Source organism: Ambystoma mexicanum, chromosome 2p (assembly GCF_040938575.1).
Source record: "Ambystoma mexicanum isolate Mex_15411 chromosome 2p, UKY_AmexF1_1, whole genome shotgun sequence".
Lineage (NCBI taxonomy): Eukaryota > Metazoa > Chordata > Amphibia > Caudata > Ambystomatidae > Ambystoma > Ambystoma mexicanum.
In genome coordinates this window covers 404906419-405050597 of record NC_090923.1, presented here as the reverse complement: position 1 = coordinate 405050597, position 144179 = coordinate 404906419, and positions in this window count along the sequence as shown.

Genomic DNA, 144179 nt, shown 5'->3' with positions numbered 1-144179 from the left:
GATAACGTTTTTGAATGCTAACATAGCTGTTATTAGCCTGTGCTCCTAACTACCCCGTTGTTCTAATCTGCCAGACAGATAATTATTACATCTTTCATATAGTTTCAATGACCATTTTATCTGGACATTTGAGTTTGTAATTTCGAGGTTACGTACATTTCTCACTATAATAGATGGACATATTGGTATGTTAATTGTCACCTGTAAACATGAATGATCACACAAGTCATTTTCTGGTATTTGCAGAGTTTCTGCTTTTATAAAGAGATTGCATGTTAGGTAGATCTAATTTATAGTACTACATTTACATGCAACTTCTATGTTGATGTACTAGGTACATTTCCAGATATATTGACTTTTTCGCTACACCATTGTTGAGAGGCAGATTAATACGTCATCCATAGCTTCTAACCCTCCCCCATCTCATTACTGCACAGGTGAGAAATGTTACTCACTAAGACAACCATACTGCCCTTATCCAGGAAGATATAGCAGGAGGTGGACATGGTCTAAACTGAAGATGGCACGAGTAACCAAACTAACATTGTGACACTACATGTGCATGGATTAGACAAGAAGCAAATGTGCACTCAACATGAATAATGCAGACGTTAGGAAACATATGCATTTATAGATGAAGAATATTCACGTACCATCGATGAGAAATGAAGAATATTAACATAAGCAATATATAAGCTGAATGCAACATGATCAACATGCAAATATAGCTCACTAACATAGAAACGCAACAGTAACGGGCAGCCATCTTTTCCAAAATGAAAGCCACAACATGCTTCTGATTAAATGAAAGGCCTCCAGGCTTCACGAGAACTCAGAATGCTGAAATCACAAAAATACAGATCTGTGCACAGCTCAGGAAGGAGCTGTCAACCACAGCCAAGGCTACCACGAATTAAGGAAGATCCAGAACGTTGCAGTGAAAAAACGAGATAGCAATTTCCAGGACGCAATAAGGATACACCCAGATTAATTTAAGTTTTATAAGAGTACAACCAGCCTTTGTAAGTCTGGTGCAGGACAAATAAAAGCAAAAGGACTTTGTGTGGGAGTGAGGGGTCGTTTAGGCCCCCCTCATACATTCAGCACAATGTATACCACTTGCTCGCACAATAATGGGGGACACTTTCATTGCTCGTAGGCATGCTAACAGTAGCAGATGCGGGGTTGTTGTGCGGGACACTTGGGCTTCCATTTTTTGTACCTTTGACTCCATCTTTAGATTAGGCCTCACTGCGATAATACAAAAAGGCTTCTCTCTCCTCTGCAGCGCTGCGAACACTGCGCTCATGGCGCACCTTTTCTCACTGTGCCTGAAAGCTTTGCGGCTCCATTCTCATGGATGAGCCGTAAGTAATTGAAACAAATACACCAATGTAACATTTTCACTCTTCCTCTGAGATCACTGTCCTATGTGTGAACCGGCCTGGAACATGACTTTTAGTCCATCCATCTGCACAAACCTGCCGTGCCCTCTTACCCCCGCTGTTGGAAAATTACTGCCACTATAACCCTGTGTCCCTGCAAGGTATTCTCTTGATGTACCAGACTTGTGACCATGCTGTGAAGCCCACCCCAGTGTGCCCCCAACTAACATCAGACCTCTGTCACAGTATATTGCACCCTAAAACTAACAAATGTCAGAATGTCTTGTAGCCTCTTTGATGCGCCTGGACCCATCCCACAGTCAATGTTATCTTACTGACCAAGACCCTAAACTCAGTACTTCATATAAGTCCCAATGAATAATGCTTTGATTATATGGGTACGATTTATAGATGTATGATGGTATACTCAAAGGAACTGTAGTGACTACTATTTAGTGCATGTCTAATGGTAGTATCTCACGTTAGCTTAGTTAGGGCCTGCCCTACCTCACTGCGACCTGACCCTCACCCTGACTCACCCTCATGCTCACCCTCCCGCGAACCAAGCAGCCAACTACGGAGGAGCAGCACCTACATGCACCTATACCTTATGGGCTTGTGTCCAATCATAATGAACTGTTGTAACATTTGTATCTGACATCACTGATGATGGTGTCTGCCCTTTTAATCAATTGTAAGTGTGTTGTTTGCCAGAGCGCTCTCGGGCAGCAGAGTTCTCTGGATGCCAATTTTACATAAACAAAACTTAACTCTCGCAGCCTGTTCTCTTAGTCTCATTCCCCATTGGGGTGTGTCACATTTATTTGTATTGCACGTGCAAGTCGGGGAATGGGCCTTTACATTTGTTGACCCCCGCAACGTGATTGGGACAGGTGCCCCGAGGCCCCGTGCCGTGCGGCGAGATCCGGGACGCCCCCAGAAAAACCATTGCCTCTGTGGTTGACCAGTTTGTGCGCACAAATAAGAGGTTCCAAGGGCTCCCGTTTTCCAAATACTCAAATAAAACTGCTTGCGAAGGCGGGACACGGCTTGGTTGGGGTGCGGACCAGATTGTGGATAGACCGTGAACGGCTCTCGGTCCACCCTACTGAACATCGTGAGTACTGGTTGCGAGACTCTCAGGGGAAGAAGGAAAAATTGGGGAAGGGGAATAAAAACGTAAAAAGTGATAAAATAGGGGAAAAAAAACAGAAACCGAGGGTATAGTTTAGGGTCTTTGTGAATGTGACTGAGGCTTTTTCTTATGTAGCCTTCATATGGCCATTAGGTTGTTGTGGGAATAGAGATAAAAAGAGTATGGGAACCTAGCTCCGAAGGGGGATAGAAGGTGGCGCCGCATAGCATTGTCTCCACCAGTGCAGGGAATAAGTGGAGATAAAGAGAAGAAAGTAGGAGTCTCATATATTTAGTAGACTCTGAATAGTAATTTAGAATCTTCTTTTTCCGTGTGAGCAGAATTCTTGGAGAGGTAGCCTAAGGGGGAGTGCCTGAGAAAATAAGAACGAGGGACAATAAATTAAACTAATTGAAAAAAGGGGGTAAAAGAGAAAGGGAGTATATGTTACATGTTCAATGTGCTAAAAGTTTTTCGTCAATATGTTAAAGTTTTTTGTGATTTATGTTAGTAAACAATTTGTGATTCCTGCAAAAGGGTGTAAGTAAAAGAGGTTGTGATATTTTTGGATGTTGACAGTAAAATAAGATTGAACAGAGGTGTTAAAGAAAGGAGGTTACTTGGTGATTGACATTGCATAATTATACCCAGAAAAAACAAGTGAACACAAATAAGAATAAGAAATATGGTATTATGGGAGGGACTACACCATTAGCACATATCTGTCAACATCTCCCTTTGTATAGTGAGAAAATACAGAAATACCACGATCAGTGGGCATCGGAAATAAAAAGAGAGGGTGTGTCGCCTGTAAGGCCTGAAGGAGGGTCTTTTGAAAAACGTGTATTGCAACTTGTGTCAACACATCTGCTAGTGAAATATAGGGGGAAGAAATTGCATAACAGAAGGTAGGTACTAGATCTATAGCAAATGTTTGAGGAAGTAGTGCCTAGTGGCGAGGTAAGTAAAGACACACTAACTGAGAAAGAATAGGCCCCGGAGGAGGGAGAGGGTTCTGAAGGGGAAGAATGCACAATAACAATGAGAGAGAATGACCTCCTAGAATCTACCCGCTGTTGACAGTGGGCTACAGTGAGCCCCTGTATGTGCCAGCAGCCACCACACCAACTATCCCGGCAACTGCATCAGCCACCGCCCCACCACCATATAAAACAGGAGAGTTATACGGACAAACTAGTGCCCCTCCAGTGAACTTAGCGCGGCTAACAGGAGACTTAGACAGACAGCGCGCATGTGCACAAATGGAAATAACACGATTAAGAGCCTTGTGTGATAGTGGCCAGATGTTGCCAGGGGGAGGGAAGTACCACCATTGACAGCATTTGACCTTACCCCTCTTCCAAGTGTCGCAGGGGGATCCACACCATCCCGGCCGCCACCGCCGGGATGCATACCGAAGGGACAGGACCAAGAGTGGCAATCAGGAGAGTTCCTGTTCCATTTAAATGTCAAACCCGTAAGAATAATAATACCTGTAGCACCAGACAGCCAAAGAGGGGAGGGACAAGGAGAAAGGGAGTCAGAAGGGGAGATATAGGGAGTATGGAGTGACCTAGATAATTATGAAGAGGGAGTGGCAGCGGTGGGATAAGAATAACCTATTGAAACCTCTTCCTCCACTTTCAGGTGTGACGTGGGAAGTGGATACATGCATTTGAAAAAAAACACAGCAGGAGTGCCCTTAGCCATAGGAGATGTAAAAAGCTTACTAGTGTCCGCAGTCGGTGATCAAGCAGACACAGTGTGGGTGAAGGCAGGCTTCCCGGGAGTTACAATGAACTGTGACTGCCATGATGGGCCATTTAATAATGTCAGAGCACAAGTATTTGATGCATTGCAGAGAACTTTTCCAGACACTCCAGATTTACACTAAGTGATGCAATGCACTATGGGAGAGGAGGAGGAGCCTATGCAATTCATCCTCCGGGTGCAAGACCTGCCGAGATCTGAAACGGGCACGGCATGGGATCAATCAACGCCTTGTTCTACTTTATAATTAAAAAAGGGATCCCGAAGGAGGTACAGAAGGCCTTGGACAAAATAGCTGGGATAGAAGCCAAAGGCTGGCCAGAGATTCAGAGTATAATTGTGCAGCATTGTAGGAATATCAAAGAAAGAGAAAGCGAGATAGTACAGAGAAGGTTGGCAGGCATAGCGAAGTTAGTACAAAATAAATTAGTGAAGGTCGCGGCAATGAATCCACAACATCAACAGACAGGGGGAAGGGGAGGAGGGGGTAGGAAATACGCCAGCAAGGATGGACACAACGTGGGCTGCGAATGGACAGGAGCAATGGGAAGGAGAGGAGCAGTACGGAGGGCCCCAGTGGCAAGGAAGGCCCGCAAGAGGACGAGTGGGTACCGAGAGTGCAGAATGCGACCAATGGGTTATTACCAAGGGCAGCCCTCCATGGGAAACGAGCAGCAGTATGGTCACCCACACCCAGGAAGTCCCTACGGGTTACCCATGGGAGGGAATGGGCAGAATGAACAATGCTATAATGAACCACAGCAAAGAGAACCACAAATGCAACAAAGACAACAACCACAGCAGAGAGGTATGCAGCAACAAATGGCAAGGCAGAACACTATGGGTAATGCAAACACTAACATTTTTGCAACATCTGCAAATGGCGCTTCGGCACCTTTTTGCGGTGCAGCGGTAGTGGGGGACAATGTATTCTCTGTTCCAGGAATGGAGACATATGCAGACTAGGACAGCCCACAGAAAACACTTGCGTGTCGAGTCCTATTCACTATCCTACGTGCAGAAGAGGAACCACTAGTGGGGGTGGAAAAAGGCAACAAGTAGTTCGTCTTTATGAGGTGTCCCGGGAGCTGAAAAATCGTGTCTCATGGAAGGCTGGTTCCCGCTCTCGGGAAAAAATTTGGAAACGCAAGAGTTCTCTGGGGCTATTTTAAAAGTTCCTTACACAAAAGATCTTGACATAACAGTGGGGGGAAAACCAGTGCGAGCCCCTCTACTATATCATGAATACTCGCCAATAAATATGTTGGGAAGCAACCTCCTGAGTAAATTGAATATGACCATTTCCTTCACCGAGCGGGGAATAGTGTGCTCTACCCCAGGAGTGTGCCCAGTAAGGGCAATGCTGACGATTAGCACCACAACCAATGAAATTGCCATAGGAGGGGTACCAATTGACATGGACATGTTTGTATATGGGATACAGGCACTTGCCAGAGTGGTGCCAGAGATAACAAGAAAAGAATGGTAAGTCCCCACAGATTTTGTCTTCCGCCCAATTGTGAATACATGTGTTGTACCAGGCACCATTTTGTCTATTGATCTAGAAGGGGTACAGGATTAAAGTAAACGTATCGCAGTGATAGGACTGGACACACATGGATGCGAATGGAGAACAGTACTATTCATAGACCCAAATATAATGTTGCGCGATTTAACTGATGAAGAACTGCTCACTGACAATGAGAGTGATGGGGAAATAATAATGGAAATAAGTGTACCATGTGACATCATGATTCAACACAGGGAAATACTGAACCCTCTCATGGCAAGTGTTAGTGTGCCACCCACTATATTTGAAGAAGATATGGGAAAGATCCTGCCAGAAATATGGACCACAGGCTCCCATGACGTAGGGCTCTTACAAGAGGTCACGCCCATCAAAATAAAGCTGAAACCAGGTGCAATTCCGCCTAGAGTAAAACAATACCCACCATCAAGGGAGTCAGACGAAGGGACACGAGAAACAATAAATGCATTACTGCAGCAAGGGATAATAGTGCCATCCACATCACCATGTAACACTGCAATTTTTCCGATCAAAAAAGCAAGGGGAGGGGCTTGGAGGATGATCCAGGACCTACGCCCACTTAATGATGTCATACAAAAAGAATTTCCATTAGTGCCTAACCCCGCATCCATTTTGTTTAGGATACCTAAAGATGCTACTTGTTTCACAGTGGTAGATTTGAAGAACGCCTTCTTCTCGATACCACTTGACCCAAGTTGTCAGTACCTCACATCGTTCACGCTAGGTGGGAACAGATATGAACATTGTAGGTTGCCAGAGGGATATTGTGAAAGCCCAAGCATTTTCAATAGAATCTTGCACGAAGATCTTGGCAACATTGATGTAGAGAGCACGATAATACAGTATGTGGTCGATCTACTCGTCTGCAGTAAAAAAGAGCAGTGTAGGGCCGATTCGATAACATTGTTAAATTTACCACAAAAGGATACAAAGTAGACAAAGGTAAGCTGCAATACTGCCTAGCAGAGGTGCTCTATTTAGGGCAGCTAATTTCAAAAGATGGAAAGAGAATTTTACCAGATAGAGCAGCAGCAGTACGCCACCTGATGATACCAAAGACAGTGAAGGACATGCAAAAATGTCTCGCCATCTGCAATTACTGCCGTGTCTGGATACTTGATTATGCTGCATACAAGCCCCTACTGTTACAGGCCCTGATGGAAGCACAAAAGAATAATGTCCCGATAAAGACGGACGGGATGATGACACAATATTTCAAATTGAAAGCCCTTATTGCATACACACCAGTTCTAGCGAACCCTGATTATGATCTGGAGTTTTACCTGTTTTCACACTGCAATGGTATTTTAATGACTGCAGTTCTGACCCAGAAAACATAATTAAGTCACAACCCATTGGCCTAGTACAGTGGAACATTTGATTCAGTAATGCAGGGCTACTTCGCATGCGAACAAGCTCTCGCTGCAGTGGCCTTCGCAATAGAAAAAGCAAAACCATTGTGATGGGGTGCTCAGTGACACTATACACAGAACACTCACTCTTTGTGATCTTAGAACGTTCAAAATCTACATTAACAACACAAAGGGCAACGGCATATGAAATTATAATATCCAGCCCAAATGTTCATGTGGTGAGATGCAAGATAGTAATCCCAGCTATATTCATTACCATGTACAGTTGAGGACATGCAAGGAAATATACTTCGTAGATGGGTCAGCATCAATAGACAGTGAGACAGGAGAAAAGCATGTAGGGGCAGCAGTTGTGAGAATGGAGGAAGAATGGTATGAGGTTATTGTGCAGAAACTCCTCCTCTCTCATTACTCGGCTCAAACAGTGGAACTAACCGGTGCTTATTGAAGTGCTGCATAAAGCAAAAGTATGTGCTGTCACAATATACTCTGACTCAGCATATGCTACAACAACAGTACACTCAGGGTTGTCACAATGGCGACGAAGAGGGTTTCGAAGGGCAGATGGTTCACCAGTACAACATGCAGCCCTACTAAATGAACTGATAGAAGCACTGGCAGAACCATCAGTGGTAGCGTTGGTGAAGTGCCAAGCACATACCAACAACACGGACGCGATCTCCTTGGGAAACGTAGCAGCCGACGCTACAGCAAAAGACGCTGCGTATTTCAATATTCCGCAAGCAATAGAGTGCATTGTTAAAATGCCCAGTACAGCTACACAAGAGGAAGGATACAGCCATACACCAATTGCCCAAATAATAGAGCTCCAAAAATGTGCACCTACAGAAGAACAAGCGTTGTGGGGGAAGAGAGGTTGTAAACAGTCCCCGAAAGATTTAAATTTGGAGACAGGAACTAACAGGAAAGGTAGTAATGCCAGTGGAGTTATTGGACATAGCATTTCAACAACTACACTTCCCAACACATTTAACTAAACAACATATTGCAGCTGAGATACAGGAACATTGGTTTGTTCCAAATTTGCAGGAACACATGTCAAAATTCACAGTAGAATGCACAACGTGCCAGACATACAATTCAGGAATGACCCTGAGAACGTTGCAAGGAACACTGCCGCGTCCTGTGGGCCTGTTTAGAGAGCTCCACATTGACTACGCGGATATGGGGGAAAGATGTAATGGAGCAAGATATCTGATTGTGATAGTTTGTCCATTCTCAAGGTGGGTGGAAGCTGCACCATGCCACCACCCGGACACGAAGTGTGCAGCAAAGTTCCTAGTGCAGGAAGTTTTCTCGAGGTGGGGCATATGTGATGTTATAAGGTCAGATAACGGCACACACTTTGTAAATGATCTATTCAAAGAAGTAACAACATTACTATTATGTTCAATTTATCACCCGCAGGCGTACAGAGTGGTGGAAAAAATCAACGGCCTGCTCAAAAGAAAACTATCCAAGCTGTGTAACACCCTTAAGAAGGACTGGGTGTATTGCTTACCCCTAGCACTGTTCCAACTCAGAACACAACCAAGTAAAGACCATCATTTGAGCCTGCACGGAATAGTGACGGAATAGTGACGGGTCGGCGCATCCATACGCCACTTTCCCCAGTAAGAGGAGCCTCAGACGCTCACAGAGCTGCCACAGTGCTGGGAGATGAATTTAAGGAATACCTTACCCAACTGCCAAGCGCCAGATCGCGCCACCATTTACACAAATTGCTGAGACAGATACTACAATGTCAGCACAAGACAGCCCAAAGGGTCAAATAATGCCATGTGAAAATGTGTACGTGCGAAGCTTTGTGCGCAGATAGAACTCTCCAAGATTTCATAGGCCCTGCAAGGTTATCTATTGCACACCTAATGCGGTTAAGGTAAAGGGATTGAAATATTGGGTGCATCTGTCAGATGTGAGAAGAGCGTGCAAAAGTGCAATCCCTCAAAGCCAACAAAATAATAGCAACGAAGTTGCAAGTGGATAAAAAGACAGGCATGTAAACAACAAAAGGACAAAATTCAGAGTGATGAATAAGAAACGTGCATGAGAAAAGAAAAGAGGAGTGGACAAATGGGAATAGATATATGTATGTAAAAATGAAGTAGGGCTCTCTTCTCCTCTTTCTCTCTCTTTCGTTTTCTGTTTCTGTCTTTCTCTCTGTTTCTCGCATTATCGTGATTGACATTATACATGGAAAAGTAACTATTATTATTAAAATTGTCTGTGATGTAGAATGGAGTTTATGTTGATAAAATTTAAAAGATAGTAGCAGAAAAGAAGTGTGCACGCTAAAAATATTATGAATTAAATAATAAATAAGTTGAGAAGTAATGTGATGCCAATGAAAAAGAAATTAATGTGAGTAATAATAAAATGTATGCATGTCACTTAACAATTTTATATCGCCCCTTCAGGTGGAAAAATGACAGAAAGAAGGGCACTTACTGACGATGACACAAATGTAGATAGTGTAGATAGTGATAGAGTAGATAGTACAATAAGCATGTGGTATAGCCTGGAGTGTGGCAGCAATACTGGTTTCTGTGATGTCATTTTTTGCGGCCTGGTACTGGACCGAGGCTTTCATAATTAAGGATATGAAAGAGAGGGGGAGTGGGGTAAACCTGATATGAGAGGGCTGGAGTTAAGACTATGTGGAAACATAACCACTCTGCAAATAGCAATCTTACTACATTACATAAAAATTGTACTGTCACAACCCCACGTTTCTCACTTGCTGCTATTAAACCAAGTCAAGATAATGAGACCGATCAGTATGATGGGATTACTCCTGGAAGGGTGTGCCTGACCGCATAAATACTGATGTGCAAACGACCACAGAACCTACCTCACAAGGCGCTATAATGCACTTTAATCCTGCTACTACAGTTACACAAGAGAGTCCATAACCACAGGCCTGGCAAGCTGCTAGTGAACCCAATGACACAACATGGGCAGCTTTCTTTCCCATAAAATATAGAAGGGTTAAACTGATAAATAACAGGGAAGGGGGGGATGAGGAGACGGAAAAGGGGGGTGGTAGGGAAAAGATATGACGTGTACCATGGCCTGGGATTTGATGAAATTGAAGACCCCCACCACCCAGATCTAACAAATGGTACTCAGACATGAGTGCAACAGCAAAACAAGCCACGAACAAAAGCTGCTATGTTTGCTCTCTCATACCGCACGCATCAGGCACACCTACAATACTTGTACCTCAAGAAGTGCCCTTGTCGGATGCCCAATGTTTAATTCATCTCATATTATGTAGAATTCGGAGCACCTTCCAGTCACACACAGTTACAATACAAATGCTGCAGAACGCGAAAACTTGCACGAGCAAGCCGCAAGGTTTGATTTGCATCAAAGAACCATTTTTTGTCATCAAAGGGACAAGGTTTACAGAGAATAAGTGGCATGACGAGACGATCACGTGCTACGAGGATAAACTGAAGAAAACTTTCAATGGTTCAAAGAAATGTGTGCTCCGGTCTGGTGCCAGCATATTGCAAAAGTTACGTGAGTTACTGCTCTCGGGGAAACCTAAAAACCCAGAAAGAAAATCCGCATGAACTTTGTTTTTACGGCGAAGGAAAGGTGCAGATGGGGTCCAACAAGCAATGCAACAAAACTATCATAATCCCAGATATGAAAAAGGGTACAGCAGCGCTCATGGACATGTACTGTGTGTGTGGCAAACAAGCTTACCTGCATCTACCGGTATCATGGAAGGGTACTTGCATCCTGGCCACCCTGCATTCAGCGCTAATGGTGATTCCAGAAAGTAATATCCAAGGGGGGAGAAGTTCGGCTGGCATATCAGCAGCAGGGCACTCGGCTGGCAAATCGGCAGCAGGAGTTTCGGCTGACACATCGGCAGCACTCCAACCAGAAACCACAGAGCCTTCTACATATGACATTCTGTCTGAAAATGAGCTACAAGACAGAGTGTCCCGCAAAAGGAGGTCATCAAACTATATCTCCAGTGAGTCATCCAACCTTCTCGCTGAGATCCCTGCAAAATACAAGTTGTTCAATTCAGCAGAAACTTTCTTTGCCTCCCTCCTAACGCTAGGACTTCAGGCACGAACGAACGCCAAATGGCTGCAAATAGTGCACTGGGAACTGATCCAACTGGCCACCGACACTGAAGAGGGATTCAATGTGATCAAGGTGGAACTACATGCCTTGCACCTAATGACAATGCAGAACCGGTACGTCCTGGACCTTCTCACAGCAATGGATGGCAGTGTTTGCCGAAAAATCGGGAGCATATGCTGTACATTCGTATCTTCTGAAGACACGGATAATGGGACCCTCTCCCACGTCATCTCGGCAGTACATAGCCTGGGGGAGATTTGCTGAAGGAAGGAGGAATAGAGCAGAGCAACTGGTTCTATAACATGTTCAATTGGATACTGTCCTGGTTCTGCATCATGATGAACATTTTTGTTCCAGTCATCGTTTTTATTTTACTATTTTTCTGTGTGTGCCAACTAGGAATCCGATGTGCGAAATCAATGCCTAGTTCAAAAATGATGATGGTAACAATGGGCAAACAGACAATGGTAGCAACCATGATAGATGCACAAATACAGACTGGAGAACAAAACCCACCAAAATACCGCATGACAGCTGTCTATCGCGAACATGGGGATAGACAGGGGTGGAAAGTCTATATCACACAACAAGTAAAGAACCACGGGAGCTGCAATGGTACAGGGAGGAATATATATGACATGCACACCTGATGAGTATGCAAGAAGAGGGCAGAGCCTGAGAGGTATATGTAGGGCTTGGATGCCAATAAAGGGTACACCTGCATGGGACGAGGCAGTAGCAGAAGCAGAGTTTTATCGGAAAGAGAGTAATAATAATAAGTAGTTTGTTACTTTAGATGTAACAAAAGGGGGGAATGTGTGGGAGTGAGGGGTCGTTTTGGCCCCACTCATACATTCAGCACAATGTAAACCACTTGCTCGCACAATAATGGTGGACGCTTCTATTGCTCGTAGGCATGCTAACAGTAGCAGATGCGGGGTTGTTGTGCGGGACACTTGGGCTTCCATTTTGTGTACCCTTGACTCCATCTTTGGACTAGGCCTCACTGCGATAATACGAAAAGGCTTCTCTCCACTCTGCAGCGCCGCGCACACCGCGCTCATGGCCCCACCTTTTCTCAGTGTGCCTGAAAGCTTTGTGGCTCCATTCTCACGGATGAGCCAGAGGTAATTAAAACAAATACACCAATGCAACATTTTCACTCTTCCTCTGAGATCACTGTCCTATGTGTGAACCGGCCTGGAACATGACTTTTAGTCCATCAATTTCCACAAATCTGCCGTGCCCTCTTACCCCCGCTGTTGGAAAATTACTGCCACTATAATCCTGTGTCCCCTCAAGGTATTATCTTGATGTACTAGACGTGTGACCCTGCTGTGAAGCCCACCCTGTGTGCCCCCAACTAACATCAGACCTCTGTCACAGTATATTGCACCCTAGAGCTAACAAATGTCAGAATGTCTTGTAGCCTCTTTGATGCGCCTGGAACCACCCCACAGTCAATGTTATCTTACTGACCAAGACCCTAAGCTTGGTACTTCATATAAGTCCCAATGAATAATGCTGTGATTATATGGGCATGATTTGTAGATTTATGATGATATACTCAGAGGAACTGCAGTGACTATTATTTAGTGCATGTCTAATGGTAGTATCTCACGTTAGCTTAGTTAGGGCCCGCCCTACCTCACTGCGACCTGACCCTCATTCCGTCTGGACAGAGACAGATGGACCTTGTGACGCTCACCCTCCCGCCAACCAAGCAGCCAAACACGGAGGAGCCGCGCCTACATGCACCTATACATTATGGTCTTGCGTCCAATCATAGTGAACTTTCATAACATTTGTATCTGACATCACTGATGACGTTTTCTGCCCTTTTAATCAATTGTAAGTGTGTTGTTTTCCAGAGTGCTCTCGGCAGCAGAGTTCTCTGGATGCCATTTTAACTCTTGCAGCCTCTTCTCTTAGTCTCATTCCCCATTGGGGTGTATAACATTTATTTGTATTGCACGTTCAAGTCGGGAGTGGGCCTTTACATTTGTTGACCCCCGCGACGTGATTGGGAAATGATGGTTAAAATAAGTCCACCTACCCCTGTCTGACTCATGTCTTGATGACCTGTCAGTTGTCCAAGCTTGTTTAGTAAGGAGCCAATCAATGACAATCTCTAATGTTACACCACCCATGAAGAAGGTTGCTAGCCAATTACATATTGCTGGCCAATTACATATTGCAGAGATGATGTCTTTTCACCGTTATCAATTTAAAGGTGGTCGCAGGAGGAGCCATAAGACAAGCAATTAGAAATGTAACCCTTATAGAATGAATATTTAGGCACCACTATTAACCAATACTCGCACCCCGTAGGTTTGGTAACTACGATTACAGTATGATGTTTGCTATGACACATTTTGGATATATAAACCATTGTGTTTGATATGTATGTTGAGAGCGCCAATAATTCAGTGCTTGTATGCTCTCCCTGCTTTATTTTGATGATAATAAAGATGGGCTTTGCCTTGAATTTTGTCTATTTCCATTATTGAGTCTGGTTTGAACTGGCTCCAGAACTTCTGTGTAATTTGGGACTTCCCGGCTGTTTTAACAACATCAGATCATTCCAGTCACTCCTCCGTTTATTTGAATGTTCATTTTGATTTACTGGGGCACAGTTCTCCATACAATTGCAATTGATGACATATCGGCAAACATAACATGTTTAGTACCTATTGTACCAAACCCGGCACTCAACACTGTTGTGATTTGGGCAAAGAGTTGGGATTGGGAGGTTTTAGTTGGATGCCAATAAACATTAATAAACATAAGTAAGGTACTATTCCAGAGTCCACTCAGGGCTACGACTGCATTACTCTGGATTGACCATTCCAGAACATCAGAGCAGTAAGCGTTATGAAACCCAATTAAAATGCCACCTGAGAGATGGCCCTTTGGGCCCTTAGCAGCTTTATTTAAAATTGTGGAGTAACAGTCAATCCCAACAGTGTCTGTTAAACAAACCTCTTGAAGAAGACAAATATAGTAGTTTTTAATGCTACATTTCTCATTTGCTATATTTGTAAAACTGCCGTAGCTGTGAGTATTCCATGACAGAATAGTTAATCTATCAGAGTTAAAGATTCATCATTAATGACCCAGACCTATGTTCTCTAGAAAGTGCTCCCGTAATCCATGAGCAGACACCTAAAATTGGGATAGATAACCTTTCTGAATTAGCACAAGTAACCAGAGAACTGTTTGCTTACCCCTTGAATTCAATGTACATTTATTGGGCAAGATCTCCCTGTTGAGATCTTCAGTCACTGTGATTTGGATAGTCCCATTGCCCTGGAACGAAACATTATGAGATTTTCCATTCCAAGGAAGGATGTCAATACTGTGATGAGTCTGAGGATGTTGTCCCTTCTCTAGGGAGAGACCTTTCTCATGGGACCAGGGTGGTACATCCACAGTACAATAGTCCCTCTGAGGGAGGATTACATGGGGGAAGGATCTCCACTATGGTATTGGGGACAACCATCATCAGATAACACGGTATGACCCAGCTACAATACCCTTAAACCCTTACATTTCCTACCCTATGTCTTTGTTTGTCAAGTCAGTCAATAAAAGAGAAGACTGAAAGACAAGTAAGGACAAAGGATGATCCATGTGATTGTGAGACTGGTACTATGAAAACAAAGATCATCAGGGGTCCACGGATCACTGTAAAGAAGCAGAGTGAGCGATCAAGCTTGATAAGTGATTGGCCCAAAGCAGTAAAACAATCCCATGCAGGGGTGTGAAAGCAGCTCAACTGGAATACGGGCAGGGGAGAGAGTGGTCCTCTGAGGAGGAACAACGGGAGCCATGCAAGGAAGCAGCAGATATGAGCCGCAAGGGAAGCCATGACGAGAGGAAAGGGAGAACCTGTGCGTGGTTTACCCGGAGAGTACTACTCACGTTGCTGCCGAGTGAATCCTCTAGGCGTCCCAGACCTGGCGAATTGCAGGTCAAAGAGAATGCTCACCTGTGAGGTGTAAGAAGACTGCAGAGCCACTGCAGACCCCGCTGGAGGCCTGAATGCTACTGAAGCAATATCGAGGCTGAAAAAATTGTGCAAACTGAAGCCAGTATCCGGGAGCACATAAAGAAAAGTACTGTTGCACCTCCAGGAACTAAGTACCATTATCCCAAGGATTGGAAGAAGTATGTGGGATGATGGATATTCTGTTCACCAACAGGCGATTGCCGATATATGACCTGGAGTGTGGTTGAACATATAATAAATGCTAGTAAACTGAGGGGGGTGACGAAGATATGAGTTCCGAATAAGAGAAAATGTGATGAAATGGTAGAAGACATAGCAGGAATTTCAGAAGGAGAAGCAAAGATTTGGTCGAGAACTCGACCAGAGGGGGGAATGTAGAGGAGCAGGTACCTTCTCCCTAGTCACCACACCCCTTGCCACCACCATATTGGGATGATAGACAAAGAGCCATAATGGGGAACCCATGCCTGAATCCTTGCAATATTCTTGTACCTTGTCGAGAAGATTATAGATGGTATGCACTCAGACAACTCTTCAACGTGTACCCACAAGCTGACATGTTGGAGGAAGGTTGCCAAGAAGGACGTAATTGCTGAGTTGTCGAAATGTAGCCATGAACAGAATGGATGTATGTTAAATCAGCAAATCAATGGCATAAAGAAAATGTAAGAGCCTATTCTGAACCGCTATGAAAATACTTAAGAATGACAATGTAATTGAAGCACTACGAGAAACATGTACCCCACGATACAGTAATCACAAACACGGAGAAGAATGAAGTGATTAATTGGTCAATAACTATAAATATTCCAAAATGCAAGGTAGAAAGAAAATATAGAAGCGTGCTTATGAGAGTTATATATTCAAAGTTTAGGATGTCCATCGGAAGAAGATGGATGATGGCGTATGTCAATCAACCCAACAACCTCAAAATACAGCCCAGGATCTTAAAGTGAAAAGATGATGAAGAGGAGTATATTGGATTGGAACCAAGGATGCTATTTTGAGAGATGGAGGCAAAGTACGAAACGAGCAGACCATGTGCAAAGGACATATTTCCTAAAGATTAGGTGTAACAGGAACACTTACGGATGCCAAGTATTGGACAATTAAAATTGCACAAGGGCTATATGGGATTCAGGGAGCAAGTTTCTAAAGGCCAAGAGGAACAACTGCACCCAAATTAATTGAATCAAATGGTGTTAAATACACTTCCAATATGCACAAATTCATGGTCCCTTGACATGTGATGGAGAGCTCGCAAACAAGGGCTATTCATTAAGTCTAACGCTAAGATAATGGTATGCCTACACTCCCTCAAATGTCCCAAAACAGTGCAGACTGGCAAGGCCAGCCTTAGAACAGAATACACTGGCCTGAGGCATACCGATTAGAGAAGGTAGACTAATTGGGAAATCAAAGGGAGAGCTAACGTATCTCCAACCACCTGGGCTTCGCTTCTATGTACGTGCTGCTATCAAGTCGAATGTCCAAGGTTGGATTTGGGTTGCCAACCAATCAGAAAAGACTTCCATGTACTTTTACAAACAATGTTTCAAAGTGTTATTCCGCTGACAAATTCTCTGCTATGAGAGGATTATTTCACACCACATGTATAGAAGTACCTCAGGGTGTGTCTCACAGACAAGAGACTGCAAATGAAGAATTAACATGTGTACTATCTATATGTAGACAGGTTCCCCTAATCCAATCCCACCCCTCAAAAGGTTTTGCAGTTTGCCACGTAGGATGATGTCATAGATAATGCATTTAGCATTATATAAACTGAGTATAATCAAAAATACATTGGGCCTCATTACGACCCTGGCGGAACGGGTTAATGGGTGCCGCAAAAGGATGCGGACCCGTTAAACCCGTTCTGCCACATTACGAGGTCCCCTCGCGGGACACGGTAAGCACACCTGGTAAAACCAGGCATGCTTACCGGGTCCCGCTGTCATGCTTCCCCGATGGAAGTTATGGCATTCCTGGAGACTCCATTGAAAGTGCCTTCACGTTACACTACATTCTCCTGTGAGCAGTCTAGTGTTTTTCAAGATGGCTGCCCGTTGTTTATACTGGAGGAATTGCTGGCGTTCGGATGCGTTGCACCTTCGGTCTTTTCACCGTCCTGCCAACGCTAGTAACTTTCATTCTCAGAGCTAACGCTCCATTGTTATCTTTTCTGTCTTTCTATCCCGCGATCGTCCCTTCGATCGTTGCCTACTGTTCTGCCCTCTCGCCTCTTCGAGCGTACTTACTTCTGTTTTCTTTTTGTTCTGACCTTCGTTTCCCATTCAGTTGCTTTCCGTGTTGTGTCCTCCTCGCATCAGGCACATTCTGCAGCTCCGGCTTCTCCGCTCTCCATTACCTTGTCTCCCTCCGCTCTGATGTTTCGTATTCCTTACCTGTTTTCTTTTCTTTCTCCATTGCATCTCCAAGCTACTCCGTCTCTCTCTGACACTCTCATCCTCCTCGTGTGGACTACGTACCTTGAACAAAGCCATTCTTGTGAAACATCCGTAAGGATCCAATACAGGGTTTTTTCAGCCAGGAGGCTTTTTCCCTGTTGGAGGACGGTCTCCCGGGGAGCCCCGCGGTTGGGGGTTTACCTCCCGACGGCGTGGCTTCCAGCAGAGACCGACCTTATTTACACGATAAGAAGAAAACCAAGGAAATACGCAGACGAAGAAAGACAGCACCTCAAGAAGACGACCTAGATGATAAAGGTGAGGAGGAAGGAAGGGAGGTTTATTGCAAATCTGACACCCGCGAGGGGAAGAGGGAGCAAACAACGGGCCAACTCATAATGGCCCGTTGTTTGCTCCCTCTCCCATTCCCATTCAGCCCTATCAGGGCTGAAATGGGAATGGGGAAGGACCGGGTCCGGGTCCTTGGAGGGAGGAATTACCGGGCCTTCCGAACTCGGAATGGCCCGGTAATTCCTCATTCTGTGGACCCGGACCCAGACGCGATTTTGGCAGCAGCCATGCCGCCAATAGCGGCATGGCTACCGCCGAGGTTGTAATGAGGGCCATTGTGATCTTGCATAAATCAATTTGATGAGTGTTTATTAGCCCTGCTTTACTTTTTTGAGATTAAAGCAGTATTTTACTATCACCTTTGAGTCTGTCCAGTTGTTTGGTCTGAGATATTTTATTGGTAATTCCATCTAGCACACAGACATGCCAAACTGCTAGAACACAGTAGTTCTGATGAAGAGTAGCAGGTGCACAATATTCCCTCGTGCGTCGGGAAGAGGTCGCCTGACTAGGTCCTCTCTTGATTCTGTCCCTGGGTCAGCTCATCTGTCTTTGGATTCCTTGAAGAAATGCAGCTGTAGACTCCTTCCTCTGACTGGACCCATGATTCAAGCTTCAGAACAGCATCAATTTCAAGATTCAGCTTCAGAACATATTGTTGAATGAGGGGTCCTTAGTAATATACATTTGTTCCCCATTCACTCAGGCTGAGCCAGGCTCAGTCAGCCAATTATAGCCAAGTGCATTCATGCAAGAAGGCTACCAATTAGGCTCACAGGCATTCAGGCCATTCACCCAAACCAGACACCCATAACACAGAATGTGGATGGGAATAAGCGCCCACACTTTCAGCACACTACACTGCATTCACTCCATTTTCTGTCAGGGTTGGTCCATGCATTGTGTCACACAACTTAACCCAGACACCCACAACACAGAATGTGAGTTGAATTCAAACTTTATTCATGCAGGTCCCACCCCAAGGGTATACCCATAGCACACAGTCCCGCCGGGAAGGCTCCAGTAAGTCTGACAGAGGCAGCCACAGAGTCATATATGGTATTTCCACACAACAGCCAGTAATGGAGAAAGGGCTTCCCAGGACTACCCAAGACTTTGGTTTGGGAAACAAGGTGTAAAGGTAATATAAACCAAGAGGCTACAGTGGACATCTTCCCTTTGTCCAGGAATCCATTGATTCCTATGGAAGGGCCTGGGTGTCCCAAAATCGAGGACAATCAAAGCCATTGTCAAGTCAGCATTTAGATGCCACCAGCCCATATCCTCCTCTGTGGACAACACACAGGTTCCCAAATAACACACATAAGGGGTACTCATGTGTATCCCCACCCATGTGTGCCATAAGGGTATCCCAAGGATGTTGTTCACCAAAAGGAAAAATGAAGAGCTGCACTGCCATAGGTCCAGACTGGACCCCCATGGCAGAAAACATACAGGAAACACACACAGAGAAGTGGTAGGACAAAGATTAAGAGGACCTGTCCCTAAAAATAAGCCCTTTCCAGCATCACACTGTTGCACATTTAACGGGCAACATGATCAAAGTGATGTGCTGTTGGCATGAATTGGTGAATGTCGCATGTCATTTGAATTTTTGAGTTTTGACGGACAGTAATTTACACCATTGCAGCATTAAAGCTACAGGTGGTGTAATTGATGAAAGAGCACAGTTCACTTCAAGTTGTGGTTTACTTTGTCATGTGTCATTTTGGAGGTTTATCTGTTGGAGTGCAGATTGTGTTGTGGCAACACCGCTTCCTTTGTATTGCGTGGCTGGTGTTGAGTTGGACGCCGCCAGCATTTCAGTTGGTGTGTTTAATGCTGGCGTGAGTTGGGATGAAGTGGCCCTTGACAAGTGGACATATTGGGTTATTGTCTATGTTTCTGTTAACAAACAATTGCGGGGATTCATAATTTTTATTAAAATGTTGAGTTTTTTTGCAGTTTCTTCAGTATTTTTGTGAAAATGGTAGGCAGTTTGATACTGCATTAATTGCCAGTTGTTTGGGCAAGATGTTCTACTTTAATGGTGTGCGCATGTACACCTTGTGGTATAACTTTGTTGGTACATTGTTTTGCACTTTGGTTTTGAGCTGTCTTTAAGTATTGATGGGACTCAGTTAGGTTTTTGGTGAATCAACATTTTGGTCAACAGGACAGTTAGTCAAAGCTTTGTTAGAAGTGCTATCGATTGACTTTCAAACTTGGTCCGAGCTCTGTCCAAAAGTATTTTTGTGTTTTCGTTTGCAACCTATGCTCCACTCAGCAGCACTAGTTGTATTGGTAGGGCTGATAATGCAGGGACATTTTGATGGTTGGCCTATTAGCCTTTCAGTTGGAGTTATGTTATGCCCTTCATAGCACTGAAGATGGACAAACTGAAGGGTGACTGCTGCAAGAACAACCTGGAATTGGCTCTTGTGACATTGTCAAGGCAAATTGATTTCTTGAAATAGATTTCTGCTGCTGCAAGGACAACCTGGAATTGGTTCTTGTGACATTGTCAATGCAAATTGAATTCTTGAAATTAATTTATTGAAGTGAGGTTTATTTTGGTCTTGCTGAGGTGAGTTTGACCATTTTGGTTCCTACTTTGGTTTTGCTTCTCTTTTGGAGCATGCAGTTGGTTATAAATGTTGTGCAGTATTGCGCATGTCATGTTATCCTGAGCATGATATAGGTTCCTATGGTCTGTTAGCTAAGAAGCATATGTGCAGTAGGCCTGCTAGCCATGCCCAGGGAGGGACAGGTTGTGCTTAGAGAAGGTAGGCCTAAGATCCAAGAGTGACCGTCTTGGATAAAAGGTGCTATGTTCATATTTTTGTTGGTTGAGGATGTAGTACTGTGGTGCAGGTGTGCTGCTGGTCTGTTAGATAGAATGCAGGAAGTGTGAATGTCTTCAGTTTTTTGAGTGTTGAAAGGGGGAGGTGTGTAACTTAGGGGCCCATTCATGGAACAAACATGCACCGAAAATCCATGCGCAAGCATGCGCAAGGGAGCGCAAGCGTGAGAAACGCAGCGCACGCGTGCGATTCAAGGAAGACGCTGCGCGTGTTTCTCGCTGTTCGTGCGCCCAATCCAGCCATGGCGCACGCAGGCATACACGGCGTGCGCTACGCGCACAGCAAAAGCGCACATAGCGCGGCGCACACAACCAAAGTGGGCGGAACAGTGGGTGTAACACGCGGAATGGGGAACAACGCGTGAAAAAGAAGGCGTAACTGGGGAAGTACTGCAGGGAACTACACAGAACACCCACACGCACGCGAACAAGCCGTATTACGGGAAACGGGAAACCCGCGCATGGCAAAAGAAGCGCACAGGCGTCAACGCGTCCGCCACACGAAGGCAGGCGGAAGCATCCCCGCGCACAGCATAAAAGTGCGCGCAAACAACGATTGCGTATATACAGCTACGATGAATGCCCCATTTGTCGCAGCACTGATCGTGGGACACCGCAGGAGGAGGAGAATAGCCAGGACACCACGGACAAGCCTTTTTGGGATGCCTGACGACCAGGTCTATGGCAGGTATAGGTTTCCACCCCATATCATCCTAGACCTGGTCAGGGAGTGGGAAGATGACCTTACATCCCCCACCCTTTGCTCCCAAGCATTGAGCCCCTTGGAGAAGCTGCTCAATGTCCTGCATTTTTTGGCCACTGGGTCATTTCAGCGGACCACTGCCATAGTGGGGGGGGTCTCACAGGCCACGCAGTCACGCTGCCTACACCAGGTACTGGCAATCACGACAGCGCGCCCCTCAGTCCACAGGCACATATACATGCCCAGAACACCCGCAGAAAGGAAGGCCGTTGTCCTGGATTTTTTCAGGGTGGCACACTTCCCCAAAGTGCTCGGTGCCATAGATTGCACCCATGTGGCCCTACGTCCACCTAGGGCCACTGAGCACATCTACCGAAACCGCAAGCACTGGCATTCCATCAATGTACAGGTGGTATGCGATGCAAAGGGAATCATCACCTCTGTCTATGCAAACTACCCTGGCTCCACCCATGACAGTTTCATATAGAGAATGTCCGCCCTGAGCCGGGCCCTGGAAGCTGGGCAGCATGGCGACACATGGCTCCTAGGTCAGTACAAATGCCCTTGCACATGCATGCAAGTCACACACAGACAAATATCCAAACCCTAATAATCTCAACTATTATCACCTCCCCAGGGGACAGTGCCTACCCTCTGAGCAACCACATGATGATGCCAATCCGGAACCCCACCACACCACCCCAGGTAAGATACAACGCTGCCCATATTGCAACCAGGGGCATAGTGGAGCACACATTCGGAGTGCTCAAGTCACGTTTCCGCTCCCTTGACCGCTCTGGTGGGCAACTACTCTATGCACCACCAGTAGTGTGCAGGATCATTGTGGCAGCATGTGTCCTGCACAATGCTGCAACATGGCAGGGCGTCCCAGTGGACATGGTGGTGCCCCCACATCCCCAACCACAGGCACAGGCGCTGCCCATGGGAGGGGACAGGGCACGTGGCGAGGAAGCCCGGACCCAGCTTGTGGCCACATTTTTCACCTAAACTCCCACCCCTGCGGAGTGCACACAGGCCTGGCACATACCAGGTGACAATCGATGATGACAAAGAGACAGTCAACTGTCACAACCCTACCACCCTGATATAGTTGCCATGGAAGTGCCACATCGTCTGCATCCCTAGCTACTTAAACACAAGCTATCCCGTGTGACCAAAAGGCACACATATGACATATGACATGATATGGCCTATACACAAGTATTTCAAGGTGCGATGAGGCAGGGAGGGGGGAACAAGGGAAGACAGACAATGGTACTACTAGGCCAGGTGTCATTGAGATTGTACAAGTGCAGGGCTAGGGGGAAGGGAAAAGTGCAAGGGGAAGGGGGGGCGAGTGCAGTACAGGGGAAGTAGACCAAAAAATAAAATACATAGGTCGGCTGGTGGCAACTGCAAAGTTAAGTGCAGACAAGTGCTGGGAAGGGTGGGCTGTAGGGATAGAGAGACAGTACCGCAGTGCAGGGGTTGCCAGGGAGGCAGTGCAAGTGGAGAGTGGCTGGGCCAGGGACCGAGGTCGGTGAGAGTGGCCCAGTTGCAGCTCCAGTGCAGTTCCAGTGAAGAATTCTGCAAGGGAGAGGCAGAGAGAAAGCAGAAGCAAAGAGGAAGGTCTTCAGGTGCTTCCAGAACTGGAGATGGTTCCCCTCAAGTTCAAGTGAGGCAGGACGGCTGTTCCAGAGGGAGGGCCCTGCCGCGGAGAGAGATCTACCCCCAGCTAGTTGCTCTGAGAAGCGGATGACCCTGACATGCAAGGTGTGCATCACACACACCTGCACAACAGGCCATGGCCATCACTGTCATGTCAGTCAAACCCTCCCAAACCACAACATGACATGGCAAGCAATACCCATACACCAACACAGTAACGATAAGGTACACATTGCCATGTCCTAAATGTACAGTGGCATCAGACAATTATGCCTGACCCGGGATCAGATGAAATGACAGACCAACAAAATCTCCCACCCAAAATAAGTCATTTCCAAATGCATTACAAGAGTCGTAGACGTAACATAACAATGAATGCTTGTCTACATGCACATTGTGTATTGCAACATCAACACTGCAGCTCATGTGTGCTGTGTTCTACTCCTGCAACACACTGCTCAGCGCACAGCACAGTGAACAGCCATTGTGTGGGATGCACACCCTGAGCATCACATCTAAGTGACAGACCACATCAAACAGCAAATTAGGCATGTACAGGATCCATAATCGGTCACAGAACATGTGCTGCAGGGACACAGTGGGCACCAGAAGGCAAACAATGTACACGTGGATATGCAAGGGTGGGAGTACATGTAGTGCATCAGAGTGCAGGTTTGTGTGGTTCTGCAAGGACATGCACTCCGCATATGCATGTGCACTCAAGTGACCATTAGTGTTCTCTACACATCACATGTGAACATTCACCATGTGTACACCCCAGCATGTCAAACCACAACTATCCCCTCGCACCTGAAAGGTAAACACAACACATGAACAGGCATTGATCAGCAGAACACAACATGTACATAGGATACCACCATTACAATGTCAGAGTTCCCATCACACTGCAGGGCAAGGCAACTATCAACAACAACCCCCCCTCCCTCACAAATGACCATGACCCACTGAACAACTGCACCTGGGCCATGGAGCCGTCAAACCTCAATTCCACCTGGCCACAGGATCACCTTTACCCTTCGTCGCCATCTCCCACCTTGTGTGTAAAAAGGTGCCTGCACCCTCATAATCCACACTCATGTCCAAAATCACAAATTCAAAACCAGAAAAACGAACCAGAACACCCTCCAGTAGATGACTTGATGTAGCAGTACCTCACAAAGGCCAAGTACTACCACAATGATGTAACAACCAAGGTAGCACAGTAAAACAATGTCACGACAGGATATGAAACATGTGTGGTACATGACATAGGATGATGCACCATGAACGGATGTGTACTGTCACAGGTCCCCTGTACAGGCGCGGGAGTGTCACGAGACAACCACCCCCACCATGTCCCGGGTGCCTGCAAGGTCAAACTCACACAGGCCCCTGAGACCCTGGTGGGGAAGGAGTTCAGGGATATGCAGTCGGGACAGGTGTTGACACACTGGATGACTGGAATGAGTGGCAGGAGAGGGGAGGAGGAATGACACATGAAACTAGGGAATGCACGAAAATGTACTACCTCCATGAACACATACACAATCCAAACAAACTTGGACATCATTGTCATTGCCTTCTGTAGTCCAGGCTCAGGAGTGGTACGAACCAACCACCCCCTCTAGGGTTTTGGCGCCTGCAAGTTCGGGGCTTACACAGGCATCCGCAACCCCAGCGGGGAAAGAGGGTCAGGGAACATTGCTTGGATAGGTACGGGAAGCAGGAACACCGGGTAGAGGGTACAGGGTTCAAAATTGCATAGGATTACGGGTGATTAGGGAGAAAAAACATACCAAATTGAACCACACATACATCCTGCATTAGTACACTCCCCTGCAAGCCTATGCAGAGCAGTTTGAAAGAAAAACAACAAGACACTTAGCTCTGGTTTTGAGTGCTGGCCTCCTGCCTGCGCACTCTCAGGTCCGGTTACAGGAGCACTGCAATGCTGCAAAGAGAGCCACAGTCAACAACCTGTACATGCCAATTACACAAAAACACAACACCAAACATGCCCCATAGCAACAAACTACTCTACAAACAGACAATCTGGTGTAGATGCTTCGTACCCATATATAACATCACCCCTGTGACGGGTCATACACAGTCAATGCAGTAAGTCAGCCGCCGGTGGGTGCGTGGCAAATGGAACACCAATGTGTCACAATTCACACAACATGAAATGTTCCCTGGGTAAGCAGACAGACCCATATAACAAGCCATGACTTCTGAGCAAATTGCGTGCCACCATGACCGAAAAAAAGTTGGCAGTGCATTTATCATAAAGTACATGGAAAAGACATGCACTGCACCTGAGTATGTCCCTTGCTGTATGTCCCTGTGAGCTGCCCCTTTCCATGTCTCGGAAGGCTACATGGTTGATACAAGTGCCTCAATGGACCTTTGTGTACCGGAGGGTATGTGCCACTGCCCCTGCATGTGTCCCAGACAACCCTACTATCAACAGCCATCAGTCCACCAACACATCTGAGCTGCATTGTGTGCTTCAACACCAATATTCGTCTAAGCTCACCCTCAGTGCTGTGACTAAGCCTGCATGTGCAACTCGCCTGGTGCAAGCTTTGCTGTGTCGTGGCCCCCCTGTGCAGCTCACCTTGCCTGGAGTTCCTTGGAACATGTCAGCAGTTCCAGGATGTGGGTCTGCAATCCCTGTGCCTCTGCTTGTGCACACATGTGCATGTGGGCACCAACAAATGTGTCCAGAATTCCGTCATCCAATTGGCCATGTCTGCTGGCAAAGGTGCTCTGGAGGCTCATCCCCCTGCAGAAAGGGCATGAAACACATGATTAATGCTTCAAAGTCATCTGTGTGTGTCTCATCAGGCATCTCATCACTTGACCATGTCAGAGAGTCACATCACAAATCACACCATCAGTCCGTCTTTCACATCCAAAGTGTGGAACACTATCTACAGCATGAATTGCAACAAGCACGTGTACAGTAAAGATATGAAACATACTACACAATGCATAGCAATTAATGTACACATCAATCATGACACACCCCATCTAGCAAAAGCTGAACAGTGGACAATAACACCAAAATCATCCCCACTAGGGGTGTCAACACAAGTCACACAGCACCAGACATGCCACAGATATGACAGTCCAAAGACCTTGTGTAAAATTCTGTAACACCGTACCATCCTTGCGAGGCCATGGATAAGGGATGCAGGAGTGGCATATGTGAGTCAAGGACCCCAAGCAGCAAACACATACACAAGACAAGCCTGAAGGGCCCAGCTGGAACAGACAGTGGATGCCTTCAAAAGCCACAAAGCACCACACCGTCACATGAAAACACAATAGACTAGCAATTTTAAACTAAATCAACTATTAACTAATTACACTAACAATGGAAAACCTACATTACCTAATTAAACTAACTATCAAACAGAAACTTAGCTAACTAAACTAAAAGAAAAATCAAAAATGGCCACATACGACCCGGGGGGGAGGGGAGGCACCCAGGAGGGGGGAGGTACAGGTTGCTGCTCAACATCCACATGCGATGATGCTGAGCCAAAAAAAAAACCTCCATGGGCTCAACGCCTGCATAGCCCGACCTATGTGGGAGATAGATGGTCGTCCGAGTCTGGCTCATCCTGGAAAGGAGGACGTGGCACAGTAGCCTGGCCACGCCTAGCCGCAGTTTGCCCCTCATCGGCAGCAAGTCTGCCGGATGGGTGAGCCTGGTTCTGTGTGTAGATGTGACATAGGTCTGCATGCAGAACCTCACGTGATACACGTGCTTCCTCTTGCAAGGTAGCAAGTGTAACACGGAGTTCCTCCTGCAAGGCCTGGCTGGACAACCGCTGCACCTCCCGGAAAGCCTGTAGCTCAGCCGAGATGGTACGCTCAAGCTGTGCAAACCTCTCCTCTGCCTGCTGCCTCTGGGACATCATAAGGACACCCAGAGTGGATCTGAGGGAAGCATACTCCTCCCTCAGGGCATCCATGTGCGCCTCTGCGTGAGCAGCAATTGCTTGACGCAGAGACGACATTTCAGCCTGGCGTGCCCTGTCTGAGGCCGCCATGCCCAGCCTGAGCGAGCGGGCCGTGGACCGTGCCGCCTGCTGCTGGAGAAGCACCTGCCTAGCAGGGGGGAGCACAGATCGGGCCACACGCTCCATGCTCTCAGCGATGTTCTCCATTGCTGCCCCCTGCCGTTCGGAATTGGCAGTCATGTCTTGCTCCCACTCAGTATACAGCGGTTGGCACGGCGACCGGGTTGCCGGGCTTGACCCCTGCGGGACCCAAGGACCGGGGGTCCTCGCTGTGTTGGCACTGCCCGCGGCTACACGACTACATGCCCCCGTCGACGTGATGTCCCAGGCACATCAGTGACTGGTGTGGAGGGTGACCCTGCGTCCCGATCCACCACGGGCGGAGGAACCAAGACTGTCTGATCCCTCAGTGCAGGGGTCGCAGACAGAGGAGTGTCCACATCAGAATCACTCACCCCTGACACATGGACTTGATTCTCAGCTAACTCAACATGGACGTCAGAGTCGTCATCAAGGCTGGACTCATAGGCAGCCAGAGACAAGATGGACTGCAGCACTTGGGGGTTTTCGTGACCTACGACCCCACGACCCCCACTAGTGCCGGGTTGATGTGGTGTTACCAACCCTGTGTCTGGCATGACAACACCATCCTCCGCCTCCATTGCGTCATCACCTGAAAAATAGAGAGAAAAAAGGTCACTACACATGTCAGAAGCACACAACACACACACACACCGACAGCAAACGCATCAGGCAGACATGTGACACACAACATATAACCTGGCATGCATGCTGGGTCAACTTTGAATAGCTTCTGTGATCAGACCTGTTGAAAGGTGGCAGTTTCCATGGAAGTGGGTCTATGCAGCGCAGAAAATGTGTACGCCACTCACTACCTACATGTACAAGGACTCCATGGTGTGTGCCAGGAAATGTGAAGGCAGTGCAATGTCAAAATCAGACATCACGTGCATTGTGCATTCAATGTGTACCATATCTAGATGCCAAGCACCCCTCCACCCCAGTACCAAAGCAGGGATGCCTAGCATGGTATCAAAAGGCTGACCATACACCTGTGTATTGACAGGCAGTGTTGACTGGCATCAACAGCTTAATGTGATTCAAATGACAACACTGCAAATGATGCTGGGACAGTAGGCAGGACACATGATGAAAACTCTGGAGGCCGCCCACGTGTGAAGAAGACACAACAAGAGTTGGACAGAGTCATTGGCCATTGAACAGGCTGAGGCCTGTGAGCCACACAGATTGTCAGAGCCTAAACATGTGTGCAATGCAGGACTGAGCCACAGTTGACATGGGAAGGCTGATGAGATGGCAGGCAATGTATGTAACCAAGGACTTGTATTACAGTGATCATCCAGTCAAGGACACATAGGGGCATGTGTGCAATGCACATGGAGCATGAATGGGCACTCATGTCCCTGCGGGACATCTGACACATGCACAGTACAAGTGAGATACCCTGCATCGAGTACTAAGACTGTACCACACAGATTCTACGCTGGAAGTTAGCACCTACACAGGACACATGAACAAGAAAGTACACATTGGCAAGATTGAAGCAGATCAGTGCAAAGGTGGAACTGGGGTGTAAAGTGGCGGAGGAGGGGCAAGGGAGCATGCCTACATGGAGTCCCGCATGCAGCCAGAGGAGACATGCATGACGGAAGCATTGCATTGCTTACACATCTGAACCATGTACACGTCACATGTAGCAGCAATCATGCACAACACATCCCACAAGTGAAACACACACATCCTCAACAAACACGCATCAACACTCACTGGACTGCGCATCAAAGTCCAGCATCTCTCCCACTCCTTCGACCAATTCAGGTGGTATGAACTCTGCAACGAGAGCCTCATGCGGAGTGAGCTCTTCCTCCTCTGGTGCAGGCCCACCAGCAGTCACCAGAGTCAAGTTGTAATTAGAGGCATGCTTAGCCTTAGTGCTGCGCTTGATGTCATTCCAACGCTTTTTGCACTCTTGCGCCGTGCGCACCTCATGGCCGAATGAACTGACATGTTCCGCAACATGCTTCCAGTGGGTGTCACGTTGGGCAGCCGTAGTCTGACTATTGGCACCCACTAGCATGTCACGGCTATGGCCCCGCACGTAGTCCACGAGGAAGTCCAGTTCCTGCTTACAGAAAGGCTTCTTCCTCGACGTGCAGGAGGTCGTGGCTGTGTGTGCGGTCCCAGCCTGTGCTGCAGGTGCAACCTTCCTCCTCTTGGACTGTGGCGCAGACCCTGGCTGGCTAATGCCGCCCTGACCAGTATGGCCAGTGGGTTCGGTGGATTGAGCCAAGGGAGTGGCAGATGGAGGGATGACCAAAGGCCTGACTTGTGTCAGTGGCTCCTGGGTGCCCACTAATGGACCCTGCGCAGCAACATCAGCTGTGGCAGGGTCATTGACCGCAACGGTCCTGGTTGGCAGACTCACAACCGGGGTGCTGTTGGGTGCATCTGCCCCTGCACTTGCCAACACCCGGCTGTTCGGGGCAGCAGATGACATGACTGCCCCAGGGACACGTGTCTTGGTCTGAGCAGCCCGGACTGCCCTATGGTTTCCCCCCTGGCCTGTTGGAGATCTGCCAAGGGCTCTTCAAGTGCCAACGCAGCCTGCGCTGGCAGACCCTGAGCCTGGGTGGCAGTGTCCACAGCTGCACCTGCAGCTACCACTACCCTTGGGCCAGTGGCAGTCGATGGAACGGACTGCTGGGTCGAACGGGTGCCAGTGCCAGATGCAGGAGCTGCATCCCCCGGAACCACAGGGGGTGGTGGCATGACTGCACCGACACATGGCACAACATTGTGCTCAAGTGGCGCACCCCTGCCTCTTCCCCCTCTGTGGCTGCCCTGGACACCCTGGAGTCCCCCTACTCCCTGGTCACCACGGCCACGTCCCCGACCACGCCCGCCGCGAGGAGGATGCCCAGCTCAGGCGCCTCTCACCTTTGGTGTCCTCCCAACCACGGCACTGATGTAGTAGTGCCGGCACAGATGGAGTGGTGCCAATGGGAGGTGTACACCACAATTGACCTGGGCAATTGGGGTGAAGGGGGTGGGAAGCAAGATGTTAACAGCCCCCCTGCACCTGCAAGGCTCTATGTGACCCCGGTGATGTGGTGACGGGTCACGCAACGCTCAGGCACCCCAAAACTGCAGTAAAACCGTGCATGCAACCCTGCAGCCTATGTGCGTGGATTCAACCTCCCGCAGTACGCGGTGGCACCCAGTAACACGAATAACGCGTATGCGTGGGACACGCAGGCTACTATGACATCAAAAATGGGTGCGATACACAGGGGCACCCGCAGTGGGAAAAAGAGCGTGTGCGACTCACCGTCTGACTAGCGCGATGCAGAAAAACACACGTAGCCAATACCCCCGCCAAAAGAAGAGATACGTCCTTGATAGCTGTGAAGTTGTGATGGCGCGCAAAACAACAGGAAGCAGCAACACACGTCGGTCTCCACGAAAGGCACGTACAGCGAACTGCTGGGCCCGCTCACCTTTAACCAGTGCTGAGGGAAACGCACGCGCGTGTCACATCACTTACACGCATGGGCCCTTTCCTCGTATTACACGCGGACGTGCAGTTTTTCACGCACGCTGAAATGCCCATGCACGCCTGTACGAGTCACGTCACAGGGGCGCTTGCGCTTGAGGGGCCTTCTGTCCAATGAAATTGCATATGCGGGCAGACGCGCTTACGCGCTAAGGGCCTTTCCTCGAATTACATGCTGACGTGCCGAATTTTCACGTGCCAAATCACTCCGTATCAAGATGGCCACGCGTAAGCACACGGAAGACCACGCTCCTGCCCAGAAGGCCGAACTACTACCCCCCAGAGCCCCGAGCACGCTCCCACCTGCCATCTGCTGCTGCCTGACTGCCTGCTGCCCACGTGCCCTGCCATTTGCTGCCTGCACATCAGCCAGGGGTGCTGTTGCTGTGACCACCCCTGCTGGAACCGAAGACTCCCGACTGGGATTCCATCGCTCCACAGTCCAGCCCCAGGACCCAGTTGCCCACCCACTCCTGCCTCTGGGGTTGTCATGTCGGGGCAAACACCATCTGAGACCACTGACAACCCCCGGCCAGAGAGGCAGAGGGGCACCAGCTTCAGTGCCACCGAAGTTGGTGTCCTGGTGGAGCAAGTCCTGAGGCAGTATGATGCCCTCTTTGGAAGTTGCCACGCCGACAAGGAAGGACGGACTCGGATCTGGACTGACATCATGACTGCCATCAACGCGGAGGGGGTGGCAGTCCACGACTTCCAACATGTCAAGAAGCGCTGGGAGGACTTCAGGTCCAGGACCCTGAACAAAGCCCGGCGCCTCTTGAAGACAGCGGATGCCAAGGGGCGCCGGGGCCACTTGTCGGAAGAACAGATGAGAGTCCTGGAACGCATATCCCCAACGCTCCACGTCCAGGTCCTTGAGAGGCAGACCCGTCTGGAGTCGAGCGGTAAGTGTACATGCATCCTGATTGTGAGCTGTGCATGTGGTGATTTTTCAGTAGTGTGCAGGTTGCACATCTGTTTGTATGGGGTCGAGTATGGGTGGGGGTGTACAGGGCCGTGGGGCTAACACATGCAAGGGCTGGAATGTGTGAGACATGGATGGTGCTTGTGTGTGCAGGCTTTCATGCCAAATGCAGTTGTGTGGGCACACATGTTTGGATGAATGTGTATGTAAGTAGACATGTCCGTGATGTCACGCATGTATGTTGTTTTCGGCTGCATGTATCAGCACTGTGTACTTGTGCATCTGTGTGTATTTGACAGTGATGCAACATGGATGCATGTGACAGCGGTATGTGGAAGCCTGATCAGCAGATGTGACATGGATGCCCATCTGAACACTGCGACACTTGGCAGAGGTGTACACATGCATGCAAGTGTGGTGGTGTGTGTACATGTGTGGTGCACTTCCTGTGTTGCATGTGATGTCTGGCTCACCTTTGCCTGCTCATGCTGTTGTATGTGTATGGATGGTGCTGGCAGTTGCGATATGGCTGTGGTATGGCTCATGTGTGCGAGTTGAAATGACATGTGTGTTGGGGATTGTGATGACATGTCTGAGGTTTGCCAATGCCACTCATGTACAACTGTCATGTGTGTATGTGTCCATTGTACAGTGCCCTGATGCCTGTGTTTTATTTCTCCCTGTCTGCAGCGTCAACTGATGAAGAGGGCGGAGAAGGTGCTGTGGAGCACAGTGGCGGTGATCCCATGGCCAGCCGGAGACGCAAGGCCCGGCTCCCTCCCATTTTGTCATCTTGTCGGGGAGTGAGGAGTCCAGTGCCGCGTCCCAGGCCGCAGCTGCCGGGGGGAGGTCCAAGAGGCGGATGTTGGAGTTGGACTCCTCGGCAGCAGAAGGGGCAGCTTGGACCCCACAGGGCCCAACGGGGGAAGATGGCACGGAGTCATCCAGGTTGGTGGGGGGTTTGGTGGAGGAGGAGGCCGTGCAAGCAACAGAGACGGGGTCTGGAGGTGGGGATCCCACTGGTGCTAGTGGTGCAGTGCAGGACCAGGGACAGGAGGCAGCACAGGCCGCCGCGGAGGTACCTGTGTGCAATCCTGTCCCTGATCTTGTCCCTGCATCATCTTGCACCAGCAGGGATGCCTACGTCCAGACCCGTTTTCAGGCAGGGGATGAGGTCACAACAACTGGCCTTCCTCTGCCTGCGGACGTGGCTATCCGGGTCCGGGTTGAGCCTGTTCTGAGTGGTGTGGCGTTGCGTCAACGGGCCATGCGAGGTGACCTGCAGTCTTTTCATGAGGAGAATGCACGTCATCTCGAATGGCTCGTTGACCACGTCAGCCTGCTGGGACAGGTCACCCAGGCCGAATTCCTCCGTATGATGGGGCTTGCTACGACCCCCTCCTCAACTGAACCCCCTACGCGCCAGTCATCCTCCGTGCCATCTTCCCACCCATCAGTCACCTGGGTGCCCTGTGGAGCTGCCTCTGACGGTGCGGCCAGGCTGGTGGAGGAGGCATCCTTTTCACAGTCGGGAGTCGGACCTCCAGCAGGGGTTGCCACATCAACGACTGCATCCCAGCCGGCGGAGGATGTGCAGGCAGCAGGAGGCAGTGCACGGGCAGAGGCACAGCAGCAGCAGCAACATGGTGGGAGCCATGAAGGCTCGGGGCCTTCAACATCGGAGGGGCAGGCATCGGCCGGAGGGCAGGAGGACCCAGGACAGAGAGTGTCTTCCGTGTGGCAGTGTTTGGGCCACGCCATAGATGCGGAGCGGCAGCGGGCGGAAGAGGCACGGCCACAATGGTCAGGGCGGAGAACTCCATGCGGAGGGCCCTGAGGCGGGCCGAGTGCCTCGAGGCAATCCGCAGGGGTTTGGAGGTGGACACGTCGATGGCCCTGCGGACCCTCAGGGCCATGGAGGAGGAACGCCTCTGGGACATTGAGCAGGAGTTCGATGATGCCCTGGCCCGGGACATCCAAAAGTGAGCCCTCAAACTAGCCCGCTGCCCTTGTGCATAGTTATGTAGGTAGTGTTGGTTTCCTTTTTTTGGGGATTTATTTTGGACCTTTTGGACATTGGCCACATTTTTGTATATAGTTTATTTTATTAGTTAGTGTAGTTAGATAGGTTTCATTTCTTTTGTTGGGATAATGGACCCTGGCTTGTTCGTATGTACATAGTTCACTGTTGGATTGTATTTTTCTTTCACATTTTAACCATGTAGCAATGGCTTTCAATTTTATTTCCCATTGGATTTTGTTTTGTGGACAGTGATGTGGGTGCGATTTCTCGCCGTCACCATAACCAGTACAATGAGGGACCCTGCAATAACTCAGACAGAAAAGAGCCAAGTACACATTACTTTATTAATGCACAAGCATTCGCGAATGGGCTGCAAGTTCAAACGTCTCGCTAAGCAAGTCGTCGAAGTGCCGCGCCTTCCTATACACATCATGCTCTTTTATACTTTTCTGTTTACATTGCCTTGCACATAGAACACGTCCACCCCAGGGCGGATCTCCAGTTGGAGTTTATCTGAAGTATCCAGTTGGAGTTTAACGAACAACCATTGCACATTTGCTATCGTGGTTTATCGTGGTTTCCTGTTATCCCGGTCTTCACATTCTTTCGTGCCCCTTTGTGCCCGTATCTCTGTGCTCAAGGCCATGCTTACTCATTCCTTCCCCCACCCGTAATCTGCAGATAGTTTTAGCAGGCTCAGCATGCTTCGACATACAGTGACCAAACACAATTCTTCTGTTAAAACCAAGTTCTTGCCAGGTCAGCAGGTCTTAAACGCCGCTGTATAAAGAGAAGGCCTCTTCTTTTAACAAAAGGTACATTCTTTTAACGCATATGGTGATTAGTACAAACTCCAAGTGTGAGCACAACATTACATATGCATGCGTACCTTCAATCCACCCTTTGCTCACACTTGAGCATCAATCTAAACAGTCCTAGCATAATCAGATGGCAGGAAAGCAACATCATTACATACTGTATGTACCATAATCTTCTCCAGGCCTCCCATGTCAAAAAATTCCTGTTGTACATGGCTTTTATCCATTGGATTTAATAATCCCTTCGTGTAGTTATTTAGATTCACCATTTGACTGCACCCCGAGATCATTCTTTGATTACCTCTTGCGTTTCTCTTAAAACATATATTCTTTGGCCTAAACTCTTGTGTGATGGTGATAGGGGGAGGAGGTTCTCTTACTATCTGTACCATATCAGGTGCAAGCCCGATTCCCTCAGTTTTGATTTTATAGCGTATCTTTTCCATTAGAAGGGTTTTGTTCTCTCCTCTAACATAACAAGCGGTATTCGGTATCATGTATTGCTGGGCTGACACTATTCTCATGTAAATTAATGTACACCCGGAATCCTCAGTAACTGGCGACGCGTACACTGGGATGCCTTCACTGCTATGTCGGGGCATGTGGGTGCAGATCCAGCAATCAGTTTTATTCACTACCCCATATGTTGTGTTTATTATCTTCACGTATTCATTTTTAGCATAGTCTTCCGGGTCGTGTTGGTCATAGGCATCTCGATTCCTGCTCTTGACCCGATCTATTCTCCCTGTTCCGTTTGACACGGGTAACAAGTTCTTTAATTCATATCTAGATGGCTGTTCCAAATACCAGAATAATATGGCGAACGCTATTAATACTACTATCGAGCATACAAAAAATAAGATTTTGTTCCTTGTGGTGCAAAGTGGTGTTTTTCTCTTACCTTCTGTGTTTGGGGAGCATACATTTATCTGCTCAGGGATTAAACCAGCATATACGGGTGCAGACATAATTCAGTATGTGGCTCAATTATAGGTACGTATGCGTATCAGATGCAACCTAGCGATATAGCTGTATTCCCAATTTAAAGCACCAGTGTCCTTATTACTCTAATAGTGGTAGGTCTCACTGAAAACCTTCATCCGATCTGTCCCACGTCTCGTAGTGCCTGTCCCATGAGGGGAACGCCGGAGGCCCTTCAGGCTACAAGCCCGTTGTCTTCAGTAAGGCACAATCCTGCTAAAACCAACAAGAGAGTCCAAATGTTCAAGTCCCTAATGATCAAAGTTCAAAACAGTGTCCTTACACGTTGCTTGGCACATACACGTCACGGGATCGGAGACGATGGGCACACCTACTAATGGCGTCTGGCAGTACTGTTGCAACCTGGGGTTGGTTGGTTCCCTTTTCTGGAGGAATCAGTAATGGAAGCGTCTTCTTGACGTGATTCACGTGGTACCAATGCGGTTAACTTTTACCGCAGTTTGTGTCACGAGGAGCACCTGAAACGGGCCCTTCCATCTGGGTTGCAGTCCGCTGGTGTGATCGAAGGCTTTTATAACAACCCAGTCACCGGGCTGCACGTCGTGACCTTCTCCTATCAGAGGAGATGGAGCTACTGCGTTCACCTGTGCATTAATAGAAATCAGTCTATTAGTTAACCCAATACAGTACTGTTGTAATGCAGGCCATGCTTGCTCAGACAATCTCTTAGGTGATATGGGGGTCCCAATACTTGGTGGACGCCCCATAACAATTTCGAAAGGAGATAAACCATGTGTACGCTTAGGCATAGTACGCATACTCAATAATGCAATAGGCAATGCATCCGGCCATTTCAGTCCCGTTTCAGCACAAGCCTTTGCCAGTTTGTTCTTCAGTACCTTATTTGTGCCCTCTATAATCCCAGCTGATTGAGGATGAAAAACTGCATGGAAGCGTTGATCAATACCAAGGGCCTTGCAAACTTTGCGTACTACTTCACCAGTAAAATGAGTCCCATTGTCAGACCATAGATATCTGGGGACCGTATACAAGGGCACCCAGTGTTTCAATATGCATTGTGCTGTGGAGGTGGCACTATTGTCCCGCAGGGGATATGCTTCCACCCATCCTGAGAACCCACATTTCATCACCAAACAGTAGGAATGTTTATTTACAGGCTCCAGCTGTATAAAGTCCATATACACCACCTCAAAAGGGCAGGTGGGTAACTTACTGTGGCCCGCCGGGGCTGGTACACCTTTCCCCACATTGTATAGAACACAGATTTCACATTGTTTTGCCCATTGACGACAATACATTCCCAATCTTTTGTTGTACCACACAGCACTCAAAACTTCTTCCATAGTCCTTGCGTTAACGTGAGTTGGACCATGAGCCACAATCACTATCACAGGTAAGTATGCATCAGGTAGTACCCAAGTATTCGTATTGGTATGTGCCCATAGCCCATCTACCGTCTCCTCGTATTGATCATCCTTGTGCCAAGATAGTCTTTCTTCAATGGTTGCATCTGCTTGGCGCGCTCCTTTACGCGCTCCTTCGTCCCTTCCATAGTCACATCCCTCCCCACTATGAGTTGTCGGGCCTCCCACCGTGTATCCCTTGTGGCAGCTAGTTTAGCCATCTGGTCGGCTAAGGAGTTTCCTTGCATGACATAATCTAGAGTCCTTTTATGCGCTGGGCATTTCACTATGGCCACCATCTTGGGCAACGTAAGGGCTTGTAATAATTCAGCAATCAATTGGGCATGTTTAATAGTATCACCTTGGGAGGTTAAAAACCCACGCTCTCCCCAGAGTTTACCAAAACTGGAAACCACCCCATGAGCGTAGGCTGAATCAGTATAAATTGTCACTTTCATACCGCTGCTTAACACTAATGCTCTCGTTAGCGCAATCAATTCTGCTGCCTGGGCCGATTTTTCACACACTTTCCCACTCTCAATCAACCGCTCCCCTGTGGTTACAGCATACCCTGCTGTTGTCTCCCCATTTGGCAGTTTGAAACAGGAACCATCACAGAATAATATACCCTCATTATCAACCAGCGGGGTGTCTTGCAGGTCTGCTCTACCCTTAGTGTGTTCTTCCATTTGGATCACACAATCATGCCTAATGTCATTAGGTGAGACGGGCAAAGGAAGCAGTGTCGCTGGATTCAAAGTGTTACATCGTTCGATTTTTACATTACTGGCAAACAGAATCATCTCATACTATGGTAGGCCTCGAGCTACTGAGTCCAGAGCACTGGAGAAATATGCACATGGTCTCTGTTTACCCCATTGTTCCTGCGTTAAGACTAACACAGCGCAACCTTCCTGTTCATCAACGAAAAGGCAAAATCTCTTGGTATAATCAGGTGTGCCTAAGGCCGGTGCGTGGCATAGAACATCTTTCATAGCTGTCAGGGCTTTTTCCATCTCAGGTGTCCATTCTAATGGTCTGTTTTCTTGTACTTCTTTTAAGGCTTTTAGCATGGGCTGGATCAATACAGAGAATTCAGGAATCCAGTGCCTACAATAGGATAAAACACCAATTATCCTTCGGAGACCTTTTGCCGTGTCGGGGCCTTTTATGGACTGTATCAAAGCAATGCGATCAGTAGACAGAGTTCGCCCCTCTTCGGACAACTCAAAGCCTAAATAATGGACCTTTTGTTTTACATACTGCATTTTGGCTAGGGCTACCTTGTGCTTATTCTCTGCTAAGTGCATTAGCACCAATCTGGTCACATAATGGCATTCCTCTTCGGTGGCTGCACATAATAGCAAATCATCAACATATTGTATCAGAGCAGTGTTAGCGGGTAGGGCTAGGTTATCCATCTGTGTTTTTAGTGCTTGGCTGAATATGGCGGGTCTTCCTGTATATCCCTGTGGGGCTCTAGTAAATTGGTACTGTCTATCTCGAAGAGTGAAACTAAACAGGTACCTGCTTTCTTCGGCAATAGGAATGCTGAAGAAGGCATTTTTCAAATCAATTACCGTAAACCATTTCGCTGTTTTGGGAATTAAAGTGAGTACACTTGCAATATTAGGGACAACTGGATATCTGGGTTCTACTATTTTGTTTATCTCCCTCAAATCAATAATGAAACGATAGGGTACCGCTTCATCACCTTTCTTGTGTACTGGAAGGATCGGAGAGTTACAAGGGCTATCATTTGTTGGCTCTACCACCCCTAACCGTATCATATCCTGTACTATTTGATATAGTGCCTGCTCTCCCTCGTGTGATATGCAATATTGTTTTATCCTGGGCAACCTGGCACCGGGCTTTAGTTTGATTACTACTGGGGAAACATCCAACACCCCTACATCATTCCCATGAGTGGCCCATAGTTCATTCGGGATGTCTTGGAGTTCCGGGGGCAGGGTTTGCGTTACTCCTATCATACCCATAGGTTTGCTTATAGTCATTCTCACCCCCTGAGGGGAGCAATATATTGTGGCCCTTAGTGTCTTTAATGCATCAATACCTAACAAGTTTTCTGGCCAGTGATTGGTCAATAGCCACCCATTCTCCCATTTTACCCCATGAAGTTCCGCCTCTACTATTTCACTTACAGGAGTCTTTATTGGATTTCCCCCAAATCCAACTGATACCTTGCTTTTATCCGATAATGGGACAGCGGGGACGGCTCTGATATTCACGGAACTGTTTCCAGCTCCCGTGTCTACCAGACATCTCAAGTTTCGGTGGGGGCTGATCCTAATGGAGGCATAAGGCCCCCTCTGATCTATAGGTACTTGTACCAGGGGTTTCTAGTCCTCCACGTACTTTCTGCCTTCCTAATTTTCTCCTGGATTGGCCCATGGAGCCCTTCTATAAAGTTTGTGGCAAAGTACCGTTGGCCCGTCTCAGACCCTATCTCTAGCCCACTGTGTGCTTTAAATGCTGATTCGTAACGCAGGAAGTATTGTGCTACTTCCTCACTTGCGCCCTGTATCACAGCAGACAGTTTCTCCACATTCACATCAAATGGGGGTAATACCTTTTCTAGAGCCCTCAGGACTGCCATGCCATGCCCCCTTAGGGGTTCGGGATATTCCTCATGCAGTTTCCTATTTTTACTCGCCTCCATTACATCTTTCCATTTTATTGTATCATTGTCTTTGGCACGAAAGGGGGTCCATATCTCCTCTGGGACAATAGCTAACAATATGTTATCTACATCCTCTACAGTAAATAACCCGGGTCTGAATAGCTTTCCCACTTCTTTGTAGAATCCTGCCGGGTCTATACGGGGGTCGGGGATGGACTTGGTGATATGCATCAATTCTATTCGAGATAAGGGGACATACACATAGGTGCGCATCATGTTACCAGTAACTGCATCTATGGTGGGTTGACACTCTCTCATTGGCATTGATAGTAACTTTTCCATGTTTGTTTGTTCACTTACAAGGGCCTGCACTGGTGATGAAGCAGAGGACTGGTGACTAAGGTTTTTCTCTTTTATTTTTTTTATAATCTTTTAACAGTTTCTCCACCTTAGCCATTCTCCATTCTTCCGCGCCAGAATCATCCACTCTTATATTAGATAGCAGTTTCTTATCCAATTCTGTCTTAATCCTATTCCACTGGGACACATATCTAGGCTCCGTTTCCTCTTCTATATCATCCACCCTAATAAGAAGATATTTAATTACGTTTACTTGTATAGGCCAGCCAAGGCCCTCCATCAGACTCACCACGGTGGACATGGACTGCGAGTGTATGGATGCTATCATACGATTAGCTACGTTTTGGCCCGCCTGGTCTGCATCTTTGAGTTTAGCCTCTCTTTCCCTCACCTCTCTTTCCCATGCCCTCTTTTCCTTCTCCCATTCAACACCGCCCCTTATGACTTCCGCTATTATGTCGGACATACATCCCCATAACTGAACACTGGACGCAGTCACTGGTAATAACGCAACAGCGTCCTGATATGCTGAGGGCAGATCCGCAGTACTCTGTCCTCTCAATTTACAGTTACCCTCATAAAAGGTATATAGTTTAGTGGCCACTGTCCTAAATTCCAAAGGTGTCAAACGCCCCAATTGGTCCCGTCGGCTGTCATTGAGGGGTGTGCCATACAGCCCGGTCATAAGGATTTGCAAGTCTCCATCTCTATCCTTTTCTACAGTAGTCGTTCTCCTATGGTCTATCAACCTATCTGGGTCTCCATACTTCATTGGGAATTCCGCCCTCTCACCCACACCTTCTCTCGGAGGAGCCGTAGCCCCTGGAAATAACAATTCAGTCGTTGTTTGTTCTGCTTCTAGTCCTATCACATCTTCATACCGAGGCGCCGGCAAGGCAGGATACATACCCCCGCTATTCTTAATCATAATACGTCTATCCAACTGGTCTAGTTTCTCATCCTTCTCTTTTATCTCTAGGTCACGTAATTTTTGATTTACTGTTCTCTTCTGCCCCTTTGCCTTTTGTTTGTTCTGAGCATTGCGCCTGCGCATTGCTTCTACCCTCCATAGTCGTATAGCCTCAAACTGTGCGGGTCTGACCCGTCTTTTTACTAATTCTATTTCTACTTTGGATATGCGGTCCACATCAAAGGACCCGGTGTCTGGCCATTTATGCTCAATCGAATCTTTTGTATATTCAGACCACTCCCTTAAGAACAATGTTGAATTCAATCCATGTTTAATCAACATATCAAATGCAGGGGTTCCTTCAAGAGGGGCATAGTGTCTCTTGCCTATACCACTCCTGCTGGAAGCCGCTTGACCCATTTTGTTGGTATACCGCAATTGCCTAAAAACACTCACCTTTCCCAAATGTGCATTAATAGGCTAACATTAACAGTACATCCTCCTGACATATATCGCCATACCAATATCAATACATCACCGTTTCATCATTATTATTCCATAGACGGACATACCACTGTCCTCTTCATAAACCCTAAATTGTTATTTCCTTATTCCATCATGCATCCATCCATACCACTTACCTTAAGGGTCCCGCCAGAGTGTTTCGGACCCGAAGGGCGACAGCCTGCTGTTCCACCGCCGACGGAGCCGGAAAAACAAGGATGACGCGTTGGTTGCAATCAAAGGTGCGGATTCAGTTGTTGGGGCCCCGTGATCAATTCCTTCTCCGGTTCCGCCGCGGCGTTCCTCACCCAGTGACGGACTGTCGCTCCTTCGCATCCCACTTCTGACACCAAAATTGTGGGTGCGATTTCTCGCCGTCACCATAACCAGTACAATGAGGGACCCTGCAATAACTCAGACAGAAAAGAGCCAAGTAAACATTACTTTATTAATGCACAAGCATTTGCGAATGGGCTGCAAGTTCAAACGTCTCGCTAAGCAAGTCGTCGAAGTGCCGCGCCTTCCTCTACACATCATGCTCTTTTATACTTTTCTGTTTACATTGCCTTGCACATAGAACACATCCACCCCAGGGCGGATCTCCAGTTGGAGTTTATCTGAAGTATCCAGTTGGAGTTTAACGAACAACCATTGCACATTTGCTATCGTGGTTTATCGTGGTTTCCTGTTATCCCGGTCTTCACATTCTTTCGTGCCCCTTTGTGCCCGTATCTCTGTGCTCAAGGCCATGCTTACTCATTCCTTCCCCCACCCGTAATCTGCAGATAGTTTTAGCAGACTCAGCATGCTTCGACATACAGTGACCAAACACAATTCTTCTGTTAAAAACAAGTTCTTGCCAGGTCAGCAGGTCTTAAACGCCGCTGTATAAAGAGAAGGCCTCTTCTTTTAACAAAAGGTACATTCTTTTAACGCATATGGTGATTAGTACAAACTCCAAGTGTGAGCACAACATTATATATGTATGCGTACCTTCAGTGACTTTGGACACCATTACTTTGGATTATGATTTTTGGTTTTGCTTTTTTTCATGGACATGCTTCTTTTCATTTTTGTACATTCCCATTTCTGTTTCTTTATTTATGATTCTATTTATGTTTCCTTTAATACATTTTTTTTTGTGAACTTCAATGTGTAGTATCTCATTGGTTTCATGCATATCGTGATATGGGTTTTGAGATTCACTGACACCCATTGGGTGTATGTGAGGGAAACGTGTTTGTTTCAGAACTTGCAATTGGTGTTCTGTCATGTAATTGCCAATTATGAGTGGGTGGATGCAATACTCGGGTGGGTGTTTTGCATTTGGAGGCTGACCATAGGGACCAGGGATCTAGATTGTGATGACATGTTGGCTGGGGAACATGAGTTGGACATGGGTGGGGGCCTGCTGGCAGGTGCCCCACAGTGCTGGAGGGTGGGGAGGGTGGGAGACATGGGTGGGGGCCTGCTGGCAGGTGCCCCACAGTGCTGGGGGGTGGGGAGGGTGGGAGACATGGGTGGGGGCCTGCTGGCAGGTGCCCCACAGTGCTGGGGGGTGGGGAGGGTGGGAGACATGGGTGGGGGCCTGCTGGCAGGTGCCCCACAGTGCTGGGGGGTGGGGGTGGTGGGAGACATGGGTGGGGGCCTGGTGGAGGGTGACCCTGCACTGCTGGGGGGTGGGGGTGGTGGGAGACATGGGTGGGGGCCTGGTGGAGGGTGACCCTGCACTGCTGTGGGGTGGAGGGGGTGGGAGACATGGGTGGGGGCCTGCTGGCAGGTGCCCCACAGTGCTGGGGGGTGGTGGGGTGGGAGACATGGGTGGGGGCCTGCTGGCAGGTGCCCCACAGTGCTGGGGGGTGGGGAGGGTGGGAGACATGGGTGGGGGCCTGCTGGCAGGTGCCCCACAGTGCTGGGGGCTGGGGGTGGTGGGAGACATGGGTGGGGGGCTGGTGGAGGGTGACCCTGCACTGCTGGGGGGTGGGGGTGGTGGGAGACATGGGTGGGGGCCTGGTGGAGGGTGACCCTGCACTGCTGGGGGGTGGTGGGAGACATGGGTGGGGGCCTGGTAGAGGGTGACCCTGCACTGCTGGGGGGTGGGGGTTGTGGGAGACATGGGTGGGGGCCTGGTGGAGGGTGACCCTGCACTGCTGGGGGGTGGGAGAGGTGGGTGACATGGGTGGGGGCCTGCTGGCAGGTGCCCCACAGTGCTGGGGGATGGGGGGTGCTAGACATGCGTGGGGGCCTGGTGGAGGGTGACCCTGCACTGCTGGGGGGTGGGGGTGGTGGGAGACATGGGTGGGGGCCTGGTGGAGGGTGACCCTGCACTGCTGGGGGGTGGGGGTGGTGGGAGACATGGGTGGGGGTACTGGTGGAGGGTGACCCTGCACTGCTGGGGGGTTGGGGTGGTGGGAGACATGGGTGGGGGCCTGGTGGAGGGTGCCCCTGCACTGCTGGGGGTGGGGGGTGGTGGGAGACATGGGTGAGGGCCTGGTGGAGGGTGCCCCTGGTGGCTGGGGGTGCAGGGGAACATGCGTTGGTGGGCAGTAGTGCAAGTTGACATGTGGGTTGGCTGGGGGGCATGGCCATTGTGGATATGGGGTGCCTGCAGGACATGTGCAGGGTAGGCCCCTGTGGTGTGAGCCACCTGCAGGGGCCGTGGAGGGTGTAGAGGGAACACCTGGGAGGACCCACACGTGCAATTCACGTGTGGTGCTCCCCGCGCGCCCCTGTAATACACTTACCCTGATGGAATCGCGTGTGGAACTTCCCGCGCACCCCTGGAATACACGTACCCTGCTGATGTTGCGTGTGATACTTCCTCCACACCCTGAAATACACGTACCCTGATGAGATCGCGTGTGGAACTTCCCGCGCACCCCTGTAATACACGTACCCTGATGGAATCGCGTGTGGAACTTCCCGCGCACCCCTGGAATACACGTACCCTGCTGATGTCACGTGTGACACTTCCCCCGCACCCCGAAATACACGTACCCAGATGAAATCGCGTGTGGTACTTCCCGCGCACTCCTGAAATACACGTACCCTGATGGATTCGCGTGTGGAACTTCCCACGCACCCCTGAAATACACGTACCCTGATGGAATCGCGTGTGGAACTTCCTGCTCACCCCTGGAATACACGTACCCTGCTGATGTCGCTTGTGACACTCCCCCCGCACCCTGAAATACACGTACCATGATGAAATCGCGTGTGGTACTTCCCGCGCACCCCTGAAATACACATACCCTGATGGAATTGCGTGTGGAACTTCCCACGCACCCCTGAAATACACGTACCCTGATGGAATTGCGTGTGGAACTTCCCGCGCACCCCTGGAATACACGTACCCTGATGGAATCGCGTGTGGAACTTCCCGCGCACCCCTGGAATACACGTACCCTGCTGATGTCGCGTGTGACACTTCCCCCGCACTCCGAAATACACGTACCCTGATGAAATTGCATGTGGTACTTCCCACGCACTCCTGAAATACACGTACCCTGATGGAATCGCGTGTGGAACTTCCCGCGCACCCCTGAAATACACGTACCCTGCTGAAATCGCGTGTGGAACTTCCCGCGCACCCCTGAAATACACATACCCTGCGGAAATCGCGTGTGGAACTTCCCGCGCACCCCTGAAATACACGTTCCCTGCGGAAATCGCGTGTGGAACTTCCCGCGCACCCCTGAAATACACGTACCCTGCTCGCACGGGGCCAATCGCGTGTGGAACTTCCCGCGCACCCCTGGAATACACGTACCCTGCTGAAATTGCATGTGGAACTTCCCGCGCACCCCTGAAATACACGTACCCTGCGGAAATCGCATGTGGAATTTCCCGCGCACCCCTGAAATACATGTACCCTGCGGAAATCGCGTGTGGAAATTCCCGCGCACCCCTGAAATACGCGTACCCTGCTCGCACGGGGCCAATCGCGTGTGGAACTTCCCGCGCTCCCCTGAAATACACGTACCCTGATGGAATCGCGTGTGGAACTTCCCGCGCACCCCTGGAATACACGTATCCTGCTGATGTCGCGTGTGAAACTTCCCCCGCACCCTGAAATACACGTACCCTGCTGATGTCGCGTGTGAAACTTCACGCGCACCCCGAGATACACGTACCCTGATGAAATCGCGTGTGGTACTTCCCGCGCACCCTAGTGATACACGTAGCCCGCTTGCCGTGCTGGTACAGGGTTAGCGCAGCCCTTTGCGCTGGATTGGGGATTTTGATGGCTTTTCCCTGCATGAGAGGCGTTCTTGGGGGCGTAACTGGCACTTCTGAAGGGTTGCTGCGCCACTGTGCGCCACGGCTGGTTTTGGTGGCTGGAATCCATGAATACGCTGTACGCGGAAATGGATTTTAGCGCACGCGGCTGGCGCAGGGATTCGCACGCGCACACTGTGCGCCAGCCGCGTGCGCCACTTGTGCGCTGAATTCTATGAATTACCCCCTTAGTGTTTTCATGGATGTCTGGAATGCATTAAGTCACTGTGAGAATGCTGAGTGAGTGAAATGTTTGTCCTTGAAGTGGGTTCCAGCCTAGGCAGTTACAGAGATGTGAGTCTTGGCGGTGGGTGTCAGTGGGTCTCCCTTAGATATCTCTGTTCCTAGGCATATACTTGATGTCAACTTTAATAAAGGAACCTCTTACAACTTACCAGATGTATCAAGGAGTCTTGATTATAACAGGGAGGTATACTCAGGCAGTTTTTCTGGTGATGACACAACCTCTACCATTATATTCACAGTCAAAGACTTCTTCAGCTTGTTGTTATTTGTCCTTTTTTTGTGTTTCCTCTTTTTCTTAGTGAATTCGACAACTTTCACAGAAGGAGAATTTGAGTTTCTACAGTCAGATTCAACTGGAATTACCATTATGTTGTTCTGGTCAATATTAAGGGAGCTTAAGAGTTCTTCCTTCTCGCACCTCTCACCTTCTAAGCCTTGTTTCTTTCTCCATTTTTCCAACATGTTGGGGGAATCTATTTTAATTGTGATGGCTGTGTCTTGTCTTGTCTCTGACACAGGTTTAGCACTCCAGGATCTTCTTGTGTTGGTTCCTGAATTGTGCTTTGGTGCTCACTTGCAGTTGTTGCAATGACTGATAAGCTGCTTAAATCAATGCGTTGATGCACTTCACTCTAGGGCATACTGGTCTCTGCCTGGTCGTACAACATGGCCTGTGGTTCAAAAATAGTTTCTAAAGTATTGGTTCTTTGTACAAGATCATTCCACTGGTTGTCGGTCATTGCGAGTTTGGAGGTAGCCAAGGCGCTATTAGCGCCATGGCTGCCTCCAAACTCGGGTCTGGGTCCGGTCTAGCTTAATGGGGACTTACCGAGACATTCCGACCTATGCAGACCCGGTAAATCCATTCCCCATTCCCATTTAAGCCCCCATAGGGCTCAATGGGAATGGGGAAGGCGCTAATAACGGGCCCGCAATTAGCTCCAAGGTCCCTTAACGGGACCCGCAGAGGACGGCTGGTCAGATCAGCCGTTCCTGCTGGGACCCGCTAAGAGACCTCGGAATAGAGCGGTAAGGGTTTACCGGCACCGTCATCATTACTGGTGACCGTTAACCCTTACCGCCCAACTAGTAATGACCCCCATTGCCTATTGTGGTCTGTATCCATTATGGAGTTATGTCTTGGGTGAAGGTAATAGAGTGCTCCATAATGTCCATACGATGCAATAGTTTCATCAGGTATACTCAATGTTTCAATGTCTCATGACGGATGTGATCATGGAGCCACATCAAGGATTGTAGGACAGGATGGAGTGCAGTTCACTTTGTTGGTTCCATTAAATTGGGCCTGGTTTGAGAATATTGCTGCTTCGGGGTGGACCAGATATTTTTGACAAATCTGTCCAACCCGACCCATATCATGTTCTATATTGGTATTACCATAAATTACATTAGCTGGAGTCAGGGTAGTTTCCCTTTCCAAGGGCCCACAAACGTCCAGAAAGGAATCATCCCTTAAATGTTACTCTGGACTTGTGCCAATACTTGGGTTTCTAGCCAAGGGAAAGAGGCCGTCAGGAAGTAAAGAGGAATGAGGGGGCTGAGGGGTGTTGTGATGGAAGACAAATTGTATTAGCTATTGTATAGCTGTTCACCTCAGTATTTCTTATAGAACGTAAACCGCCACTTAGGGTAGGTGCCATTCTTAGCTCAATTGATGTAGGTGTTGGGAAGGTTCCATTTTCTTTTAAGGTAGTCTGCAAGTAATTCACCTTATGAGGTTTGGTTTTGTGTACCTTCCTTATACCCGGTGTCCTTCCCTGCTGAACCTGTGTTTATTAATTCAACCGTTTGTATATCTTTTTATCTTATTGTTTCCTGTTCCATTACACAGGCAGATGCAAGGACGTTGGTTTTAGGCACTTTAGCAAGATGTGTCTGGGTGCTGGTTTCTGCAGCGGGGTTGCCAGGAATATCGCTAGGTGTGCCCACAATGGTTATAATGTCACTAAAGCTTAGAGAGAGAGAGCAGGCCTTATGCACAGTGAGCTCCAAGACTCTGGTAAGACCTCCAGTGTTATATTACTGCACAAGTCTAGTTCATCAGCCTTAACAGCTTCTATTTTTCGGGTACTCCTCAGATTGTATCGAGGCTGATGTACGATGAACATGCAGCGGACATTTACAAAACATCCCTACTGAAGAAAAAGTGATGTCTTCGGTTCTCACAATACAGATAGTTTATTTTATGGTGGAGCGGGGGCAGGAGCATAAGTATAATTTAAGCAACTCACTCGATGTCGGGACACCTGTACCCCCACCGTGTTCATGTGCAAGAACTGCGGAAACTGCGCTTGCCTCACTGCGCGTTTTGCTCACGGAACAAAGATTTAGCGCATTTAGGCAGGAAGTGCAGCTGCTCAACAGTCCCCTATGCAACGATGTGAAAACTCAGCTCGCCTTACTGCGCTTGTCGCTCACCCGAAAGCCATCAGCAGGAAAACCCTACGAAGAAGAAGAGAAACTTTGAGAATTGTTAAAAGATGAAAATAACCCATACAGAAAAAAGCTAGTCACCATTAAAGCAATAGTTACATAAGGGCTGCCAACCTGGCATTCTTGATTGAAGCTGTGCAGCCAAATAACTTTCATCTTCAAAGGGGACACTCGATCTGATCGACATCAAATTAATAAACTGCACAGCTTTGATAAATGCAACACATTGAAAATGTGAATAGCCTATCACTCTGAAAGGCAGTCTAGTCAAAAAGCTATTAATGTCTTTTGCCAGAGATCAGAAAGGACTCCATCTATGGTTCATATTATTTGTTTAAATAGAGATGCAATTTCGCTGGACACAGAAATTGATCCAACTAAGGGATTTTTACTTTCTGTACACCAGCACAATGTTGCAATGCCATATACTATCAGTAAACAAGAGCAATTGTAATATAAAGTAACTCTTATATGACGATTGTAACCACAGAAATAACTAACCATTAGATACTGTAACGTGCAACAAACATTACTAATCATGATTGGTGGAACCAAAGATTATACTTGTAACTTTCACTGTGCAGAATATGTGTAACCCCTGTTACTAGAAACGCTTCACTGTTGTAGGTATTTCACTGTAAGAAAAATAAGATAAAAAGTCTAAAATTAGAAATTGATGTGAAATACACGTACTTTCAAATGATTAAGGTTCTAGTCAATGGGTCCTCCAAGGGGCCAGTTCAGTCAGCATTATTTCAGTTAATGTGCTCACTTCCATCATCGCTTAGATCAAATTCTTCAATGAAGGAGTGCAATAATGCTTTAAAATACAGAGCTGGTATGAGAAGTTCTTCAAAAGAGGATTGTTTTGACGAGGGTGAAAGGAGTATTCTGGTCAGCATCGGGGCAGTCACCAGCCAGCCAGTTGCGATAGCTTCATTCTTTTTTGTTGAGTTTTCTCGCCTTCTGGCCGAAAAGCCTGGTGCTGTTTCCTGGTTCTCTCTGGATCTTCACTTCGTGGTCTGTGGGCACTCTTTGTTAGGCCCCTGTATCCTCCCTCTGTACAGATGCTGTCGGTGGGCTTCTGACATAGTTTCTTTATGCAGTTTTCTGAAATCTTTCCTCTCTCACTTCTTGAATTCCCCCCTTTTGTTTAAGTCTTCTGTGTGTTTCCTATGTCTCTATTCCCGTTGTGAATGGGGTTAAATAGAACTCAACACACCATCACCCAATCACAGTGGTACCTTTGACTTGGAATAACTATATTGGTCAGATTTAGATGGAACGATTTGTGAACTCATTGGCTACTATTACATTGAGAAAATGCATAGGAAACATCAACACCATCCTTGTTGGGTGATTGCATAATCCTCTTTCTCCATTGGGTTTAGTGCCTGCAGCTGATTCTGGGCGACTCCTAGCTCTGCACATGAACTGGGGAAGGTTCTGGGATATCGAGAGCCAGAGCAGCAGCTGATCTTACCCGCTCTGGACTTTGGCGTTCCTGAACAAAATGTTTCTCTGGTCCTCCCTGGTGCTCAGGCACCTAAAGGTGGAAGCCTCCATCGGGATAGTCACACCCCTCCTGTGACTGTGAAGTGTGGAGGGAGCCTGCGATGCATCCATCACATGCCTATGAGGAGCACATTGCTTGCAGACGCTGGCAGATCCGATTTGATAAATCCAGTGGTGCAGAAGATTTTTGGGGTGCACAGGTGATCTGGGCTGCAACTTTCCCCACTGTTGCATCTCCTCCCTATGGTGGGACTGCTTGTGGTGTGTTGCTCTGGCAGCCTTTTAGCTGATGCAGCAGGTCTGCATTAGGATACTGCACAACAGATGAAGTAGTAGCACTGCAGTGGCTATACTCGAGGATCCTGGATTCCATGGACCTAATGGCGCTGCAGTCCCTGGCAGAAGGTGAAGCAGAATCACCAAAGTGTTCACCTATTATGATTCAGCACTTCCCCCTTCCTCAACGATCATAGATGCTAGAGACAATGACAAAAGTCGTGTTTGATGTCACCCTAACTGTGCAGTTGGTGGTCAAGAATTTGTAGGTGGCATTGTTTGTGTAACACGTTACTTTGTTTACAGAGGCCTGAACCTACGGTTGGTTGCAGGAGGGTTGGGCCATGATTCGATCTCTCCACATCAGTTCCCAGCAGACCTGAATGGTTCTACGTCTTCAACACTTCCCTTTGAGGCCCTTCAACATTGCTCAACTTAAAAATAGACTTTCCCTTTCATTGGAATGACTGATCTATATACATTATTGTGAGTAAGCCAACACTCTGACACTATTTTTTGAGATCACTCAAAATCTCAAATCCTATGCAAACAAAAAGATAGCCTGATTAAACAGGATTAGTGCAGTGAATTTGAATCTTATTTCCAGGGTTATAAGTATTCTGAAGTCTACCCATTAAGGTTATAGACAGCGTTTTGCAAAGGATTACAACAGAAGATGTTTGCCTTGTGATCAGGAAGCCAACTGGGATTTCCTAAAAAAGTCCTATTTCGATTACCCACCTTGGGTAGCCCGGGTGGCTCTAGTTTCAAACATTATGTGCTGACAACACACATTTTCCAAATGTAACGATTGGCCATGCCCTATGGTGCTATTGATTTCGACAAGGAGGCAGCAACAACTCACCGCTATACTTCTAAAATCTCTTCCATTTCTGAACAAGCTCAATAGACCTAAGGGGAGTCCCTGCACCCTCCACACTGAGGTCTGCTTTATTTAATGGGACAATGTTGCACAACTTTCTGGAATTGAATCTGTATTTGGCCCATACTCTCTAATGATACGCAAACCCAAATAATGAGCTGGATGGATTGGGGAATGCTTCAGTGTTTGGAATTATGGGGCCCTCAAGACACTGGCCTATTTCTACCAAATGGGCTCTTGCTTGAGCATTGATGAAGCCAAACTCAAATAAAGAATTGGTGAGTCTGAGAGGTTTCACTATGTGCAGCTGCATCATTGGATTTCTAATTCACTGGTGTGACCAGCAGAAATCAGGCATCCAACACCACTGGAACTTAACAATCACCAAATGTATAGATAGGGGATGGGTCTCAAACCTTTGCCATTTCTTGGACAGGGGCACTGCGGAGGAGAGGCTGCCTTACATTTCCTGTTGGGAGGCTGATCTAACAATGGAAACATTAATTGAAGTTTCCTCATGTTTTTTGACTAGAGTGTAGAAGTCTAGGAAGTCACTGAAGGACAACATCACTAAGGAATTCCTTTCACGATTTGGTATAGGTGGCACGTATTCCCTTTTCACTTGCATGAATTCCTACCGTTCTACTCACAAATGAATTATGCCCAAACCTACCTTGTTGAAACATATATCTGTTTACCAAGGCTGTTACATTGGGGAATCTCCTGAATATGTTAGTTGAATGTTTTTCTTTATATATATAAACAGTCTAATGAAACATCTTACACAGCAATCAATTTTTCATACGCCTGTACCATACAATGTGACATTTTGTTTATCATCTCTTTCTCTCTTAAATATTTTAGCCTTGTAATCTGATATGATCAATGTGCCTGTCCCTTTTCTTGTCCTCATCCATTGTATACAAATATAAAATAACATTGTTGAAAAAAAAATAGGACTTACCCCTTCACAAACTAGAGACTGCTTTAAGATCACTTGGATCTTGGGATAAATTAAGATAATGGTGTTATGTGAGGTAGCAGTGCGGTTGAAGCGTAACAGACCAATACAAAAAAATAAAAGAATGAATGTGCTCTCTGACGAATCGGCCTGCTCATCAATTACAAAAGACCACAACTAATAAAGGGTAACTTTTCTGGATGGACCACAGTGACAGGTGTGCCTGGCAGCTACAGGTGGCAGTTACTGTGTGGGATGAGGGAGGCAGAAGCATCTGTAGAGGAGGATCCAAGTTCCTCTACCGGAAGTTCCTCTCCCATTTTGCCTACATGCGGGAAACCGGAATTGCAACATGCGCAACGCCAGTGATGGTATCTATACCGCAAAGAGTCCTTAAAACAAGGTATCTATTGAGAAAACCCTATATGATGTACCTGTAAAGAAATGACAGTCTTCTGAAGGAAGCTCCGGAAGAAGTGTGAAGATGAATGAAAGAGAAGAATGGTGACGTCACATGAAGCAGGAATGATGCACCCAGATGAGATGCCAATAAGGAGAGTACATATATCTCAAGAAATCTGATGGCGAAGTAAAGAATTGAGCAACATTTCATGAGCAAAATGAAGATTGCACATGCAGAGAAGCACTAAAGAAAATGCAAAGCCGTTTTATAATTGTATAGATGCAGTAAAGACATTTGTGATGTCATCTTTGATGTCCTGGGTGTTAGTCTTAGCAGTGCACGGCGGTGGTGTGAGTTATGGTTGCTTAGGTTACCATAACTGGCGATTTTCAGGGGGTTTTCGGTTTTACTTGGAACCATAACGTCCATTTAACAAAGTTTTTTTCACTGAATTTCATAGGTTTTTAGTAGCGCAACTGAACCATAACGTCCCTTTAACAAAGCTTTTTTCACAGAATTACACAGCCCACGGTAGTGGCCGTGTAGTTATGATTAAGTTGCTAATCCCATAGGAAGAGCACTTTTTGGGTGCTTATAACTTCGCTCTCCCTGGACGAATCCTCACCAACCTTTGCAAAAAATGTAAATGGCCGACTTTGAATTAGTTTGCAAAGTTTAGTGAGGTTTGGTGCAGGGGGGGCAAAGTTATAAGGAGGGTCCCAAAGGTAATTTTTTTCCCATAGAGTGAATGGGTAAAAAACTTTGGTCACGCCTACAGCTCTAACCGCGGGACGGATTTGCACCAACTTTGTGGCAGGAGCAGCGGCATGGTCCCAAAAGCGTGCTTTTGAACATTTGGTGTAAATCCATCTAGTAGTTTTTTTTTTAAACGACCAAAAACTAGGTCTCAAAAAATGTGTGATCTCTATGACCGCTCCGCTAACACATTTCCCTGTGGCTCCGCGGACAGGACACTGATTGGCTAATCGGCTTGTGTCATGTCCGCGGACATATGACATGTTCGCTGATTGGCTGGGTTGAAGCGTGAGGTGCGTCATATTGTTTTGATGCATCCGCGGACATCCGTGGACAGTGCGCCGACGAACGGGGGAAAAATACAAACTTGGGGAGTGTGTTGGTGTGTAAGAGTGCTTGGGGAGGGTGGGGGAGTAAGAAATGGGTCAAATGATGTGCATGTTTAGGTGGCAGGTTCCCCTGATGTGTTCGTCATGTCCGCGGTCACAGCGGCTGTTCGCAGACATATAAAATGCACTTCTGGCTAGTTTGCTTTAGTATGATATCGGTTTTGGGTTGTTAGTACAGCGTTGATTGTAATTAATATCCTGTATAAGTGGCCCATATAGCACAGTTAAAATGTTTGATTCTATGGGTGTGTTATGCTGCGGTGGTTTTGGCCAGGGCCTAGAGTCTTGGGTGCATGGCCGAAGGTCGTGGGCTGTAGGCCATGCACCCAAGACTCTAGGCCCTGGTCACAACCTCTGCAGCATAACACACCCATAGAATCAAACATCCATGAAATAGCCACAAATCTACAGTTTGTGTACTGTTTGATTTGTATAGTCTGTATGTGAAGTTTTGGCTACGTCATGCAATTAAGATTGTAGAGTTTGGTAACAAGCACTGCAGTATAACATATCCATGGAAGTAAACATTTTGGATTGTGGTGTATGGTTAGATGTTTGCTTCAATGGTTGTGTTATGGAGCAGTATTTGTGAGTTGTATTATTATATACTTACTGTTTGATTGTTTGTGATTGCATATATTTATTTCATGACTTGGGTAACTGGAGCAGATATTCTTTTTCAATTTCTGTGACAAAAGAAAAGATCATGCTAGTGTTGGTAGTTCATGTTAGTGTAGGTAGTTCATAATGAGTTATTGCATTGCATAATAGACAGTTCTGCATTATTCGACCCTCATATTTGGTACTTTACAAACCAGTGTGCTGTGCAATTTGCTCAGTTTCTGTGTTTGTTTAATACATCATTGGGTCTGTGGGAAAAAAAATCCATGCTGGAATAAACAAAAACCTTTTCTGTTATGGTACAATATATTACTTTCTTTATTTTGAGTGTTTATTTGTTGTTTCTGGATAATGTTCTATCTGTTGGCTTGTTGCAGATTTTTTGGGGCAGTTAGATACCTGTTGGCGTTTTCTAACTGGTTATAGTTTTGCATTTATATTTTCAAGTTACTCATCTATCTGTTGGGTTGGTGCAGATTTTTGGAGTAGTTAGATACCTGTTGGTGTATTCTAAGTGTTACCTGGTGGCGTATTTCTAACTGTTTACAGTTAGTTTTCTAATTGAAGTTTAATTAATGTTTATGCCAGATTAGTTATTAAATTTTGGTTTTAAGAAATAAGCGTTTACAACATTTGCTGGTAATCTCTGCTTTAGAGTAATGGTACTATCATTACATTCGAACCATCCACATTTATTTTTTATATATGTAGTTTAATGACCTGCATTGGTTGTGGCTCCTGCGTGGTAGATTGTACCTATTGTTGTGAAGGTTTTCTTACCAAGTGATACTTGACCATGTGTGAATCCAGTTAGCTTGCAATTGTTTTTGGTACCATCTGCATTGTAACGTAAAAACATTAGTATTACGTATTTACTAAGTGTTTGTATTTGTAAGGTGGAGCAATTATCCGAATTGCAGGTAGTACATAATCTGCATGGTTTGCATTTTGTACAAATTGCTGAAATGCAATAGATTCACAGTTAGGTATTGATACATACACAAAGCGTTCATTAGGGATTTGTTCCTGTGCCACATGGTTGCAGAGAGCGCATACATGTTTCCATATGCATGAAATCTAAAAGATTTGTTTTTGAAGGTATGATTTTGTTTTCCAGTACTTGTAGTAAGTACATTAGAAATTCTTGTGGATCCTCTTGTGAGTTTATAGTGAATTTCACCATTCCAGCGCAGTAGTCCAATTCTTGTCTTATTCCATGAACACTGTATGTGTTGTCAGGATTGTTGGTTGCATTTCTATGAAGGACTAACATTTGCAAACACAATTGGTCTGTATTATGTAAGTAAATGTTGTTAATAATTGGTGGCAATTGGAATAGAATATTTATTGCTACATTTGCGTAGCAATTTACACCAGTTATATTTGAAAATTTGAATGGACCTGATAGTTATGTGTTGAAGTCATTTCTCTGTGTTGCTTCTTTGAAGAAGTACCTGAGTTACTTTGAGTAGTAGATTCTTCTTTAGTTGTAGTAATTGATGAAGTATTATCTTCTTTTACTCTCTTTGGAGGATTTGCAGTGAGATCCTGTTGCATTTCTGTTTGAAGTAGTTTTTCTTTTTGTGGAACAGGATAGGTTTTTAGATGGGGGTGTACAGTGAACGTAGTCTATTGTATTCTAAAATGCAAGGAATGTTAGCATTTACTTTACTTGCATCAAAGTTGATTAGAAATAGACAGTCAAGTGTACATAAGCGTGATAGTGCTAGGTAGCTCATGCCTTCTTTAAAGACTGTGTCCCAATATCTATCAATGCTTTATCTAGGGTAAGACCTTGTGATTTGTGAATGGTCACTGCGTATGCTAGAGTTAGAGAAAATTGTTCTATGTGTACATACATCTCTTTGAAAAGAAGAAATCGGGCTGTTGAGAGTCCTATCCTTTTAACTTCTGATAGTTTGTCAAAGAGAATATTGAAAAACTGAATGTTGTTGTCACGTGGGTATGTTTGAAAGTCAACAACTGTACCAAGTGCTCCATTAACTAGTCCTTGCTCCAGTGCAAGGTTACATTTAAGCATTACTCTACAGTTTAAAGATAATTTTAATATTTTCTCCAAACCAGCTGTGTTGCAGATAGAGTTTTCTAAGGTATTTAGTCTTGTTGTGGCTTGTTGACATTGGTTGCATTTCTTTTTTTAACATTGTTTCATTGAACAGCTTGCACATGAGTTCTGGCCATACAGTGCATGGATGTGCCAGTTTTTTAATATTGATTGTGCTTCTTGAGATAGTGCACCAACTCTAATACTTTTTAAAATGTTTGCATATGTGAGGTCTGCAGACTGGCACATGTTTTCTGTTAATTCTCTGTATTGGAAATGTTTCCAAAGGTTGACATTTCCAATGCTGCCAACAATTTTACGGCAGAGTTTGTGCCCTAAGGTTTTAAAAATAGGTTCACCTTTCACTGGTGTCAATTGTAGAATATCTCTGAAAATGATAATGTGTTTCCCTGCAAAGAGTTCTTCGTAGTTTGTTTAGAGTACTTCTTGCAATCTGAGGTGAATCAAAGTCAACATTAGGTGGGAGACCATGCTGGCTTCATCTATTAGTAGCATTTCCATTTGTTTCAAAACTCTGCATAGTTCCATTGCACCTTCTGTAGAAAGTTTGTAATATTCTATTTTGTTTTGGTGTTCTACTCAAAGGAGTAGTAATCGGTGTAAAATGACACCGCCTTTGTTGTAGGCAGCTAAACCTGTGGGGGCAGTTACAACAGCTGAAAGTTTGTTGTTTGTCAATTGTTGAAGGAACTTGCTGATAATTTTGATTAAGAATGGCATAACTCTGCTTTCTAGATCCTGTAAATGTATCAAGATATTTCCATCATCGCTTCATTGCTATGCTATACTTTATTTGTAATAAGACTGTTCCCCCACTCGGAGAAGTTCAACACTTCTTTTGGAGAAAAGAATACCAAGCCAGAGGAGCACCACACATCTACATGCTATTATGGATTAAAGATGCTCCTAAATTTGGACAGGACAGTGATACCACTGTTTTGCAGATCATCCAAAAATATGTCACTTGTGAAATCCATTCACAAACAAAACATAGTGACCTTCATGTACAAATTTTACAATTTCAAAGACACAAATGTGGGAAATATTGTTGTCACAATTATTTAAAAAAGGGAAATACTACACCAAATGCCGCTTTGGTTTCCCAAGACCAGTTTCAGCAAAAGGCTAAGTAAACAACTTCATGTCTTCAGTCAGACATAGGGCCTCATTACGACCCAGGCGGACTTCGCGGTGCTAAATGCACCGCGAAGCATGGCGGAAAGCCGCCGATAGCGCCATGGGGGTTGGCGGATTTACCGCCCCATTCCGACCTCGGCGGAGCGGTAAATCCCCAATCCCCATTCTGCCCTTCCCCATTCCCATTTTTGCCCCATAGGGTATAATGGGAGTGGGGAAGGAGTTAATTACGCCACCGTAAAATACGGTGGCGTAATTAACAACGAGGTCCCGTAGCGCCATGGTTTTCTCCGGCTGGTAAAACCAGGCGGAGAAAACCTCCATGGCGCTACGGGAACTCGTAGTATGGCGGAGAGGTACGCCATGCACTACGCTGGCGTAATACCCTCTCCGCCAGGGTCCTAATGAGGCCCATAGTGTCAAAGGTAAATCACCTAAGAAGACATATTACATAAAAAGAACAGAATAATCAAAATACATCAATGATTACAATGCAATCATTGCCCTCCTATGGAATGCAAACATATGATATGATATGATATGATATGGCATTTGTAACACGCCTATACACAGGTGTTTCAAGGTGCGACGAGGCGGGGAGAGGGCAACAAGGGGAAGACAGACAACGATCCTACTAGGCCTGGTGTCATTCAGATCGCGCAAGTGCAGGGGTAGGGGGAAGGGAAAAGTGCAAGGGGAAGGGGAGGGGGTAAGTGCAGCACAGGGTAAATAGAATAAAAAAATAAATAAATAGGGCCAGCGGGTGGCAAGTGCAAGGTAAGTGCAGACAAGTGCAGGGATAAGGGGGGGGCTGTAGGGATACAGAGACAGTCCCGCAGTGCAGGGGTTGCCAGGGAGGCAGTGCAAGTGGAGAGTGGCTGGGCCAAGGACCGAGTTCGGTGAGAGTGACCCAGGTGCAGGTTCAGTGCAGTTTCAGTGAAGAATTTAGCAGGGGAGAGGGAGAGTGAAAGCAGAAGCAAAGAGGAAGGTTTTGATGTGCTTCCGGAACCAGAGATGATTCTCCTCAAGTTCCAGGGAGGCAGGAAGGCTGTTCCAGAGGGAGGCCCCTGCCGCAGAGAGAGATCGACCCCCAGCTCGTTGCTTTGAAAAGCGGCTGACCCTGAGGGAGTTGGAGACAGATGAGCGAAGGGCTCGGGAAGGAAGATATTTAGGAAGAGAGAGTTGAAGGTATTTAGGCCACAGGCCCCAGAAGGCCTTGTGGACAATGCAGAGGGTTTTGAACTTAATCCTCGCAGCCACTGGGAGCCAGTGTAGAGATTTCAGTCCTGGAGAGATACGGTCCCTGGGCTTGAGGCCAAGGACAAGTCTCGCAGTCCTATTATGGATGAGTTGCAGAGGGCGGAGAGTGGAGGCAGGCAGATTAAGATAGAGGCTGTTATAGTAGTCCAGCCTCGGGAGAACTAGGGCTCTGGAGACCGTGAGGGGGAAGGAGAGGAAGGGAAGAATACCTCTGAGGAGGTGCAGCTGGTAGTGTGACTTCTTAGAGATGTCAGATATATGAGGAGAGAAGGAGAGTGTGGAGTCGAAGATGACCCCGATGTTTTTTGCCTTGCAAGTAGGAGCAGGAAGTGGGCCAAGAGAGGGAGTGGGTGTGCCGATGAGTAGAATCTCAGTCTTACTGGCATTAAGGCAGAGGTCATTGGCGGCACACCATTCCTGGATAGCAGACAGACAGTCGGAGATGAGGGAAGGAAAGGAGGAGGCCGAGGGTAGCCTGAAAATGAGCTGGGTATCGTCCGCACAGCACTGAAAGTTGGGGCAGAGAGTGGCGATGCGGTGGGCAAGTATTGCCAGATACTGGTTGAACAGCCAGGGAGAGAGATTAGATCCCTGGGGGACATCACAGGTAGAGAAAAAGATGTCAGAGAGGAAGGACCCCAGCTGGACCTGGGAGGGTCGATTGGAAAGGAAAGAGGTCAGCCACGCCAGAGCCTGACCAGTGATACCCAGGTTATCACGGAGACGGTTGAGCAGGATGGCATGGTTGACAGTGTCAAAGGCAGAAGAGAGATCGAGCAGAATGAGAAAACACTGAGTGTTGGAGTCGAGGTTCGAGAGCAGGTCCTCACGGATTTTCAGGAGAGCAGTTTCCATGCTTCTGGCCAGATTGATGGTCATGAAGACTACCAACAGATTCAGCATGAAGGTTAAGCTGGGAGATGGCCAGTTTCTCCAGGAGCTTGCCCAGGAAGGGAGTGATGGAGATTGGGCGATAGTTAGCCGGACAGGAGGGGTCGGAAGAGGGTTTCTTAAGAAGAGGGTGCACAAGGGAGTGCTTAAGGGGGGATGGAAAGACTCCAGAGGCGAAGGAGTGGTTGCAAAAGTCAGCCAAGGAGTCGATGTGGTCCTTGATAGTTTTGGAGGAGCAGGGGTGAACCTGTTTAGACGAGACTTTCATAGATCGGACTTGTCTGGAAACCTCATCAGCAGAAAAGAGGGGAAAGGCAGAGAAGGAGAGAGGAGGGGTGGCTGCAGAAGGGCCAGAGGAAGAGCCAGGAAGAGAGGGAGGGAGGTGATAGGAGGAGAGTGATAACAGGATGTCCTGAGTTTTGGAGATGAAGTGAGAGGCCAGTGCAGTGCAGAGGGCCTGGGAGGAGACAGGAGAGGTAGAGACTGCAGCAGGGTTGGCAAGCTCCTTGCAGATTTTAAAGAGTTCGGCTGAGTTGTTAGATGTCGCAGAGATGCGGGCTTGGATAAGGGCTCTCTTCTTGGTGAGGACAGAGAGACGGTATTGCCTTTGGAGCTGGCGGCAGGCCAGTTTGTCAGAGGATGTACATGAACCACGCCATTTCCTCTCTGCCACCCTGCACTTGCGTTTTAGGGTGACGAGATCCAAGTCATACCAGGAGTTGCATTTGGCTTTGGGCTTCAGGCGGATTCTCATGACAGGGGCAAGGATATCAAGAGTATCAGATATAGCAGAATGGAGTGTGGAGACAGCTGTGTCAGGGTAGGAGTCAGCCGACGGGGAGGAGGGGGCGAGAAGGTGGCAGCGAAAGCCTCAACTGACACGCGCTTCATGGGTCGGATGACCGAGAAGGTGGGTGGCAGTGATGAGGGTGGCTTTGCCTGTGGGGTGGGGAGGGTGAGGTGGGAGGATGGGAGAAAGTGATCACTCCAGGAGAGAGGAGTGGAGAGAGGGACAGGGAGGGGAAGGTCAGAAGAGATCAGAGCATCAAGAGTGTGCCCTGCAGAGTGGGTAGGCCCATACTAGAGAATAGAGAGTGAGAGAGAGTCGCAGAGGTCACGAAAGAATCCAGAGAGGGGGCAGGAGGCATCCAGGTGGATGTTGAAATCACCAAGAAAGAGGAGTTGAGTGGGTGAGGCCAGGAGTGAGGAGGAGAGGTCCGCCCACTCAGAGAGGAAGGAGGAAATTTGACCAGGAGGCCGATAGATAGTAGCCACTGTAAGGGAATGGCTAGGAGAGAGAGAGAGTTGGCAGACAAGACACTCAAAAGAGGAGTAGGTCTGTGTAGGAGTGACAGTGGCAGGAATCCACTCAGGGAAGATAAGGGCCAAACCCCCCCTGCACGGTTGAGCCTGGGCAGGGAGAGGATCTTGTAACCGTCGGGTAGGAGTGTGTCAAAGCTGGTGACAGAGCTGGCCGTGAACCATGTCATGTCTCGTTGAGACCGAGGACATACAGGTCCAGTTCCTCAAGAAGGCGACAGATATCAGAGAAATGTTTGATGGCCGAGCGAGAGTTAAGAGTGGCAATCTGGAAAAGGTTGCCATCCTTGAAGGACTTCCGGGGAGGGGTACAGATCAAATGTACGCCCTGCAGAGGTGTAGAAGAAGGAGGTGAAGAAGGAGCACGAGAGGGGGCAGGGAGGGAGGGTAGAGGCAAGGTAGCCGAGTACAGAGGATGGGGGACAGCAGGAGAGGAAAGGAAGTTGATGAGGCGTGGGAAGCGTCTATCAAAGAGGTGAAGGTTGGCCTGAGGGCCTTGGACCAAGACGGTCCCATTAGTGTAGACATTAATGATGGCCTTAGAGGAGCGGAAGGGGGCCAAGAGGACATCCCAACAGGTGCCACCATTAATGGGAGAAGAGGAGAAAGGAGAGAGCACAGAGACAATATGAAGGGTCCATAGGTCAGGCGAAGGCACAAAAAGATGTGCAGTACATTGCAGACAATTCCACTGCAGTTGCACAATATGTCACAGCTTACTTAACCAAAGCAGAGAAAACAGAGATTCAGGACATCTGGGATGACATATCATCTGAGAAAACACTATCACAGAAATTGTACAGTTTAGGCATAAAAATGCTCGCTCATAGAGAATGTGGCTACTGTGAAGCTGCAGACCATTTAACCGGTACTGCCTTGTATGGAAAATCTGACAATATAGTATGGTTAAGTCTTGGTCCTGCTAAATCTAGAAAAAGAGTTCTTAAATCATATGAGGACATAGAAACAATAGCCAAAAATGATCCCAACAGCCAAGACATTTTGAAAAACAATTTGCTAGACACATACTACGCAAACAGGAGTACCACTTTGGAAACCATGTGTCTATACCACGCAGCCCAAAACTTCACATACAAAAATAATGCTGAAGCAGATGAAAGGAAAAGTAGATACAGAGTGGTAAATTGTGAAGGCAGCTTAGTGAAACTTACCAAACGCAGCTTAATTAATCATATCAAATTGTCCTCAACATAAAGAACTGTATTACATGTCCCTGCTGCAACTTTTTAAACCATGGAGAAAAGAAGAAGAGTTACTGGATACATATGACTTCTATGAAGACGCTTTCAAAGCTAATGAAAGACTATAACAGACGTAAACTTTACACAGTACCAAACAATGTTGCACAATGAAAAGCAACAAGAGGAAGAACTCCAGGCCCAACTACACACTCCCGACAGTAGTCAACCTTCTGTAACAGGAAGCCTAGAACCACTTGGACAGCCACTAATAGCAAATGAGGCAGAATTAGCCATGATAGAAGTAGAAAACACCATTCCCATTCCCATTGAGCCCTATGTGGGCTCAAATAGGAATGAGGAATGGTTCCTGCAAGGAAGACTTACCGGATCCTCCAATGTTGGAATGACCCGGTAAGTCCCCATTGCAGGAACCTGGAAAATGAGACCTGTTTGGAGGCAGCCATAGAGCTAACAGCTCCATGGCTGCCTCCAAACTCTTAATGAGGCCCCATGTGTCAGTGTGAATAAGCTACAGAAGACTTCACTGTACTGAAATCAAAACTGAACAATGAGCAGCGTAGCATTTGCCAAGGTATAACAACACAAATTGCACATGGTGTGAAACATGAAAATAAAATCTGTACCTGCCAAGACTACAAACCTATACTGCTATACGTGAGTGGTGAAGCTGGTTCAGGCAAAACATTCTTAGTCAAAATCATCAGCAAGTTCCTTCAACAATTGACAAAAAAACAAACGGTCAGCTGTTGTAACTGCCCCCACAGGTTTAGATGCCTACAACATAGGCAGTGTCACTTTACACTGATTACTACTCCTTCCAGTAGAACACCAAAAGAAATTAGACTATTACAACCTTTCGACAGAAGCTGCAATGGAACTACGCAGAGTTTTCAAACAAATGAAAATGCTGCTAATAGATGGGGTTAGCATGGTCTCCAACCTAATATTGGCTTTGATTCACCACAGATTAAAAGAGGTCCTCAAAACAGACTACAAACAGCTCTTTGGAGGAAAACACATTATTGTTTTTGGAGATCGTCTTCAATTGACACCAGTGAAAGCTCAACCCATTTTTAAAACCTTAGGGCACAAAATATGCTGTAAAACTCTTGGCAGCATAGGAAATGTCAACCTTTGGCAACATTTCCAATACAGAGAATTAACAGAAAACATGTGTCAGTCTGCAGACTTCACAAGCAATATGAAAAACCAGGCACATCCATGTACTCTATGGACATAACTCATGTGCTACGGATGTCATGGAACAATTAGCACACAAAAATGTCAATTGCATGTCCTTGATGCTAACTCTTGCAAGCTGTTCAGAATTCAATGAAACAATGTTGAAAAATGAAATGCAACCAATAATTGAAATGTGCTACACAGATAAACTGGACATACATGGTATGACACTACCCATGTGTCAACAAGATACCCACATGACAAAAACATTCAATTTGTCAATATTCTCTTTGACAAACTATCATAAGTTAAAAGGATAGGATGCTCAACAGGCAGCTTTCTTCTTTTCAAAGACATGTAATTATGCAGAGAACAATTTTCACTAACTACCATATGTAGTTACCATTCACAAATCACAAGGTCTTATCCTAGATAAAGCATTAATAGATATTGGTAGCACAGTCTTCAAAGAAGGCATGAGCTATGTAGCACAATCACGCTTACGTACACTTGACGGTCTATTTCTAATCCACCTTGATGCAAGTAAAGTAAATGCAGATATTCCTTGCATTCTAGAATACAATAGGCTGCATTCACACCACACCCCCATCTAAAAACCGATCCTGTTCCACAAAAAGCAAAACGTTGTAAAAGAAAACGACTTCAAACTGAAACGATACAGAATATCACTACAATTCCTCCAACGAAAAAATAAGCAACTAATATTTCATCAAGTACCACAACCAAAGAAGAATCTACGGGTCAAAGTAACTCAACTACTTCTTCAAAGAAGCAACACACACTCCAAACAAATGACCTCAACACAGAACTGTCAACTCCATTCAAATTTTCAAATATAACTGCTGTAAATTGCTACACAAATATAGAAATAAATATTCTATTCCAATTGCCACCAATTATTGAGAACATTTACATACACAGTACAGACCAATTGTATTTGAAAATGTAAGTCCTTCATAGAAATGCAACCAACAATCCTGACAACACTTACAGTGTTCATGGAATAAGACAAGAATTGGACTACTGTGCTGGAATTGCCAAATTCACTATAAACTCACAAGGAGATCCACAAGAATTTCTAATGTACTTACTACAAGTACTAGAAAACAAAAATATACCTATAAATGAAATCTTTTAGATTTCATACATGTGGAAACATACATGCACTCTCTGCAACCATGTGGCACAGGAAGAAGTCCCTAATGAATGCTTCATGTATGTATCCATAACTAACTGTGAATCCATTCCATTTCAGCAACTTGTACAAAATGCAAACCATGGCAGATTATGTACTACCTGCAATTCAGATAATCGCTCCACCTTACAAATACAGACACATAGTAAATACGTAATAGTAATGCTTTTACATTTCAATGCAGATGGTACCAAAAACTCCTGTAAGCTAACTGGATTCACACATGGTCAAGTATCACTTGGTAAGAAAAACCTTCACAACAATAGGTCTAATCTACCACGCAGGAGCCACAACCAATGCAGGTCACTACACTGCATATATAAAAAATATAAAAAAGAATTGTGGATGGTTCGAATGTACAATTGCAGTGAAGACCACTCTCCTGAAAAGAAGCAGCCGAATTTGAAGTACAAAGAACAACTAAGAAGAAACTTGCTCATTCCAGAAAAAAATTAAGTTAAATACCACCATAATATTTGTACTATTAGTCTAACACACTGTAAGGTTAATTAATGCTATTTCTGCATCTAAAAATAGAGATTGTAGACCATTCTGGCCACAAATCCCCATTTCTCAAACAGAGATTTACAGGCAGAATGGCGCACAAATTCCTATTTTTCGGTGCACAAATGACCCAACTCAGCCCCTAGAATTTTGATATTATAGAACAAACAACTGTTTTAATTGTATTCCATTAGATTTACTATTTGTACTTCTCCACACCACTAGCTTACTTTCTACTCTCATCTGAACCCCAGTTTAGTAGCACATAAATTCAAGAATACCCATCCCAACTAGTTGTAGTTGCCCAATGCACAATCACACACCATCACATACATCTTTATCATCATAATCAGACACTCATGCACAGAGCACACATACATTGCAGAACACCCCGACCCATACCTTCTTCATTTTTTTCAACAGACCCTAAATAATGCCTACCAAAAATCAAGTCCATAGAAAGTAAATCAGAAGCAGAGCAAAAGAAAATAGAAGTGTCCAAAATAAGCATCCATCTCTAGCAGAATCTAAAAAAAAAGTTCAAACAAAACAGCTAATACAGTCATTTAGCTAAACAAAACATGCTTCAAGTACAGAAACGTTGCCTCCTCCATCAAAATGTAAAACGAACCAGAAAACAATGAACAAAAATTCAGCTATCACTACAGATAAAACTGCTCCTATAAATCTTGATATAGTGCCAAGTAAGCATACCAAAAAAAGTATTTTAGCAAAAATGTTCCGTCACAGAGTCCTTCAAAATCTTATAAAAACAGGAGAGAAATCAGGCACAACCTTTAAAGCTTTGATAGATAGTGCAATCCTTCCCAAAAGAATGTCATTTATTTTAGTGTTAAACAAAATGAAACCACTAACAAAACTAATGACTAAATTACAAAAAAGACTTCTCAATAAACGAAATGTCAACAGAAATAACTTCTTAAATATCTGTTGAGGTGAGTGGAGTCACACCACAAGCACAGCACCATATTTTAATGAAGAAACATACAAACAAAAGCAAACAAATACAATTGCTATACATAGCAGTGGACGAGGTTATGAAAAAGTTAATAATACCATAATGGAACAAGAAATACTGCTTACAAAAATATCCCCAGAAAACTTAGAATTACTTCTCCATTCAACTGAATCACAACGTCTAGTATACAAATGGCCATGCACGTCAATGTGTAACATTCCCAAAAAATCATTCAAGTCTTCATGCCAATTCCTCGATCAATATGTAAAAGGCAAAGACAAAATCAAAATTAAACTACTGCAAAATATGGATGCCTGTCCAGGGCACAAGTACACAGGACTACAAGGACATTCGTTGGCCTGCATCTCAGGACCTACTTGTAAAACGACCTTCCATTATATCAAAATTATATCAACACATCATTCAACTATAGGAAATCTAGTCTATAAACTGTACTATGCTAAAAGTCCTGATTTAGCACTATCCAATTTAAATAACAATCTTCTACATGGTACAGCAAAAGACCTACTTGAAGAAATTGACTACATCCAGAAAAAATATTTTGGAAGTGAAAGCCACTTACAGAATGAAATAGCTTTAAAACAAATTAGCAACAATTCTATGCATGGCAACCGTCTACTACACTCATACAAAAAAGAAATACTGAAATTTAAAAGTACATCTGCTGAAGTACCAAACCATGTGTGTGTATGATGCTGCAGAACTTTTTATAAAAGGAACACAAATACTGTAGACCTAACATATAAAATAGAAGACAATGAAGATTCTAAATGGTTTGAATTAGCTCTCTACCTTATAGCAGTAAACAAATACGAAATAACTGACCCCTTAATACTATGTAGTTACTACATTACAAAACCTGACAGCAACCAAACTCCTTCACGTGCTATCACAAATAATTTGGAATTATTTCCACTACCAAAACCCCTTCAACAACTCAATTTATATGAGAGCATTATAATTCAAACAGTGCACCCCTTTCAAGCAATATTACGCCTTCAACCAAAAACAGCAAAATTACTTCCCTCTGAATTAGTGAAAGGTATTTGTGGAAAAGTAGTGTATTTACCATTAGATCTAAAACAAAATGTGCACACTCTAGGAGTGCAACGTCCAATGGAGCAATCTTTAATTATCTTGGTAAATGGTGTACCTACAAAAGACAAAAACATGTGGCAACAACTGGTAGATTTACATAAAGTTAGACACGCCTTGCAATATCTAAAGACAATAATGAATACTACAAAGAAATTAATATTGAAGAAAACTTGAAGGATACCACTGAAATAATTCAAGAGTCACAAGAAGCTGGTCAATTTGAGCTCCTAGATCCTGCAACAGTATCCAATACTTTAGACCATTATACAATTCATCCATTGCACTCTAATGACACCGTAGAAGATGCACTGGAAACGTACCAAATGCGACAAACAAAAGGATCACCAATCAGCATATGGGAAAAAAGTATAGAAGCACGTGCTTTTCCTCTACTCTTTCTTACTGGCAAAGGAGGAAGGTACAATGATAGACCGATTCAAATAACAGCATCAGAATACCGCTTGTTACCGATGTATTATGAAGATCACAGATTTAGATAAAATGTGGAATACATATTCCACCTATTCTTTGAAAATGAACTAGCAACTTTATGTTACGGAATTGCACTCACATTAATATCAGGATCCCACTTTCAAAATATGTCAGCTACACAATTATTACAAAAAGTTCAACAAAAAGATGAGGTTTTACAATCAAATATTACAAATCTATTAGCAAACATGCGTGGTACTAAAGAGTACTGGTTTCAACGTCATGGAGATGTATGATAAGAAACCTTGGACCACCCACTTGGTTTGTTACATTAAGTTGTGCAGAATATGCATGGGAAGATTTACATGATTTCCTACGTATATCAAACAAAAACAAAACAAACATAGATATACTAACACCTGGAGAACTTTGTTCTCTAGACCCTGTTAATGTTTCAAGATATTTTCACCATTGCTTCATTGCTGTGCTACACTTTATTTGTAATAAAACTGTTCCTCCCCTCGGAGAAGTGCAACACTTCTTTTGGAGAAAAGAATACCAAGCCAGAGGAGCACCACATATCCACATGCTTTTATGGATTAAAGATGCTCCTAAATTTGGTCAAGACAATGATGCCACTGTGTTACAGTTTATTGAAAAATATGTCACTTGTGAAATTCCATCAGAAGAAACAAATAGTGATCTTCATGCACACTTTTACAATTTCAAAGACACAAATGTGGCAAATATTGTTGTTGCAAATACAAAAACAAAGGGAAATACTAAACCAAATGCTGCTTTGGTTTCCCTAGACCGGTTACAAAAACAGGTCAAGTGAACAACTTCATGTCTTCAGTTAGACATAGTGTTAAAGCTAAATCACCTAAAAATACATATTACATAAAAAGAACAGATGAAGATAAATATATCAATGATTACAATGCAATCATTGCCAACGTATGGAATGCAAACATAGATGTGCAGTACATTGCAGGAAATTCAACTGCAGTTGCACAATATGTTACAGCATAATTAACCAAAGCCGAAAAAACAGAGCTCCAAGACCTCTGGAATGACCTGTCATCAGACAAAACACTGCCTCAGAAATTATACAGCTTGGGCATAAAAATGCTCTCCCATAGAGAATGTGGCTCCTATGAAGCAGCAGATTGTTTAACTGGTACTGCTTTGTACGGAAAGTCTGAAAATATAGTATGGCTAAGTCTGGGTCCTGCTAAATCTAAAAAAAGAGTTCTAAAATCATACGAAGATATAGAAACAATAGCCAAACATGATCCCAACAGCCAAGACATTTTAAAAACAATTTACTAGACATATACTACCCAAACAAAAGTACCACTTTGGATACCATGTGTCTATACCACATAGCCCAAAACTTCACATACAAAAATAATATAAAACCCGATGAAAAACACGGTAAATACAGAGTGTCAAATTGTGAAGGCAGCTTAGTAAAAGTCACCAAACCAAATTGAATTAATCATATCAAATTGTCATTAAAGACTCCTCAACATAAAGAACTATATTATATGTCCCTGCTACAACTCTTTAAACCATGGAGAAAAGAAGAAGAAATACTAGATAACTATGACTCCTATGAAGACGCTTTCAAAGCAAATGTAAGCACTATAACCGATGTTAAACTTTACACAGTACAAAACAGTGTTGCACAATGATCAGCAACACGAAGAGCTCCAGGCCCAACTAGATAAGGACACTCTTGACAGTAGTCAACCTTCTGCAACAGGAAGCCAAGAATCTCTGGGAGAGCCACTAATAACAAAAGAGGCAGAATTAGCTATGACGGAAGTAGAAAACACCAGGTGTCAGTATGAAGCTAAAGAAGACTTAACTATACTACAATAAAAACTAAACAATGAGCAACATAGCATTTTTGAAGTAACAAAAGAAATTACACATGGTGTACAACATGAAAACAAAGAATGCACCTGCCAAAATTACAAACCTATACCACTGTATGTCAGTGGTGAAGCTGGTTCTGGCAAAACATACTTAATCAAAATCATCAGTAAATTCCTTCAACAATTGACAAACAACAAACTGTCAGATGTTGTCACTGCCCCCACAGGTTTAGCTTCCTACAACGTAGGCGGTGTCATTTTACACTGATTACTACTCCTGCAAGTGGAACACCAAAACAAATTAGACTAATATAAACTTTCTACAGCAGCTGCAATGGAACTACGCAGAGTATTAAAACAAATGCAAATGCTACTAATAGATGAAGTGAGCATGGTCTCCAACCTAATGTTGGCTTTGCTTCACCTCAGATTACAAGAAGTACTCAAAACAAACTATGAAGAGCTCTTTGGAGGAAAACACATTATTGTTTTCGGAGATCTTCTTCAATTGACACCAGTGAAAGGTGTGCCTATTTTTAAAACCTTAGGACATAAACTCTGCCGTAAAACTGTTGGCAGCATTGGAAATGTCAACCTTTGGCAACATTTCCAATACAGAGAATTAACAGAAAACATGCAGCAATCTGCAGATTTCACTTGTGCCAAAATCTTAAAAAGTATTACAGTTGGTATATTATCTCAAGAAGCACAAGCAATATTGAAAACCCGGCACATTCATGCACTTTATGGCGATAATGCATGTGCTACGGATGTTATGGAACAATTAGCCCACAAAAATGTCAATTGTATGGCCTTAATGCCAACTCTTGCAAGCTGTTTCAAATTCAATGAAACAATGTTAAAAAAAGAAATGCCATCAATAATTGAAATTAGAACCACAGACAAACTAGACATACATGGTATGACACTACCCATGTGTGAACAAGCCGCAACGAGACTAAATAGTTTAGAAAATTCAATCTCCAACACAGCTGGATTGGAAAAAATATTAAAATGATCCTTAAATTGCTGAGTAATGCTTAAATGAACCCTTGACATGGATCAAGGACTAGTTAATGGAGCACTGGGTACAGTTGTTGGCATGAGTAGGGGGTGGAAAGAAGGGAGACACGGGGCATGAGTGGGGGGAGGGTGGGAGAAGGGAGACACGGGGCATCAGCGGGGGGTGGGGGTAAAGAAGGGAGACACGGGGCATGAGTGGGGGGTGGGGGGAAAGAAGGGAGACACGGGGCATGAGCAGGGGGTGGGGGGAAAGAAGGGAGACACGGGGCATGAGCGGGGGGTGGAAAGAAGGGAGACACGGGGCATGAGCGGGAAAGAAGGGAGACACTGGGCATGAGCGGGGGCTGGGGGAAGAAGGGAGACACGGGGCATGAGCGGGGGGTGGGGTGAACAGGGGAGACACGGGCCATGAGCGAGGGGAAAAGGAGGGAGACAGACACGGAGCATGAGCGGTGGTGGGGGTGAACAGGAGAGACACGGTGCATGAGCGGGGGTAGGGCAAGGTGGGGCCCCCACCCCCGCTCATGCCCCGTGTCTGCCCTGTTCCAACAGGGCAGACACGGGGCATGAGCGGGGGTGGGGGGAAGAAGGGAGACACAGGGCATGAGCGGGGGTGGGGGGTAAAAGGAAGACACGGGGCATGAGCGGGGGGTGAGGGGGGAAAGAAGGGAGACACGGGGCATGAGCGAGGGGTGGGGGGAAGAAGGGAGACACGGGGCATGAGCGGGGGTGGGGGGGAAGAAGGGAGACACGGGGCATGAGCAGGGAGTGGGGTGGGAAGAAGGTGACACGGGGCATGAGCGCTGGGTGGGGGGAAGAAGGGAGACACGGGGCATGAGCGGGGGGTGGGGGGGTAAGAAGGGAGACAAGGGGCATGAGTGGGGGGTGGGGGAAAGAAGTGAGACACGGGCCATGAGCTGGGGGAAAGAAGGGAGACACAGCATACTGACACCGTAGAAGATGCACTGGAAATGTACCAAATGCGACAAACAAAAGGATCACCAATCAGCATATGGGAAAAAAGTATAGAAGCACGTGCTTTTTGTCTACTCTTTCCTACTGGCAAAGGAGGAAGGTACAATGATAGACCTATTCAAATAACAGCATCAGAATACCGCTCGTTACCGATGTATTATGAAGATCACAGATTTAGATAAAATGTGGAATACATATTCCACCTACTCTTTGAAAGTGAACTAGCAACTTTATGTTACGGAATTGCACTCACATTAATATCAGGATCCCACTTTCAAAATATGTCAGCTACACAATTATTACAAAAAGTTCAACAAAAAAGATGAGGTTTTACAATCAAATATTACAAATCTATTAGCAAACATGCGTGGTACTAAAGAGCACTGGTTTCAACCTCATGGAGATGTACGTTGTATGATAAGAAACCTTGGCCCACCCACTTGGTTTGTTACATTAAGTTGTGCAGAATATGCATGGGAAGATTTACATGATTTCCTACGCATATCAAACAAAAACAGAACAAACATAGATATACTAACACCTGGAGAACTTTGTTCTCTAGATCCTGTTAATGTTTCAAGATATTTTCACCATTGCTTCATTGCTATGCTACACTGTATTTGTAATAAAACTGTTCCTCCCCTCGGAGAAGTGCAACACTTCTTTTGGAGAAAAGAATACCAAGCCAGAGGAGCACCACATATCCACATGCTTTTATGGATTAAAGATGCTCCTAAATTTGGTCAAGACAATGACGCCACTGTGTTACAGTTTATTGAAAAATATGTCACTTGTGAAATTCCATCAGAAGAAACAAATAGTGATCTTCATGCACACTTTTACAATTTCAAAGACACAAATGTGGCAAATATTGTTGTTGCAAATACAAAAACAAAGGGAAATACTACACCAAATGCTGCTTTGGTTTCCCTAGACCGGTTATAAAAACAGGTCTAGTGAACAACTTCATGTCTTCAGTTAGACATGGTGTTAAAGGTAAATCACCTAAAAATACATATTACATAAAAAGAACAGAAGACGATAAATATATCAATGATTACAATGCAATCATTGCCCACTTATGGAATGCAAACATAGATGTGCAGTACATTGCAGGAAATTCAACTGCAGTTGCACAATATGTTACAGCATAATTAACCAAAGCCAAAAAAACAGAGCTCCAAGACCTCTGGAATGACCTGTCATCAGACAAAACACTGCCTCAGAAATTATACAGCTTGGGCATAAAAATTCTCTCCCATAGAGACTGTGGCTCCTCTGAAGAAGCAGATTGTTTAACTGGTACTGCTTTGTACGGAAAGTCTGCAAATATAGTATGGCTAAGTCTTGGTCCTGCTAAATCTAAAAAAAGAGTTCTAAAATCATACGAAGATATAGAAACAATAGCCAAACATGATCCCAACAGCCAAGACATTTTTAAAAACAATTTACTAGACACATACTACCCAAACAAAAGTACCACTTTGGAAACCATGTGTCTATACCACATAGCCCAAAACTTCACATACAAAAATAATATAAAACCCGATGAAAAACACGGTAAATACAGAGTGTCAAATTGTGAAGGCAGCTTAGTAAAACTCACCAAACCAAATTTAATTAATCATATCAAATTGTCATTAAAGACTCCTCAACATAAAGAACTATATTACATGTCCCTGCTACAACTCTTTAAACTATGGAGAAAAGAAGAAGAAATACTAGATAACTATGACTCCTATGAAGACGCTTTCAAAGCAAATGAAAGCACTATAACCGATGTTAAACTTTAGACAGTACAAAACAATGTTGCACAATGAACAGCAACACGAAGACGAACTCCAGGCCCAACTAGATAAGGACACTCCTGACAGTAGTCAACCTTCTGTAACAGGAAGCCAAGAACCTCTGGGAGAGCCACTAATAACAAATCAGGCAGAATTAGCTATGACGGAAGTAGAAAACACCATGTGTCAGTATGAAGATAAAGAAGACTTAACTATACTACAATCAAAACTAAACAATGAGCAACATAGCATTTTTGAAGAAGTAACAAAAGAAATTGCACATGGTGTACAACATGAAAACAAAGAATGCACCTGCCAAAATTACACACCTATACTACTGTATGTCAGTGGTGAAGCTGGCTCTGGCAAAACATTCTTAATCAAAATCATCAGTAAATTCCTTCAACAATTGACAAACAACAAACTGTCAGATGTTGTCACTGCCCCCACAGGTTTAGCTTCCTACAACGTAGGCGGTGTCATTTTACACTGATTACTAATCCTGCCAGTAGAACACCAAAACAAATTACACTAATATAAACTTTCTACAGCAGCTGCAATGGAACTACGCAGAGCATTAAAACAAATGCAAATGCTACTAATAGATGAAGTGAGCATGGTCTCCAACCTAATGTTGGCTTTGCTTCACCTCAGATTACAAGAAGTACTCAAAACAAACTACGAAGAGCTCTTTGGAGGAAAACACATTATTGTTTTCGGAGATCTTCTTCAATTGACACCAGTGAAAGGTGAGCCTATTTTTAAAACCTTAGGACATAAACTCTGCCGTAAAACTGTTGGCAGCATTGGAAATGTCAACCTTTGGCAACATTTCCAATACAGAGAATTAACAGAAAACATACAGCAATCTGCAGATTTCACTTGTGCCAAAATCTTAAAAAGTATTACAGTTGGTATATTATCTCAAGAAGCACAAGCAATATTGAAAACCCGGCACATTCATGCACTTTATGGCGATAATGCATGTGCTACGGATGTTATGGAACAATTAGCCCACAAAAATGTCCATTGTATGGCCTTAATGCCAACTTTTGCAAGCTGTTTCAAATTCAATGAAACAATGTTAAAAAAAGAAATGCCATCAATAATTGAAATTAGAGACACAGACAAACTAGACATACATGGTATGACACTACCCATGTGTGAACAAGCCACAACGAGACTAAATAGTTTAGAAAATTCAATCTCCAACACAGCTGGATTGGAAAACATATTAAAATGATCCTTAAATTGCTGAGTAATGCTTAAAAGTAACCTTGACATGGATCAAGGACTAGTTAATGGAGCACTGGGTACAGTTGTTGGCATGAGTAGGGGGTGGAAAGAAGGGAGACACGGGGCCTGAGCGGGGGGTGGGGGGGAGAAGGGAGACACGGGGATCAGCAGCGGGTGGGGGGGAAGAAGGGAGACACGGGGCATGAGTGGGGTGTGGGGGGTGGGGGTGGGGGGAAAGAAGGGAGACACAGGGCATGAGCAGGGGGTGGGGGGGAAAGAAGGGAGACACGGGGCATGAGCGGGGGGTGGAAAGAAGGGAGACACGGGGCATGAGTGGGAAAGAAGGGAGACACTGGGCATGAGTGGGGGCTGGGGGGAAGAAGGGAGACACGGGGCATGAGCGGGGGGTGAGGGTGAACAGGGGAGACACGGGCCATGATCGAGGGGAAAAGGAGGGAGAAAGACACGGAGCATGAGCGGTGGTGGGGGTGAACAGGAGAGACACGGGGCATGAGCGGGGGTAGGGCAAGGTGGGGCCCCACCCCCGCTCATGCCCCGTGTGTGCCCTGTTCCAACAGGGCAGACACGGAGCATGAGCAGGGTGTGGAGGGAGAGAAGGGAGACACGGGGCATGAACGGGGGGTGGGGGGGAATAAGGGAGACATGGGGCATGAGCGGGAGTTGGGGGGTATAGGAGGGAGACATGCCGCATGAGAGGTGGGTGGGGGGCTACAGGAGGGAGACACGGGGCATGAGCGGGGGTGGGGAAAAGGAAGACACGGGGCATGAGCGGGGGTGGGGGGTAAAGAAGGGAGACATGGGGCATGAGCGGGGGGTGGGGGGAAAGAAGGGAGACACGGGGCATGAGCAGAGGGTGGAAAGAAGGGAGACACGGGGACATGAGCGGGGGGTGGGGGGGAAGAAGGGAGACACGGGGCATGAGCGGGGGGTGGGGGGAGAAGGGATACACGGGGCATGAGTGGGGGGTGGGGGTGAACAGGGGAGACACAGGCCATGAGTGGGGGGAAAAGGAGGGAGACAGACATGGAGCATGAGCGGGGGTGAGGGTTGAAGAGGAGAGACACGGGGCATGAGCGGGGGTAGGACAAGGTGGGGCCCCCACCCCCGTTCATGCCCCGTGTCTGCCCTGTTCCAACAGGGCAGACACGGGGCATGAATGGGGTGGGGGGGAAAGAAGGGAGACACGGGGCATGAGCGGGGGTGGGGGGGAAAGGAAGACATGGGGCATGAGCGGGGGGGAAGAAGGGAGACACGGGGCATGAGCGAGGGGTGGGGGGAAGAAGGGAGACACGGGGCATGAGCGGGGGTGGGGGCAAAGAAGTGAGACACAGGGCATGAGCGGGGGGAAGAAGGGAGACACGGGGCATGAGCGGGAGGTGGGGGGAAATAAGTGAGACACGTGCCATGAGCGGGGGGTGGGGGAAAAAAGGGAGACATGGGTCATGAGCAGGGGGGTGGGGGGGAAGAAGGCAGACACGGGCATGAGCGGGGGGTGGGGGGAAGAAGGGAGACATGGGGCATGAGCGGGGGGTGGGGGGCAAGAAGGAAGACACTAGGCATGAGCAGGGTGTGGGGGTGGAAAGAAGGGAGCCACGGGGGATGAGCAGGTGGTGGGGGAGGTAAGAAGTGAGACACGGGGCATGAGCGGGGGGTGTGGGGAGAAGAAGGGAGACACGGGGCATAAGCAGGTGGTGGGCGGGGGAAAGAAGGAAGACACGGGGCATGAGCGGGGGGTGGGGGAGAAGGGAGACACGGGGCATGAGCGGGCGTGGGGGGGAATAAGGGAGACATGGGGCATGAGCGGGAGTTGGGGGGTATAGGAGGGAGACATGCCGCATGAGAGGTGGGCGGGGGGAAGAAGGGAGACACGGGGCATGAGCGGGGGGTGGGGTGGGAAGAAGGGAGACACGGGGCATGAGCGGGTAGTGGGATGGGAAGAAGGGAGACATGGGGCATGAGCAGGGGGTGGGGGGAAAGAAGGGAGATACGGGGCATGAGCGGGGTGGGGGGAAGAAGGGAGACACAGGGCATGAGCGGGGGGTCAGGGGGTAAGAAGGGAGACACGGGGCATGAGCGGGGTACGGGGGGAACAAGGGAGACACGGGGCAGAAGCGAGGGGTAGGGGGAAAGAAGGGAGACACTGGGCATGAGAGGGGGGTGGGGGGAAGAAGGGAGACACAGGGCATGAGCGGGGGGTGGGTGGTACAGGAGGGAGACACGGGGCATGAGCAGGGGGTCGGGGGGGAAGAAGGGAGACACGGGGCATGAACGGGGGATGGAGGGGAAAGAAGGGAGACACGGGGCATGAGCGGGGGGTGGGGGGAAGAAGGTGAGACACGGGGCATGAGCGGGTGGAGTGGGAAGAAGGGAGACACGGGGCATGAGCGGGGGATGGGGGGAAAGAAGGAAGACACGGGGCCTGAGCGGGGGTGGGGAAAAGGAAGACACATGGCATGAGCGGGGGGTGGGGAGGAAAGAAGGGAAACACGGGGCCTGAGCGGGTAGTGGGGTGGGAAGAAGGGAGATACGGGGCATGAGCGGGGGGTGGGGGGAAAGAAGAGAGACATGGGGCATGAGAGGGGGGTGGGGGGAAGAAGGGAGACACGGGGCATGAGTGGGGGTGGGGGGAACAAGGGAGACACGGGTCATGAGCGAGGGGTAGGGGGAAAGAAGGGAGACACTGGGCATGAGTGGGGGGTGGGGGGGGAAGAAGGGAGACACGGGGCATGAGCGGGTAGTGGGGTGCGAAGAAGGGAGACACAGGGCATGAGCGGGGGGTGGGGGCAAAGAAGGGAGACACGGGGCATGAGAGGGGGTGGGGGGAAGAAGGGAGACACGGGGCATGAGCGGGGGTGGGGGGGTAAGAAAGGAGACACAGGGCATGAGCGGGGTGGGGGGAACAAGGGAGACACGGGGCATGAGCGAGGGGTAGGGGGAAAGAAGGGAGACACTGGGCATGAGCGGGGGGTGGGGGGGAAAGAAGGGAGACACAGGGCATGAGCAGGGGGTGGGGGGTACAGTAGGGAGACACGGGGCATGAGCGGGGGGTGGGGGGAAAGAAGGGAGACATGGGGCATGAGCGGTGGGTGGGGGAAGAAGGGAGACACGGGGCATGAGCGGGGGTGGGGGAAGAAAGGAGACATGGGGCATGAGCAGGGGGTGGGGGGGAAAGAAGGAAGACACGGGGCATGAGCGGGGTTGGGGAAAAGGAAGACACATGGCATGAGCGGGGGGTGGGGAGGAAAGAAGGGAAACACGGGGCCTGAGCGGGGGTGGGGGGTAAAGAAGGGAGACACGGGGCATGAGCGGGGGGTGGGGGGAAGAAGGTGAGACAAGGGGCATGAGCGGGTGGAGTGGGAAGAAGGGAGACACGGGGCATGAGCGGGGGATGGGGGAAAGAAGGAAGACACGGGGCATGAGCGGGGTTGGGGAAAAGGAAGACACATGGCATGAGCGGGGGGTGGGGAGGAAAGAAGGGAAACACGGGGCCTGAGCGGGGGTGGGGGGTAAAGAAGGGAGACACGGGGCATGAGCGGGGGGTGGGGGGAAGAAGGTGAGACACAGGGCATGAGCGGGTGGAGTGGGAAGAAGGCATGAGCGGGGGGTGGGGAGGAAAGAAGGGAAACACGGGGCCTGAGCGGGGGTGGGGGGTAAAGAAGGGAGACACGGGGCATGAGCAGGGGGTGGAAAGAAGGGAGACACGGGGCATGAGTGGGGGGTGGGGGGGAAGAAGGGAGACACAGGGCAGCAGCGCGGGGTGGGGGGGAAGAAGGGAGACATGGGGCATGAGTGGGGGGTGGAAAGAAGGGAGACACGGGGCATGACGAGGGATTGGGGGGAAAGAGAGGAGACGCGGGGCATGAACGGGGGGTGGAAAGAAAGGAGACACAGGGCATGAGCGGGGGGTCGGGGGGAGAAGGGAGACACAGGGCAAGAGCGGGGGTGGGGGTGAACAGGGGAGACATGGGCCATGAGCAGGGGGAAAAGGAGGGAGACAGACACGGAGCATGAGCGGGGGTGGGGGTGAACAGGTGAGACACGGGGCATGAGCAGGGGTAGGGCAAGGTGGGGTCCCCACCCCCGCTCATGCCCCGTGTCTGCCCTGTTCCAACAGGGCAGACACGGGGCATGAGCAGGGGTGGGGGGGAAAGAAAGGAGTCACGGGGCATGAGCGGGGGGTGGGGGGGTGAAAAGGAAGACACGGGGCATGAGCAGGGGGTGAGGGGAGAAGAAGGGAGACACGGTGCATGAGCGAGGGGTGGGGGGAAGAAGGGAGACATGGGGCATGAGCGGGGGGAGAAGGGAGACACGGGGCATGAGCGGGGGTTGGTGTGGGAAGAAGGGAGACACGGGGCATGAGCGGGGATGGGGGAAGAAGGGAGACACGGGGCATGAGCGGGGTGTGGGGGGAAAGAAGGGAGACACGGGGCATGAGCAGGGGGCGGGGGGTGAAAAGGAACACACGGGGCATGAGTGGGGGGTGGGGGGAGTAGAAGGGAGACACGGGGCAAGAGCGAGGGGTGGGGGGAAGAAGGGAGACACGGGGCATGAGCAGGGGGTGGGGGGAAGAAAAGGAGACACGGGGCATGAGCGGGGGAATGAAGGGAGACATGGGGCATGAGCGGGGGGTGGTGGGGGAAGAAGGGAGACACGGGGCATGAGCGGGGAAGGGGGAAGAAGGGAGACACAGGGCATGAGCGGGTGGTGGGTGAAAGAAGGGAGACACGGGGCATGACCGGGGGGTGGGGGGAAGAAGGGAGACATGGGGCATGAGCAGGGGGTGGGGGGGTAAGAAGGGAGACACGGGGCATGAGCGGGGGTGGGGGAGAAGAAGGGAGACACAGGGCATGAGCGGGGGGAGAAGGAAGACATGGGGCATGAGCGGGGGGTGGGGGGTTGAAGGGAGACACGGGGTATAAGCGGGGGTGGGGGAAAGAATGCAGACACGGGACATGAGCGGGGAGTGGGGGGAAGGAGGGAGACACGGCATGAGCGGGGTGGGGGGGAAGAAGGGAGACACGGGGCATGAGCGGGGGGAGAAGGAAGATATTTGGCTTGAGCGGGGGGTGGGGGGATGAAGGGAGACACGGGGCATGAGTGGGGGGTGGGGGGAAAGAAGGCATACACGTTACATGAGTGGTGGGTGGGGGGAAGGAGGGAGACATGGGCATGAGCAGCTGGGGGAACAGAGGAGACACAGGGCATGAGCGGGGGTGGGGGGGGAAGGGGAGAGACACACGGGGCATGAACGGGGGGTGGGGGGAGGGGGAGAGACACACGGGGCATGAGCGGGGGGCGAGGAGGTGAAAAGGAAGACACGGGGCATGAGAAGGGGGTGGGGGAGAAGAAGGGAGACACAGGGCATGAGCGAGTGGTGGGGGGAAGAAGGGAGACACGGGGCATGAGCGGGGGGTGGGGGGGAAGAAGGGAGACACGGGGCATGAGCGGGGGAAAGAAGGGAGACATGGGGCATGAGCGGGGGGTGGTGTGGGAAGAAGGGAGACACAGGGCATGAGCGGAGATGAGGGGAAGAAGGGAGACACGGGGCATGTGCGGGGGGTGGGAGGAAGAAGGGAGACACGGGGCATGAGCGGAGGGTGGGGGGGAAGAAGGAAGACACGGGGCATGAGCGGGGGTGGGGAAAAGGAAGACACGGGGCATGAGCGGGGGGTGGGGGGAAGAAGGGAGACATGGGGCATGAGCGGGGGGTGGGGGGAAAAGAAGGGAGACACGGGGCATGAGCAGAGGGTGGAAAGAAGGGAGACACGGGGCATCAGCGGGGGGTGGGGGAAAGAAGGGAGACACGGGGCATGAGCGGGGGGTGGAAAGAAGGGAGACATGGCCATGAGCAGGGGTTGGAAAGAAGGGAGACACGGGGCATGAGCGGGGGGTGGGGGTGTGAAGGGATACATGGGGCATGAGCGGGGGGTGGGGGTGAACAGGGGAGACACAGGCCATGAGTGGGGGTAGGACAAGGTGGGGCCCCCACCCCCTTTCATGCCCCGTGTCTGCCCTGTTCCAACAGGGCAGACACGGGGCATGAATGGGGGTGGGGGGAAAGAAGGGAGACACGGGCATGAGCGGGGGGTGGGGGTGGAAAGGAAGACACGGGGCATGAGCGGGGGGAAAGAAGGGAGACACGGGGCATGAGCGAGGGGTAGGGGGAGAAGGGAGACACGGGGCATGAGCGGGGGTGGGGAGGAAGAAGGGAGACACAGGGCATGAGCGGGGGGGAAAGATGGGAGACATGGGGCATGAGCGGGCGGTGGGGGGAAATAAGTGAGACATGGGCCATGAGCGGGGGTTGGGGGGAAAAAAGGGAGACACGGGGCATGAGCAGGGGGGTGGGGGGAAGAAGGGAGACACGGGCATGAGCGGGGGGAAAGAAGGAAGACACGGGGCATGAGCGGGGGGTGGGGGGAAGAAGGGAGACATGGGGCATGAGCGGGGGGTAGGGGAAGAAGGAAGACATTAGGCATGAGCAGGGGGTGGGGGTGGACAGAAGGGAGACACGGGGCATGAGCAGGGGGTGGGGGGGTAAGAAGTGAGACACAGGGCATGAGCGGGTGGTGGAGGGGAAGAAGAGAGACACGGGGCATGTGCAGGGGGTGGGGGGGAAGAAGGAAGACACTAGGCATGAGCAGGGGGTTGGGGTGGAAAGAAGGGAGACACGGGTAATGAGCAGGTGGTGGGCGGGGGAAAGAAGGAAGACACGGGGCATGAGCGAGGGGTGGGAGGGAGAAGGGAGACACGGGGCATGAGCGTGGTGTAGGGGGGAAGAAGGGAGACATGGGGCATGAGCGGGGGGTGGGGGGCTACAGGAGGGAGACACGGGGCATGAGCGAAGGGAAGAAGGGAGACACGGGGCATGAGCGGGGGGTGGGGTGGGAAGAAGGGAGACATGGGGCATGAGCGGGTAGTGGGGTGGGAAGAAGGGAGACACGGGGCATGAGCGGGGGGTGGGGGGAAAGAAGGGAGACAAGGGGCATGAGCGGGGGGTGGGGGAAGAAGGGAGAAACAGGGCATGAGCGGGGGGTGGGGGGGTAAGAAGGGAGACACGGGGCATGAGCGGGGGTGCGGGGGGAACAAGGGAGACACAGGGCATGAGCGAGGGGTAGGGGGAAAGAAGGGAGACACTGGGCATGAGCGGGGGTGGAGGGGAAAGAAGGGAGACACAGGGCATGAGCGGGGGGTCGGGTGGGAAGAAGGGAGACACGGGGCATGAGCGGCGGGTGGGGGGGAAAGAAGGGAGACATGGGGCATGAGCGGGGGGTGGGGGGAAGAAGGGAGACACGGGGCATGAGCGGGGGTGGGGAAAAGGAAGATACGTGTCATGAGTGGGGGGTGGGGAGGAAAGAAGGGAAACATTGGGCCTGAGCGGGGGTGGGGGGGAAAGAAGGGAGACAAGGGGCATGAGCAGGAAAGAAGGGAGACACGGGGCATGAGTGGGGGGTGGGGGTGAAGGGATACACGGGGCATGAGCGGGAGTTGGGGGTGAACAGGGGAGACACAGGCCATGAGTGGGGGGGAAAAGGAGGGAGACAGACACGGGGCATGAGAGGGGGTGGGGGTGAACAGGAGAGAAACGGGGCATGAGCGGGGGTAGGACAAGGTGTGGCCCCCACCCCTGTTCATGTCCCGTGTCTGCTCTGTTCCAACAGGGCAGACACGGGGCATGAATGGGGGTGGGGGGGAAGAAGGGAGACACGGGGCATGAGCGGGGGGTGGGGGGGAAAGGAAGACACGGGACATGAGCGGGGGGGAAAGAAGGGAGACACAGGGCATGAGCGAGGGGTGGGGGGAAGAAGGGAGACACGGGGCATGAACGGGGGTGGGGGAATAAGGGAGACACAGGGCATGAGCGAGGGGGAAAGAAGGGAGACACGGGGCATGAGCGGGGTGTGGGGGGAATAAGGGAGAAACAGGGCATGAGTGGGGGTGGGGGGGTAAGAAGGTAGACACGGGGCATGAGCGGGGGTGGGGGGGAACAAGGGAGACACGGCGCATGAGCGAGGGGTAGGGGGAAAGAAGGGAGACACTGGGCATGAGCGGGGGGTGGAGGGGAAAGAAGGGAGACACAGGGCATGAGCGGGGGGTGGGTGGTACAGGAGGGAGACACGGGGCATGAGCGGGGGGTTGGGGGGGGAAGAAGGGAGACACGGGGCATGAGCGGGGGGTGGGGGGGAAGAAGGGAGACACGGGGCATGAGCGGGGGGTGGGGGGAAGAAGGGAGACACGGGGCATGAGCGAGTGGAGGGGGAAGAAGGGAGACACGGGCATGAGCGGGGGTTGGGGGGGAAAGAAGGAAGACACAGGGCATGAGTGGGGGTGGGGAAAAGGAAGACACATGGCATGAGAGGTGGGTGGGGAGGAAAGAAGGGAAACACAGGGCCTGAGCAGGGGTGGGGTGGAAAGAAGGGAGACACGGGGCATGACGAGGGATTGGGGGGAAAGAGAGGAGACGCGGGGCATGAACGGGGGGTGGAAAGAAAGGAGACACAGGGCATGAGCGGGGGGTCGGGGGGAGAAGGGAGACACAGGGCAAGAGCGGGGGTGGGGGTGAACAGGGGAGACATGGGCCATGAGCAGGGGGAAAAGGAGGGAGACAGACACGGAGCATGAGCGGGGGTGGGGGTGAACAGGTGAGACACGGGGCATGAGCAGGGGTAGGGCAAGGTGGGGTCCCCACCCCCGCTCATGCCCCGTGTCTGACGTGTTCCAACAGGGCAGACACGGGGCATGAGCAGGGGTAGGGGGGAAAGAAAGGAGTCACGGGGCATGAGCGGGGGGTGGGGGGGTGAAAAGGAAGACACGGGGCATGAGCAGGGGGTGAGGGGAGAAGAAGGGAGACACGGGGCATGAGCGAGGGGTGGGGGGAAGAAGGGAGACATGGGGCATGAGCGGGGGGAGAAGGGAGACACGGGGCATGAGCGGGGGGTGGTGTGGGAAGAAGGGAGACACGGGGCATGAGCGGGGATGGGGGAAGAAGGGAGACACGGGGCATGAGCGGGGTGTGGGGGGAAAGAAGGGAGACACGGGGCATGAGCAGGGGGCGGGGGGTGAAAAGGAACACACGGGGCATGAGTGGGGGGTGGGGGGAGTAGAAGGGAGACACGGGGCAAGAGCGAGGGGTGGGGGGAAGAAGGGAGACACGGGGCATGAGCAGGGGGTGGGGGGAAGAAAAGGAGACACGGGGCATGAGCGGGGGAATGAAGGGAGACATGGGGCATGAGCGGGGGGTGGTGGGGGAAGAAGGGAGACACGGGGCATGAGCGGGGAAGGGGGAAGAAGGGAGACACGGGGCATGAGCGGGTGGTGGGTGAAAGAAGGGAGACACGGGGCATGAGCGGGGGGTGGGGGGAAGAAGGGAGACATGGGGCATGAGCAGGGGGTGGGGGGGTAAGAAGGGAGACACGGGGCATGAGCGGGGGTGGGGGAGAAGAAGGGAGACACAGGGCATGAGCGGGGGGGAGAAGGAAGACATGGGGCATGAGCGGGGGGTGGGGGGTTGAAGGGAGACACGGGGTATAAGCGGGGGTGGGGGAAAGAATGCAGACACGGGACATGAGCGGGGAGTGGGGGGAAGGAGGGAGACACGGCATGAGCGGGGTGGGGGGGAAGAAGGGAGACACGGGGCATGAGCGGGGGGAGAAGGAAGATATTTGGCTTGAGCGGGGGGTGGGGGGGATGAAGGGAGACACGGGGCATGAGTGGGGGGTGGGGGGAAAGAAGGCATACACGTTACATGAGTGGTGGGTGGGGGGAAGGAGGGAGACATGGGCATGAGCAGCTGGGGGAACAGAGGAGACACAGGGCATGAGCGGGGGTGGGGGGGGAAGGGGAGAGACACACGGGGCATGAACGGGGGGTGGGGGGAGGGGGAGAGACACACTGGGCATGAGCGGGGGGCGAGGAGGTGAAAAGGAAGACACGGGGCATGAGAAGGGGGTGGGGGAGAAGAAGGGAGACACAGGGCATGAGCGAGTGGTGGGGGGAAGAAGGGAGACACGGGGCATGAGCGAGGGGTGGGGGGGAAGAAGGGAGACACGGGGCATGAGCGGGGGAAAGAAGGGAGACATGGGGCATGAGCGGGGGGTGGTGTGGGAAGAAGGGAGACACGGGGCATGAGCGGAGATGAGGGGAAGAAGGGAGACACGGGGCATGTGCGGGGGGTGGGAGGAAGAAGGGAGACACGGGGCATGAGCGGAGGGTGGGGGGGAAGAAGGAAGACACGGGGCATGAGCGGGGGTGGGGAAAAGGAAGACACGGGGCATGAGCGGGGGGTGGGGGGGAAGAAGGGAGACATGGGGCATGAGCGGGGGGTGGGGGGAAAAGAAGGGAGACACGGGGCATGAGCAGAGGGTGGAAAGAAGGGAGACACGGGGCATCAGCGGGGGGTGGGGGAAAGAAGGGAGCCACGGGGCATGAGCGGGGGGTGGAAAGAAGGGAGACATGGCCATGAGCAGGGGTTGGAAAGAAGGGAGACACGGGGCATGAGCGGGGGGTGGGGGTGTGAAGGGATACATGGGGCATGAGCGGGGGGTGGGGGTGAACAGGGGAGACACAGGCCATGAGTGGGGGTAGGACAAGGTGGGGCCCCCACCCCCTTTCATGCCCCGTGTCTGCCCTGTTCCAACAGGGCAGACACGGGGCATGAATGGGGGTGGGGGGAAAGAAGGGAGACACGGGCATGAGCGGGGGGTGGGGGTGGAAAGGAAGACACGGGGCATGAGCGGGGGGAAAGAAGGGAGACACGGGGCATGACGAGGGGTAGGGGGAGAAGGGAGACACGGGGCATGAGCGGGGGTGGGGAGGAAGAAGGGAGACACAGGGCATGAGCGGGGGGGAAAGATGGGAGACATGGGGCATGAGCGGGCGGTGGGGGGAAATAAGTGAGACATGGGCCATGAGCGGGGGTTGGGGGGAAAAAAGGGAGACACGGGGCATGAGCAGGGGGGTGGGGGGAAGAAGGGAGACACGGGCATGAGCGGGGGGAAAGAAGGAAGACACGGGGCATGAGCGGGGGGTGGGGGGAAGAAGGGAGACATGGGGCATGAGCGGGGGGTAGGGGAAGAAGGAAGACATTAGGCATGAGCAGGGGGTGGGGGTGGACAGAAGGGAGACACGAGGCATGAGCAGGGGGTGGGGGGGTAAGAAGTGAGACACAGGGCATGAGCGGGTGGTGGAGGGGAAGAAGAGAGACACGGGGCATGTGCAGGGGGTGGGGGGGAAGAAGGAAGACACTAGGCATGAGCAGGGGGTTGGGGTGGAAAGAAGGGAGACACGGGTAATGAGCAGGTGGTGGGCGGGGGAAAGAAGGAAGACACGGGGCATGAGCGAGGGGTGGGAGGGAGAAGGGAGACACGGGGCATGAGCGTGGTGTAGGGGGGAAGAAGGGAGACATGGGGCATGAGCGGGGGGTGGGGGGCTACAGGAGGGAGACACGGGGCATGAGCGAAGGGAAGAAGGGAGACACGGGGCATGAGCGGGGGGTGGGGTGGGAAGAAGGGAGACATGGGGCATGAGCGGGTAGTGGGGTGGGAAGAAGGGAGACACGGGGCATGAGCGGGGGGTGGGGGGAAAGAAGGGAGACAAGGGGCATGAGTGGGGGGTGGGGGAAGAAGGGAGAAACAGGGCATGAGCGGGGGGTGGGGGGGTAAGAAGGGAGACACGGGGCATGAGCGGGGGTGCGGGGGGAACAAGGGAGACACAGGGCATGAGCGAGGGGTAGGGGGAAAGAAGGGAGACACTGGGCATGAGCGGGGGTGGAGGGGAAAGAAGGGAGACACAGGGCATGAGCGGGGGGTCGGGTGGGAAGAAGGGAGACACGGGGCATGAGCGGCGGGTGGGGGGGAAAGAAGGGAGACATGGGGCATGAGCGGGGGGTGGGGGGAAGAAGGGAGACACGGGGCATGAGCGGGGGTGGGGAAAAGGAAGATACGTGTCATGAGTGGGGGGTGGGGAGGAAAGAAGGGAAACATTGGGCCTGAGCGGGGGTGGGGGGGAAAGAAGGGAGACAAGGGGCATGAGCAGGAAAGAAGGGAGACACGGGGCATGAGTGGGGGGTGGGGGTGAAGGGATACACGGGGCATGAGTGGGAGTTGGGGGTGAACAGGGGAGACACAGGCCATGAGTGGGGGGGAAAAGGAGGGAGACAGACACGGGGCATGAGAGGGGGTGGGGGTGGGGGTGAACAGGAGAGAAACGGGGCATGAGCGGGGGTAGGACAAGGTGTGGCCCCCACCCCTGTTCATGTCCCGTGTCTGCTCTGTTCCAACAGGGCAGACACGGGGCATGAATGGGGGTGGGGGGGAAGAAGGGAGACACGGGGCATGAGCGGGGGGTGGGGGGGAAAGGAAGACACGGGACATGAGCGGGGGGAAAGAAGGGAGACACAGGGCATGAGCGAGGGGTGGGGGGAAGAAGGGAGACACGGGGCATGAACGGGGGTGGGGGAATAAGGGAGACACAGGGCATGAGCGAGGGGGAAAGAAGGGAGACACGGGGCATGAGCGGGGTGTGGGGGGAATAAGGGAGAAACAGGGCATGAGTGGGGGTGGGGGGGTAAGAAGGTAGACACGGGGCATGAGCGGGGGTGGGGGGGAACAAGGGAGACACGGCGCATGAGCGAGGGGTAGGGGGAAAGAAGGGAGACACTGGGCATGAGCGGGGGGTGGAGGGGAAAGAAGGGAGACACAGGGCATGAGCGGGGGGTGGGTGGTACAGGAGGGAGACACGGGGCATGAGCGGGGGGTTGGGGGGGGAAGAAGGGAGACACGGGGCATGAGCGGGGGGTGGGGGGGAAGAAGGGAGACACGGGGCATGAGCGGGGGGTGGGGGGAAGAAGGGAGACACGGGGCATGAGCGAGTGGAGGGGGAAGAAGGGAGACACGGGCATGAGCGGGGGTTGGGGGGGAAAGAAGGAAGACACAGGGCATGAGTGGGGGTGGGGAAAAGGAAGACACATGGCATGAGAGGTGGGTGGGGAGGAAAGAAGGGAAACACAGGGCCTGAGCAGGGGTGGGGGGGAAAGAAGGAAGACACGGGGCATGAGCAGGGGATGGGGGGGAAAGAAGGGAGACACGGGCCATGAGCGGAGGGTGGAAAGAAGGGAGACACGGGGCATGAGCGGGGGGTTGGGGGAGAAGGGATACACGGGGCATGAGCGGGGGGTGGGGGTGAACAGGGGAGACACAGGCCATGAGTGGGGAGAAAAGGAGGGAGACAGACACGGAGCATGAGCGGGGGTGGGGGTGAACAGGAGAGACACGGGGCATGAGTGGGGGTAGGATAAGGTGGGGACCCCACCCCCGTTCATGCCCCATGTCTGCTCTGTTTCAACAGGGCAGACATGGGGCATGAATGGGGGTGGGTGGGAAAGAAGGGAGACACGGGGCATGAGCAGGGGGTGGGGGGGAAAGGAAGACACGGGGCATGAGCGGGGGGGAAAGAAGGGAGACACGGGGCATGAGCGAGGGGTGGGGGGAAGAAGGGAGACACGGGGCATGAGCGGGGTGGGGGGAAGAAGGGAGACACGGGGCATGAGCGGGGGGTGGGGGGAAATAAGTGAGACACGGGCTATGAGCGGGGGGTGGGGGGAAAAAAGGGAGACACGGGGCATGAGCGGGGGGAAGAAGGGAGACATGGGGGATGAGCGGGGGAAGGGGGGAAGAAGGAAGACACTAGGCATGAGCAGGGTGTGGGGGTGGAAAGAAGGGAGACAGGGGGCATAAGCAGGGGGTAGGGGGGTAAGAAGTGAGACACAGGGCATGAGCGGGGGGTGGGGGGAGAAGGGAGACACGGGGCATGAGCGGGTGGTGGGCAGGGGAAAGAAGGAAGACACGGGGCATGAGTGGGGGGTGGGGGGTGAAGGGAGACACGGGGCATGAGCCGGGCGTGGGGGGGAAGAAGGGAGACATGGGTCATGAGCGGGGGTGGGGGGTATAGGAGGGAGACACGGCGCATGAGCGGTGGGTGGGGGGCTACAGGAGGGAGACACTGGGGCATGAGCGGGGGGAAGAAGGGAGACACGGGGCATGAGCGGTGGGTGGGGTGGGAAGAAGGGAGACACGTGGCATGAGCGGGTAGTGGGGTGGGAAGAAGGAGACACGGGGCATGAGCGGGGGGTGGGGGAAAAGAAGGGAGACACGGGGCATGAGAGGGGGGTGGAGGGAAGAAGGGAGACACGGGGCATGAGCGGGGGTGGGGGGGAACAAGGGAGACACGGGGCATGAGCGAGGGGTAGGGGGAAAGAAGAGAGAGACTGTGCATGAGCGGGGGTGGGGGGAAAGAAGGGAGACACGGCATGAGCCGGGGGTGGGGGGTACACGAGGGAGACACGGGGCATGAGCGGGTTGTCGGGGGGGAAGAAGGGAGACACGGGGCATGAGCGGGGGGTGGGGGGAAAGAAGGGAGACACGTGGCATGAGCGGGGGGTGGGGGGGAAAGAAGGAAGACACGAGGCATGAGCGGGGGTGGGGAAAAGGAAGACACATGGCATGAGCGGGGTTGGAGAGGAAAGAAGGAAACACGGGGCCTGAGCGGCGGTGGGGGGGAAAGAAGGAGACACGGAGCCATGAGCAGGGGGTGGAAAGAAGGGAGACACAGGGCATGAGCGGAGGGGTGGGGGGAAGAAGGGAGACATGGGGCAGCAGCAGGGGGGTGGGGGGAAGAAGGTAGACACGGGGCATGAGCGGGGGTGGAAAGAAGGGAGACACGGGGCATGACCAGGGGGTTGGGGGGAAAGAGGGAGATACGGGGCATGAGCGGGGGGTGGAAAGAAAGGAGACACGGTGCATGAGCGGGAAAGAAGGGAGACACAGGGCATGAGCGGGGGGTGGGGGGTAGAAGGGAGACACAGGGCAAGAGCGGGGTGGGGGGTGAACAGGGGAGACACGGGCCATGAGCGGGGGAAAAAGGAGGGAGACAGACACGGAGCATGAGCGGGGGTGGGCGTGAACAGGAGAGGACACGGGGCATGAGCGGAGGTAGGGCAAGGTGGGGTCCCCACCCCCGCTCATGCCCCGTGTCTGCCCTGTTCCAACAGGGCAGACCGGGGCATGAGCGGGGGTGGGGGGGAAAGAAAGGAGACACGGGGCATGAGTGGGTGGCATGGGGGTGAAAAGGAAGACACGGGGCATGAGCGGGGGTGGGGGGAGAAGAAGGGAGACACGGGGCAAGAGCGAGGAGTGGCAGGGAAGAAGGGAGAAACGGGGCATGAGCAGGCGGTGGGGGGAAGAAGGGAGACACGGGGCATGAGCGGGGGAAAGAAGGGAGACATGGGGCATGAGCGGGGGGTGGTGTGGGAAGAAGGGAGACACGGGGCATGAGCGGTGATGGGGGGGAAGAAGGGAGACACAGGGCATGAGTCGAGGGGTGGGGGGAAAGAAGGGGAGCACGGGGCATGAGCGGGGGGTGGGGGGAAGAAGGGAGACACGGGGCATGAGCGGGGGGTAGGGGGGTAAGAAGGGAGACATGGGGCATGAGCAGGGGTGGGGGGGAAGAAGGGAGACACGGGGCATGAGCGGGGGGAGAAGGAAGACATGGGGCATGAGAAGGGGGGTGGGGGGATGAAGGGAGACACAGGGCATGAGCGGGGGTGGGGGGGGAAAGAATGCAGACACGGGACATGAGCGGGGGTGGGGGGGAAGGAGGGAGACACAGGGCATGAGCGGGGAGGGGGGAACAAGGGAGACACGGGGCATGAACGGGGGTGGGGGGGAAGAAGGGAGACAAGGGGCATGAGCGGGGGGGAGAAGGAAGATATGGGGCTTGAGCGGAGGGTGGGGGGATGAAGGGAGACACGGGGCATGAGCGGGGGGTGGGGGGAAAAGAATGCAGACACGGGACATGAGCCGGGGGTGGGGGAGATCGAGGGAGACACAGGGCATGAGCGGGGTGGGGGGAACAGAGGAGACACAGGGCATGAGCGGGGGTGGGGGGGAAGGGGAGAGACACACGGGGCATGAGCGTGGGGTGGGGTGAGGGGGAGAGACACACGGGACATGAGCGGGGGGCGGGGGGGTGAAAAGGAAGACGCGGGGCATGAGCGGGGGGTGGGGGAGAAGAAGGGAGACACGGGGAATGAGCGAGGGGGGGGGGAAGAAAGGAGACACGGGGCATGAGCGGGGGAAAGAAGGGAGACATGGGGCATGAGCGGGGGGTGGTGTGGGAAGAAGGGAGACACGGGGCATGAGCGGGGATGGGGGAAGAAGGGAGACACGGGGCATGAGCGGGGGTGGGGGAAAGAAGGGAGACACGGGGCATGAGCGGGGGTGAAAAGGGAAGACACGGGCATGAGCGGGGGGTGGGGGGAGAAGAAGGGAGACACGGGGCAAGAGCGAGGAGTGGCAGGGAAGAAGGGAGAAACGGGGCATGAGCAGGCGGTGGGGGGAAGAAGGGAGACACGGGGCATGAGCGGGGGAAAGAAGGGAGACATGGGGCATGAGCGGGGGGTGGTGTGGGGAAGAAGGGAGACACGGGGCATGAGCGGGGATGGGGGGAAAGAAGGGAGACACAGGGCATGAGCGAGGGGTGGGGGGAAAGAAGGGAGACACGGGGCATGAGCGGGGGGTGGGGGGAAGAAGGGAGACACGGGGCATGAGCGGGGGGTAGGGGGGTAAGAAGGGAGGCACGGGGCATGAGCGGGGGGGAGAAGGAAGACATGGGGCATGAGCAGGGGGGTGGGGGGATGAAGGGAGACACAGGGCATGAGCGGGGGTGGGGGGGAAAGAATGCAGACACGGGACATGAGCGGGGGTGGGGGGGAAGGAGGGAGACACAGGGCATGAGCGGGGTGGGGGGAACAAGGGAGACACGGGGCATGAACGGGGGTGGTGGGGAAGAAGGGAGACAAGGGGCATGAGCGGGGGGGAGAAGGAAGATATGGGGCTTGAGCGGAGGGTGGGGGGATGAAGGGAGACACGGGGCATGAGCGGGGGGTGGGGGGAAAGAATGCAGAGACGGGACATGAGCCGGGGGTGGGGGAGATCGAGGGAGACACAGGGCATGAGCGGGGTGGGGGGAACAGAGGAGACACAGGGCATGAGCGGGGGTGGGGGGGAAGGGGAGAGACACACGGGGCATGAGCGTGGGGTGGGGTGAGGGGGAGAGACACACGGGACATGAGCGGGAGGGCGGGGGTGAAAAGGAAGACGCGGGGCATGAGCGGGGGGTGGGGGAGAAGAAGGGAGACACGGGGAATGAGCGAGGGGGTGGGGGGAAGAAGGGAGACACGGGGCATGAGCGGGGGAAAGAAGGGAGACATGGGGCATGAGCGGGGGGGTGGTGTGGGAAGAAGGGAGACACGGGGCATGAGCGGGGATGGGGGAAGAAGGGAGACACGGGGCATGAGCGGGGGTGGGGGGAAAGAAGGGAGACACGGGGCATGAGCGGGGGTGAAAAGGAAGACACGGGGCATGAGCGGGGATGGGGGGAGAAGAAGGGAGACACGTGGCAAGAGTGAGGGGTGGGGGGAAGAAGGGAGACACGGGACATGAGCAGGGGGTGGGAGGTGAAGAAGGGAGACACAGGGCATGAGCGGGGGAAAGAAGGGAGACATAGGGCATGAGCAGGGGGTGGTGTGGGAAGAAGGGAAACACGGCGAATGAGCGGGGATGGGAGGGAAGAAGGGAGACACGGGGCATGAGCGGGGGGTGGGGGGAAAGAAGGGAGACACGGGGCATGAGCGGGGGGTGGGGGGAAGAAGGGAGACACGGGGCATGAGCGCGGGGCAGGGGGGAAGAAGGGAGACACGGCGCATGAGCGGGGGGGAGAAGGAAGACATGGGGCATGAGCGGGGGGGTGGGGGATGAAGGGAGACACAGGGCATGAGCTGGGGTGGGGGGGAAAGCATGCAGACACGGGACATGAGCAGGGTGTGGGGGGAAGGAGGGAGACACAGGGCATGAGTGGGGTGGTGGGAAGAATGGAGACACGGGTCATGAACGGAACGGGGGTGGAGGGAAGAAGGTAGACACGGGGCATGAGCGGGGGAAAGAAGGGAGACATAGGGCATGAGCGGGGGGTGGTGTGGGAAGAAGGGAGACACGGGGCATGAGCGGGGATGGGGGAAGAAGGGAGACACGGGGCATGAGCGGGGGTGGGGGGAAAGAAGGGAGACACGGGGCATGAGCGGGGGGTGAAAAGGAAGACACGGGGCATGAGCGGGGGTGGGGGGAGAAGAAGGGAGACACGTGGCAAGAGTGAGGGGTGGGGGGAAGAAGGGAGACACGGGACATGAGCAGGAGGTGGGAGGTGAAGAGAGGAGACACAGGGCATGAGCGGGGGAAAGAAGGGAGACATAGGGCATGAGCAGGGGGTGGTGTGGGAAGAAGGGAGACACGGCGAATGAGCGGGGATGGGAGGGAAGAAGGGAGACACGGGGCATGAGCGGGGGGTGGGGGGAAAGAAGGGAGACACGGGGCATGAGCGGGGGGCAAGGGGGAAGAAGGGAGACACGGCGCATGAGCGGGGGGGGAGAAGGAAGACATGGGGCATGAGCGGGGGGTGGGGGGATGAAGGGAGACACAGGGCATGAGCTGGGGTGGGGGGAAAGAATGCAGACACGGGACAGAGCACAGGGGGTGGGGGGAAGGAGGGAGACACAGGGCATGAGCGGGGTGGTGGGAAGAAGGGAGACACGGGTCATGAACGGAACGGGGGTGGAGGGAAGAAGGGAGACACGGGGCATGAGCGGGGGGGAGAAGGAAGATATGGGGCTTGAGCGGGGTTGGGGGATGAAGGGAGACACGGGGCATGAGCGGGGGGTGGGTTGAAAGAATGCAGACACGGGACATGAGTGGGTGGTGGGGGGGAAGGAGGGAGCCACAGGGCATGAGCGGGGTGGGGGAACAGAGGAGACACAGGGTATGAGCGGGGGTGGGGGGAAGGGGAGAGACACACGGGGCATGAGCGGGGGATGGGGGGAGGGGGAGAGACACACGGGGCATGAGCGGGGGGTAGGGGGAGGGGATAGACACATGGGGCATGAGCAGGGGGTGGGGAGGAGGGGAGAGACACACGGGCATGAGTGGGGGGGTGGGGGGAGGGGAGAGACACACGGGGCATGAGCGGGGGGTGGGGGAGAGGCGAGAGAGACACGGGGCATGAGCAGGGGGTGGGGGGAAGGGGAGAGACACAGGGCATGAACGGGGGGTGGAGGGTAACAGGGGAGACAGGTCCTGAGCGGGGGTGAGGTGGAACAGAGGAGACACAGGGCATGAGCGGTTGAGAGACACACGGGGCATAAGGCGGGGGGGTGGGGGGAGGAAAGAGACACACGGGGCATGAGCGGGGGGTGGGGGGAGGGGAGAGACACACGGGGCATGAGCGGGGGGTGAGGGGGAAGGGGAGAGAGACATGGGGAATGAGCGGGGGGTGGGGGAAGGGGAGAGACACGGGGCATGAGCGGGGTTGGGGGGGGAAGGGGAGAGACACACGGGGCATGAGCGGGGTTGGGGGGAAGGGGAGAGACACACGGGGCGTGAGCGGGAGGTGGGGTTGAGGGGGAGAGACACATGGGGCATGAGCGAGGGGTGGGGGGGAGGAGAGAGACACACAGGGCATGAGCGTGGGTGGGGGGAGGGGAGAGATACACAGGGCATGAGCGGGGGGTGGGGGGGAGTGGGGAGACACACGGGGCATGAGCGGGGGGGAGGGGAGAGACACACGGGGCATGAGCGGGGGGTGGGGGGGAGTGGAGAGACACACGGGGCATGAGCGGGGGGTGGGGGGAGGGGAGAGACACACGGGGCATGAGCGGGGGTTGGGGGGAGGGGACAGACACACAGGGCATGAGCGGGGGTGAGGGGGAAGGGGCGAGACACACGGGGCATGAGCAGGGGGTGGGGGGTAACAGGGGAGGGGAGACAGGTCATGAGCGGGGGTTGGGGGGAACAGAGGAGACACAGGGCATGAGCGGGGTGTGGGGGGAAGGGGCGAGACACACGGGGCATGAGCAGGGGGTGGGGGTAACAGGGGAGGGGAGACAGGTCATGAGCGGGGGTTGGGGGGAACAGAGGAGACACAGGGCATGAGCGGGGGTGGGGGGGAACAGAGGAGACACGGGGCATGAGCGGGGTGTGGGGGGAAGGGGCGAGACACACGGGGCATGAGCGGGGGGTGGGGGGTAATAGGGGAGGAGTGACAGGTCATGAGCGGGGGTTGGGAGGAACAGAGGAGACACAGGGCATGAGCAGGGTGTGGGGGAAGGGGCGAGATACACGGGGCATGAGCAGGGGGTGGGGGGTAACAGGGGAGGGGAGACAGGTCATGAGCGGGGGTTGGGGGATCAGAGGAGACACAGGGCATGAGCGGGGGTGGGGGGGAACAGAGGAGACACGGGGCATGAGCGGGGGGTGGGGGGAGGGGAGAGACACACGGGGCATGAGCGGGCGGTGGGCGGGAAGGGGAGACACATGGGGCATGAGCGGGGGGTGGGGGATAAGGGGAGACACACGGGGCATGAACGGGGCATGGGGGGAGGGGGAGAGACACTCGGGGCATGAGTGGGGGGAGGGGAGAGACACACAGGGCATGACCGGGGGGTAGGGGGGAGGGGAGAGACACACGAGGCATTAGTGGGGGGTGGGGGGAAAGGGGGGAGATACACAGGGCATGAGCGGGGGCTTGGGGGAAGGGGGGAGACACACTGGGTATGAGCGGGGGGTGGGGGGTAACAGGGGAGACAGGTCATGAGCGGGGATGGGGGGGAGGGGAGAGACACACGGGGCATGAGCGGCAGGTGGGTGTGAGGGGAGAGACACAGTGCATGAGCGGGGGTTGGGGGAGTGGAGAGACACACGGGGCATGAGCGGGAGGTGGGGGGAGGTGAGAGACACACGGGGCATGAGCGGGGGGTAGAGGGGAGAGACACATGGGGCATGAGCAGGGGGTGGGGGGAAGGGGAGAGACACACAGGGCATGAGCGGGGGGTGGGGGGAAGGGGAGAGACACACGGGCCATGAGCGGTGGGTGGGGCGGAGGGGAGAGACACAGGGCATGAGCGGGGGGAGGGGAGAGACACGGGGCATGAGCAGGGGGTGGGGGGAATGGGAGAGACACACAGGGCATGAGCGGGGGGTGGGGGGGAAGGGGAGACACACAGGGCATGAGCTGAGGGTGGGGGGAAGGGGAGACACACGGGCCATGAGCGGTGGGTGGGGCGGAGGGGAGAGACACAGGGCATGAGCGGGGGGAGGGGAGAGACACGGGGCATGAGCGGGGGTGGGGGAACAGAGGAGACACAGGGCATGAGTGGGGTTGGGGGGGAAGGGGAGAGACACACAGGGCATGAGTGGGGGTGGGGGGAAGGGGAGAGACACACGGGGCATGAGCGGGGGGTGGGGGGATGGGAGAGACACAGGGCATGAGCGGGGGGTGGGGGGGAGGGAGAGACACGGGCATGAATTGGGGGTGGGGGAGGGTAGAGACACACAGGGCATGAGCGGGGTGGGTGGAAGGGGAGAGACACACGGGGCATGAGCAGGGGGTGGGGGGAAGGGGAGACACACGGGGCATGAGTGGGGGGAGAGACACCCGGGGCATGAGCAGGGGGTGGGGGGAATGGGAGAGACACACAGGGCATGAGCGGGGGGTGGGGGGGAAGGGGAGACACACAGGGCATGAGCTGAGGGTGGGGGGAAGGGGAGACACACGAGGCATGAGCGGGGGGTGGGGAGGAGGGACTGAGAGACACTCGGGGTATGAGTGGGGGTGGGGGGAGGGGAGAGACACACGGGGCATAAGCAGGGGTGGGGGAGGAGGGGAGAGACACACTGGGCATGAGCGGGGGGTAGGGGGGAGGTGAGAGACACACGGGGCATGAGTGGGGAGGTGGGGGGAAAGGGGGAGAGACACACGGGGCATGCGCGGGGGTTGGTGGAAGGGGAGAGACGCATGGGGCATGAGCAGGGGGTGGGGGTAACAGGGGAGACAGGTCATGAGTGGGGGTGGGGGAGAGGGGAGAGACACACGGGGCATGAGCGGGGGTGGGCGGGAGGTGAGAGACACAGGGCATGAGCGGGGGGTTGGGAGGAGGGGAGAGACACACAGGGCATGAGTGGGGGTGTGGGGAGGCGAGAGACACACGGGGAATGAGCGGGGGGTGGAGAGGAGAGACACACGGAGCATGAGCAGGGGGTGGGGGGAAGGGGAGAGACACACAGGGCATGAACGGGGGGTGGGGGGGCAGGGGAGAGACACACGGGCCATGAGCGGGGGTGGGGGGGAGGGGAGAGACACGGTGCATGAGCGGGGGGAGGGGGGAGGGGAGAAACACGGGGCATGAGCGGGGTGGGGGGAACAGAGAAGACACAGGTCATGAGTGGGGGTGGGGGAGAGGGGAGAGACACACGGGGCATGAGCGGGGGTGGGCGGGAGGTGAGAGACACAGGGCATGAGCGGGGGTTGGGGAGGAGGGGAGAGACACACAGGGCATGAGTGGGGGTGTGGGGAGGCGAGAGACACACGGGGAATGAGCGGGGGGTGGAGAGGAGAGACACACGGAGCATGAGCAGGGGGTGGGGGGAAGGGGAGAGACACACAGGGCATGAACGGGGGTGGGGGGGCAGGGGAGAGACACACGGGCCATGAGCGGTGGGTGGGGGGGAGGGGAGAGACACGGTGCATGAGCGGGGGGAGGGGGGAGGGGAGAAACACGGGGCATGAGCGGGGTGGGGGGGAACAGAGAAGACACAGGGCATGAGTGGGGTTGGGGGGAAGGGGAGAGACAAACAGGGCATGAACGGGGGTGGGGGGAAGGGGAGAGACACACGGGGCATGAGCGGGGGGGTGGGGAGGATGGGAGAGACACAGGGCATGCGCGGGGGGTGGGGGGAGGGGAGAGACACGGGCATGAGTTGGGGGTGGGGGGGAGGGTAGAGACACACAGGGCATGAGCGGGGGTGGCGGGAAGGGGAGAGACACGCGGGGCATGAGCAGGGGGTGGGGGGGGAAGGAGAGACACACGGGGCATGAGTGGGGGGGTGGGGGGAGGGGAGACACACCCGGGGCATGAGCAGGGGTGGGGGGGAACGGGGGAGACACACAGGGCATGAGCGGGGGGTGGGGGGAAGAGGAGACACACAGGGCGTGAGCTGGGGGTGGGGGGGGAAGGGGAGACATACGGGGCATAAGCGGGGGGAGGGACTGAGAGACACTCGGGGTATGAGTGGGGGGTGGGGGGGAGGGGAGAGACACACGGGGCATAAGCGGGCGGGAGAGACACACGGGGCATGAGCGGGGGTAGGGGGAGGTGAGAGACACACGGGACATGAGTGGGAGGTGGGAGGGAAAGGGGAGAGACACACGGGGCATGAGCGGGGGGTTGGGGGAAGGGGAGAGACACATGGGGCATGAGCAGGGGGTGGGGGTAACATGGGAGACAGGTCCATGAGTGGGGGTGGGGGAGGGGAGAGACACACGGGGCATGAGCGGGGGGTGGGCGGGAGGTGAGAGACACAGGGCATGAGCGGGGGGTTGGGGGGAGGCGAGAGACACACGGGGTATGAGCGGGGGGTGGGGGGAAAGGGAGAGACACACAGGGCATGAACGGGGGGTGGGGGGGCAGGGGAGAGACACACGGGCCATGAGCGGGGGGTAGGGGGGAGGGGAGAGACACGGGGCATGAGCGGGGGGAGGGGAGGAGGGGAGAAACACGGGGCATGAGCGGGGTGGGGGGGAACAGAGGAGACACAGGGCATGAGTGGCGTTGGGGGGAGGGGAGAGACACAGGGCATGAGCGGGGGGTGAGGGGAGGGGAGAGACACACGGGGCATTAGCGGGGGTGGGGGCAAAGGGAGAGACACACGGGGTTTGAGCGGGGGGTGGGGGGAAGGGGAGACACACGAGGCATGAGCGGGGGGGCTGGGCAGCTGGAGGGGAGGGGAGAGACACACGGGGCATGAGCGGGGGGTGGGGGGAAAGGGAGAGACACACGGGGCATGAGCGGGGGTGGGGGGAAGGGGAGTCACACGAGGCATGAGCCGGGGGGCTGGGGCGGCTGGAGGGGAGGGGAGAGACACACGGGGCATGAGCGGGGGGTGGGGGGAAGGGGAGAGACACCCGGGCCATGAGCAGGGGGTGGGGAGGATGAGACACACAGGGCATGAGCGAGGTGTGGGGGGGAGGGGAGAGACACATGGGGCATGAGCGGGGAGTGGGGGGGAAGGAGAGACACACGGGGCATGAGCAGGGGGTGGGGGGGACAGGGGAGAGACACAGGGCATGAGCGGGGGGTGGGAGGAAGTGGAGAGACACACGGGGCATGAGCGGGGGGTGGGGGGAAGGGGAGAGACACACGGGGCATGAGCAGGGGGTTGGGGGGGAAAGGGCAGACACTGGGCATGAACAGGGGATGGGGGGATCGTGAGGGAGACACGGGGGATGAGCAGAGGGTGTGGGGGAACAGAGGAGACACGGGGATGAGTCGAGACATGAGCGGGGGTGGGAGGAAACAGGGGAGACACGGGGGATGAGCGGGGGGTGGGGGGAAGGGGAGAGACACATGGGGCATGAGCGGGGGGTGGGAGGAAGGGGAGAGACACGCGGGGGTGGTGGGAAGGGGAGAGACACACGGGGCATAAGCGGGGGGTGGGGGGGTGGGGCTGAGACACGGGGCATGAACGGGGGTGGGGGGGATCATGAGGGAGACTCGGGGGATGAGCGGAGACATGAGCGGGGGTGGGGGGAACAGGGGAGACACGTGGGATGAGCGGGGGTGGGGGGAACGGGAGGAAAACACAGGGCCTGAGCTAACTGTGCAGTTGGCAGATCCCGCTCCTCGGCCCTCCGCAGGCCACCGTGTGCCGATGGCGTGAGCGGGGGGCTGGAGGACCAGGGGAGACACGGGGGTGGGGGTGGGGGGGACAGGAAGGAGACACGGACATGAGCGGGGGGTGTGGGGAATGGGAGGAAGACACGGACATGAGCGGGGGTGGGGGGAACGGAAGGAAGACACTTACTAGCCGGGCTCTCACCGCAAACCACAAACAAATATGGTGGGCGTCTTGAAAAACCGATGCACTGCACGCTGCAGTGCAGCCGATGGGAAAGCACTTAACATGTCCGCGGACACGACACAACCTGCTTGCCCAATCCCTGTCCTGTCTGCATAGCGAACATGGAAGTGTGTCCGCGAAAATGTTACCTACTTTTTGGTCATTTTTAAAAAAAACTACTGGATGGATTTTCACCAAATTTGCAAAAGCTTGCTTTCAGGACCAAGCTGCTGCTCCTGGTCCAAATTTGGTGAAAATCAGTCCAGCGGTTTGGTCTGTAGGCGCGAGCAAAACAATTTTCCCATTCAGTCTATGGGAAAAAAATAAATTTTGGACCCCCCCTATAACTTTGCTCCCCCTGGACAAATCCTCACCAAACTTTGCAAATAAACGTGACTTTATGGTTTGAAGTAAAACCGAAAAACCCCTCGAATTCGACAGTTATGGTAGGCTAAGCAACCATAACTGCCTGCACCATTGTGCACTGCTAAAACTAACACCCAGGACATCAAAGATGACATCACAAATGTCATTGATGACATCACTGATGACATCACGTGTAGCCCCTATAAAGTTTTTTTTATTAAATTTGACAGTTTTTAGTAGCACAACTTAACCATAATGTCCCCTTAACAAAGTTTTTTTGTGTGAATTATACGGGTTTTTAGTAGGGCAACTTAATCATAACCTCCCATTAACAAAGTTTTTTTTACTGAATTTCATAGATTTTTAGTAGGGCAACTTAATCATAACATCCCGTTAACAACGTTTTTTTTTACTGAATATACACTTTCATGATGTGAATTTTGGGAGATATGTACTATAATTCCCTTACTTTACATACATGTAACATAGAACATACAGATCCCTCTTGCTAATGATATTTGAAAGGCACGGACGGACGCCTGTCTGCGGACGGGCGCGAACGAGATCAACACTACCGAAACAGTCAGGGGGTCTCTGAAATTGTACTATTGTGCCATATGAGAAATGCACAAGTTTAAAAAAGAACACATAAACACATTATAAGTACTAATAAGTAACTAATTGAACCAACACATCTCAAACATTAGCCATGCATTTAATTACCATGTAGAATAAAATGGATTATACGATAACAAAAAAAGATATGCCTCCAACGTAATTACCTCACAGAAACTGTGCAGCCATGAGCGACAGTAGACGCACGCAGCATAACGAAGACAAATTACAAGAAAATAGTAAGTGAACTTCATTTTTATTATATGTGTGTGTACTTTTTTGTATAAGGTGCAGACAAAATTATGTATTTCTGTTGTTTTGACACAGACATGTGCAGTACTTTGGAGTGGCTGGAGGAGAATTTTCTGCCAGGGGAAATGTCGGAAGATAGCGATAATAATGGTACACCTTCTCTGCATAAGCAAATGAATACTCAGTATTTTATGGGCATTTAACATATATGTATATATTTTTAACAGACCAGGTAAAAAAAGAAGAAAGTCCACCAAAGGACTCAGAGCAAGAAAGCCTGGAACAGACAGAAGAGAAAATGGACATACTAAATCAGAATTTTAACAGGTTAAGGCAATTTGTGGAGGAATACGTGAGAGGAAAAATAAGATATCACTGCCCCACTTATACCTGTCCCCCTTCTACATTTCCTAGTGAACCATCCCCAAACCCTTAAGAAGAGCATAAATGTTTTGACGAAACATCCATCCCATCATCCCCTCACAACCAGCCTGTGTTAAATCCTAATTCCCCTATATTCGTTTCAGTATCTACTTCCCCATGTATTTCTCTTGATTGATGTATGTGTGTGTATTTAACATTTTTTATGTTAGTTGTAGTGGAATGATTTGGATCCATTTTTTTTTTAAAAGAGTTAAAATGTCCACGGACAGCGCGGCTGTTTGGGCTTGCCGTAATCAATATAATATGGATGTTCTAAGGGCAATACCCCTACCCGTACCATTCGCAACCAAGATGTAACTAATCTTAGAACGCACCAACAGGCCGATTCATGGAATAAATGTGCGCCGAAAATTCCGGCGCAGAGGGGCCTATACGTGCGCTGCGCCGAAAAATAGCGAAAAGCGCAGGGAAACCAGCGCACGTCGATTCATGGAAGTCCGTGCGTAAGAAAAGCATAGGACGTGCGCTGAAAAAGTGCGCGGCGCACGCCGGCGCACAGGTCAACCAACGGCGTGCGCCACGGCCACTGCGCTATCACTCCGAGCGCAGCGCACAGCTCTAAAGTAGGCGGAACACAGGGCGGGACACTCGGAATGGGGAATAAAATGGGGCACAACACTCGGAATGGGGAAGAATGTGGGCGGCACGGGGAAGTACAGGAGGCAAGTGCGCGGAACGCCCACACGCTCTCCGGCAACACGTATTCATGGATTCGAACAGGGCAAAACAGCGCTCGATCAAACCAGCGCACAGGCCCAAAAACGTACGCCACAAGTAAGCAGGCGGTAGCGTCCCGACGCACTTAACGAAAGTGCGCCAAAACCTGCGCCAACAAATACCACCCACATACAGCAATGGGCCATACCGTGACCCCAAAGGACAAATGATGTGCAAAGGTGTACGCCATTTACACGGACACCCACTGTTCAAAAATTCGCGCGTGTGTGTACAACGGGTTGCGCGAGAAGTCACTCGCGCGATTGCCCTGGGTACGTGTATCCCGGGGTGCGGGGAAGTCCCACACGCGATTGCCCTGGCCACGTCGATATCAGGGGTGCGTGTGAAGTTCCACACGCGAAAAGCCAGGGTACGTCATTTACAGGGGTGCGCGGGAAGTTTAACACGCGAAAAGCTAGGCTACGGGAATTCCAGGGGTGCGCGTGAAATCCTACACGCGAAAAACTAGGGTACGTCATTTACAGGGGTGCGCGGGAAGTTTCACACGCGGCTCTGCTGGGTGGGTCCTCACAGGTGTTCCATTCACACCCTCCACGTCCCCTGCATGCAACCCACACCACAGGGGACTACCCTGCACACCTGCTCATGCCTCCCCCCACCCCCCCGCAGTCAGGGGCACCTGCCAGAAGGCCCCCACCCATGTCTACCACCACCCCCACCCCCCCGCAGTCAGGGGCACCTTCCAGCAGGCCCCCACCCATGTCTACCACCACCCCCACCCCCCCAGCAGTCAGGGGCACCTGCCAGCAGGCCCCCACCCATGTCTACCACCACCCCCACCCCCCCAGCAGTCAGGGGCACCTGCCAGAAGGCCCCCACCCATGTCTACCACCACCCCCACCCCCCCGCAGTCAGGGGCACCTTCCAGCAGGCCCCCACCCATGTCTACCACCACCCCCACCCCCCCCGCAGTCAGGGGCACCTTCCAGCAGGCCCCCACCCATGTCTACCACCACCCCCACCCCCCCAGCAGTCAGAGGCACCTGCCAGAAGGCCCCCACCCATGTCTACCACAACCCCCACCACCCCCGCAGTCAGGGGCACCTTCCAGCAGGCCCCCACCCATGTCTACCACCACCCCCACCCCCCCCGCAGTCAGGGGAACCTTCCAGCAGGCCCCCACCCATGTCTACCACCACCCCCACCCCCCCAGCAGTCAGGGGCACCTGCCAGAAGGCCCCCACCCATGTCTACCACAACCCCCACCCCCCCCCGCAGTCAGGGGCACCTTCCAGCAGGCCCCCACCCATGTCTACCACCACCCCCACCCCCCAGCAGTCAGGGGCACCTGCCAGAAGGCCCCCACCCATGTCTACCACCACCCCCACCCCCCCCGCAGTCAGGGGCACCTGCCAGAAGGCCCCCACCCATGTCTACCACCACCCCCACCCCCCCCCGCAGTCAGGGGCACCTGCCAGAAGGCCCCCACCCATGTCTACCACCACCCCCACCCCCCCGCAGTCAGGGGCACCTTCCAGCAGGCCCCCACCCATGCCTACCACCACACCCACCCCCCCCCGCAGTCAGGGGCACCTTCCAGCAGGCCCCCACCCATGTCTACCACCACCCCCCCAGCAGTCAGGGGCACCTACCAGAAGGCCCCCACCCATGTACCATCCATGTCCACCTTCACCTGGGTCACAACCCCACACAATCATGACCGTAATGGACAGTCTGCCCTGCAAGAATTCCCAAACAACTATCCCATCCACCCACATATCAAACACAATGACATGTGACACACCCAATGTAAATCATATCAATGAACACATGTCTGTCACACACAGATGTTGCAAGTGAATGGCCAAACACCCCACATGTCATGCATGAAAGCAATGAGATGATACAACACATTGAAGGATCAAATGAAAATGTATTAAAAATAAACAAGGATGGTAAAAATAAAAAATAACAATAAACATGCAATGCAAACTAAATAATAAAAAAGCACAACCAAAAAAATCAGGAACGCTAATTAACAAAAATTAAGTAAAATAGGGGTCCAAAGTCAAAGTCCAAAATCAAATCCAAGTACAAATGAAAGAAGAAACACATTGCCTCATGTGAAAAATTCAAACAAATATTAACATCCCTCAAACTATCAACATGATGATCCGGGTCCATGAGCCCTAATAAATGAAACCTAACTATTTACACTAAGTAAGAAAATGTCTATATACAAAAATGTGGTGCATTGTCCTTTGGCAACCAAATAATAACATTAAAACAAAGGAAACCTAACTACAACTAAACTACAGAACTATATACAAAGGCGGCGGGCAAGTCCTGCGGCTCACTGATTGTTGTTCCGGGCCAGGGCATCATCGAACTCCCGCTCGATGTCCCGGAGGCGGCCCCGTTCCACAGCCCCGAGGGTCCGCAGGGACGCCGATGTACCCACCTCCAACTCCCTGCGGATGGCCTCGAGGCACTCGGCCCGCCTCAGGGCCCTCCGCATGGAGTTCTCCGCCCTGACCATAGCGAGCCGCGCCTCTTCCGCCCGCCGCCGCTCCGCATCTATGGCATGGCCCAACCGCTGCCACACGGAAGACACTTGACGTCCAGGGTCCTCCTGCCCTCCGGCTGATGCCTGCCCCTCTGATGGTGATGGCCCCGAGCCATCAAGGCTCCCACCTTCTTCCTCCTGCTGCTGACGTGCTGGTGCCGGTGCCCTGACACCTGCTGCCTGCACATCCTCCATTGTTTGGGGTGCTGTTGTTGCGGTGGCCACCCCTGCTGGACTCACGACTCCCGACTGGGGCAGGGATGTGTCCTCCACCAGCTTGGCCCCATCGTCAGAGGCAGCTTCACAGGGCACCCAGGTGACAGGTGGGTAGGAAGATGGCACGGAGGACGACTGGCGCATAGGGGGTTCAGGTGAGGAGGGGGTCGGAACAAGGCCCAGTGTATGGAGGAACACAGCCTGGTCTCCCTGAGAATGGGTCCGGACGTGGGCAACCCTGCTGGTGCAAGATGATGCAGACACAGGACCGGGGACAGGATTACACACAGGCACCTCCGCGGCGGCCTGTGCTGCCTCCTGTCCCTGCCCCTGTGCTGCACCACTAGCACCAGTGGAATGCCCACCTCCAGACCCCATCTCAGTCCCTTGCACGGCCTCCTCCTCCACCAAACCCACCACCAACCTGGATGACTCCCTGCCATCTTCCGCCCCGGAACCCTGTGGGGTCTCAGCTGCCCCTTCTGCTGCCGAGGAGTCCAACTTCCTCCTGCGCCTCCTGGACCTCCCCTCGGCAGCTGCGACCTGGGACACAGCACCGGACTCCTCACTCCCCGACGAGATGACAACAGGGGAGGGGAGCCGGGCCTTGCGTCTCCGGCTGGCGGTGGCATCCCTGCTGCTGTGCTCCACAGCACCTTCTCCGCCCTCCACATCAGATGACGCTGCAGGCAGGGAGAGACAGGAGACAGGCATCAGGACACTGTACAATTGACTCACACACATAACAGTTGTACAAGAGTGGCATTGTCATACTCCAGACCTGGCATCACAATCCCCAACACACTTGTCTCCTCAACGCACACACATGAGTCATTCAACAGCCATATTGCTACAGCCCGCTACATACATTCACATACAGCAGCATGAGCAGACAAAGGTGAGCCACACATCACATGATACACACGGACTCAAATACACATGCACACATGCAAAGCACACATCCAAGCATGTGTACCACTCCGCAAACTGTCAGTCATGAGATGAACATCCATGTCACATTTGCAATTCACTCTCCAACATGACAGTGTCACCTGCATCCATGTAGCAACACTGTTGCACCCTTCACAACTACACACACGCACACGCTGCAGACTAATGCACCTGGAATCAACATCCATGTGTCACACCACAAGCATGCCAACTCACATGCACAGTCAAACACATGTGCCCACACACAAGCATTTGCACTGCAAGCACACACACACACACATGCACCATCCTTGTCTCACACATCACAGGCACACATGTGCTTGTCTCACAGCCCTGCACACACACATTTATACATGGCCACACAAAGACATGTGCAACATGCACACTCCTGGCACACCACCACACACACAGCTTACAATCAGTATGCATGTACACTCACCGCTCGACTCCAGACGGGTCTGCCTCCCAAGGACCTGGACATGGAGCGCTGGGGATATGCGTTCCAGGACACGAAGTTCATCTTGCGACAAGTGGCCCCGCCGCCCCTTGGCATCCACTGCCTTCACGAGGCGCCGGGCCTTGTTCAGGGTCCTGGACCTGTAGTCCTCCCAGCGCTTCTTGACTTGATGGAATTCTCGGACTGCCACCCCCTCTGCGTTGATGGCAGTCACAATGTCCGTCCAGATCCTGGTCCGTCCTTCCTTGTCGAGGCGCATCCGTCCGTAGAGGGCATCATACTGCCCCAGGACTCGCTCCACCAGGACACCAACTTCGGTGGCACTGAAGCTGGTGCCCCTCTGCCTCCCTGGCCGGGGGTTGCCAGTCGTGCCAGATGTTGTGCTCCCTGACATGGCAACCCCAGAGGCAGGAGTGGGTGGCCAACTGGGTCCTGGGGCTGGGCTGTGGAGCGATGGTACGGCTGTCGGGAGTCTTTGGTTCCAGCAGGGGTGGTCACAGCAACTGCACCCCTGGCTGATGTGCATGCAGCAAACAGCAGGGCACGTGGGCAGCAGGCAGTCAGGCAGCAGCAGATGGCAGGTGGGAGCGTGCTTGGGGCTCTGGGGAGCAGGATTCCGGCCTTAGGGGCAGGAGCGTGGTCTTCCGTGTGTGAACGCGTGGCCAGCTTGATACGGAGTGAATTGGCACGTGAAAATCATGCACGTCTGCGTGGAATCCGAGGAAAGGCCGCGTAAGCACGTCAGCACGCGTACGCGATTTCATTGGTCCAAAGGGCCAGGCGCGTAAGCGCGTCTATAATGCACGGCCGTTTCCCAACCCGCGTGATTGGTCCAAAGGGCCAGGCGCGTAAGCGCGTCTATAACGCACGGCCGTTTCCCAACCCGCATGATTGGTCCAAAGGGCCAGGCGCGTAAGCGCGTCTATAACGCACGGCCGTTTCCCAACCCGCGTGAAAAAATAAACCTCCCGCGCGAGCGCGTCAGCACGCGTACGCGATCTCATTGGTCCAAAGGGCCAGGCGCGTAAGCGCGCCTATGACGCACGGGTGTTTCCCAACCCACGTGAAAAAAATACACGTGCCGCGCGAGCGCGTCAGCACGCGTACCCGATTTCATTGGTCCAAAGGCACACAGCGAGTAATCGCATATTCAACAGCGCGCGTGAAAAACGCCCGGTTACCATTTACATCTGAATACAATTACAATATTAATAACGTACATTTAACCTGGTAAACCTCGAGCATGTAGTCACACACGCTCGGCCACGACACGTGCAAAATTACAACAGGCAATACGGAAAGAGGTACGCCTGCAGGAAGCAGGCGTACGTGACCCGGCACGTCTAAATATTCACATGAAAACATCCTACAAGCTCAGTGCAAAGATGAACATACCGTTCCTAGCAGCAGTGGCTGTGGCTTACCAAAGGAGGAGGAGGAGGAGAGTCAGGGCCAGAATTTTCTCACCCAGAACCAGCCTATTCGGGATGCCTGATGACCAGGTGTATGGGAGGTACAGATTTCCAGCACACATCATACTGGACCTGGTCAGTGAGTGGGAGGATGACCTCACATCACCCACCCTGTGCTCCCAAGCACTCAGCCCCCTGCAGAAGGTCCTGAATGTACTGCACTTCTTGGGCACTGGATCTTTTCAGCGGACAAGTGCCATAGTGGGTGGTGTGTCACAGGCCACGCAGTCACGCTGTCTACACCAGGTCTTGAACATCATCACTGCACGGCCATCAGTCCGCAGGCACATATATCTCCCCAGGACTCCTGCAGAAAGGCGGGCGTGCATCCAGGAATTCTATGGTGTGGCTCAATTCCGCAAAGTGCTTGGTGCAATTGACTGCACCCATGTGGCTCTACGTCCCCCCAGGGCAACAGAGCACATCTATAGAAACCGCAAGCACTGGCATTCCATCAACGTGCAAGTTGTATGCAATGCCAAGGGAATCATCACATCAGTATATGCCAACTATCCCGGGTCCACCCACGACAGCTTCATCTACAGAATGTCTACCCTAAGCCGGGACCTAGAGGCTGGCCGGCATGGAGATACATGGCTGCTTGGTGAGCATGAATGCCACTGCACATGCATGCATGTCAGATACAGGGTCATGTCACAACACCACTAATGATACCCATCACCACCTCCGCAGGGGACAGTGCCTACCCTATCAGCCACCACATGATGACCCCAATCCGGAACCCCACCACGCCACCCGAGGTAAGGTACAACACAGCCCACATTGCAACACGGGGCATAGTGGAGCGCACATTCGGAGTGCTGAAGTCACGCTTTCGCTCCCTTGACCGTTCTGGCGGGCAGCTGTTATATGCTCCCCCACTAGTGTGCAGGATCATAGTGGCAGCATGTGTCCTGCACAACGTTGCAACACGCCGGGGCCTGCCCGTGGACATGGTGGTGCCCCCACATCCACAACCACATGCACGCCCGCTGCGCATGGGAGGGGAAAGGGCACGGGGGGAGGCAGCCCGTACGCAACTGGTGGGCAACTTCTTCACCTAGGAATCACAGTGCTGGCTAGTGCACACTGCTCTGGCACATACCATCTGACGATCAATGATGACACTACCTGACAATGTCACAAAATTTCTTGGCAATAAACTGTCAGAAACACATCAGCCTGAGATTGTTAACATGGAAGTGTCACTATGTGTGCACCCCTACCTACACATACACCAGCAATGCATAACTATGAAAAGACACAACTCCATTCATCAAAAATGCATTGGCACAGGCGAATTGCTACATTACAACATTGCCATGTCACCCAATCCCTTCACAGTCCCGCCACAGAGGACACCATGTCATGGTATGTGAGAGCAAACAAACTGACCCTCACAACATGACACCGGTGTCACAAATTGCAGTGCCCCAAATGGAACATAGCCGCACTTGAACAGCTAACCGTGATGGAGGCACTACTACACACCTGTGTAAGAGTCATTTCAATCAAATTACACACCAACCCACCCTGAAGCCCACCAAAACAAGACACAATGCATGTAATCAATGGTAGTCTCAATACCTGATTGTGCTGGTATGTCCTCACCGTCCAGATGTACAGTGATGGCGCCACGCAAAAGTGTCACTGCACATCTACCGACATGTAGTCTGACTCCAGAGAGTATGCCCATGTGAAGAACTGTGTGAAATACCTGCAAAACATGAGTAACATATGTAAGTTGAGGCACATATCAAACCATCATGCATAGTTAGGTGCAACAACAATGTACACCATGAATGTCTACACAGTATTGACTATGGACTGCCCAACAGCTCATGGGAGTCCAATGTCACCGTGTAATTTGCTGTCACTTGGGCACACCCTTTGCAAGCCCATGGAAACGGAAGCAGGAGGGGTGTGGATGCCAGGTACCCAAGCATCGAAACCAAACTCAGGACAAGCCTGCATGTGCCCAGCCACAATACAGTGTATGCCCAGGTACCCACACAAGGCAACACACTTGAAAAATAAAAATATGATAAGAAAAAATGGCCATGAAAGGGCCGGCGGGGAGGGGGGGGCCACCTATGAGGTCCGAGGACAGGATGCACGCCACAATCCACCTGTGTGGATCATGGGAAGTAAAAACACCCCATAGGCTCGTGGCCCACACGGCTACTCTGTTGTGGGAGATGAGTCGCTATCGCTCTGGCCAGACCCTGCAGCTGACTCAGGAGGTGGGGGAGCTGCCTCAGAAGATGGTGTGACAATGGGAGGCAGCCCACGCAAAGCCCGAGTTTGCTCCTCCATGGCTGCAAGCAGGCGGGTCTGGAAGGTCTGGTTCTGGATTATGATCATGCGGAGGTCCCCATGCAGTAACTTCCGGGATGACCTGACCTCCACACAAGTTGCCTGCATCTCGGCCGAGAGCGTCCGTGTCAGACGCTCCAGCTGCTCCTCTGTCCTTCTATGGGATGAAGCCTCAAGCTCTGACAGGGTCGACCTGAGGTGATGGAATTCTTCCCTCAGGCCTTCCCTGTGGCGCTGGGACTCCATGGAAAGTGATTCCCGCAGAGTCGCCAGTCCTGCCCGCCTGTCCATGTTGGACGCCAACATGTCCTCCCTGTGTGCCTGGCAGATGGACTCTGTAGCCTGCTCCAGTCGCTCCATCAGCCTTTCTGGGGGGACAATGGAAGTGGCCACCCTATCCATGGCCTGTGCAATCATCTCGGATGATGCTGCCTGTTGGGTGGCCATACCGTAGATGGATTGCTCCCAAGCGGTATTGCCAGGTGGCATACGGCCACCACGTTGGTGGGCACCACACCTGCCTGGGGCAAGGCGGACTGCGCCTTGCTGTGCCGGCAAAGCCTCAGGCTGCAGGACTGCATTCCCTCTCTGATCTGCAGCCCCAGGAACAGGATCAGAGATTGTGTGGTGTGGCCCTGCATCCGTAACCACCGGAGGCTGAGCTGCCGACACTGACATCCCCATTGAGGGCAATAACCCGGCTGCAGGTGGGTCGGACAGAGGAGATTCTCTCCCAAGAACACTCACCTGCGACTGCACATAGGTGTCATCCTCCGAGTCTACACCTGAATACTGCTCGGGGGAGGAACCCCCAGAGACACCCCTCGACAGCACGACCTGCAGCACTTGTGGGTTTTCACCCACAAACACACCACGTCCCTCACTTGTGGAAGGTCGGCCCGGGTTGCCCTCCTGGGACGGCTCCACCACCACATCCCCAGCATCAACAAGTGCGTCGTCCCCTGCAAAGACATGAAAGAGAGAAATGGAAACAGGCATTAGCACCATGGCATACAACAAGGGCTGATGAACAACAGAGCCAGTAGTTCAATGACACATGTCCCACATGACTGGGAAACCTCCTATGCATTCACCATCACTGGGTCTGGAGGGGAGGCTCAGGGCACACAATGATGACACAGAGAATGGAGAGCAACGCCTGCTCCCCATGCTGCCTAGCACTGGCATCACACATTGGCCGGTGATTGCCATGTCAAATGCACATGCCATCACACACATGGCATGTGACATAGCCACCAAGTGAAGAGGGAGAGGAGGGCAACTAATTTGGATTTTGGCCACTCTGGTCCTGACATTGCTTCATCACATCAAGAAGTTAACATGTTGGACATGGATCTGCTAGTCCCAATTGGCCACGATGCACAGTGCCTTGTCAACATTAACAAAATGCAGTAAACAATGAAATTCCACCTCACCCATCACCTGTAATGGAATCATATAGCATTCGTGAAGCACCTGTACAGAAATGTATGAAGGTACAGCGGAGCACTGAGGGGTGGTGGGCCAGAAGGGGATGCCATTCAACAATCCTACTGGTGCTGGTGTCATTCATGTAACGCAAGTGCAGAGGTGGGTGGCACAATGAAGTGCAAGGGGAAGTTGCGGCTGGTAGTGCTGTACAAGGTAAGTAGGACTTAACGTCGAGGGCAGATGGTGGTAGGCGCAGACAAGTGCTGGGGGGGTGGCCTATAGGGGTACAGAGACAGTCATGCAGTGCTGTGGGCTCGGAGGCGACAGGGGAGGTACACACTGCATCTGGCTCGGCAAGGTCCTTGCAGATTTCAATGTGTCCTGCAGAGTTGTCAGATGCCGCAGATATGTGCCCTTGGATTGGGGCTCCCATCTTGGTGAGAAGGGTGAGACGCTATTGCCTTTGGAGCAGGCGGCAGGCCAGTTTGCCAGAGGATGAGCATGATGCAGGCCATTTCCTCTCTGCCACCCGGCACCTGTGTTTTGGGTTCACAAGATCCGAGTCATGCCAGGAGTCAGCATTGGCATGGGGCTTCAGGCGGATTGTCATGACCGTGGCAAAGACATCCAGTGTACCTGACATAGAGTGGAGCATGGAGTGGGCCCTGTCAGGATGGGAGTGAGCCTAAGGGGGAGCTGGATGGGGGGGAGATTTTGGCAGCATAAGCCTCGACTGACACACACTTCATGGGTTGGAATACCAAGAAGGTGTGTGACAGTGGTGAGGGTGGCTTTGCCTGTGGGGTGGTGAGGGTGAGGTGGGAGGAGAGGAGAAAGTGATCACTCCAGGAGAGAGGAGTGCAGAGAGGGATGGAGAGGGGAAGGTCAGATGAGATCAGAGCATCAAGAGTGTGCCCTGCAGAATGAGTAGGGACAGACGGGAGTTTAGAGGGTGATAGGGAGTTGCTGAGGTCACGGAAAAGTCACGTGGGGGGGACAACAAGCATGCAGGTGGATGCGTACATCACCAAGGAAGAGGATTTCAGTGTCTGGGGACATGAGTGAGGAGGAGAGGTGAGGCCACTCAGAAAGGAAGTAGTACATTTGACCATTTTTCCAATACACAGTACGCACAGTTTGTGAATGTCGAGGTGAGATGGAGAGAGACGTCACACAAGCCATTCCAGAGGGGAGTAGGTCTACGTAGGAGTGACAGTGGCAGGAATACCCTCAGGGAAGGCAAGGGCACACCCCCCCCTGCACAGTAGTGCCGGGCCAAGGAGAGGATCTCCTGAACGTCAGGTAGGAGTGTGTCAAAGATGCAGACAGAGCTGGCCGTCAGACATGTTTCCATGAGACCAAGGATGTCAAGGTGCATTACCTCATGTAAGTGACATATATTGGAGGAATGCCTGACGCAGCGGCAGAGTAAGGAGTGTAAATGTGGAGGAGGTTGACAGCCTTGTAGGACTTACGGGGAGTGCTACAGATCAGAGGTGCAGCATGTGTAGGAGTTGGAGTGGGAGGCGGAGAAGGATCATGGGAGGGTGCAGGGAGGCAGTGCAGGATAGATGAGGAGAGAGGAGGGGGGACAGCAGGAGAGGAAAGGAAGTTGATGAGATGTGGGTAGCATTTGTCAAGGAGAATAAGGTTGGCCTGAGGTCCTTGGACTGAGATGCTCCCATTACCATACACATCAATTGTGGCCTCTGAGGATTGGAAGGAGACCAAGAGTACACCCCAACGGGTCACACCATTGATGGTGGAAGAGGAGCAAGGAGAGAGGACTGGGGCCATGTGAAGGGTCCATGGGACAGGCAAAGGCATGTATGAGCAGATGTCAGTGAGAGTTAACCTTGAGTAGGCTCAGATGTACTTGTCAGCAATAGGGTGGGTCGCATTGGAGGGCAGGGTGCCCTCATTTGACTGTTTGCAAGCAAGTGTCGTGAGTAGGGCACGATGGTCTGAACAGTAGAAGTCAGGGAAGATAGACCATGAAGAGCAGCATGGAGTGTGAGGGAATGGGGCTTGAAACCAGACGGAACAAGAGCACACAGGTAGGAGGTGGGTGTCAAGGCAAATTCCAGAGTATGACAGCATGTTGAGTGCCATGTATATACAGAGGACGCATTAGCATGTGGTATCATTGCATGTCAGGCATGTGACGATGGAACTTGAATGGCTGGGGGAAAGTGTAGGAATGGTATGTAAGACATAAGATGAATAGACAGGGGAGAATGAGCAACAATGTCGTGACAAAATGACAATTCAAGGGGAACTTCCATGGTGTAGGGCCATATGTGCACTGTTGGCAGTAGGGATAGTGGTGTGGGCACATGGTGTTGCACTGAACATACTGGATGAGTCACATGGGTGACACTATCAACTCTGCCACACACCCCCTTGACAGGCACCCAACATGAAGGCTTTGCACACACACCATGCACATGGATATAACACACATGCATGTGCACTCACCGGATGATGCCTCGTAATCAGGGAGATCTCCCACACCTTGGAGTTGTCCCTCGGTGACGTAGGATCCAGCTACGGACTCGTGTGGTGTGAGTTCTATTTCCTGTGCTGGGGACCCACCTCCAGTCACCAAGGTTGCGGCATGACTTGAGGCCAGCTTATCCTTTGCCCTGCGCTTAAGGTCATTCCAGCGCTTCTGGCAATCACTAGCTGTGCGCCTCACTACTCCAAGGGCACTTATTTTGTCAGCAATGGTCTGCCAGTGTGCCTGGCGTCTGGCATGTGTGGTCTTGGACCCTGCAACGATGACCATTTCCCTATCATGGTCTGACACATACTGAACAAGTGCATTCAGTTTGGCGTCTGTGAAGCTGGGCTTCCTTGATGGGCCGGACTGTGCAGCCGTGCCTGGGGCATCAGCCTGTGCCGGACGTGCACTCTTCCTCTTCCGCTTGGAAGGGGGTGGGGATCCAGAGTGTCCTACGCCGCTGTGGACACTAGGGGCAGGAGCCGTGGTGGACTCAGTACTGGGTGTGTGGGATTGCACACTCAGCATGGGAGTAGGTGCAGGCATTGGGGGTAGAGGGATAGGGTCAGGCCTGATCTGAGGTGCATGAACTAGGACCGACACAGTCTTGGCAGGGTGTATGAGAGGTGGGGTGGATGGAGCCACACCCTGCCCACGGGGGGCAGCAGATGACCTATCTGGCATAGATGCGCGTGTCCTGATGACACCAATATGCACCGGTGCACGTGCAGTGGACCTGCTGACCTGGATGTCAGCGATGGAGTCACCCTCGGACAGGTCTGGTGCCACAATGGGCTGGTCCAACAAGGGCTGATCAGGGTTGGTATCAGCCACATGACCCTCAACCTGGGGGGGGAGGGGGGGGCATGGGTGTCCCTGACTGGTCCTCCAGACTGGGGGGGACAGGGGCACCCTGCAAGTCACAACCACGTCCCCTAGTGGATCCTCCACGGCCACCACGTGTGGCTCGGCCACCTTTGCCACCCTTACGGCTTGCACGCCTCCCAACCATGGCACTGATGTTATTGTGCGTATGGGAGTGGGTGTGCACAATTGTCCTGGGCAATTGGGTGTCAAAGGGGTTGGGTACCAGATGGTATTCGTACCCTAGTGCAGTGGCAAGGCTATATGACACCCCTGGGGAAAGATGACGGGTCACGCAACGCACAGGCACCCCAAAAAAGTTAAGGAACGTGCACGATACCCCTCCTAGACCACGTGTGCGTATGAAAAACCCTGCACTACGCTGTGGCATCCAGTAACACAAGAATGAACGTATGCGTGTCACACGCAGCCTAGATTGACCTCTGAAGAGGTACGTGACACACGGGGCAAGCACAGATGATAGATGCGTGCGCAACTCACCGTCTGCCAGGGAGAAATGCGTCAAAAAGACGCGTGTGTGCGCGTTGGCAACACCCCCGCCAAAAGAAGAATGGGGCGCTGTCTGAGGAGACAGGACAACAGTAGAAGGGAACGCTTTGTGAGGAAACAGGCCCAGGAAAAAGAGCAAAAGAGAAAAAGCTGTCAGAGGTAACAGGGAGTACGACCTTTGAACGCCGTGAAGTAAATCGCGTGTCAACTGACAAGAAGTACAGAATACACCAACTCGCTCTCCACGAAAAGCACGTACAAGGAAATGGCGTTCTACATGTACCTTTTATGCAGGCCCACAGGTCCTGCGTCACTTCCGCGTGTAGGCACTGAAGGGCCAGCCTCCAATCACACGCATTGACACTGGCTTGTGTTTCTTTCACTCGTGTTGGGAAACAGCCGTGCGTTATAGACGCGCTTACGCGCCTGGCCCTTTGGACCAATCACGCGTGTTGGGAAACACCCGTGCGTCATAGGCGCGCTTACGCGCCTGGCCCTTTGGACCAATGAAATCGGGTACGCGTGCTGGCGCGCTCGCGCGGCACGTGTATTTTTTTCACGTGGGTTGGGAAACACCCGTGCGTCATAGGCGCGCTTACGCGCCTGGCCCTTTGGACCAATGAAATCGCGTACGCGTGCTGACGTGCTTGCGCGCTGAGGGCCTTTCCTCGGATTCCACGCAGACGTGCATGATTTTCACGTGCCAATTCACTCCGTATCAAGCTGGCCACGCGTTCACACACGGAAGACCACGCTCCTGCCCAGAAGGCCGAGTTACTGCCCCCCAGTGCCCCGAGCAGCCTCCCACGTGCCATCTGCTGCTGCCTGCCTGCCTGCCTGCTGCCACCGTGCCCTGCCATTTGGTGCCTGCACATCAGCCATCTGCAGGCGTACAGTTGCTGTGTCCACCCCTGCTGGAACTGAAGACTCCCGACTGGAAGAACACCACTCCACAGCTCAGCCCCAGGACCAAGTTGCCCACCCACTCCTGCCTCTGGGGTTGCCATGTCGGGCACTGAAACATCTGGCACCACTGGCAACCCCCAGCCAGAGAGGCAGAGGGGCCCCAGCTTCAGTGTCACCGAGGTTGGGGTCCTGGTGGAGCGAGTCCTGGGGCAGTATGATGCCCTCTTCGGAAGTAGCCGCGCCAACTATGAAGGACGGACTTGGATCTGGGACGACATCGTGACTGCCATCAACGCGGAGGGGGTGGCAGTCCGCGACAACCCACATGTCAGGAAGCGTTGGGAGGACTGCAGGTCCAGGACCCTCTCAAAGGCCCGGCGCCTCGTGGAGGGGGGCCGGGGCCACATGAGTTCGATCCAAATGAGGGTCCTGGCATGCATACACCCAGCGCTCCACTCCCAGGTCCTTGAGAGGGAGACCCGTCTGGAGTTGAGCGGTAAGTGTGCAGGCATTGCTGTGTGAGACAGTGCATGTTGCAGTGTGCTGGTTGTGTGATGCTGTATGTGTGGAATGGGCCTTGTAGGCATGTATGTGTGCAGTGTTGTCATGGCGATGCATGTGCGACCAGTAATTTGTGGATCACATGGTTGTTGTATGTGTTGCTGTGCAACCTGAGGAGGCCTATGCAGATTGGACACATGTGAGCATGCAAGTGTATGTTCGTGGACATGGGTGTGGGTGAGGGATGGATGCTGATGCCAGGTACATGTATGGTGTCGAGGTCGGTGTGCTTGACCTGCATGTCTGTGACTTTTGAATGGCATGGATGCATGACACATGTCTGTGACACTGTACAGATTCACTGATGCTGCCTAATCATCCTTGTATCCACTGTGTTTGTGATTTACGAGGCCACATGGATGTGACAGAGGTGAAGTGTGTGCGTGTGATTTGCATGACCAATGATGCATGTGAGTTCCATGACATCGTACTTTAGAAGAGTGCAGTGGACATGTATGTTGATGTGCATGCCATGGACCATGGGTGTTGCGTGTGTGTATTGCCTGACCCATGTGTTGTGGAGGGACATGATAGAAGTGTACTTTACCATTGCCAGTCATCTGATATTGCTTCCTGTGTAGGGGACCATTGTACAGTGCCCTGATGCTTGTGTTCTATGTCTCCCTCTATGCAGCGGCTAGTGATGGAGAGGGCGGAGACGGCGCTGTGGAGGTAGACGGCGGGGATGCCCCCACGGCTGCGGCGGAAGGGGTGGGTGAGCCCCCACAGGGGCCAGCTACAGCGGAAGAGGGCAAGGAGCCATCCAGGTTGGTGGTTTCTACAGAGGAGGAGGCGGCCGAGACTGAGGCACACCTGAGGCCTGGTGGGGGCATCCCTGCTGGTGCAAGTGGTGCAGTCCAGGGCCAGGGGCAGGAGGCAGCACAGGTCGCCGTGGAGGTGCCTGTGCATGTCGCTGTCCCTGACCCTGTGAGTGCACCACCATGCACCAGCATGGATGCCCCGTCCCAGCCCGTCCGCAGGTGGAGGGGGTGTCTATGTCATCTGACTCCCCTCCACCTGCGGACGAGGGGACCCGTGGGCGCATGGAAAAGGTCCTGATTGGGGTCGCGTTGCGCACGGGGGTCATTCGTGATGACGTGCGTGCTTCCCGGGACGAGCACGCACATCATCACGAAGAGCACCGTGCCGACGTGGCCCAGTTGGGATCTGCCATTGGCGCGGGTTTTCTGCAGGTGATGGCCAATGTGTCGGGCATCTCCTCCTCTGTGGAAAGTATGCGCCGGTCGTTCTCCTTGCCGTCTTCCGGCCCAGTTGACACCAGGGCCCCCTGTGGACCTGCCCCGACCAATGCAGCCGGCTCAGTGGGGATCCCATCCCTGCCACAGTCGGGAGTCGGTGGTTCAGCTGGTGTGGACACCATGGCAACTGGACCCCTGCAGGTGGAGGATGTGCCGGCATCATCAGGCAGGGCACGTGCACGACGGCGTCGGTGGATACCATCAGCCTGGATGCCGTCGTGCTGGCAGAGGCAGTGGCTGCAGAGGCAGCGGCAGCGACGTGGGAGGCGTCATGGCTCGGGCCATCAACATCGGAGCGGCAGCCATCGGCTGGAGGGCAGGAGGACCCTGGACAGAATGTGTCTTCCGTGTGGCAGCGGTTAGGCCACGCAATAGATGCGGAGAGGCTGCGGGCAGAAGAGGGGCGGCTCGATATGGTCAGGGCGGTGGACTCCATGCAGAGGGCCCTGAGGCGTGCCGAGTGCCTCGAGGAGATCCGCAGGGGCTTGGAGGTGGACACTGCGTCAGCCCTGCGGGCCCTCGGGGCCATTGAGGAGGAACGCCTCGGGGAGATAGAAAGGGAGTTCGATGATGCCCTGGCCCATAACATCTCTCAGTGAGCCGCAGGACTGGCCCGCCGCCTTTGTATATAGTTATGTAGATAGTAGGTTTCCTTTATTTTTATTTATTATTTGGGTTGATTGGACAATGGCCCACGTTTTTTGTATATAGTTAGCATTAGTTAGGTTTTGGGTAGGTTTCATTTTATGGTTTTTAGGGATATTGGACCCGGACTATCATCTTTGTACATAGTTTGTGGATATTTTCGATTTTATTATTTGGACCATGGGGCAATGTGTTTGTTTTTGATTTCCATTTTGATTGACTTTGCACCCGTTCTTTTGGATTTCACCTTTCATTAGATTTTTTTTTTTTTTACCTGTTACTTTGTGTATTCATTTAGGTGTTTCTTTTTTTTTCCTTCTTACATTTTAATACATTGTTCTTTTGATTCGATTGTGTGGACTTCTCTCATTGGTTTGTTGACTGTCACAATCTGGGTTTTCACAGTCATGTGTTGCCATTGTGTGAGTCTGACGGACTTGGACTCATGCGCATACTGCTCATTGGTTATGTATCATGTAATGGGTATTTGATTTTTGAATGGATGTGTACCTTGGATGTGTGTATGGACTGGGGTGACATGGGGTGGGATGTGGTTGCCCATGGGATCCTGGGATCTGTATTGTGATTTCCTATTGGTAGGGGAACATCTGTGTGGGCCTGGTGGAGGGTGCCCCATTACTGCTGGGGGGTGGGGTTGGTGGGAGACATGAGTGGGACATGGGTGGGGGCCTGGTGGAGGGTGCCCCATGACTGCTGGGGGGTGGGGTTGGTGGGAGACATGAGTGGGACATAAGTGGGGGCCTGCTGGCAGGTGCCCCACAGTGCTGGGGGGTGGGTGTGGTGGGAGGCATGAGTGGGACATGAGTGGGGGCCTGCTGGCAGGTGCCCCACAGTGCTGGGGGGTGGGTGTGGTGGGAGGCATGAGTGGGACATAAGTGGGGGCTTGCTGGCAGGTGCCCCACAGTGCTGGGGGGTGGGTGTGGTGGGAGGCATGAGTGGGACATAAGTGGGGGCCTGCTGGCAGGTGCCCCACAGTGCTGGGGGGTGGGTGTGGTGGGAGGCATGAGTGGGACATGGGTGGGGGGCTGGTGGAGGGTGCCCCATGACTGCTGGGGGGTGGGGTTGGTGGGAGACATGAGTGGGACATAAGTGGGGGCCTGCTGGCAGGTGCCCCACAGTGCTGGGGGGTGGGGTTGGTGGGAGACATGAGTGGGACATAAGTGGGGGCCTGCTGGCAGGTGCCCCACAGTGCTGGGGGTGGCTGTGGTGGGAGGCATGAGTGGGACATGAGTGGGGGCCTGCTGGCAGGTGCCCCACAGTGCTTGGGGGTGGGTGTGGTGGGAGGCATGAGTGGGACATAAGTGGGGGCCTGCTGGCAGGTGCCCCACAGTGCTGGGGGGTGGGTGTGGTGGGAGGCATGAGTGGGACATAAGTGGGGGCCTGCTGGCAGGTGCCCCACAGTGCTGGGGGGTGGGTGTGGTGGGAGGCATGAGTGGGACATGGGTGGGGGCCTGGTGGAGGGTGCCCCATGACTGCTGGGGGGTGGGGTTGGTGGGAGACATGAGTGGGACATAAGTGGGGGCCTGCTGGCAGGTGCCCCACAGTGCTGGGGGGTGGGTGTGGTGGGAGGCATGAGTGGGACATAAGTGGGGGCCTGCTGGCAGGTGCCCCACAGTGCTGGGGGGTGGGTGTGGTGGGAGGCATGAGTGGGACATAAGTGGGGGCCTGCTGGCAGGTGCCCCACAGTGCTGGGGGGTGGGTGTGGTGGGAGGCATGAGTGGGACATAAGTGGGGGCCTGCTGGCAGGTGCCCCACAGTGCTGGGGGGTTGGGGTGGTGGGAGGCATGAGTGGGACATGGGTGGGGGCCTGGTGGAGGGTGCCCCATGACTGCTGGGGGGTGGGAGTCATGAGCAGGTGTGCAGGGTAATCCCCTGTGGTGTGGACTGCATGCAGGGGACGTGGAGGCTGTACAGGGAAGACCTGTGAAGACCCAACGATCGGAGTAGCGTGTTCAACTATCCACGCCCCCCTGAAATGGACGTAGCCTAGCTTTTCGCGTGTGAAACTTCCCGCGCACCCCTGTAATGGACGTACCCTGGCTTTTCGCGTGTGGGACTTCCCGCGCACCCCTGTAATGGACGTACCCTGGCTTTTCGCGTGTGAAACTTCCCGATAACCCCTGTAATGGACGTACCCTGGCTTTTCGCGTGTGGGACTTCCCGCGCACCCCTGTAATGGACGTACCCTGGCTTTTCGCGTGTGGGACTTCCCGCGCACCCCTGTAATGGACGTACCCTGGCTTTTCGCGTGTGAAACTTCCCGCGAACCCCTGTAATGGACGTACCCTGGCTTTTCGCATGTGGGACTTCCCGCGCACCCCTGGTATTCCCCTAGCCTAGCTTTTCGCGTGTGAAACTTCCCGCGCACCCCTGTAATGGACGTACCCTGGCTTTTCGCGTGTGGGACTTCCCGCGCACCCCTGCAATTCCCGTAGCCTAGCTTTTCGCGTGTGAAACTTCCCGCGCACCCCTGTAATGGACGTACCCTGGCTTTTCGCGTGTGGGACTTCCCGCGCACCCCTGTAATGGACGTACCCTGGCTTTTCGCGTGTGGGACTTCCCGCGCACCCCTGTAATGGACGTACCCTGGCTTTTCGCGTGTGAAACTTCCCGCGAACCCCTGTAATGGACGTACCCTGGCTTTTCGTGTGTGGGACTTCCCGCGCACCCCTGGTATTCCCGTAGCCTAGCTTTTCGCGTGTGAAACTTCCCGCGCACCCCTGTAATGGACGTACCCTGGCTTTTCGCGTGTGGGACTTCCCGCGCACCCCTGCAATTCCCGTAGCCTAGCTTTTCGCGTGTGAAACTTCCCGCGCACCCCTGTAATGGACGTACCCTGGCTTTTCGCGTGTGGGACTTCCCGCGCACCCCTGTAATGGACGTACCCTGGCTTTTCGCGTGTGAAACTTCCCGCGCACCCCTGTAATGGACGTACCCTGGCTTTTCGCGTGTGGGACTTCCCGCGCACCCCTGGTATTCCCCTAGCCTAGCTTTTCGCGTGTGAAACTTCACGCGAACCCCTGTAATGGACGTACCCTGGCTTTTCGCGTGTGGGACTTCCCGCGCACCCCTGCAATTCCCGTAGCCTAGCTTTTCGCGTGTGAAACTTCACGCGCACCCCTGTAATGGACGTACCCTGGCTTTTCGCGTGTGGGACTTCCCGCGCACCCCTGCAATTCCCGTAGCCTAGCTTTTCGCGTGTGAAACTTCACGCGCACCCCTGTAATGGACGTACCCTGGCTTTTCGCGTGTGGGACTTCCCGCGCACCCCTGCAATTCCCGTAGCCTAGCTTTTCGCGTGTGAAACTTCACGCGCACCCCTGTAATGGACGTACCCTGGCTTTTCGCGTGTGGGACTTCCCGCGCACCCCTGCAATTCCCGTAGCCTAGCTTTTCGCGTGTGAAACTTCACGCGCACCCCTGTAATGGACGTACCCTGGCTTTTCGCGTGTGAAACTTCCCGCGCACCCCTGAAATGGACGTAGCCTGGGATTTGACGTGTGACACTTCCCGCGCACCCTTGAAAATCGCATGGGCCGCTTGCCGTGATGGTCCAGGGTTAGCGTAGCCCCTTGCGCTGGTTTGTGATTTTTATGAGATTTCCCAGCGCAAGGGGCGTTCCTGGGGGCGTAACTGGCGCTGCAGCGAGTCGCTGCGCCACTGTGCGCCATGGCTGCCTGGGGAAGCTAAAATCCATGAATACGCTGTGCGCCGGATTCGGTTTTGGCGCACGCGGCTGGCGCAGACTATCGCACGCGCACGCTGTGCACCAGCCGCGTGCGCTACTTGTGCGCTGAATTCTATGAATTACCCTGCAAGTGTCCAAGTTGTCCATAAATGAACAAAATGGGGGCGTTCCAAGGAAATTATACCTCTCCATACTAGTCACAACCAAGATAAAACATGGTTTTAGAACACACCAGTTGTCCAGGATGTCTGTAAATGAACAAAATGGGAGTGTCCTAAGGACACTATACCTGGCCGTACCGTCGGCAGCCAAGATGGAACTGTCCGTAGAACAGGCGCGGTGGCCAGCATGTCCACAGACAAACAAAATGGAGGTGTCCTAAGGACACTGTACCTGGCTGTACAGTCAGCAGAACATCTACGCACATGCGCATCACACCCATAAGTGCTGCGAACATTGCGCCTGTCCGTAACTGTCCGTCTCAATTGTGTCGCACTTTCAATTAGTTTCAGGACCCGAACACTGTCCGTAGAACACCCGCGCACATGCGCACATCTGTTACTCTGCATTTGGTGTCCAGCGGGCACCCATTTCCTTCGCAGATGTGTTCACAACGTCATCATGTGACCCCACCCATGCTGAGTGTGTGGCCTAATTTGCGCAACATTTCAAAAGAATTTATATAAACATGGGAAATTATTTTATAGTATAAAATAAAGCATTTCACATGTTCCATACAATAGCCCTACCGTTCAATGTATTGTTTAAAATTTTTGCAACGCTTTTGAGTGATCGATATGGTCACGAGGCGCACCCCTCCACCCCTATAAAAGGCCACACCCGCAAGCTCATCATCTTCATTGCACTTCTGGCTATAGCAGATTGAGTTGTGCTGCCTTTACTGCTGTAGCGAATATTAGCCGACCAATCCTAATGGCATCCATGGCTGCTGTTGCTTCATTAGCCTCAGCACCACCCCCAAACCCTCCACGGGCCTGCAGAGGGAAATAGGTGTGAGGATGTAGAGAGCGAGGAAGAAGAGGAAGAAGAGAATGAGGTGGAGGAACTCTGCACTACAAGCACTCACCGGGAGTCGTGGGTGTGGCGGTTGTTTACCGTTTGTCGAAACGTACCAAGCACGTGTGAACCAGGTCAGGTGTAACCAGTGCAAGTTGGTGCTGAGTCGCGGGAGACCTGGTGCGTACAGCTTTGGTACGACAACCATGAAGCGACACCTAACTTCGTTCCACAGTGCGGACATTCGGAAGGTGGTACCATGTGAAGAACATAGTAGGTTGAGTTCCTCTGCAGCATCATTAGAGTCTGATCCTCTCACCTCAAGAGACACTCCTGTGGAAGAGCGCATTCCTCCAGCTGCCTCACAGGCCATTCGCGATGCTGTTGACCCTTACCTTGCGAGGGTCACAATATTGTGTATGTACTGCGACGCAGTACTCTGCAGGGGGGAGACTCTTCTAAGTGCTTTTGAGACTATGGTCACGGAGCACCAGAAGTACTGCTCCCTACCTAAGTAAAGTCCACCCTACATCTTTCTCTCTCAACCTGCTCTTTCTTATCCCTGTGGTTGGTGTCCCTTCCTTACCCTCCTTCACCCTCCTTTCCTAGTGTGTCGTGTGTTAAAAAATAAAAAAATGGAAAACAACAAAAATTACAAAAAAGGCTCTTTTCAGAGCCGCTTTTCTCAGTTTAACAATGGAAGTATCAAGTGGCCGGTGTAGGCCCCTGCGCATTTTTTCAAAAAGTCTGTGGACAGTCGTAGGACGCACAAAAATGGAGGGTGCAAGCAGAGCACAACCAATGCACTTTTCGCTGGGAGTAAGTGGTGGCTCTGAAAAGAGCCTTTTGGTGGTGATTTGTGTGTTTCAAAAACTGTGGATTCGAAAAAACAGATTGCCAAATAGGTGACTATGAATCCAAAAAAGGTCACAATGCATTTTGAACATTTCGAAGAAAATCTGATTGCCATCATATGTGAGATAGACTCCATCTCTGCGAAAAATGAAAGTGCTGCGAAACAAAATGTTTTCATTGTGGAATGAGGACATGCCAACATCTCTTAGAAAGGCACAAACAGCCTTATTGACATTGCGCCTAGCCTTCTCCATTTGTGGACCAAATGCAGAAGAATGCAGCCACATTTGTCTTTGTACAATACGGGAAAAACTACTTGGCAATTTGGAAGCATGTCCATGACCTTCGCAAGTCCTTCCCTCATTGAAAATTGCAAAGAAATTCCAGAGACATGCCCTAAACTGTTTCCTCCACAATGAATGATAATTATATCAGGATGACGCTCTGTCTGTAAAGTAGCACAGAGAGGTACCAAGTCCAGCCACTTCATTCCACGCACTCCATGCCAGTGCACTTCTACATGAGAAAATCCAAGATCTGCAGATATAGCGCAACTTTCTGCATGCACCTTCAACCAACGTATCCATGAGTCTCCCAAAATCCAGATAATCTGTTTTTGAGCACACAGAGCCATAGCTGTCTGGTCTCCTGTCAGGAAAAAGGCATTCTGACTAAATCTCTCCATCCGGAATACACCCACTGAACTTTATTGACCAATCCCTAGCTTCACACATTTTCATTTGCGTGCGTCTCCACCCCAGAAACCCGTTGATAATACGTGCTGCCTGCAGACTACCGCCATGTCCGCGGACACGTAGAGGATCTGAGCGTGACGACTGTACATTTAAATACTATTCCCCTTTAAGGTGGCCTCTGAAAGAGCTGTTTTTTTTATGTTTTTTGGGCAGATGCCAGACGGACACCTGTTATTTTGTGTTTTTTTGATTTTTTTTCTTCTTACTTTACTCCTACAATCATTACAGAACCTTCTCCAAAGCAAGCCTTACATCCCAAAAGAATGTGGCATTTCCCAAAAAAGATAATGAAACACCATCTGCTTCAAAATAAGCCGCATTACTGGAAACAATGTTCTCGTGGCTGCAGAAAAACATACCAGCGCGTAACATGAAAGCACGCATGTCACGATTGATGGTACACCTCCCAATGCTTTGATCAGGACAGAAAACAGAACTGTTGTCCCATTTTCCTCTAGGGAGTAAGCCAGAAAAAATTACTTTCGCAGTTGGAAAGATATTAATGACTGCTTGCACCAACTGTTCCACATCCTCCAACAAAGTAAGTGTAGTGACGTAGCCCAAATGGCAAGCACCGTAGTGCAAAAGTACCACCTGGAGACTGGTCATCCTACGCATATCTCTGCAAACTTGGAGAATTGCTGCAACATTGCAATCAGTCGCAGCATTCTACACCACCTCCACTCCTCTAACATCGAAATTGTGTGCCACATGCCTACTTTCGGAATAGTGCTGTAAAACATGGACAAAAATATCTCCGAGCACCAACACCCGGACTGTCTCCACCTCTGCCATCTTTACTACACGCACCGTCTTTCGACACAAATGAACAATGTGAACATCTGATTGGCTAATGCCTACGGCCCCCTTTCCATGCTGGATTTGCTGTAGAACCCTGTATGTGCCATGCACTACCCGTGGACAAGCACGGTCTACGTGCGGCACATAACTCTTAGTCATTCCTTCTACCCTTTCCACATCACTCGCGAATCCATTCGCTCATTGGACACAGCTAAGCAGTCACACAACCATCCAGCGATCACATTCAAGATCTCTACATCTAACTCCGTCATCAGAGTTCCGCACTTCAAATGTACTGTTGATCACTCTGAACGCAAGTCGCATATCATTGCAAAGCACCTTCTTCAAAAATGACTGTGCAAGTGTCGCAGATTTCTACTTAAAGCTCCATGCATACGCACATGCATGAGTACAAAGTACAGGTATGCATATTTTATTCAGAGAACATGTGCAACCCTTATGATTTCATTTAAACAAATTAATGCCACTAAATCTACATAGCCAATACATACCAACGCTCCCCCTTTGAGTGCAAGACTTCTGATTTTTCATTGAGAAACCGCACTACTTCTTACTGTCTCCCGCATAAACTATATATACATAACAACCCTCCTGATTTAGGCGCGAAATTCGATTTTCCATCAGAAAATGTCACCATTTTTTACTGTCTACCGCCTAAATTAATGCTACTTCCAATGCGATCGTATGAGAAAAATAAATGTTCCCGATTGCTGTGGTGACATCTCCCTCTGAGGTTCTCCCGATTTTTCGCATTAATACTTATGATATAAAAGTAGTCAAATTTTTCCCATCTACTATAATGACCCATCACTTTCAAACCTCTCTGCTATAGAGAACACAGCTTAAAAAAACCAAGGGGATTTCATGAACTGAAAATTGTACTCATTAGCGAAGCAGATTCAACTAACATAGTGCAAATACAATATAAAGGCTGCACATAGTGAAATAAAATGCACACAAGCAATGTGTTGAGATATCAAAGGAGAATACTCCGACGAAAGATGCAAAATGAACATGTACATTAACATCACTGCTTTAAACACACATAGTTACTAACTTCTTCCTTTTACAATTGCAGTGAAGACTACTCTCCTGAAAATCAACAGCATCTACACTGCAAACAATCCATCCGAAGAAACCTGGTCATTCCGCAAAAAAAGTAAGTACAGTACGACCTTCATATTCTTACTGTTCCTCAAAGAGACTGTGTGGGTTATTTATGTAATTTGCGCACCAAAAGAAACATTGATTTATGAACCATTCTACCCACAAATCCCCATTTATTAAACAAAGAATAGCAGGCAGAATGGTACATAAATCCCTGTGTTTTTGGAACACAAATAACATACAGAAGCCTTAGAATGTTAGTACTACAAAACAAATAGCTGTTTTAATTGTATACCATTACGTTTACTATTAATGCTTCTCCTCACCACTAGCTTACTTTCTACTCTCATCTGAAGCACAGTGTAGTAATATACAAACAGAAAAATAGCCTTCCCAACACATTGTAACTGCCCAATGCACATTCACACACCACCACAAACAGCTTCCCCATCAAACTCATGCACGCATGCACACAGCACACATACAGTGCACAACAGACCAAACCATGCCTTCTTTTTTTTCAACGGACCCCAAAGAATGCCTACCAAAAAGCAAGTCTGTAGAAAGGAACGCAGAAATAGAGCAAATGAAAATAAAAGTGTCCAAAGTAAGCATCCATCTCTGGCAGAGTTTGTAGAGAGCGTTGGAACTCATACAGTCATTTAGCGAAACAAAGGAAGATTCAACTACCGAAACTTTGGCTCCTCTATCATGATGGGCCACGAAACAGAAAACGCTTTTAAAAAAATCGGCTACCAGTACTGTTAACAATGCTCCTATGAATCTTGATATAGTAATAAGAACCCATAGTAAAAAAAAATATTTTAGCAAAAATGTTTCACCACAGAGTCCTTCAGAATCTAATAAGAAGAGGAGCAAAATCATCCTCAACCCTCAAAACCTACCGTAGAAAGTTAATCCTACAAGTTCTTGTAGACAGTGCAATCCTTCTCAAAAGGAAGTTATTTATTTTAGTGTTAAATAGGATGAAACCACTAACAAAACTAAGTACTAAACTACAAAAGAAACTTCTCAATAAACGGAATGTCATCAAAATAACTTCTTAAATATTTGTGGAGGTGAATGGAGTCACACAACGACCACAGAGCCATATTTTAATGAAGAAGCATAAAAACAAAATCAAACAAACACAATTGCCATCCATAGCAATGGACGAGGGTATGAAAAAATCAATAATACCATCATGGAGCAAGAAACACTGCTTACAAAAGTATCCCCTGAAAACTCAGAATTACCTCTCCATTCAACTGTGTCAAGGTGTGAATCACGGGAGAGTTGCGTACCTGAATTCCTGGTTGATCTCGACGGGGCAGCCAGACTGACGAGAAGAATTGGTGACACTAGCAACCAGCCTCTCCTCCACCCAGAATGGGTACTGGGTAGAAGATGGGCCGATTCCCAACGCCACAAGCTGCTCTCTCCTGGTTTCAGTGACGTCGGGACTGTGCAAGCACAGACAGGAGAAGTTGAAGGAGCTAATCCTTAAGGTGGCGAGGCTCCAGAGTTCAAAGTAGTCAGGGGAAAACCCCAGAAGAATGGCGCAAGATGCTATGGTGATTGAGAGTCCAAAGATGTAAGAGCAGTACTCCAGAAGCTGGCACTGGGTGTTGTAGAAGTTGAGAGTCCCAAAGAGTGGGAACCGTACTCCCGTAGCTGGCACTGGATGCTTTGGTGACGAGAGTCCAAAGGTGTGGGAGCCGTACTCCCGTGGCTAGCACTGGATGCTGTGGTGATGAGAGTCCAAAGGAGTGGGAGCCGTACTCCCGTAGCTGGCACTGGATGCTGTGATGATGAGAGTCCAAAGGAGTGGGAGCCGTGCTCCCGTAGCTGGCACTGGATGCTGTGGTGATGAGAGTCCAAAGGAGAGAGGGCAATCCCAAGAAAGGCACTGGTGATAACCACTAGGTACAGGCTTGGCCAGAGAGGAGAGGAGGGAGTAAGCAGGCAGGAGCACTGGGCTGGCAAGGAAGAGGAACCAGGAAGAGAAGGGAAATCTGACTGGGACCAGGGGAAGGAGAAAAACTGGAAGGGAACCACAACTAGCCTGAGGGGAAAACCCAAAAGACAGCAGGCAGGAGGAGAAGGGAAGCCAGAGGCAGAGTCAAGGGCCAAGGCAACGCTGGACAAAACAAGGGAGAGCGAGTACACGATCCGGAACAGAACGCGTTGAGACGCGATCTGCTCCCGATCCTCTCTCTCCCTTTATGGGCCGCCGGCGCCCACGAGGCCTGGATCGCAAGCCTGATTGTCGCCAGGCGCCGGCGGACCCAGAGCGAGGCTTGAGCAGCAAGCTGCTCCAATCCTGGGAAACCGCTCCACGGTGCACGCGCGGGACCTTGACCACGGTCTCCCGCGCACGCGCCCAGGAGCTGCAGCCCATGTCCCCGGAGCTCTCCCCCTGGCGCCTCCCCAAGCGCGAAACCGCGAATAGAGGCGCCAGGAAGGAAGAGCGCGTGCAGCGAACCCCGGTCTCCCGGTAAGCGTGACAAACTGAACCAGACCGTCCAGTATACAAATGGCCGTGCATGTCAATGTGTAACATTCCTAACAAATCTTTCAAATCTTTACGTCAGTTCCTCAAACAGTATGTGAAAGGTAAAGACAAATTCAAAATAGAAGTTCTGCAAAATATGGATATCTGTCCAGTGCGCAAATACACAGGACCACAAGGACATTCATTAGCCTGCATTTCAGGACCTATTTGCAAAAGCACCTTCCATGATATCAAAAGAATATCAATACATCATTCAAGTGTAAGCAATCTAGTGTGCAAACTGTAGTATGCTAAAAGTCCAGCTTTAGAATTGGCCAATTTAAATAACACTCTTCTACATGGTACACCCAAATACCTACAAGAAGAAATCGACAGTATCCAGAGAAAATATTTTAGAAGTGAAAGCCACTTAAAAAATGCAATAGTTTTAGAACAGACTAGCAACAATTCTGCACATAGCAACCTTCCATTACACACATACAAAAAAGAAAAACTAAAATTTAAATGTACATCGGCTGAAGTAACAAACCATGTGTGTGTGTGTGTTGCCGCAGAACGTTTTATAAAAGGAACACAAAAACTATAGACGTAACATACAAAATAGAAGACAATGGCCCTCATTCCGAGTTTGAAGGTAATCATGGCGCTATTTGTGCCATGACTACCTCCAATACCGGTAGCGAGTCCGCCCTGGTTCAATGGGGATTTACCGGTCTATTCCAACCATTGCGGGACCGGTAAGTCCCCATTGAAAAAGCCATTCCCCATTCCCATTTGTATTTGTATTTGTATTTTATTTATTTGTAATGCGCACCTAACCCGAAGGTAGCCAGGCGCAGAGGCAATAAGAGGGTTGCAAAGCTTCGTTACATAGGCGTGGCGAGGTCCAGCTAGGGTTACATTGCCGGAAATGTCACGCCAAGTCAGAGGGTAGAGCATGTACATTAAAGGCAGTACTATAAACATATTTGCAATTAATGCGTAGGTGACCAACATAACATGTGCATTAGGGCAGTACTATAAACAAATTTACATTCAGTGATGCGCCACATAGTAGAGGCACATCTGGGTCTCTAGGAGTCATTGTGAGTCGAGGGATTTGAGCCAGTTGATGGTCCTAGCTCTAAACTGGTGGTAAGGTAGGTCCTCCCTGCACAACGGAGGGAGGGAGTTCCAGTATTGTGCTGCTTTTACTGGAAAGCTGTTACCCCCAGATGTGATACGTTTAAACCTGGGCACCAGTAGAAGGTTGGAATTTGCCATTCTCATGGGGCGGGAGAGGGTGGGTCTGGTGAATCTAGCGATGAGGTATTGGGGGGCTGCTTGGTGTAGGCATTTGTGAATCAAAGACACTGATTTAAGGAATATCTTGTCCATAGTGGATAGCCAATTAGCGGTTCTTCTGGAATCTGAGATGTGGGCTTTCTTCGGGATGCTAAGGGCCGCTCTTAGGGCATTGTTCTGGAGAATTTGGATTTTGTTGGAGATGTATTTATTACAGCCTACATATAAGGCGTTGCAATAGTCCAACTTGGACAGGATCAGTGCCCTGGCCAAGGTGGTGCAGTTGGTAGGGGAGAGAAAGGGTTTGGCTGCCCTGATAAGTTTGCAAGTGTAAGAAGTGGAGGAGGCCAATGCGTTCACTTGTTTGTTGAAGGTAAGGGTGGAATCTAGATAGAATCCGAGGGTTTTAACCTCCTTAGCTACCATGATTTTATTGTTGTCTATTATGAATGAGGAGTATTTGTGGCCCAATTTGTTGAGGAGGTGTGAGGAGCCTAGAATGAGAAGTTCCATCTTGTCATCATTCAGGCATAGTCCGTGTGCGGCCATCCATGCCTGGATGATGAGGTACACTTTATTAACGAAGGCCAAATCCTTGTCATAATCCCCCGATAACGGGATGAGGATCTGGGTATCATCAGCATAGTTAGTGTAGGTGATACCCAAATCGTCTAGATCATCGAAAAGGGGCTTCGTAAAAATGTTATAAAGTGTAGGGGAGACGCACGATCCTTGCGGTACACCACATGTGATCGGGATAGGGTCGGCTGATGCTGTTAATGAGAAGACTCTCATTGTGCGGTTGTTGAGGAAGGATTGGATCCAGTTAGAGGCATCTTGAGAGAAATGGGCAGCTATTTGTAGGTGGTTGCACAAGATTTCATGGTCGACCAGAAAGAAGGCCGCAGAGAGATCAAGGAGAAGCAATAGTGCTGTCTTCCCCTGGTCTCTCAGCTCATCTATCTGTGCCTTGAGATCTATGAGTGCGGTCTCTGTTCCGTGTTGTGGCCTGAAGCCTGATTGGCGGACGCCTAGGAGTTGGAAGTGCTCAAGGTGGTGTTGGATCTGTTGGTATGCTATTTTATCGATGATTTTGAGGAGGAAAGGTACTGTGGTAATGGGGCGGTAGTTGGTGGGGGTGGATGGGTCCAGATTCGGTTTTTTGAGCAGAGGGAGGACCCAAGACTGTTTTAAGTTGTTAGGTACGGTGCCTGACGTGAAGGACGCATTTATTAGCTTGGTGATAAAAGGTGCGAGATCACGGGCAGCATCCTTAATTAGTTGAGCGGGGCATAAGTCTCCATGGCAGTTTGAGGGTTTGAGGGTGAGAATAGTATTCTCAACTTCTTTGGTGGATACTTTGTGGAAGTAGAAGGATGGGTTAATCGCTGGGGGGGGATTGAGACGGGTAAACCTTTTTGTGGGAGGCGGTACTCTGTTTGGTGGAGGAGAGTAGAGATTCTTTTTTAGTGCTTATTTTAGTCTTAAGGGATGAGATTTTGTTCGCTAGGGCATTTTGAATGCCTGTGCACCAATTTTTATCTTTAATACACAAGTCAGGTATTTGAATCAGGGATTCGATCTCTTTAAGTATTGTGAAAAGCTCTCTGGTGTTAGATTTGGCTTGTGAGATCCGCATGCTGAATGACGATTGTTTAGCCAGTATAATTTCTTTTTTATATTGGGAGGCTAGGCTACTCAAGTTTTTTTTGTTTTTTTCTGAGGGGGAAGCTCGCCAGATTTTCTCACATCGTCGCTTTTCTTGTCTGAGGGCTTTGAGATGAGGCGAGAACCAGGAGTTAATGTGTTTCCGGGGTTTGCTCTTTTTTAGCTTCAAAGGGGCTATAGTGTCGAGGGATGAGAGCATGATTTTATTATAGATATCCACCATCGTGAGTGGATCAGTGTGGTCCGAAATGGCATTCAAGGTAGGTGTGATAAGCGGGATCAGGTTTTCCAAGGTGATGTTTTTTTTGTTACGGGATTGGATGGGTGGAGCTATAGTGCAGGCTTGTGCTGGGGTTGTCTTTAGGGTAAACGAGATCAGATAGTGGTCTGTCCAAGGCTGTGGGAGTATGGCAGAGACCAGGACTGGGCAGTTGTGCACAGCTAGCCAGTCCAGAGTTCTCCCTTTGATGTGGGTAGGTTCGGTAATCAACTGGGTGAAGCCCAGTTCCTCTAGGGTATTGTTAATAGTGCTAGCATTGGCGTCTGCAGGGTTGCTAAAACCAAGGTTAAAGTCTCCTAGTAGGATGCGTTGTGAGGAGTTTTTGAGGTTGTTAGATACGATGTTTGTGAGGTCTTCTTTGAATGATCCTAAGGGGCCCGGTGGTCGGTAGATAAGGTGAATGGAAATGGATTGAGTGCTAGAGAGGGTTAACTTAGCTGTAAGAGATTCACAAGAGCTAGCATTGATAGGAGATTCGATTGTGATAGTAAATTTAGTTTTGGCTATAATGGCAAGACCTCCACCTCTAGAGGTGGTGCGATCAAGTCTTAATAGCGTGTAGTCGTCTGGGACTGCTAACATAATTGCAGGGCCTGCCGTGGGGTGAAGCCAGGATTCGGTAACTGCTAAGAAGTCCAGGTCTTCATTATATAGCAGGTCAGCAATGTCTGATGCGTGGGCTACCATGGAGCGTGCATTTATTAATGCACCCTTGGTCCCTGGATCTGTTAGGTTAGGGGGTGGTGGCATAACATCGTGCGTGCTTTTCTGGTCACGGATGGGCTCACGGTGGAGTCTGCTATTAAGTTGAAGGGGGTGTAGAGATGGATTCCTGGTCACCGTATTGTGGGCTAGTTTGGACAGTGGGTCATAGAGTCTTGCGAGCCTGGCGCGTAATCTACGGTTTCTTGCGAGAACAGGGCAAGGTGTGGAATTCATTTCAGTTGATAGGTGTGGGATGTATGCAGGCTCAGGTATAGAAAGGTTGGATAGCATGGTTAGGTGTTGGCTATTCAAGATGTATAATGTTAATCTTAGTAACACTGTGTAGAGAGTGTGGATATACATTGTTGTGTTGGGCAGGGTAGACTAGTGCGATGTGATAATGTCTGGTAGCGTAGGTCAGTTCACACAGTCCAGGCACAAAGGTAAGGTCACAGGCACAGTGTGGGGGCAGTGAGTCACTTGGATTCAGTTTTTACAGTCGCGGTACGAATGCAGCGGTCGCTTGCAGCAGATTGAAGGCGAGAGGTCATTTAGAATTGTTTTTAACAATCAGGCACTTCAATTCAGTTAACAAACAGGTATAAAGCATAGTTCACTATCAGGGTGTGAAGGCAAGGTCATCTAGATTCAATTTAGACAGTCACGGCGCAAAAGTTCAGTTAGCAAACAGGTATAGAGCATTTAGATTTGATTTAGGCAGTCAAGGCACAAGAACCTAAGTGTCTGGGTGCATAGTCAATGAGACACCTAGATACAAGTTTTTAGCAGTCAGGCAGCCCCCATAGGGCTCAATGGGAAGGGGGAGGAGCTAATAACGGTACCGCAAATTGCGGTACCATTATTAGCTCTGAAGTCCCTTAACGGGCTCCTTCCATAACGCCTGGTAAAACCTGGCGTTAAGGAAGGAACCCGCTAAGGGACCTCGGAATAGGGCGCAAAGGGATTACCTGTACCGATGTTGTTAACGGTGCCCAGTATCCCTTTGCGCCCAACTTAGAATGAGGGCCAATGAAGATTCCAAATGGTTTGAATTAGCTCTCTACCTTTTAGCAGAACACAAATACCAAATAAGTGAACCCCTAATATGTTGCAGTTACTGCAGTACAAAACTGGACAACAACCAAACTCCTTCACGTGCTATCACAAATAATTTGGAATTATTCCCACTACCAAAACCCCTGCAACAACTCAATTTGTATGAGAGCATCATAATTCAAACAGTTCACCCATTTCAAGCAATAATACCCCTTCAACCAAAAACAGCAAAATTACCTCACTCTGAATTGGTGAAAGAAATTTGTGGCAAAGTAGTTTATTTGCCATTAGATCTGACAGAAAAGGAGTGCAACGTCCAATAGAGCATTCTTTAATTGTCTTAGTAAATGGTGTACCAACAAAAGACAAAAAAAATTGGCAACAATTGGTGGACTTACATAAAGTTAGACAAGCCTTGCAATATCTGAAAGACAATAACTAACACTACAAAGAAATAAATATTGAATAAAGCTTAAGGGTAACAACTGAAATAATTCAAGCGTCATCAGAAACTGGTCAATTTGAACTTCTGGATCCTGCTGCTGTATCCACTATTTTGGACCATTAAACAACTCATCCATTGCACTCTAATGAGAGCATAGATGATGCACTGAAACGTACCAAATGTGACAAACCATAGGGTCGCCAATGAGCATATGGGAAAAAAGTATAGAAGCATGTGTTTTTCCACTGCTATTTCCTACTGGCAAAGGCAGAAGATACGATGATAGACCCACTCAGATTATGGCATCAGGATACCGCTCATTACGAATGTATTCTCAAGATCCCAGATTTAGACAAAATGTGGAATACATATTCCACCTACTCTTTGAAAGTGAACTAGCAACCCTATGTTACGGAGTTGCACACATATTGAAATCTGGAACCCACTTTCAAAATATGTCACTTACACAATTAATACAAAAAGTGCAAGATAAAGATGAGGTTTTACAATCAAGTATAACAAATCTGTTTGCAAACATGCATGGTACGAAAGTATACTGGTTCTGCCGGCACGGAGATGTACGTTGTATGATCATAAACCTTGGACCACTCACTTGGTTTGTTACATTAAGTTGTGCAGAGTATGCATGGGAAGATTTACATGAGTTCCTATGCATATCAAACAACGAAAAAACCAACATAGATATACTAACCATGGAGAGCGTTGCTCTCTAGATCATTTTAATGTGTCAAGATATTTCCAACATCGTTTCATTGCTATGCTACACTTTATTTGTAATAAAACTGTTCCTCCCCTCAGAGAAGTGCAACACTTCTTTTGGAGAAAAGAATACCAAGCCAGAGGAGCACCACATATTCACATGCTTTTATGGAACAAAGTGCACCTAATTTTGGACAGGACAGTGATGCAACTGTTTTGCAGTTTATCCAAAAATATGTCACATGTGAAATCCCTTTACAACGGACAAATAGTGACCTTCATGGACAGATTTTACAATTTCAAAGACACAAATGTGGCAAATATTGTCATCGCAAATACAAAAGCAAAGGGAAATACTACACCAAATGCCGCTTTGGTTTCCCTAGACCAGTATCAGAAACAGGTGAATTGAACAACGTCATATCTTCAGTTCGACATAGTGTTAAAGGTAAATCACCTAAGAACATGTATTACATAAAAAGAACAGAAGAATCAAAATATATCAATTATTACAATGCAATCATTGCCCTCTTATGGAATGCAAACATAGATGTGCAGTATATTGCAGACAATTCCACTGCAGGTGCACGTTATGTTACAGCCTACTTAACAAAAGCAGAAAAAACAGAGCTACAAGACCTCTGGAATGACCTATCATCAGACAAAACACTATCTCAGAAATTGTACACCCTAGGCATAAAAATGCTCTCTCATAGAGAATGTGGTGCCTATGAAGCGGCAGATCGTTTAACCGGTACTGCTTTGTATGGAAAATCAGAAAACATAGTATGGCTAAGTCTTGTTCCTGCTAAATCTAGAAAAAGAGTTCTGAAATCATATGAGGACATAGAAACAATTGCCAGAAATGATCCCAACAGCTAAGACATTTTAAAAAACAATTTACTGGACACATACTATCCGAACAGGAGTACCAATTTGGAAACCATGTGTCTAAACCACATAGCTCAAAACTTTGCATACATGAATAATATAAAACCTGATGAAAGCAAAGGTAGATATAGAGTGACAGATTGTGAAGGCAGCTTAGTGAAACTTACCAAAGGAAGCTTAATTAATCATGTCAAAGTGTCATTAAAAAGTCCTCAACAGAAAGAACTATATTACATGTCCCTGCTACAACTTTTTAAACCATGGAGAAAAGAGGAAGAGATACTAGATAACTATGACTGCTATGAAGTTGCTTTCAAAGCAAATGAAAGCACTATCACTGATGTGAACTTTATCCAGTACACAACAATGTTGCACTATGAACAGCAACATGAAGAAGACCTTCAGGCCCAACTAGATAAGGACACTTCCGACAGTAGTCAACCTTCTGTAACTGGAAGTCAAGAGCCACTAGGACAGCCACTAATAGTAAATGAGGCAGAATTAGCTATGACAGAAGTGGAACACACCATGTGTCACTATGAAGAAAATGTAGAAGACTTAACTGTACTACAAGCAAAACTTAACAAAGATCAGCGCACCATTTTTGAAGAAGTAACAAAAGAAATTGCACATGGTGTACAACACGAAAATAAAGACTGTACCTGCCAAAATTACAAACCTATACTGCTGTACGTCAGTGGTGAAGCTGGGTCAGGAAAAACATTCTTAATCAAAATCATCAGCAAGTTCCTTCAACAATTGACAAGCAACAAAATGTCGGCTGTTGTAACTGCCCCCACAGGTTTAGCTGCCTACAACATAGGTGGTGTCACTTTACACCGATTACTACTCCTTCCAGTAGAACACCAAAACAAATTAGACTATTACAAACTTTCTGCAGAAGCTGCAATGGAACTATGCAGAGTATTAAAACAAATGAAAATGCTACTAATAGATGAAGTCAGCATGGTCTCCAACCTAATGTTGGCTTTGATTCACCTCAGATTGCAAGAAGTACTTAAAACAAACTACGAAGAACTCTTTGCAGGGAAACACATTATCGTTTTCGGAGATCTTCTACACTTGACACCAGTGAAAGGTGAACCTATTTTTAAAACCCTAGGACACAAACTCTGCCATAAAACTATTGGCAGCATAGGAAATGTGAACCTTTGGCAATATTTCCAATACAGAGAATTAACAGAAAACATGCGTCAATCTGCAGATCTCACTTACGCCAACATTTTAAAAAGTATTAGAGTTGGTGTACTATCTCAAGAAGCTCAAGCAATATTGAAAAACCGGCACATTCATGCACTTTATGACGATAACGCATGTGCTACTAATGTTATGGAACAATTAGCGCACAAAAATGTCAATTGTATGGCCTTAATGCCAACTCTGGCAAGCTGTTTCAAATTCAATGAAACAATGTTAAAAAAAGAAATGCAACCAATAATCGAAATTTGCCCCACAGACAAACTAGACGCACATGGTATGACACTACCCATGTGTGAGAAAGCCACAACAAGACTAAATACCTTAGAAAATTCAATCTCCAACACAGCTGGGTTGGAAAAAATATTAAAATTATCCTTAAATTGTAGAGTAATGCTTAAACTTGACGTGGAGCAAGGGCTAGTTAATGGGGCACTGGGTACAGTTGCTGGCTTTCAAACATACCCACATGACAACAACATTCAGTTTGTCAATATTCGTTTTGACAAACTCTCTGAATTGAAAAGGATAGGGCGCTCAACTGCTCGATTCCTTCTCTTCAAAGACATGTATGTACGTAGAGAACAATTTTCTCTAACTCTTGCATATGCAGTCAACATTCATAAATCCCAAGATCTTACCCTAGACAACGCATTGATAGATATAGGAAACACAGTCTTTAAAGATGGCATGAGCTATGTACCACAATCACGCTTACGTACACTTGACGGTCTATTTCTAATCAACTTTGATGCAAGTAAACTGAACGCTGATATTCCGTGCATTTTAGAATACAATAGACTGCGTTCACTGTACACCCCCCATATGAAATCATATCCTGTTCCAGAAAAAGGAAAATGTGTTAAAAGAAAACGAATTCAAACAGAAATGCAACAGAATCTGACGGCAAATCCTTCAAAGAAAACAAAAGAAGTGAAACTTCATGAATTACCACAAGCAAAAAAGAACCTATTAGGGAAAGTACCCAAGAATCTAGGTCCTGGCCAGAACCACCACGGCATATCGCACCCATTGTGGCTTGTAACTTCACTATGTATGAATTTGCTCTTGGATGCATGGCCTTACATTGTTGCACAAGTTTTAGCAGGATGCAATACTAGTCTACCTCCCCGGATTGGGCGATAGCAAATGAAGATGAATGAATTATCAGAGAAATTAGTTTAGAGTCTAAGCACAAGGTCTGACTAAAAAGAAAAGACAGGCTGCTACATCGCGATTCTATATATGCCACAATATATTGAGGGAACAAGAGAGGAAGAAACATGATTTGTTAGTCCTCTTTCTAGGCCCATGTTGTATTATATTAAGCAGGCATGCAATGATGCGTCTCTTGCAACTCTTGTGCGATGGCCACAGAATCAAAGAGAGACCTGACATTTGATGAGGTGGAAGACTGAGAATAGTAGCTTTGCGTCTTTCAAAGTAAGCATGCCGGGTGTAATGGGGATGCTCTGCGGGTTCTGGAATAGTTGGGACTAGAGAATCCAAATGATTAATGATAGGGGATCCTTGTGTAGTCAGAGCAATAATTGATTGCAGCACATAACAACAGATGCCACGACACTGATTGTTCCACGTACTTACGTGAAAAGTGTCGAAGAGCATGATTACTTTGAATAAACAAACTGCCAATATGTAACTTCATGTGCCGCAATACAAAGGGTGTAAGGGATTAGAGAACATCTAAATTTGGCTTGTCTATCCGTGCAGAGACACACTAAAATGCATGTGTTTTGTAGATTTAGTCGGGTAGGGGGCAATACCGGATACAATTCTTTAGTATTCTTTAAAGTGTTGAAATATGGTGATATATGCCAGAGAATAACATATAATATTGGCATTACATGAGAATGATTCTGCCAGTTAGAGTCCCGAGAGACTAGAGCTGATGATACTCTATATTATGTTTCTATAGAAAGATTGTGGTGGCATAGCTACATTGAAGACAAGCTTTGACAAATAACACTAATCTTTAGAGCTTGATTAAAATAAGATCAAGAATACATACCTACAAGGATTTGAGTTGGATGTAAGTATCTGGATGCACTGATGATGATGGTTATCACCCGGGCGAATCAGGGGGAACATTCAAAATATACTCTCTTTATTATAGTATGTTAATTAGTACATGATTAGATGATGTAATGTATGACTGCTGGAAGTATTACTGAAAACTAACTGGGGAACAAAGAATCTTTTTTGACCAACTAAGGATACGTTCAAATTATCTGAAGGCAACAACAAAAACATTGTGATATACATTTTTGAGTGAGTATGGTACTAATTGTACCTGAATTGAAGAGGGTGGTTATATAGTTGTTTGCATCCTTGATGTAGGGTTAGATGTGCTGACCTCTACACATAGGTGTGAATAGGATTTATCCGATGTATCAACTTTTTTGCAATGTAAGCAAACACCATTGGAAAAAGGTGATTTAATGATTACTTTTGAGAATCATGCATATTTACATTAATAGTAACAGATAAATAAGAGGGAATGGCTTGATTTCAGATTGTTAATGGTTCTTATTGTGTTTTTTAGGTGGTGAACTCACCCTACTCTGTTGAATGGGAATGACTGAATTCCCCACTGTGGTCCTAAGGAAGGTTGCTTTACCAAGTGGACGAATGTGTTGAAGTCCAACCAGACAACCGAAACACGTGTAGACAACTATATCTGTGTAATTGATTATACATAGATATAATCATCTGAGATGGAGGGCATTTCACAGTGAAAATATATATTGTTGACCAAGTGGTCTGAGAAATAGGTGTGATGTGCACGGTTTTTGAGAGAGTGATATAGAATGTATGGTTGGATTGAATGTATGTGAGTTGAATTTTGAACAAATTGTTTTGATATTGGTTTTATGAATTTATATTATATATTTGTATATGACAATAAAATTAATTCATCTGAATTAAAAGTGTGACATTTATTGATATATTTAAAAAGATAAATGTGTAAGAATGGTCATTCCCTTGCCCATGAGTCCACTATTGTTTGTTCTCACAGCACACACCCATGCAGATACAGCACAATGCAAACACAGGGCAATTTGTGACACCTAGAGTAGGGGGTCTCACTGTGGGGGGAGGAAGTCCTTTTACAGGTAAGGGAATTAGTATGTATACAAAATAGGACAGCTCACAGGGTGACATGATGTGTTTAGTACTATCGATGACAGCGGACCCCCAAGAGGAACCATAGGAGGCAAATCTTTTTTCTTTTTTAGTAGACACTGGGGCTACTCATTCATGTATACGAGAGGGCAAATACCCAATGTAGGGAAATGCCATGAATGCTCAAGGTTTCTCTGGAGCTACAAGTAGAGTTCCTTTTACTGATGAATTACCAGTCTCTATAAGAGGGTGTGACATGTCTGTTCCATTATTGTATTCAAGGCAGACACTGGTCAATATTCTGGGCCAAGATTTAATGACAAAGCTAAATATGACAATTTCTTTCACTGATGAAGTCATAGTTGTTCCACTCCCGGTATACATTGGGCCTCATTATAATGTTTTCGGTCCGGTATCAATGGTACCAGTAAGCTTGCTGGTACCGTTGTGACTGGACTAGCAAACTATGCGTTCTGCTCACGGGTGCCTTCCCGTCTTCCAGGACTGACCTGGCGGGTGTACTGGCACCCGCGAGCATAGCATGTCGGATGCACCAACACCATTCTGAATGGTGCTGGTGAATCCGACCTCCCCATTCCCATTGAGCCCTATGGGGCTCAAATGGGAATGGGGGGCAATTACCAGGTCCAGCAGGGCTGTAATGACCCAGTTATTGCCCTTTTGTGGGTGTCGGAAAAAATTGCAACTTTGGCAGCAGCCTGCTGGTTTTATTGGCAAGGCTACTGCCAAACTTGTAATGAGGCCATCTAAATGTGGGCGAATTTATAATGGTGTTTACTGGGCAAATGGCTCTGCGAAGAATGCCATTAGAGCCATAAGTCTTTCTTTATGGGGTATGTATTTTATTGACACAGCTAGTGGGAAATATTATGAGAATACCTGATGAGTTATTATGAGTTATTATTCAGGCCACAGATACCTATGGACGAAGAGGAAGGACACACTATTCCCCTAGGGTTAACTGCAGCCATATTGCGAGGGGAATAGGCAATGCCCGAAGGAACCGATGTCAAGTGCAGGCCATGGCGAACAGTGATTGCTATTGGAGAAGGGTATAGATTGACTGATATCACAGACAAAGATATTTTCAAAGATGATCCATCAGATGATGAAGTAATATTCGAGATGAGTATTACATATTGGATCAGAATAGAGAAAAGGGAAATCCCACAACAAATGATGATAGTGTGGCAGCACCCTGCATTTTTTTACAAGGATTTGGAAAAAGTGCGAACCTCTTTATGGACTACAGGCCCCTAAAACATAGGCCTATTGAAGGAGTTAGGGGAGGTTAAGATTAAGCTGAAGCCAGGAGCAATTATGCACCAAGCAAGACAGTACCCCATGTCTCAAGAAGCGGATGAGGGTATTTTTAAAACTATATCAGCACTAGTGGAACAGGGTATCTTAGTGACATCAAAGGCACTGTATAATACAGCGGTGTACCCTGTGAAGAAAACCAAAGGGGGGGTCGTGGAGACTAATCCAGGTCATGAGGCCAATTAACCAGATTGTAGAGGCAGAGTTTCCTTTAGTTCCAAATTTGATTACAATTTTTTGTAGTATCCCCACAGAGGCATGATATTTCATGGTAATTGACTTGAAAAGCACTTGTTTGCCCCAAGGGTACAGTGAATCTCCATCGATCTTTCATAGGGTCCTGCAGATGGATCTAAGCAGTATTGATTTGCAAAGTCTTGTGCTGCAATACATAGATGACATTTTGGTTTGTAGCACAACAGAAGATGAGTGCAGGCAAGATTCAATTCAGTTAATGATTATTCTAGCAGGCAAGGGATATAAAGTGGATAAGGAGAAGTTGCAATATTGCCAAGAAGAGGTGTTGCACATAGGTCAGTTAATCTCACATGAGCGGAAGAAGGTCACGCCTGAAGGAGCTGAGGCAATTATAAAAACAGTAAAACCGCACACGATAAAAGAAATGCAGCAGTGTTGGGGATTATGCAACTATGTTACAGCATGGGTATTCGATTATAGTTGATTATAGTTCATACACGAGACCCCTTTTGAACAAGGAACAAATAGAATGCACTGAGGAAATGGAGGGAGGGTTGAGGAATTAAAGAAAGCAATTTGTACAGCTCAAACTATTCTGAGGAGTTCTTGTTCTCTCACATGAATGGGACAGTTATGACAGCGGTGCTTACATAGAGTTCTACACTAGGGTACAAACCACTGGCATATTATAGTGAGATTTTAGATCCAGTTATGAGAGGGCACTTTCCTTGCGAACAACCGCTGGCAGCAGCCATGTTCACCATTGAGAAGTCTACCAGCATTGTGATAGGGTGTTCTATGACTTTATAAGTTGAGCATGCTTTGTTTGCCGTTTTGTTGAAAACTAAGGGTACACTGACATCTGAGAGGGTTTCTGCATACAAGGTAGTTATATCGAATCCAGCGATTAAAACAGTCAAGTGTAAAATAGTGAACCCTGCCATGTTTGTAGCTGAGCCTGTGGCAGAGGGTGAGCATGTGCATGATTACTCTAACTATGAAGAGTTATATGATGACATTGCAAGAGTAAAGAAGAATGTGCTAGCCGGAGGGGAGGTTCTCTTTATAGACTGGTCTTCAAAAATTGATCAAACTGATGGGGAAAGAAATTCAGGTTCAGCTGTGCTACTGCACAGAGCTAATGGGGAATTTGAAGTGGTAACAAGTGCAAGACTACCGTCTCACTTTTTGTCACAAGCAGCAGAATTGGTGGTGCTTATTGTTGCGCTCGAGGAACATGCAGGGCCGGAGGTGACAGTGTACAGTCACTCTGCCTATGTGACATCAACTGTGCACACAAAGTTAGCACTTTAGGAAAGGAGGGGCTACCTCAGAGCGGATGGCACTCCAGTTTAACATGCAGCATTTCGGACAGGCTTATCAAGGCACTACAACTCCTAGTAGCCATAGCAATAGTTAAGTGCGCAGCACATACTAAGCAAACTGACTTCATCTCTCGTGGAAACTTAACCGCAGACAAAAATGCCAAAAGGGTTGCATATTCACCAGATATTTCAAGTTTTGATACACCAAATGTAAAAGAGAAAGTGGTCACAATTATGATTGTAAATGAAGGGTTTAATCGTTTGTCAAGAGCACAGTTGATGGAAGTTCAAGGTAGTGCTCCACAGGACGAGCAAGAATTGTAGAAATGGAGGGGGTGGTCTTTATCCCCCTCTGAAGCACTGTGGCGACAGGACAGCATTGGAAAGCAGGTGATGCCTGTAGCCTTATTAAGGGTAGCGCTTGAACATCCGCACTACCCTGCGCATTTAACTAGGGAGAGCCTTGCAGAAACTATTGCTGAGGACTGGTTCATACCGAACCTGTCAGAACACGTTGAATTTTATGTAGTAAATTGCATC